Source organism: Rhipicephalus microplus, chromosome X (assembly GCF_043290135.1).
Source record: "Rhipicephalus microplus isolate Deutch F79 chromosome X, USDA_Rmic, whole genome shotgun sequence".
Classification (NCBI taxonomy): domain Eukaryota; kingdom Metazoa; phylum Arthropoda; class Arachnida; order Ixodida; family Ixodidae; genus Rhipicephalus; species Rhipicephalus microplus.
In genome coordinates this window covers 304,328,628-304,436,227 of record NC_134710.1, presented here as the reverse complement: position 1 = coordinate 304,436,227, position 107,600 = coordinate 304,328,628, and the positions used below count along the sequence as shown (strand labels likewise).

The following is a 107,600-nucleotide window of genomic DNA, read 5'->3' as shown; positions in this document are numbered from 1 at the left end:
CCCTTCGTGGTGATTTCGGGGCTTTAGCTTAAGTTTCCCAGCTGAAATAATTTAACACGAATTGTAATGCAATGCTAGATTCCCAATATAGGAGCTATGCTGCCACTGCGCGCGTTTACCGCCGGCCAGAACGACGCGTAGTCCCTGCGTACAAGATCTTGCGTGTACATTAAACTGTCACATATTATGCAGTAATGTATACGTGCATCTGTTACTCGCATAAGACTACAAGAATAACTTATGCAGTTTCGCTCATGGCGGATGCTGTGCGGTTCTATCCTTAATTTGTATATTTTATTAGCATCACCTGTTACTCGTGTTATGAATACATTGCGATTTTATGGTAGTTTCTGACGAAAATAGAAAACACGTACAAGACTAACGAATTACCAAAGAGTGAGCTCTTCTTTTTCTTTTTGCAACAAACTTATAACGTCTCAATATTTTGTAGGAGAAAACGTGTGATGGTAGAACCATCACCTTTATCGCTTTTGCTTTTTTCTGCTCCATACAGCCAAAATATCTAGTCCACTTTAAGAATGCATCTCATTTGACGCTAATCACATAACCAGAATACAATATACATCAATAGATGTCATTATAACGCATTAGATAAATACGTATAAGTTCCTAATTAAACGCTCAAGTGCAAAATAAACTATTAAGTAAACGCGGACCATTATAGCTAGACTATGGGGCACTGCGAAAACTCGACGAGGTGGAAATAGACACGTTTGCCTAAATCAAAGGTCACAAGGTTTTGCTTGAATTTAACAGTATTGTTTTTTCTTTTGACCAACAATTTTGCAAGAACAACTTTCTTCGTAAAAGCAGTGTTTATCTTGGCGAATAAATTAGAACGTGCTAGGCAGTTGGAGGATTAATCTGTTACCCTTTAAAAACGCTCCTTTGTTCTTTCCTTCCCGCACGTTGATGTATCTTTCGACAAAGAGCTTGAATCTTGTGCGATTTCTTGCATTAACCCTTGTGTAACGTTCATCGCATCGTGATGTCACCGTGTATCTGTGCGTATCTCGCACAGATACACGGTGGCCGTTGTGGACGAGCACAGCAATGTGCTAAACTTTTAGCTGCTAGAAAAAGAAATAAAGATAATTCACGGGGACAAACCATAACTTGTCTTGGAACTCGGGCAAGGAGAGCACAATGTGCGCCTGTTAACGAAATGCATAGACAGCAATATCAATCAACCTTGACAATCATGTATTAGATGTGTGTGCGTGTGTGTGCGTGTAAGTGTTATTCAGATAATGTGATAGTAATGTTTCATCGTGCAAAGGGTCAACTTACGGAACCGTTGAAGAATGTCATGAGCATCCGACGAAAGGTGCAACGAGATAAACAATAAAAGAAGGTGTATTAGTGTGTGATATGAGCCTCTGAGTCTGTGTCCTTTCTTTCGTCAGCAACAGGACGAGAAAAAGGCTCGTGATGTTGTCATAGAGGCATATTGCTCTAAAGATATTGTTCTAAAGGCCCACAGAAAATTTAAAAAAAGATAAAAAATGAGCCATAACAATTTACGCTATGAAAAACCTAGATAATCTATAACACATGCTGTACCACGTGCTTTAGTGAAAGCAATCTGCATGGAACGACCACGTCACGTTTTTTTTTTTTTTTTTTTTTTTAAGGCAGCACGTTTTCGAAAGTTCGCGTGTCCGCGAAAAACGAATAAAAAACTTAGTGATCACATCTTCATATGGAGACCACCACTACGACAAATATCACTGCACATCATTTTACTTAAGGCATTGAACTCAATATCAATCATTTTCTCATCAATCATGCGACAGGTACACGCAAGCTTGAGGAAGAGTGAATTCTTTGAGCGAGCCAAGTGTGGCCTGGTCGGCTACCGGGATTTCCTTCTAGCAAGCGTTTGTGTATACTGCTGGATCACTTTTTGATAGTGCATGAACGCTCAGTGGTTACGATTACCTCTTAACAGTTATAATTTCAGAGTTCTCAGAAAACCTGGAGTCGTGCAACAGAACACGGCCTCCCTTCCCGTACCTGGCGCATAGTATATGTTCCTGCAAATACTACATGGAGAGTTGGAACATGCGCGCTTACAGAGTTTAACAGCTGCTAATGACATTTTCTTATTGCTCGGTGATGCTGCTGTCATCGCTACAGTGCGTGTTGTGGACGGACACATTAGTCGCGTCCGCCTACCAGGCATCGCGAGCTGATGTGCGGTACCAGAACAATTTGCTGACTTTGCTTCTATCCATACGTACACATAGGCATATGGGCCACTCATGTTGCTTAGGCTGCGAGCAGTTTAGCTGGTGCGTTGGAAGTATCGCCGAATTATCTTTGATGGGTTTCCATAAAACGTTGAGATAGGCACTGTAGAGGCGACCCAAGAAGATTGCGGCATCGCCCAAAACAGACGGTCTTCGAGTGTTGTTCTGCAGATGAAGTTTTTTCCTCGAAAGATGCAGGTAACAGAGAGACTGATTTAAAGACGTCTTTATAAAATAATAACGCAACGCGCACAGTAAAGAGCAAAGAAACTAGATGTGCACGAGGACTATCCTCCCCGAAATTCTGAGTTCAAGCAGCTGATTACACTCTCCGGTAGTTCGAGAAACGTCTTCCGTCCGCCTCGCCATACAGCTGTCACCCGATACTCCTATTGCTCAAGGAATGTCAGCTTGAAATAGCCAAGAAGCCTCTTCGCATGATCATTGGAGCAAGTTTCCAGCTATTATTTAAGAAGGGTGCATCAGACAGCGCAAACAAGCAAAAGAGAACCAATAAAATAGAGTCGCTGTTCTGTTGGCGCTTCTTACGTAACAGTTGCCCATTATTTCTCTGGAGCGTCCCGGGCAAAGCAATTGACCAGGCACTCTGTGAAACCAATTGACAAAGGGCCTTTAAAGAAAAACGCCACCATAAAAAGGAAGTCTAGCTACCGCACCACGGGCTGCACCCTGCCGTCTACGTTTCCAACTGCGTCCTTGAGGCGCAATCCGAAATAATTGACTGGCGTTCTCCATTGCGTCAACTTTTCGGTAAGTGGAGAATTCTCCGATAAAACATGGTGGCGCGATGCGACTCAAACTGACGTGCGCTTCGGTTGTCATACTTCATTGATCCCTACAACAAGTTACTTTATTTTTCTTACCTAAATTTAAAACAGTTTTCGAAATACTCTGAAGATGAATCAAGCATCACTTCCCCCTCAAATGGCGGTGAAGCGAAACAAATGTCTTGTGCATAAAGGTCTCTCAACTAATGATTGAGCTGATCAACCGTTGGAACAAACCCGGTACAGATGAGCGACGCACATCTGATGGCTTGATTCTTGCCCCTGATACAAAAAAAAATGTCCTGATGAAAGCTATTATTGTATTCGCCCTTTTTTCTGAGAATGCCTCAGACAACCAGCCTATATACAGGGTGTCCCACGTAACTTTAGCCAGAGTTTAAAAATATTCCGGAACACGTAATTACGACGCAACCAAATGCATGTTGCTCACCATTGGCTGGAGTTAGACTATTTTTTGTGTTCTCAAATATTGTTTAATTAGATAAGCTTAATTACCTATGTTTCAAGAAACGAAGATAGATAAAAACTTTCCATGAGAAAGTTTGGTTTACAAAACATCTGATTAGACACTTTTGAACTTTATATCTGTTAGGTATTAGTGTTTTTCTGCTAATCACGAATGCCCGCGAAATAAAAAAAAACTACGTGACAAACCCACGACTCGTGCGCCAGTGCACGCAATGATTCTAGTGCTCTCTAACGTTCCACGTACGAACGACCATAGCATTTGCTCTTGTGCTGTCTCGGCAGGGCCCCAACGATGGGGGTGGCTTTACAATGAACACGTTTTGCTACCGGCCACAAAAACAATAACCGCTGTGACTGCTTATCGCTGTCATGAACCGGTGCGAGGGAAGCGTGTCGTTCGTACGCGGCACGTTAGGGAGCCCTAGAAACATTGTGCGCACTGACGCGCGAGCGGGTTTGTCACGTGGTATTTTTTTATTTCACGGGCATTTGTAATTAGCAAAAAGACACTAATACTTAACATATATAAAGTTGAGAACTATCTATTTTGACGTTTTGCAAACCGATCTACAACTTCCTCATTGATATCTGTTATCCATCTTCGTTACTTCAAAATTTAGTTCATTAAACAGATCTAATTAAACATTATTCGAGAGCACAAAGAATAGTCTAACTCCAGGCAACGGTGAGCAACATGCATTTGGTCACGTCGAAATTACATGCTCCGGCATATCTTTAAACTCTGACTAAAGTTACGTGGCACACCCTGTATACACACGCTTCTATCACGCAGGTATGGACGGTTATATACAGTGCTTTTTTTTCCTTTTAGAGGATTCGACGTGGAGAGATTAAAGTAAAAACTAATTCGGTTACTTCATACATATAAACAAATATACCGGGTGTTCAAAATTAAGCTTTATGATTTTTTTAAAATTAGGCGCTCGAAGGCACGTGAGAACCACTTGTGCAAATAAGTTAAGCGGCCAGGGGGACAGAAAGTTAGATGATAATTATCGCTGTCAGCAGCCCAATTAACTAAAATTTAATAATTAACTTTTTACTGGCTGCGGTAAGTTGGCATGTTTATATTGAAAAAATGTAGGCAGTGGTGTTTGTACACAGTTTCAGTTGGAAGATTTTTTCTAGCACGCCTGTGTTCCGAGATATCCGGCTCCAAAGTTTAATTGTCTTTCGCACGATTACGCATGCAAGAGGGTGAGGGTCCGCGCAAAGCTCCTCCCTAAAGTGACGCATCTGTTGCGTGTGGTGTTTAGTGTGTGAAGAGGGTGGAAGCGTAGGCATAGGTGATAGCAATTACCCTTGCCCTCTTCGGCCGGCGAAATCAAAATGTGACAGCGCGGTGCGCCATGAGCCTTACGCATGATCCTGATGAACGCGATAACAGGAGACCATTTTTCGCGACGTTTTTTCGTGACTTTAGATCACACTGAGACATCTTCTTGTGAACGCGTTAGCAGGACCGTCCTGCACTAGGGTGCCTCCGGTTAGAGCACAGCGTCTCTGCATTGAAGGTCTACCAAGGAAATCCACGTGGAGTCCTTTCGAGCTAATATGGCTGCTTCTGGCGTGAGGTATTCTACCAAAGTAAAAGTAGACGTGGTGCTTGCAATGGCTGAAATGAATGGCAACGCTTCGTTAGCAATGGAGCTTTACGCGTCTCGCCACCCACACCGTCCCCTTCCAACAAGGCCCACTTTCACAAACCTGTTTCGACGCTTCTGCACAACAGGCTCTGTCCACCTTCCGAGACGGACCAGGAAGGCAATCGTCGATGAAGACTTTGAAATCGACGTTGTCGCGTGCGTAACCTCGATGCCAGAGCTCAGCATCCGACAGATTGCCGATCAGTGCGGTCGCAGCATCGGAACAGTCACAAATGTTTTAAGAAAGCACAAGTTCCATCCATATCACGTTTACCTTCATCAGGACCTAAATGAGGCGGACTTTGAAAGGCGAGTTGACTTCTGCAATTGGGGCCTCATCAAAACTGATCAAGAAAATGACTTTTTGCACAGAATAATTTGGACTGATGAAGCTCGGTTTTGCCGAAATGGAAGTGTTAATCTTCACAACGCCCATTATTGGGCACAAGAAAACCCACACTGGCTGAGGCAGCACAAGCATCAAGTTCGCTGGAGTGTGAATGTGTGGTGCGGCATACTCGGGGACAGGATCATCGGACCTCACTTTTTTGAGGACAACTTGAACGGAAAGATGTACACAGAAGAAATATTAGGTGTTGTCATTGATGATCTTGTCTGCAGTCTTTCCCTGAATGACCTGCGCCAAGTATGGTTTCAGCACGATGGAGCACCACCACATTTTTCTACCAGGGCGAAGAACTGGTTGGACAGACGTTTTCCACAACAGTGGATTGGGCGCGCAGGAGCGATGTTTTGGCCACCAAGATCACCTGACCTTTCTCCGCTCGACTTTTTCCTTTGGGGCTACGTTAAAGATCGAGTTTACGTAACAGAGCCCAGCGATGTTAATGACATGAAGGACAGGATAACATCTGCCTGTGCGAGTATTCCTGCAGAAGTACTGCGCCGAGTCATCGAGTCGACGCGACAGCGGTTCATGCTTTGCGTTGCTGCCGAAGGCAGGCATTTTGAACACTTTTTGGGGCATTGACGTCTTGAGAGGTGAAGAGTTTCGATGAGATTTGTGCATGACCGAAATATGCTTATGTAGCAGCAGGAAATATGCGTTAGCAAGGATAAAACTGTTTCAGTTATTATTGGTGGAGTTGTTGCTCTTGTTTCAATAAAAGTTACAGTACTCGGACATCAGCAGTCACGCTATTCGCGTAGCCCAGGCAACGACCACGCATGCTTCTCTAGTGATTATTACGCACGCGCACTGGCATCCAGATTCTCCGCTCGCACCATTATCTCGGCATGGCATCTGCCACTATCGTTAGAGGCTCTGCAGTTGCGTGTTACGACACTGGTTGCAAGCGTTCTTCGATTTTTGATTTCGACGGCCGAAGAGGGCAAGGGTAATTGCTATCACCTATGCCTACGCTTCCACCCTCTTCACACACTAAACACCACACGCAACAGATGCGTCACTTTAGGGAGGAGCTTTGCGCGGACCCTCACCCTCTTGCATGCGTAATCGTGCGAAAGACAATTAAACTTTGGAGCCGGATATCTCGGAACACAGGCGTGCTAGAAAAAATCTTCCAACTGAAACTGTGTACAAACACCACTGCCTACATTTTTTCAATATAAACATGCCAACTTACCGCAGCCAGTAAAAAGTTAATTATTAAATTTTAGTTAATTGGGCTGCTGACAGCGATAATTATCATCTAACTTTCTGTCCCCCTGGCCGCTTAACTTATTTGCACAAGTGGTTCTCACGTGCCTTCGAGCGCCTAATTTTAAAAAAATCATAAAGCTTAATTTTGAACACCCGGTATATAAGTAACTAAGGCCATTCGCATAGTAAAACTCCATAACTGAATACGAATATTGAGGAATAGCCTCTAAATCTTTAGGTGAAGCTCTTTCATTTTTAAACACAGGGAAATATGAAGATTTGCTGAGTCTGCTTGGTAAAACAATAAAAGCTTATATACATAATTTCACTCCTTTTCGTATTAATGTTTCAAATCAAAACATCTAAACAATTAAGAAAGTTGGTATTGAGAAAAAAAAAACAGAATTTGGTTATTTGCGTGCCACGACAACGGCAGTGCACGAAAATCTCAAATTTGTGTTCTTACGTTCCAAAATCTAATTGTAAGGAAATTTTAAGTCCCTCTGGAGGGAGCATTCCAAAATAACTTTTACCACGTCGGGTTTTAACGGTGTACCTCAATACGAATACGCGAACGTTCTCGGCACTTTGCACCCATCAAATGAACTGCACCCTCCACCACAGAGATCGAACCGACGACCACAGAGTCAACGAAATAACGCCCTACAACGGCCAGTAGCAGTATCGGTAATGGAAGAAGGGTACAGCAAGTGCTCTTCTGCTTGACACTCTCGGCTGTATTTTGCCGCCGGCGTCGGCGTCGGCATCGCCGTCACTCCCTGTATATAAATACGTATGCATGTATATGAAAACGCAAGAAAACAATAATCCAGAAGAAGACTCCGTGGCACGAAGCCAAACGTGGGACTTTTGAATTGTGAGTGTGAGGCGTTCGCCACTGAGCCACGATGGAGCACCTCCTTCGACGTTCCAACGGCAAGTTATTTAAAGACAGTTATAGTAAAACGAGCGTACCGTGATAGCGGGATCGAAGTGCGCATGCGCAGATACGTACGTTACTCGTACCGCTTACAATAGGCGTGCAATTTTTTCAGATTTAACGTTACCGTGTTAGCGTAGGTGTACGTAGTGTACGTAAAACACACCGCCGCTCTCGGACGCCCGCTTAGAAGAGATTTTTGGCATAGTTGTTGAAAGATTCACTTTGTTCGCAACAAATGACTGTTTAAAGTGGCTTCGCATATCTTCAGTTCGCTTCGACGACCGAGTCTTACGGATAAGTTTTCGTAGTTTTTTGAGATAGCTTCCCGTTTCGAACGTGTCTAGGCCTAACTACAAGATCGATGTACGCAAATTGGCAACATAACTTTTTTCGCGTTTGGTGCATGTTTCTTATATATTTACTTTCACTATTACTAAAATAAACTTGTAAAAATGCTTCGCGCGTTGACACAGGCAGATATTCTCGTTTTCTTTTCCTTCTGACTGTTCTTACTTTGGACCTTCCGATAGGTGGCGCCACTATCCCAGCTGGGGCATGTAAACCACGTAAACTCTATCCTGCTAAACTATATCCACAACAAACGTTTGCTGCACGGTAACGCCATTCCTTTAACCTCTACTATCCCGCTAACGGTAAACTATACCACTTACCGCTAGTGATCTACCACTTACCGCTGGTGATGGGCATCTAGGGGAAACTACCGTGTTTTCAGCATTACCTCCAAGATGGCGCAATGAGCGCGCGTCACCACATCGTCACGACGCGGCGGCGCCCACTCTCATCTCCCATGCGTACTTTGCCCCGTGAAAAGGGGGCAGGGTGGATGCTCACGCTTGCGCTTATCTCGCAGTGGGGACAGTCATACGTCTTGGCTGGTGTTTGTCTTTCACTGGAACGATTGTGTTGGTTACCGAGCGAACAAAGGTCACTGCAATCGTTGCACAGTCGCCATTTGCGGAAGGGGCGCACTTTTCAGACACAGCGAAGTAAAAACTGAGACGCTTATTCGCATTCATCGGTACCTATAAGTACGTTTCGTGCGTCAATTGTGTGGGAGAAATGCGGGGCACGTTGCCGTCTGCTTGCCATTATGTGCGTGATCTTCCAATTTAACGCTATCGCGTTCATTGCATCTCATTTGCGGCAAAGCTATATTTATTTATTTATTTATTTATTTATTTATTTATTTATTTATTTATTTCAATACTGCAGGCCAACTTGGCTCTTGCTGGAGGGGCCGTACACATAAAACAAACAGGACACAAGGAAGGCTTAATTCAAGCAATGGTACAATTTTGAACATGGGCACATAAAATTAGGTGCTTATAACAATGGGTGCATAAAATTAATAATGCTCATACATATAGAAATAAACAACATTACCACTGAGAAAATATCTGTTCTAACAAAAAATATGCTGTTCCATAGCTTGTACTATGTGTAGTGACGTAATGACTGAATCAGGAAGTCTGTTCCAGTTGTCTGTTGTTTTAAAAAAGAAGCTATTTCGAGATGAGTTTTATCAAAAATCGGTTTCAATGCGTGAGGTCTAGTGTGTCTTGTTTGTCTTGTGGTAACAGAACGAAGGTGTGGCAGGTCACCAAGATTCAAGCCAAGAGCTAATATGTTATGTAGGAACTTTATGCCTTTATGGGAGGAAACTTTCTGGTCAATTGTAAAAAAAAAATATTTTGTTTTTGGTCATGAGGACTCAAGGGGCATATGTTCTCTTATATTTATTCACAAATGAATCTAACAGTCTTACTTTGAATCATTTTGGGCTGATTTTTGTCTTTTAACGTATGTGGGTCACCAATTTCTGACTCATATTTTATTTTGATGGAACGAAAGTGTTCACAGCAAGCAAGAGCACCTGAGGAGGAGCATGACGGAGCCTTATACGCAAGAAGCACAACTTCTTAAATGCCTTCGAGCATATCTCTGTAATATGTTTAGTCCACGATAATTTTTCAGTAAAAGTGACTCCAAGATACTTGCAACTGTCAAGTGTTTGTATCATAATGCTGCTGGATTGGTACTCAAACATTATTGTGGCCTTTTTTTTTCTAGTGATTCTTAATGAAAGTGCTTTCTGTATGTTTAGCTGCATATTCCAAGAGTGGCACCAAGAGTGTATGCTGTCAATTACTTGTTGGAGCATATCTTAGTAGCTAGTAGAAGTGATTTCTTCAAATATAATGCAGTCATCGACTAACAGCTTTACTGACACTGAAAATGAAATACCATCCGTTAAATGATTTATATAAATTAAAGACAAGGGCCCTGATACGCTACCCTGCGGTACATCCGAGCTAACAGGAAGCACCCGAGAACGGCAACCATTGATATCTGGAAATCTTTGTCTGTTGCTCAAGTATGATGCTGTCCACTCAATGAGATAACACGGCAGATCAATTAGCTCACGTTTACACAAACGTTTTCAATGTTACACTTTGTCTAAAGCCTTACAAAAGTCAAGAAATAGCATATCAACTTGGCCATCTTTATCAGGAACCACGTAGATTTCATGTACGGCTGTTACTTCGACATACCTGCTCAGAACTCATACTGATGAGGGGACAAAATGTTTTTCTCACTGAGACATGCTCTAACTTAATTTGCAACAATATGAGCCAACATCTTACAACAGGATGAAGTAATATACACGGGCCTATCATTTGTAACTAGTAGTCTGTCCCCCCTTTTTGTTAATCGGAACAACTCGCGCTTTATTACAATCATTTGGCACTTCTCCAGAATTCAAAGACACTTGGAATATATTTTCTAAACACACGCACCATCAAAACGCTTTAGGAAGGCATCAGGAAGGCCAACTGGGCCGGGCCTTTTTTTATCGCTCAGTTTTAATGCCTTGGACCAAACACCATCTGGTGTAACTATTGGCACACTAGCATCATTTATGAAACATATGGATTTTGCGCACAAGGAATTAATAGTAAATATACTGTAAAAGAAGTCGTTGACGCAGTCGGAAATTCTTTGTGGCTCAGTAACAGTCTCATCTTGTAACATAATTTCTTCTACCTTATCTGTGGGTTTACCCAAACGTGTTCTGAACTTATCAGGATCACTTTTAATGAATTCTGGCAGAGTAACATTTTGGTAGTGAGTCTTAGCTGCCTTAACTTTTTCCTATAATGCTCTTTTTAAATCGTTCCATTGTTGATGTTATATGTGTCTGTGTTTGTGCAGGCGCTGAAGTTTGCGTTTCAAGAGCATAACTTTTCTCATAACTTAAGGATTTCTATGCCGTGTGCGCGCAGTTCTGTAGTTGATATGAAATGCTCAATGCAGTTGCAGAGAAAATCTTCAAAGCTGGTCCAAATATTTTCAACACTATTCGACCTATTTGTACGATCTTAAAGTGTAGTGCTAAGGTAATAAATGATATCAGAATCACTGCACCATGCGTAGTCCTTCACATAAAGAACTCTCTTATCTGTTGCATCATTAGCAGATTTCACATTGCAAACACAAGTAAAGGAAGCTGTGACTTCAAATACCAAGATGAACTCTTAGAACTGCTGATGAAATGTATGGTCCGATAAACATCAAGTCTAAGACATCATTTGCACGAGTGCACTCAGAGACAACATGCTTCAGATTTAGTGGAATATCCTGTCTAACGAACCATCACCAATAATCACACTGACTATATCACAAGCTAACCGCAAGCTTACTCAAATCAATGCTAGGTAGGTAGAAATCATCCGTCATAATTACATTTTTTTAGAATTAAGTGAGAGCAATTTGTCGTACAACATGAGAAGAAAAGACAAATCAGAATCAGGGGCCTGATATACAGCACACACTATAAATGAAAAACCGTTCAAGAAAAACTGTACAAACAAAGGTTCATGCTCGGTAATTTGAGACATTACTTTATTAGTAATATCTCATTTAAAATTATAGGCCCTGCTCTACCACGCTATGCATGATCACGCCTAAATATCTTAAATTCGGGAAGGATAATCTCATCATCCCCAATGTCGCCTGGCAGCCAAATTCTAGTTGTGATTGTCGAGTGTGGTCTGTAGGACAAAAGTAGAGTTTCAATTATACATATCTTATTTACTACACTTCTGGCAATAAAAGAAAGGATGCGCAACTCGGCACCGATGTTTCCTTCAGCTATGCAACTTTATCAGGACCCTTGCAGACACAGCGCGTATTAGTCCCATCGTCCCACACATAGTACCTGTTATCAATGCGTATATAGCATTTCGTGTATGAATGACAGCCGTTTTCCTGACTTTTTTTCAGCATCTGCACTCTTCCAAAGTTGCTTCCGTCATTTCATGGTATCAGCAGAGTAATCAGTTTGCAGAAATACGCAAGTACCTTTAATTCCTCCAAATTTACGAAAAACTGCTTGCTTTTTAAAGCAATCGTGAAAATAAGGTATAATTGGACGGTTCATCGAAACCCTACCGAGGTGGTGTATTCTGGTTACACAGGAACATTTTGCTCCAATGGTCTTTTTCAGAGACATTATTTATGATCTTACGTCGCCACTCGAACTCCGTTTCATTCTCGTTTTCTTCAATTCTCCTTTTTTTTAATATTAAAATCGCTATTGCTTCACTCCGGCACAGCAGCTTGATTTAAAAGGGTGCAAACCTCTTCAGACGAGAATTATAAAGCAAAAACAACACAGCTCGGATTGTCAACAAAGCATGCCATCCTCATTGAATAGCTGCAAATCGTTCCTTAGACGTTATATTCATTATCAGATCGCTCTGAAGCTGGTACCTTAGAGCAGGAACCACCACAGCCATTTCAGCCGCAGATTTCTTTGGACTATCCCTTCATTTCATCCTTCTCACTTACACGAGGCTTCGACAGTGTTCGCCATTTATCACATTCGAAGGAAACCAATATTCGACCGTTTTAAACTGTGAATGCTAGAATCGAAGAACTAAAGGGAACCATTTGGTTCGTATTCATTACTTTCAATATCAGCACAGTAGAATAGAACGAACAGCGTCAGCCATTTGGTTCGCCTTTAACATATTTATCATCCGCAAACACTTAGAGAAGGAGAGAGATAAATAGAGAGCAAAGGCAGGGAGGTTAACCAAGCTTGGCTCGGTTGGCTACCCTACACTTGGGGGGGGGAGGAGAATAATAGAACGAAAAGAGACAGAAAAGAAGAGGAGTAAGAAAGAGAAGCATAAATAGTCCACTCGAGACTACACAGCACGGCCTCGCACTGTTCTTTCACAAGCGGTTGTGAAGTTTAGTGGTCCTTAAAAAGTACAAGAGGGCTTTCGTGGCTTTGCGCGTATGGGAAGCCGTCGGCCAAGGTCCCAGGATCTTCTCTTCTGTAATCGGCCGTGAATAACACTTAAGTAAACACAACAGTTGTGCAAATAAATTCATACGATGAAGAGCTCGCTCAATATTCAGTGTTTCTTCATAAAGCTATAGGTAACCAGAACTGGAGTTTCCACAACCACCCGGGCAGTCAAAGCGCGCACTTCTCAGCTGCTCCCGCAGACGAGAGTAATGGCTGGTAAAGGCGGTGCGGGCGCGCATCGCCCTAACAAAACCAAAGGGCGCTGACGGTACTGCTGCGTATTCAATTGCAGCAATATATAGCAAGAGGGAGGACGTATAGAAGAAAGGGAGGGCGTAGAAAGAGGAGGCGGCGTTGCATCCAAGCGGTCATGCGAGCATAATTCTGCTCTCGCTCTCTTGTCTAGTGCTGTTGGGCTTGTTTCTAAACCGAATGGCGGGTGTCTGCTATATTTATTCGATAGTGAAGACAGCCACCAGTGAAAACCAGGGCCAAACAGGCAAATTGTTTTTGCCAGAAATAAAACGAGCGTATTATGTGGAACACGGCATATGTAAGGTTTTTTTTTTATCTGGCCCGCTGAGCATTGATCCATGCACTTCAAGACTCACAAAGTTTCTATGCGTCTGTCCATTTAACCACTACCACCAAACTCCATCTAATGCCCGGGGCAGGGTTAAATGTGCGGAGGGCCCGCTTAAAAAAAATAAGGTGGGCCCTTCGGGCCGCCCTTTTCTTCCCGCTTTGTCATCTGGTCATGTTTGGGACTTGACGCTTTTTTTAGATTTAGCTGCAAAGAACACAAGCCATATTTATTCTAAGGCTCTCCGGAGTGTTTAATATCACCCTGGCGTTTTATTTCCTGAAGTGTTGTGTGCACACAAATTTTATATTACCGAAGAGTGCGCCATAAGGGCTTTGCTGCCTCGTGAATCGTTGAACGTGGCAGCGGTGTTATGTCAGCTCGGAGAAGCATGATGTTCTGCGCCTCTGAACTGTTATAAAAGACACCCTCACGGTGAACACTCGATGTCGAGATGACCCTGGTTAACTTGTGCAAAAGACAAGTTTATGGCTACGAACAAAGCAGTGGACTACTCGAAGGTTAGCTTTCTAGAGTCAGCCGATGCAGTAAGCGTTTTTCTCACTGGCTCGTGACTAATTAAGTAACATCAGAATTTATGCCTTGCTAGAGAAGTATCAAATGTCTTCGATTTTCACTCGTCGTTTAGTTCGCCTAACACACAGTTTCTGTTTTTCCGCTTGCCTGTCTCGGCTTAAAAAGAAGGTGTCTGTTCAACATCGATAATTGCTATAGGCTTTCATGTGCCAAACAAGATATCATATTGAGGTACGCTGTAGTGTGCGTATCAAGATTGTGACCACTTGGGGTTCTCCAATGCGCAAATAGATCTTGGTTCACGGGGGTTCTTTTTATAATTCACGCCCATCGAAGTGCGGCCGCCGTGGTCGCTAATCTATCCCGCGCCCTCAACTCTTTTTTTACGGGTATTACTGAATAAACAGAAGCGTAAAAGCTAATTGGAACATCATAGTTTCAACCATGTTTCAGCCTATTTAGTTCCACTTAAGGAGAACAGCCTCTCCCATATGGCAATGCTGTGCGAGAGCTTATTACAGGTGCAAAACTCATTACTCGTGAACAAAAATTTATTATCAACGACTTAGTCGAAAGCACACCGGAAAATTTCTTTCTCGCTTTCCGCGGACAGAATGTTGATTGATTGATATGGGGGGTTTAACGTCCCAAAACCACCATATGATTATGAGAGACGCCGTAGTGGAGGGCTCCGGAAATTTCGACCACCTGGGGTTCTTTAACGTGCACCCAAATGTGAGCACACTGGCCTACAACATTTCCGCCTCCATCGGAAATGCAGCCGCTGCAGCCGGGATTCGAACCCGTGACCTGCGGGTCAGCAGCCGAGTACCTTAGCCACTAGACCACCGCGGCGGGGCTCGTATAACTGCAGATGTTGGAAGCGTGGTATCGTCGCAGCGCGGACTTATAAATGAGGGCATGTCAGCCAGCACTAGCATTAGCCCAAAACCCTGCACGCAACCAGAAAATGAGGACGAGGGAGTTGCCATCACGGCACAGCCCCGTCCACTCGATACTATATGCATAGACGCAGTCCGCTTTCCAGGGCTTCTCTCCGGTTTTTAGTGTTTTTTATGTGAGAGCAGCTTTCGGACCAAGTAATTTTTCTAAACCACAGTGTAGTATTATTGGCACAATGGCTTTCCGAGCTGTTCCTTCCGAAATGAAGCACGGCAGCGGCGCACGTGCGTGCTCTCAGAGTGGCGAGCAGCTGAGTTGTGTTGCGACTCTCCTCCAGGTGCTCTTTTTCGGCGCACGAGCTATCCAGTGCTGGTCTCCCATAGCCCGAGTGTAGATATGAGTGAAAAACAGGCAGGTCAACCAGACACGCGTCCTAATAGCTACACTACGCCGGTAAAACTTGTTCAAGTGAAATGCTACGTTATTGTTCTATATGCGCTTTGTAGCTTTATACCATTCGTAGAGAAATCCCTCATTAACTACGCCCGCTTACAACTGTTTTCATGAAAACTAAAGGCGCAAAGATCCACACAACAGGGGTAATTCAGCAACATGTTTATTAATATGTGTATAACAAGCAAATGGGAAATGTTGATGAGGCCGGGCACATCCTTATTGCGGCACCTTCGTCATTTCTGATCAGGTGCGGCCGGCGACTTGTGCACCCTGGAAGTAGTGGCAAGTAGAGAGCACAGTGACAAAGGGGAAGATTCCAGGCCGCGTACAAGGAGGCCCAGAAACCACTTTGCGGACCGTACCTGACAAAGAGAAGCTGAAGCTTGCCACTGCACTTCCAAATATAGTCCACAGCGTCCCTGGCGGTGCAGCCGATGAAGTCGCAACCGTTCACCTGCGAAGGATCAATTTGAAAAGAAAGCCACCCGGTAGAGTTGAGCGAACCTTTGAGAATCACAACCCGAAGCAGACAGCCTCTTCAACAAAGAGGCTCGGACGTCCGCCGCGATACTCACTTATATAATAGTTCGCTTGTCTGTATACGTTTGCGGTCACATGGGTCAAAAGGAAATGTATAAGCATGGCATCCTTGGCATCAACTGAGTATACTAGATAGGCCACACCTCAAGGCTTACCAGATACTCTACCTCAGTTTACTGCGATATGAATTATATGTACACGCTCCGCGGGTGTTCACCGTTACGGCCGTGCTCCGTACAATGTCCAAGTCGATAACATCACTCTACGCATCGTATGTTTAGCGCGCTATAGTAAAAAAAATGCGAGAAGCCCTGGGTACGAGCACGGCAGATATAGAAATTAATAGGGCCGGCCATTTCCGTCATACGGAAAGCACATGTGATAACATCGGCCCACGTGCAAGGCCTGGCTTCGATTGCTCGTCAAGCAGTTGAAGAAGGACTGAGCCCCTGTAGACAGAGTTTCATTTGCACTCACTAGGGTGAACTCTGGCGCTAGTGTCTACGGGAGCTCCCACCATGGGAATGATGGGTAGTACACGGATTTGTCTAATCTTCATTCTTTTGGCTCCGTTTGGCTCCGCGAAGCCAGGAACTGCTTTGTCGTGAGACTAAGTTCAGGAATTGTGTAACACGCACACTTCACCGCCATAACCTTTTTAGGCTCTGCATTTGAAATCAGTTCACGAAGTTGAGAATGATCCATTTTTTTATCCCAAACGAACGCCAAAACAACACAATAAACAAAGCCACAAGTGCGTTCGAAGCCTGCAAGTACGAAGACTATAGGCGAATCCGTGTAGTATACCCATCATTCCTACGGTGGCTGAGCGATCGCAGGACCAGAGTTTCCTTTAGTGAATACTCTATGATATTTGATTCCTAGAGCAGCATTTGTGCACTTTGATCACAAGGGCCCGGTCAAACGCCCTCTATATCAATATGCACTACATTGCTAGACGGCTTGTGTACGTATAGTGTGCTCTTGCCGCTTTGCATTGAGACGACAGCAACGCTTCACTTCTGAAGTGGTCGCATCCACTGAAAACCAGCACTTTGTAAAGTTACTCAAGATCGGATCCAAAATAGTCGGCTGTTAGCCTTACTTTGCATGACATTCTGTTACTTACTTACTTACTTACTTTGCATACAATTTTCTGTTATCAAATTCATTGCAGCGCCCTTTCAGGGAAACGTAACTTTTTAGATATCCCAGCGAGCAAAATCTTTCGAGTCATCTACGAACAGGAGAGCCTTATCTATTTAGGGTAGGTTGGGTAAAATGCAACAATAAGCTGAAAATCGTGAATATTATATTTTGTTTCACTCTTTACCATTAAATGCTAATGCATAAACATTCCGTTGAGTACAATGTATGTGGTGCATAAATATGACCATGTTGCCACCGTTCAAAGAGGCGTTTTAAAAAGAAATAAAAAGTGCACCAGATGTCTTATTTAGCCCCAACCTGCGGGGCAAAACGAGAGAGTGTCAAAAAACTTTATCTTCAGTTTTCGCACTAGAAGCACCTGAAACTCACTCCGTGGGACCTGGTGTAGTCGGGGGTCTGCCGATTACATCATCCAGCCTAAGTCTCTAAGAGATGTAGAGGAGAGGAGCCCGGAGCTGTTAACAGGATAACTCAGAAACTTTTCATTACAAACTTTGCATTTTTAAGGTATAGCGTGGTTACATGACGGGGGCAGCATCGTGGAAGCTCTCGATGGAAGCTTGTTGAGAGCTTCTGGAAGCTTGTTGGGACCGTCTCGGCTCTCGCGTTGTATGCCCTGGTCTCCCCAGTATTTTCTGCAGGGAAAAACAATGGAGGCGAGGACAGCCCAATGAAAATGCAGCTTTCACCTTCGCCGCCAAAAGGGGAAAGTGAAACACCGCCTGCTTCCTAACCAAAGAAGGAGGGAAGATGCGCGCCAAGTTCTATGTAGAGGGAGAAAACACCACACGACACAGAGCAGCGCAAAGACGTTGGGTCGTACATTCAGATCTGCCGTGTGGTCCGTTGCAGTGATGAGTGTGCGGCGCCGGCAAGGCCAAGGTTTGTGGAAAACGGCGGCATGAAGGCACCACGAGGAACGCGGGAAATGCACCCGAACACGGATCTCAGATGCCGGTGCAACTCGGAGATGACCACCCTTTCTACGCCGTTTTGACTGCAAACAGCCCTTCTTAGGCCATCAATCGGTCGGTCAAATTCAAAGAGTTTTACGAGGGGATACGATTGCATTGCGAAATTCAAAGTACTGCTGTCGTGTTGTCGCCGCTTTTGGCGCATGTCTGCAGGGTAGTTCTGACCCGGAACAAATCAGGGTAGGCTCAACCACAGCGTCTCATGCTTCCTGGTGGCACCAAGTCAGGCAGGCCGATCATAACAGCCCCCACGCAGTCTTCATGAGCTCACTCCACGCAATTATTCCAGAGAGAACCCTGCGTTGTGTTGCTCCAAAACTCCTATAGAATATCACGCAACCCCAGACTTCCTTTGTGCTAATAATATCGTTTGTTGAACGCTTGCACTCCATTAGATTATATAATGATGGGAGGCTAGTTGGGTTATAACGCATCTTCTCCTTTTCTTTTAGCCGTTTTGATTCAGAACAGCACGGGCATTTCGTGGCTTTCAACTTCGTCAGCCGGGCTTTGTGAGGTGATGAATTACGCATTTTCTATCGTTTGTTAATTTTAAAATTTCACTATGAAAAAATCTCACTGAAACTAAATTCCAAGACGTTTTTTTTTGAACGGCTTGACTTGGAGATTTTTTCAATTTTAGATGCGGAGCATCTAATACTCGAGGCTTGTAGTGCGGCGCCGTCCGCAAGCTTCCTCCTCCTTCTTCCACCATCTGTGCATCCCTTCCTCCTCTACACACCGCGCGCGCTTCACTCCTCCACCATCTGTGCACCCTTCCTCCTCTACACACCGCGTGCGCTTCTCCTCTTCACGAACATTCGCTAGCTGTATAATGTAGCGCGCATGCGCCGTCACGCTTCGAAAACATCGGCAGCTGACGCGCGCGCATGCGCCGTCGCGCTTCGAGAACATCGGCAGCTGACGCGCGCGCATGCGCCGTTGCGCTTCTCCCCCTTCTCGAACATTCGACAGCTGACAGTGCATGCGCCGTCGCGCTGTATATATACTCAAGGTCGGTGCTCGCTCGCTCAGTTGCCGCTCGTCGGTTGGTTTGTACGGCGCGTCGACGTCCGAGGTCGCAATGATCGACGTCCCTTCGACCAGGGCCGGCCAAAGTGGCATCTAAAAGCCATCGTGCTCAAAGTTCGTCGCAATAAATAAACACCGCCCTTTCGCATACGTGTCGTACGTGTTCACTCATTTAACACCCCTCCTACAACCACGTTAACCAATTTAGCCAGCGACCCAAGTAAGTCGCAATTTAACACATTTCACAACCACGTTAACCAATTTAGCCATCGACCCAAGTAAGTCGCACGTTAACACCCCGTTAACCAATTATATGCTCCGCATCCTCCTCAGTGTTCCCCCGAGGGAAGCTGCGGGCAATTTTTTTCATGTACTTCTTGAGAGCATCCTTTGGAACGCGGAACAGCCTCGATATTGCGCGAGTGGAGTGAGTCTAGTCCTCAACAGCAGTCAGTGCTTTTTAATGTCATTTTTTCACCCATGAAGCTCTGTATTATATTCTCTTGTACGTCCTAACTCCCACAAATTGAAGAAATATATATATAATTAGTACGTGTTGTAAATGGTTCACTTTTGTCACGTTTTACCCTTCCCACGTTCACGAATAAAAAAAAATTTCACTTTGGTGCCGTGCACCAAATGAACAAAATTTTTGGTGCTGTGTAGCTACTAATATAAAGTAACAAAATAAATACGCAAGTTGTTGTACTGACGTAGAAGTATTTTTGTGCACGAACCCAAAAACTTGGCCTTGCAAAACTTCGCCTTTTTTTTTTGACGGGTCGCGAACACACTGACACAAGCCGCGTAAATCTGCTTCTGCGAACGCTGTGACCAATGATAAATTTTTAAATCAAATGTTAGACTACTACCGATACAAATAGCTGATTTAGGGAAACAAAAAAAGTTCTCGTGTATTAGCTAAAGACGTCAGCAAAATCAAAATGTCACGTTTTGCCCCGTGTCTCATTTTGCCCCACCCTAACCTACCGAAAAGCACGTCTCGGAATCATTCTAAGACAACACCAGGAGAAAGATACTGGCCATTGATATATGCTCACAGTGGAACCATGTAACATATTCACAGCTGGCACGCATAAAAGTTCGCCGTACTAAATACTTGTGTACTTAGTGTCACCACTGCTAGCATCTGTAATACGGACGTAGACATCTAACACGTTATCTCCCAATGCTTATTGAGACTACCACCAAAGGTGTTACCATTGTGCACTTTGGCGTGCTCGGGAACACGTACTGTGTCAAGATTTGATTGCTATGTGGGGCTTAACTCCAAACCACCATATGATCATGAGAGACGCCGTAAAGGTGGGCTACGGAAATTTCGACCACCTGGGGTTCTGCAACGTGCACCCAAACCTGAGCACACGGTACTGTGTCAAGATTAACAATAATATGCGATGCTATACGAGCCATAGCCACAAGGTTATCACGAGGCACGCCACAGGGGAGGGCTTAAGAAGTTTGTACAACCTGGGTAGCAAACCGGATGTGCGTCTGGTTAACCTCCCTGCCTTTCCTTGCATCTTTCTCTCTCTCTCTCTCTCTCTCTCTCTCTCTCTCTCTCTCTCTCTCTCTCTCTCTCTCTCTCTCTCTCTCTCTCTCTCTCTCTCTCTCTCTCTCTCTCTCTCTCTCTCTCTCTCTCTCTCTCTCTCTCTCTCTCTCTCTCTGGGCTTTTTAACGGGCAATTACATCTAAGCAAAAGAGCGTCTAGAATTTTGCCTCCATTGAAATGCAACCGCTGCAAATTCGGGTCAGCAGCCGAGCACGGTCACCACTGTACCCCCGCAAACAGTTACTGGCGTTTTACGTGCCAAAACCCCAAAATGAGTACAAGGCACGCCGTATCGGTAGACTCCAGATTTCTTTCGATCACCTAGGGTTTTTTGACGTGCACCTAAAACTAAACACATCGGTGCTCTTTGTATTTCAGTCCCATCGAAACGTGGCAGCCGTAGCCAGGAATAGAACCCAAGCCTTCGAGCTCATAGCAACGTGATACCCCTTGTGCTAGGCTACCGTGGCGGATGTGCCACTGCCACGGCTGGTGTGTCAAGGTATCAATAATGGTGTTTCCATTATTGCATTTGCTATGGTATGCGATTTCCAGAACATAATTCATTCATTTTTTTTTCAATAACTTAAAGATACCACAACTCACTAAAAAGTTGGACTCGTCAAGGCCACGAGTACAGGCTCAGTGATGCGCACCTGTCGTGCGGAGTGCCGCGCAATACAGACATTCCATACAGTCATCTGGAACTAAACTCGGATTACCAGGGCTCTCGGAACACCACTTACAAAAATACTATCCTCAGGTTATAAACGATTCCGTTAACTTCAGGGAATCGGTCTGAATAATCGCTTAGCGCAGTTGACGTCGCCGCTGTTGGCCTTTCGGTAGACTATGGCCTCTGTAAGAGACTTATTCATCCAGTCTAAATTTATCTATGATCCAAAGCCAAACACATCTGAAGTTGAAGGCCCTTTACAGACAAAAGCCGGGAAAACCGATAGCCCCAGAGTGTGCACAAGTCTCAGCGTGCTACTCCTACTTTAACATGCCCTACACTTGTTCATCAGACACCGGATGCCTAACGACAAGTCACACGGGCAGAAGGGGCATCACTGGGAGTTATATGTGTACTTCTAAACAGCCAGATCACCACGTCTGGTCAAAGCGCGACTTATATATACTGGAGACACTAAGTGCGGCGTTTGAACCCCTTGAGCGAAAGAATGATCCACTCACCAATATATACGCTCAAAAAAAATTTAACAGAGTCCTTAGCCATTGTCAGCACCCTAGGTTGTGCACTGCCTCCGGACACACGTGTTTTTAGCCAACGACTGCAGATTTGAGTATTAATTGTTTGCCCGCTTTCGTATGTGTATTGTGCGCTCCCATGTTGTGTCATACTTTTTTTCTTTTTTTTTCATTTATCCTTCGCTTTCTCGTTCCTTACAGCTAAGTAGCATACTGAATATTGCGGTTAAGTTAACCTTTCCGCTTTTCGCTTTGTTCTCTCTCTCTCTTTCTCTCTCAACGTCACGCTAGTTGTGATGGTTCTCTCAACGAACTTTTGTCGACATTTGGAACACACACTGCTGCATGCGACATTTTTTGTTGTTTTTTTTTGTTTCTATGGTCTAAGGAGTAACACTGTTTTAATGCTGGTGCCTATGGACCACGGAAGGAGGAGGAGGAGGAGGAGAGGGGGGTCAGCCGACCCCCTTCCTGAATATTTTTTGATTTCGCATGCGTGTATATATATATATATATATATATATATATATATATATATATATATATATATATATATATATGAACACACGCACCGAACGGCTGAACCCCTCCCTAAAAAGCTTTTGGCTATGTTACTGCTATAAATTATCGGTAAATCCCGAATCCCGAACAGGAGGCGGCCGCATCCACCTGTATTCTATCTGAATGAAGACTTCTGCACAAAAAACACAATGCCACAATCGCTAAGCCATCGGGGTTATTTTCTTTGCATTGTTAAGGATGCGGAATCAAAGAACAACAAGTGAGATCTATATATGGTGAACGATGTTGAACATTCCTGAATTAAATGTAGAAAGTCATCAATAAACTGAAGCATACAAAAAAAAGAAGACATTAAGCATTTTGATAGCTAAACCACACTGCTTAATGTGCTTCTGCATTACACAGGCCACACGACTTCCCTGGATTCGTCCGATTTCTATTCAAGAGACTAAGACATACTACTAGGGAAAATCTGAGAGGGCCTACCTGATGCGCTCTGTTCTAGCCCCTACTCACCACTGAGATAATGGTATACAGCAGGAGAAATATACCAAGGCACAAAATGACTGTTTGGTCACTTTTTAAATATAATTCGATAAAGAAGGCGCAAAAATTATTCATGCGAAACCAACTCACCCACTTGTCCACTTTCGCATTGTATAGAAGACAAACAATGTGCAAGAATGGCATGAGGATAAATCAACTTTTGTTGAGCCGAGGCTTTCTTGGGAACTTTTGCCGTTTAATTCATGATCATTAAACATCACCACGAATGTGAAAAATTATACAATAGCTAGAAGCACTTTCTGAGGTGGCGCATAAATTTTGATATCTCCAAGAAAGCCCCGATGACATAAAAGGCTAAAAAAATGCAACATCGCCCACTACAAAGGGGACCATGATGCGATCCCTAGCAACGCGGGGCGTGCACACCGCCCTTGCATCGGTTTGACGTAGTGTTTCCGGTAATGTTTCTGCTAATAATGCATATTTATGTTCTCATTTGTATTGTGTTTATGTTCTTAGGCTCTTGTTAACGCAGGTACCTATAGTTAAACCGACGCGAAGCATCGGTTTAACTAAAGGTGTTTAATGATTGATATGTGGGGTTTAACGTCCCAAAACCACTATATGATTATGAGAGACGCCGTAGTGGAGGGCTCCGGAAATTTAGACCACCTGGGGTTCTTTAACGTGCACCCAAATCTGAGCACACGGGCCTACAACGTTTCCGCCTCCATCGGAAATGCAGCCGCCGCAGCCGGGATTCGAACCCGCGACCTGCGGGTCAGCAGCCGAGTACCTTAGCCACTAGACCACCGCAGCGGGGCATCTATAGGTGTCTACGTTAACTATTAATAATAAATGTATACGTTAACTATTTCCCTAAATCACTTGTGGTACATACCTGCATACCACGGGCGTGCAATGCGGATATATGCCGCAGATGATTCACAGTTTATGTCAACCCAAGGACGACCGGCACAGTCATCATAAAGTTTGAACACGTGAGCGCTAATGTGCCCATGTCACATGTTATGTGGCGTCGTGCTATAGTTTCAATGTTACCGCTAGTTTTGTGGGCAGGAAAATCCTCAGTGTTCTCCTGTTATTAAATCTAGGACAAATGTAGAACGCACCAGTCAAGTGAATTCATGTTTTGTTAATTTTGAAGTATATATAGTCTCATATTCAATTTATTATGCAGCAAAACACACCCACATATTTAAAATGTCATGGCACGATAACGCTTGAACTGTCCACTTTGTTTCTTGTCTCTTCCCTAGCTTCATTCACTTCAGCAACTGTAGCGCGAATTTTTTTCAGTCACGGAAAAGCAACTAGCCAAATACATCACTTCGCTCACAATAACAAACTTTCTTCCATCCCACATCACTTTGTCATCAAGTGGTCTGAGCCGCCAGCATTTGCGCAATGGAGCGTTTATTACTGTCTCGCACTTTTCTCTTCCACTTGTCTTAAGATGAAAAGCGCGTCGTCGACAAACAACTGACTCTGCGGGCTTTTTTTTTTTACTTTGCCTCACGGTGAGTGCATGCATACCTGTACGAGGAAGTCGCCGGTGTGGATCCGACCATCCTTCGAGGCCAGACTCCCCGGGTAGACGGCCTTGACTACCGGCGCGTTGGGTGTGTCCCGGGCGTTGGGATCGCAGTCTCTGAGGCTGAAGCCCAGCTTGGTGTGCCAGCCGCGGTGGAGCTTCACAGACACGCACTCGATCTGCGCATCCGTCGGAGATACGGAGACCATACTCATCCAGCAGCTCACATCGATATTGTAATTATTTCAAGCCACACCCCGATATCGCACACTCAAATGATACGTTATCATTCCTAACCTCACCGTATGAGCCGCCACGGTGGTCCAGTAGTTACGGTGATCGATGAACCACAGGTTTCGGGATCGAATTCTGGCTGCGATGGTCGCGTTTTCGATGGAGATGAAAATGTTTGAGGCACGTGTGCTTGGATTCAGGTGCACGTTGAAAAACCCCATGTGGTCGAAATTTCCGGAGCCCTTCACTACGGTGTCTCATAATCATATCATTGTTTCGTTAAATCCAATTATATTTTTATAATAACCATTGTGTACGTGGAGCAGTCTGGATATAGTTTCACCACCCCGTGCTGTTTATTGTGCAGACCTATAAATCGAAGTATATACGAGTGGTTTGTCCTTGTTCTGCATTGCGGTCCCAATGAAATGAGACCACCCTGACCAGGAATCGAACCAATGACTTCACGTAGCCTGAAACCACTATCCACAATTCCTTTTGACACCGAGGTTTTAATTACTTCTGAACTGTAGCTAATTTTTTTAGTAAATACATTTCTAAATTTTTATATAGACAGTTACATTGTATTGTTAATTACAGTTGGCTAAAAAAGTGACACTACATTACTATTAGTTTTGAAAGATAGTTGAAAGAAGGAGGCATGCACCATTTGTCAAATTTCAATCACGAAGGTAACGAGTAATTTTATGGAAATTACTCGCTCACAGTAATTCATTACATTATGCATCACGGCAAAAAGTCGTTCAATTACTCTAACTTCATCACCATCATTGCATTACTGATTGATTGATAGATATGTGGGGTTCAAAGTCTCAAAACTACCACATATTATTATGAGAGAGGCCGTAGTGGAGGGCTACGCCAATTTAGACCACCTGGGGTTCTTTAACGTGCACCCAAATCTGAGCACACGGGCCTACAACATTTCCGCCTTCATCGGAAATGCAGCCCCGCCGTGGTGGTCTAGTGGCTAAGGTACTCGGCTGCTGACCCGCAGGTCGCGGGTTCGAATCCCGGCTGCGGCGGCTGCATTTCCGATGGAGGCGGAAATGTTGTAGGCCCGTGTGCTCAGATTTGGGTGCACGTTAAAGAACCCCAGGTGGTCGAAATTTCCGTAGCCCTCCACTACGGCGTCTCTCATAATCATATGGTGGTTTTGGGACGTTAAACCCCACATATCAATCAATTCATCGGAAATGCAGCCGCCGCGGCCGGGATTTGATCCCGCGACCATTGGGTTGCTGACAAGTGCGGAGGTTACACACATATTACGTGAGGCCGGCTTGCTTTCAGGCTGCGCCCCTTTTTGATACAGAAGGCGCACTGCACAGAATAAATTCTCCAAGGGTTTCATTAACGCTTTACCTTATAGCTTATGCGTTAATTTCATTCGGTCAATGCTGCGGGTGACCTTGACTTAAGGTGAAAGGCCGACATTGCTTCGCAGTCTTGACATCTAGGTTGCTGCGCGCATATGGTGCAATCGCGCGCGAGGGCAAACTGGTTGAATTCAGGCACGTGCAGTATACGCGAGCTTTACCCGCGTCTTCCTCCGGCTCGCGTCTTGCATCATAAATAGCGCAGATGCTACAGCTGAATAGCACGTTTCTATATATACTTCTTTCTCACGATGAAACAGCTGATATACACCACGTATCAGGACACGGCAGCGAAAGTATACATGTAAGCGGCTAGGCAACGAGAACACGTGGTGATTCGTTTTCTTTCGTATATTCATGTTCTGCGGTGCTTGGAGGGGGTCACACAGCGGCATCTGTACAAATCATGTTGTGAATGTTCCGGAGGTATAGCATGTTCTTTCCGGTCGTTTGCATGCAGCGATAGTTATCTCCGCGTTGCAAAACACTCTGATAGAAGATTACGTTATATATATATATATATATATATATATATATATATATATATATATATATATATATATATATATATGGGAAAGAAGTGTATACCTAAGGGCTCGTTTTTCCGTGTTTTGACACAATAATAATGAGATCTAACAGACACTAATGCCAAGGAATGTATAGGGGAAGTTATTAGAACAAATGTATTATAATTAGGAAGAAAGAAAAGTGGGTGAAAAAATAACTTCCCGTGAGCAGGAATCGAACCTGCGACCTTCGAATAACGCGTTCGATGCTCTAGCCACTGAGCTATCCCGGCGGCTATCCCTCCAGCCACGTTATTGCGTTTATATGTCAGTTTAAACGTGTGAGTGTCAGTCAGCGCCATCAGCAGCCACCGCGGCGAGTGTAGACCACCCTTTTTATTAGCCTGTGTGGCGTATATATATATATATATATATATATATATATATATATATATATATATATATATATATATATATATATATATATATATATATAAAGAGAGAGAGAGAGAGAGAGAGAATATTCTGAAAAAAGAAACGCACAAAAGAACAAAAAAAAAATCCTGTTGCCTAAAGGGTGCTTAGAACTTTGGGCACCCGAGTGGCACTGTATCACGCAAAAATAATTTATTTCATATTACCGGTATGCAACTATTACGCAACAATTTTTTTTCTTGTTCTCAAGGCGCCACTATTACTTGACAATAATGGTTAACTGATTTTTGTTTTAACTATCTTTATTACTCGCAAGAGCAAAAAAACTGCAATATACTGCATGTTTAGAGGTGTTTATAAAAAGAACAGTTTTTTTTTTCGAGCGATGCATTCACGTTTTCTACTTTATACGCTTTATAATAAAGGAATAAAATACTTCGGGATAGATCTATCTATCTATCTATCTATCTATCTATCTATCTATCTATCTATCTATCTATCTATCTATCTATGTATCTATCTATCTATCTATCTATCTATCTATCTATCTATCTATCTATCTATCTATCTATCTGGCTGGTAACGTCTGGGTGCACTCGTGATCACCCCCTTAACTTGTCGTGAACCAAAATTGGTATATATAAGATATGACACACTGGCGAAGACATGATTAGTGTCATAATACGATCGCCTACGTCGTCGATCACTTCCCGCCAGACAGTAGCACATACCAGCGGGTGGGTATGTGCCACTGATATGCGAGTATGGGCCACAGGTGAAACATACTAAGCGGCAAGAAATTGTATCAATCATATCTTCTTGAAGTGACACATATACAAAAAGAACATCTGAATAGACGACAGAGTGACATGTTGCCCGACATCGGTGAATGTCAAAAGAACAGTGTTCACGTGGTCATCGTATATTCATCTAGTTCACTACGGTTGTCCACGCACAGCATGCCACCCGATGGCCCTTCGAGCGTGTTCCTTTTTGCATGAGTGGGCACGCTGGGCACAGCGACTCTACGCTAGCAAAACGCAACCGCCGCGACCTCCGTCCGTTGGCACGCCCACAGTTGGGACCGCCCAGGGCACGGACGGATGTTGGTACCCGCGAGTATGAGACATTCAAGGGCCAGTAAACGACCCCGAGGTCCAAATATTGTTATAAACAGTAATATGTGCACTTTTGATTTGTGAACAAGCTGCCACTAAAGATTTTGCGAATACGTGCTATATTAATAAAGCTATAGGGGTTAAAACATCGGTTCCAGCAGGTTTCGAGTTTTCGCCCGGCATCGCCACTCTTCTCCCTCACAGGTTGGGGAAGGCGTAACCCGTCGTTGTGACTAGTTTAGACCAATCGACGAGCTGCGTGCTACGTCAAGTCAACGATCGGTAACTTTGCGTCACTGCACATGAAAGGGGATTGGTCAGGCGTAAGAGAGAAGCGCGGGAATTGTTTTAGAAGGCTCTGTGCGCCGCGCAGCGCTTTAATATTCGGGAAACGAGATCACCGCAGTGAACTCCACGAATTGCCGAGTGTTTTTGGGGCGTTTAAAAAAAAATCTGGAGTCTGTTGACTGGCCCTCTAAAGGTTTTCGTCTTAAAATTACAAAGAATCAGACAACCACCGCACATCACGTGCGAAGGACCATCGGTTGGCATGCTCTGCTTGGATGACACATCGTTTCTCGTGCGGCGCGCGATCATACGAGTTACGTGAACGGAAGTTCCGGCGTGACGCAGCACACAGACCACACTTCCGGTGCACCGGTTGGGTTCAGCGTTGGTATCTCCGGTCTCGTGGTCTGGAAATTTTACAATGGATCTCTTAAACTACGCGCATTATTTTTTTTATTTTTAAAAGTTAGGCTCGCCATGAAATATGACGCAAAAAAAAACTTCGCCATAAGAACAGCCACCTAACAATTCATAATAAAAAGCAGATTAAAATTTTTGTTATTAGTCATTTCAGAGAGACCTAATTCATGAAAAACTCTTTCCGCCTCGCCTAGCAATTGAGTGCAAAGTAAACAAGTGCCAATTTAATATATCTTTTCAAGAATAGAATATGTATTCCATAAAAAAAGTCACAGCTTTGCCGCAAAGGCGAAGCAATGAACGCGATAGCAACAAATTCGAAGGTCACGCGCAGAGTGGCAAGCAGATAAAAACGTGCCCCGCGTTTTTCACTCCGCAAATGACGCACGAAACGTACTCACAGGTACAGATGAACGCGAATAAGCGTCTCAGTGGTTACTTCGCTGTGTCTGAAAAGCGCGTCCTTCGCGCGAATGGAGACTGTCCAACAATTACCTTTGTGCGCACGGTAACTACAAAATAATCGTTCCGGTGAAAGCCCAAGGTGTACGATTGTCCCCACCGCAAGATAAGCAAACGCACGCGTGAGCATCCACACTGCCCCCTCTCCACAGGTCAAAGTACGCGTGGGAGATGAGAGCATGCGCCACCGCGTCATGAAGATGTGGCGACGCTCGCTCATTGCGTCATCTTGCTGGTAATGCTGAAAACACGATAGTACCCCCTAGATGCCCGTCACCAGCGGTAAGTGTTAGACATAAATAGCTTGCCGTTTGAACGTTGAAGGAGGTGCTTCTTCGTGGCTCTGTGGTTAAGGCCTCGCACTCACAATTCAGAGGTCCAATGCTCAATTTCACGCGCCGGAGTCTTTTTCTGGATTATTATTTTTTCTTCCGTTTTTATATTGAAGATACGTATACATATATGGTGAGTGACGGCGACGCGGGCGGCGGCAAAATCGAGCCGAGAGTGCCCATATAATTGCTATTGCAGTTTTAAAAAAAGCACAGCATATCTACGGAGTGAGTAATGATTAGTTTAGGGAAGCGCTGGAGTGTTTCATCGCTAAACTGCGAACCATCTGCGAATATCGCCCACTACGTCATCAAAGACGTGACAAACAGTGTATATATTTGTACAATAGGTATATACAGCGTCGCAGCCGTTCCGCCTTCATTATGACGGCTTTATGGTTGAAGTGGTGGTCGCTGATGGGGCGTAGTGGAATGTTTGCAAGGATGAAGTAGGGGGCAGTTTGCAATGATGTAACTACAGGCGGTCACAAACAAACAAGGGATGAACACAGTGGTACAATCTGTGGTTCTTTAATGCGCACCAGGATACAAGTATACGACCATCTTGCATTTCATATTGGCTACTTCTCAACAGTATTTGCTTTATGGTCGGTGAAGTAGTGGATCGGTGATGGGGCGTAGTGGGATACTTGCAAGGGCGAAGTAGTGGGCAGTTGGCAAAGGTAAAACTATAGGCGGTCACGAATATACATACAAGGGATAGACAGACGCACGCCTTTAGCTGCTTCACCCCTAAAAACACATTGTGTACATACCACACAAACACACACACACACAAAAGTGGCAATGCCTTGAGTTTACGCAGACATTACCCAGTCCACAAATTCTTTTATAGCCTTGTTGTTAAAATAAAAAAAGCTTTCCAAAGTCGATGTTGTTCCTAGCTAATCACATTGCGGAATACCACAAGCAACCCTTCAACAGAAATCTGCTTTGTTACAAACAGTCCGGAAGAAAAAGTAAACTTCGGTCGCCATTTGTCACAGTTGCTTTTACAATTAGTACCTAGTCACTGTGAACTAAACCGCATTGCGTAAAAAAGAAAGAGAGAAAGAGAGAGAAAGAGAAACAGGGAGAGAAAGGGTCCGTAACGCTTTTTTTTAACTTTTTACTGAGTAGTTTGCTTTCTTAGTTTTTTTGTTACTTCTTCATGAATCTGAGCCGCAGCAGTGGCTGTGTGACGATAGCGTCGCGCTGTTGAGCATGAGTTTGCGTATTCGATTACCCCCCTCTATGGCCGCCTTAGGAGGCGCAACGCTAAAACGCTCACGTAGACTAGGTGTGGTCAAAAATAAACCTGAGGCCCTCTACTATGCGGCGTTCATAACTTGCTGCGCTGTTTCGAGACGCTAAACGCAGCGATTTGAAGACATATTACGCAGGCAATTGCCTCAGCTGTCCCGTTTTCCGGAACGACGATTACCGATACGCAGAAATGAGGCGCGAGGAGGCGTCGAAAACACCAAGGCCGTCTAGGCCGGAATCACGTTAGATGGGGTACGGTGTCCTTGCTCAGTCAGGACTCTTTTGTAAGCCGAGTAACGGAGCTGAGCGAGAGGCCCCTACCGCTATTGTGTTACAAAAAAAATGTGACATACGAGATGCATGAACGACGGAATGAGTTTGAACGAAGGAAAGATGAGTTGTACAGGAGAAAAAGCTGGTTGCCTCGGCAAGCAAAAACAAAACACTTTTTTTCGTTATTTTTATTTTCCTAATATATTTTTGCCCAAATCCTATGTAAATAGTTAGTGCAGTGGTGGAAAGCTCGAATTAAGTGCATGGTGTTAGCCCTCTTTATTAACGCCACGTGAACGCATGACGGGCACTGCTGTCCCACGACGGGAGACAGAAAACAGCGTCCTTTTATTTTCTCTCTCTCTCTCTCTCTCTCTCTCTCTCTCTCTCTCGCATGAGTGTGTTCGTTATTCGCGCTTGTGCGCCCGTGCGTCCGTGTGTGTGTGTGTGTGTGTGTGTGTGTGTGTGTGTGTGTGTGTGTGTGTGTGTGTGTGTGTGTGTGTGTGTGTGTGTGCGTGCGCGTGTGTGTGCGCGTGTATGTGCGCGGGCGCGTGCGCGTGTGTGTGCGGGCGCGTGCGCGTGTGTGTGCGGGCGCGTGCGCGTGTGCGTGCGTGTGCGTGTGCGTGTGCGTGTGTGTGTGTGTGTGTGTGTGTGTGTGTGTGTGTGTGTGTGTGTGTGTGTGTGTGTGTGTGTGTGTGTGTGTGTGTGTGTGTGTGCATGAGTACTGCATATCCCACGGTAATCCTCCCCCTACCAGTAGTAGTAAGCAAGCAAATAAATCAGGGTAATATGTCCCAGTATATTTTTGAATGTTTCAATGCCTCTGTATTTATTTACCCTGTATATACAAATGCTATGTCGCTTCAAAAGGACTAAAAAAGGGGAAGGATATCAAGTGGCAATGCCTCTGTAATTATTTACCCTGCATATACAAATGCCACGTTGCTTGAAACGGACTAAGGAAGGGGAAGAGTATCAAATGGCTTTTTTGTTACGTACAATTACGTAAATACAACAGATAACAGGGTTAAGCTTCACAATCTGTTGACTTCATGTCTTATTTAAAACGACTTGCACAGACACACACAACGCGCACTAGTCGAGGTTTCTGAATCCAGTCTGATAACCTGACCTGATTCACACATCTTATCTTTTTCATTACACTCTCTATAAAAATATAGTACACCTGCATAACGGTGATCTATTTTTCTTATCAAGAAAGTTCCCGAATAATACAAGCATTATACAACAAGAAACATACGTTAACATTTACTACAGCCCTGGAAAAAAAGGGGGAGGAGAGGGGGGAGCGAAATGACTTCAGCTTTGAGAAACGTTACTTACGTGTCCGCAGTGCGATTGTGTACAGCAAAATGGGGCGAATAAATGTGATGCGAAACCACATTCTTTTCTCAAACATTGCTAAAATAATACCATCTTCCTTAGCAAATATACATTAATTTGACGCCAACAGCTCACGTGACAACCTGCCAACGACATGTCATTCACGGCTTGCTTGGCGTATTAAACAAATGATCATTTTTAAACCACCCAGATTTCTATGCTTTGTCGCTCTGATTCTATTTAGACTAACTGAGTACCCTTAAAGTTCAAAGAAAAGGAAGTATGTGGCCATTTTCACAATTCACCTTTATTGAAATTCAGCCGCCGAGGCCAGAAACACTAAACTGCGACTTTCTTGTTTTCCATGAAATAACCCAATAGGAAACGAGAAAGCATTGCAGGCACTGCCACGGAGACTGTTTAGCCTGAAGGTAGTTAAAACTAGAACAAAAAAGCATGTCCTCACAGGATACGTCTGTTAGGAGATTCACGGCAAGATAGCTAAATGATTTGATTATTACGAAGTTTAACAGTAAATTTCATCCTCTCAAGCTGCAATAAAATTCCCATCGCAAATTTACTCGTCCGTCAGTGTTTGCCCCAAATTTTTCTTTTTCTATCATTCTTCATGATGACATTTTTCTTCAGTCGCAGGAAATGTGTGACCACGCCAATAATGAATTATTTCGTAGACCAAAGAACGAACTGATTCACACTTGGCAAAGCCTCATTTTTTTTTCATCGATCCTTAACGAGCCGTATTTCGCAGCAATTTCCTCACATTTATACCATATAGCTACCATAGCGATAAAAACCTTTGTCATGTAATCTTAGATAGCGATGAGAAATCGTTATGCCATTACAGCAACTCACTGAGTTGGTATCCTGATTTTTTGCAAGCTCTCCTCTCTTCGAGAAATAAAATGCTATTAGTGGCCTAAATAAAACAAAAAAAAATCGACAGATACCACGTACCCAGGAATCGACGTTATGCAAAGCATGCGGAGACAAGGTGGCCGTGTTGCAATTTTTTTTATTGAGCGGCACGTCATGAAATGACGCTAAATATATGTAGAAATGTTCCACGCACACACATATGTTGAAGAGTTCCAGATGTTTATATAACCAGCTGTTTGCACTTGCGAAACGATGTCAACTGGAACATGCGTATTAGGAACACCAGAAGCTGATATGAAGCACTGATGTTCGCGAAGAGTCTGGCCCTGGACACTGCTACATAAATCAACTTGAGCGCATGGCTTCTAACCTCAATTGACGTTTACCCGGCGTGACGGCTGCATCAAGGGAGTACATATGTAAGGTTTATAAAATTGGGTAGGCAGCACTGCAACCACTACACATGTTTCACTAAGATTAGCGTCTATTTGAAAAGTAGTTCCGAGACCTGGCATAGCTCTGTGGTACAATGCTTGACTGCCACGCAGAATGCTTTGGCTCGATTCTTGCTGGAACTCTGAAATTTATTATTTGCATTCGTCGGGGGTCAACGCTGCCTATGTCAGGTTTTTCCTAACACTTACATTTATTCTATGCCTTTGTTGGGTCGGTGATATTGATGTCGGGTATTGCTTAACGCTGACGCGTTAAAATTGCCCACGTTTGTTCTCGTCGTTTCTGGGTAGATAGTAAGTGTCAATCCCCTGTGGCACATAACCGCATACCAGTGGCACATACCCGCCCGTGGGTATGTGCCACTGTCTGTTGGGTAGTGTTTGATGACGTACGCGACGGAATTGTGACATTATGTATGTGTTGACAGCGTGCCATATTCGTCAAACTATGTTACCCTCCCCTGCCAATTTTCGTTCACGCCAAATTAAGGGGGTCACCACGAGAGCACCCAAACGTAAGCGGCTAGATAGATAGATAAATACGCTCAAAGTTACTGAAGTTTGCTAAGAAATGCTTCGCATTCAATAAAAAAATGTGGGACACTTGAGCTTCGCCTTTCAAAGTTCAACGTGATAGTGATAGTCTGTCCCTGGTGCCTAATTCAAACACTTAGTGTGTGAAATCTTTTCGAACTTGCTATGCCCCCACTACGTGGCCTTAAGGGTGCAGTAGCGTGTGTGCCTTTTGTAGTGGGTGACAAGCTTTGAGCTATGAAGTCTTTAAGATAATCCCATATTCTCACGCCCAATGGCAATGTACGCTTGTACCATGCATTATTACGGCAATATGTCATGTTGTATTGTGGAGGATGTATACAGGACGCGTGTGTTTGTAAAACATTAATTACTTTCACTGCATTTGCGCGCAGAGTAAGTTATTTTCACTGCATTTCCAAGATAAAGTTAAGTATCGGGTGATTAGGGTGCTTAGTATTTTATGTGAAATTGCGCTAAAAAATGCTGAAAAACGCTATATTCACGATTTTCATCATAAGCTCCATACTTTTTAAAGTCAATAGCCGGGATTTTACATTGATGCGATAAATGTTGTAAGAGAACAGATACAAAAACACGGCACAGATGGATACCATGGGGGGGCGGGGTGCAGTGATTTGTTCTTGTGTTACTCATTTCACTGAAGAGGAACCCACAAGCAAAGCACTCGGGGATGAAAAGCGATGTGCACTTTATAAACATATGCTGCAAATTGAATCATGGGGTTTTCTTCGCACAGAGACATGTGAAATATGAGCCGCATTTCAAAATTATCAAATGTTCCTTTGCCAAGGCTGAGCTTCAGGAGAATTTAGAGGAGGAAGCTGACTACGTAATTCCCCGTGTTCCCCACTTACAAAAATTAAGATCACCGACTCACTGTTGATAGGTCTATAACTAGGGAAGAAATTATATTTACAATAGCAACGTTGCAGAAAAACAAAACTCCTCGTCCAGATGGCCTCCTGTGGGGAATTTGACATACCATTGCAGGAACTTCTGATACCTTTCCTTGAGCAACTTTTTCAAGAGGCTTATGAACGTGGTGAACTACCTCCTTTTTTCTATCAGGGTGATGCAACACTATTCCCCCAAAGTACTGATCCTGAAGCATTAAAAAGGGTTATAGGATATGGGCCTATATCGTTATGTAGCGTTGACTACAAAATATTTGCCAAACTGCTGACAAATCGGCTACAGATGGCGATCACTTAGTGTGTAGGTGACCACCAAACAAGTGGATCTCAAAGTCGCTCTATACGGACAAGTGTTCATATACCAAGGTAAGTCTTTACGCGCATTGATGTTAGTATGAACCAAGTAGCCTTTCTTCAAAAAGACCTTGCTGAAGCATTTGATAAAACACAGCATGTTTTTTTTTTTCGGCTTCTAGACACCTGCAGTTGGGTTATGTACTGTAAAATGGTATTTCACTCTGTTATAAGAAGTACACTACAAGGCTAATTGTAATTATTGATTGATATGTGGCGTTTAACGTCTCGAAACCACCGTATCATAATTAGAGACACCGTAGTAAAGGTCTCCGGAATTGCGACCACCTGGGGCTCTTTAACGTGCACCCATATCTGAGCACACAGGCCGACAGCATTTTCGCCTTCATCGAAAACAAGGCAAATTGTAAATCGCACTTTCCAAAATATAATAGAGTTGAATTCATCTGTACTTCAGGGATGTCCGCTCTTGCCTTTGCTCTTTGGAATTTATCTGGAACAATTCTAGCATAAGAGGATACCGATATGAGGCAATGCAGATAGCATTGCCTTCTTTTGCGTTGATAAATTCTAGCATTTGAAAAAAACAGTAAACGCTACTTTTTGTAGAGTCGCTGGCATCAGCATAAATTTTGATAAAAGCAGAAGATTCTGGCTAGGCATGTGGGCCGAAACTCCTTCGGTCTTCTGAAATATCCATTCGAATGCTACTGCTATGTAGTACCTTGGTGTGCCTCTCGATAACTATGCTTCAGCTCGCTCGCTTATGCTTTGGTGGAGAAAATTATGTGTACTTGAATCTTTTCGAGGTATTGTTATGATTGGGGGGCATCGCCTACATACATGATGGTAATCCAATCATTGCAAACGTTGATAAACTCGTCCTAATTTTCTGGCAAGGTTTGATTAGGGCGTGCATAGCACCACCATGGTTATAAGCTTGTCCAGCAATTCCGAACGCAGGCTAATGTACGACTATATCTGACCACGGTCTTTCTTATTCATTGTCTGTTTAACCTTTTTTTCTGCTTTCAAATATGAAACAACTTTATCCCAGAAACGTTCCATTGATTAGGGACTGTCGAGACAAACCAGAAAGATCGAGTTGACTTATTGTATACATGTTGCAATCATCATGATGAAACCTATTAAAAATGAAACGTTATCTTCAAACCTTGGCACTGTGATAACACCAACTGATATAAAAAATTGTGCATCCCTCAGCACAGCAGATTTAAAGGTGTAGTTTTTACAAAATTTGTAATTATGTGTCACGAAATTCTTTCACAATGTGACTAGGCTATCGTGCGAAATGCATGAGCTGTTTTGGGACGCTAAACCCCACATATCATTCAATCGAAATACGTAGGTGGTGGGCGCATTGTATCTCACTGGCCACTCACTCGTAAGCCACACGTATCACTGAAATACTACTACTACTACTACTGCTACTACTACTGCTGGTAGTAATAATAACCTGATTATTATTATTATTATTATTATTATTATTATTATTATTATTATTATTATTATTATTATTATTATTATTATTATTATTATTATTATTATTATTATTATTATTATTGCGTGGTGTCTTGCGACCAAAAATGCGACCTCTACGGCAGGAATCGAACCCGCGAAAATTCGGGTCAGGAGCCGAGAACCATAGCCACTGCTCAAGTGTGGTGGACCACCTGTAACCATGCCCTCGTTACTAGAAGTGCGAGTTTAACAGGGCCCTGCTGTCCTGGCTGGGCAATTAATGGTGGAGCTCACTTAGACTCAACCCCAAAATATATTTTGCGCTTAGGGCCCACTCAAACTCCGACCTCAACCAGACTCACTGGGACTCAGACTCACAAAATTTTTGTCAACCGTTCACCAAAATATTATTCACCCGGACTCACTGGGACTAAGACTCGCAGCCCGATCTGAAAGTGAGTGAGTGATGAGTGAGTGAGTGAGTGAGTGAGTGAGTGAGTGAGTGAGTGAGTGAGTGAGTGAGTGAGTGAGTGTGTGTGTGAGTTTCTGACGACCTATGCATGCAGCACAAGTTACAAACGTTTCATTTCACGTTTGTTTACCATGAGATTTGATGACGGCTTGATGACTATTTCGTTGTACTCTTTGTGAAGCACTATTATCTGGCCAAGTTGAAGTGGTTTTTGAGCTGTTGGACTAAAAGGACAGTAAGGTTTACATGAATAAACTGGCCTCTGAGAGCTTTGATGCCATAAATTTCACTGTTCATTGTTCATCATTGTCGATGTTCATCATCCATGTTCATTATTAGCGGAGAAAATGAAGGCTGAAGTTCCGTTTTTTAAATTTTGTGCCGAAACCTCTACCCAAGATGTCACGAATTTCAAAATGCATTTTCCATATTATTGTGACATGGGCTCGATCAGAGTTTTCGAAACTTGATAAGTTAGCTTTATGGCGGCCGCAGATGACAATGTATTTCATTTGTTATCGATTATTAGCTACGCAGGACCTAGTAGACGCTTTTTAAAATCTATGACACCATTGTGTTTGGTGCGGGAATCTCAAGATGGCGTCTCCACACACATTTCTCTTTTTTTGCAGTTTTCTCGTTTACTAAGCGTCCTTTCGTGGTGAGAGGAGTGTTTTGAGGATTGCGAAATCATACTTTACTAACACGCAAGGAATCATTCTTCTTTAGTGCCCCTTTAACGGATCACGTGGTATTGTAAGCGGTGGTAACGACGCCCGGTGACTTGCGACAGCAATGCTTCAATGTGCAGAAAGGTGCCGATGCTGTAAGATGTGAACCGCGTTTTGGTTGAAACTAACATGCCTCATCACTTCAGATAAGTGGAATGGCAAAGGATGTGCGAACTGCGGTCGTCCCCTATTTTAAACTTATAAACTGACAACTTTTGTTTGCCCACGTCAGTCTGTCTGAATTTTTTTTTCAGGACAATTGAAGGAAGTCGTCGTAATGTAAAACTCGGCGGGTAAAACTTGGGTGCTGAGCCCTTGAAGTATTAGTGACGAATAATGGCGGAATTTGAGAGATGAGAAGTTCACAGCCTTCGGTACCTTTCATCAATTGTAAACGTAAAATGTACTCACTGTTATATTGCCAGTCCCGTTGCTAAAATAATAACCAACCTTCCTTCTTTCCCATCGTTTCCATACTGGCTGCCTTCTGCAAGATGTTTTTTTTTTTTTTTTTAACAGACAGATTGGCAAACTTGTAATCAAAGAACCACCCACAGCTTTAATATTTTCTAATGTTGATTTAACCTTGGTTAGTGTTCTTCACAGGCTGGGGTCAATAAATTTGCAGCGCGTCTTTGCAAAGCTTCTGTTTTAAGCAGGTCACATCCTCCTCCTCCCGGCCTCTTCTCGGGTTGACAACTTACTCGACTTTCTATAGGCGAGAAAAGTAGTGAAGACGGTGGACGATTTCTGCTTTAACTTGTAAACTCATTTCATAGCAAGCCAGCTGCCGTCGCAGTACCATTGAAGCGGTGTAAATTAACGTTTGAGGGGCCGCCTTACCCATTCGTGTCCTCCACCCTGCACTGTCCTCCCTTTATTTTCTCAATATTTTTTAATTGACAGCATTCTCTCCTCACTAGCAAATCTACGTCATTATCGTGGCGGCAAGGTACAAGTTATCCGCCAAATTATTCAATTGACGAAGGTTTATTAAAATATCCCCACCACTATGGCTTCTTTATGGGACTGCACGCAGGCACAAGGAAGCAGTAAACTCGCGACGCTCATCTCATACAGAAGACGGAACCCATATACGCACCTCTAATGATGGCGCGTCGGTAAGCTTGGCCTCACCCGCCTCCGTGGCCTGAGCTCGGCTACGGTGAGGAGGCACTTTGGAGTCGTCAGACTCCTCCAAGAGTACCGAGTCCCTCCAGCGTGGGATGCCAACGTCGTCCTCTCCGAAGCTGTCCGCGAACATTGCGCTATTGAAGCACGAGCGCACCTCTGTGGTAGAGCCGGGCCTCGTGAATCCGTTCAGGACGTTAACGCCCAGCGTCGACGTGCTACCGCAGTCCGAAGACCCGGCTGCCGCTGTGAGAGTTCCCACGGGCTTGTGGCGCCGGGAGTGAGCCCCACCGGCCTCGGCGCCATCGCCACACGACCTCTTCTCCTCGCGCGACGTTCCGCTGCACAAGCCACCAAATACACTTCCGTCCGTAACCACGTCGAAGTCACAGTGTCCTGCCAGGTTGCGTGCCGCAGTGGCGTCCTGCAGGGGCTTGTCTTGGTTGTTCTTGCGCAGTCTGGGTTTGGGCACTGGACAGACGAGCACCGGATCGATAGGCGACGACTTTGGCGGCAGCGAGGCAGAGTCGCTCAGTTCACTCGAGCCGTGCGACGACGAGCAAGCTCGCGGGACGCTGGTCGGCCCCGTGCGGTCGTAGCCTCCATTTTTCGGCGCCATCGCGCCGTCGCCCTCGCGGCGACCATGATTGAACTGGTCCTGGCTCTCCTGAAACGAAACCCGCCAAAGCTACGGCGTAAACGCGGCAAAAAGGAGCGGAAATGGCAGTTGGGCAATCGTGAAAGTGCGCAACGAACGAGCGAAACTCAAGACGGCGGAACGGGCGTATACTCCTATAGCTGGCGTCAAATACGTGGCAACGCGAGTGTCATGGCTGACGTTAGCTACGCTAAACCTGTACTTGTACCTACGGGCCAGGGCATCATTGCGTTAAAGGCATGCGTGTCTGGCAGGGTTGCAGTTATCAGGTTTAATGCTGTGATGTACCTCTGCTGTACCTTTGATCGAGAAAAGCCAGAAGCAGGGTGAGAAATCTGACAACTTGGCCGATCACTTTATAGCGGAAAAGAGTAAACTGGGATATGAGAAGCTGTTTAGGTATTATACATGCGAGGTGTCGCCTGCAACGTCCGAGTCCGAAGGTCCCTCTGTAGTGACTGTACTGAATCTAACTAGTCACGCGTCCAACAAAAGAAAAAAAAAGAAAGTGACGTTACGTAAATTGGCGTTATCTCTCTGCGGCTTAGGATACGATCTGAGCTATGGCGAACAGACATAAACCAAGCAAAGCAAAAAAATTAAGCTAGTTAGCGTGTGACGTGGTCTGACATGCACACGATACCGACATACGTATCTACATGACGCAGAGCAGTGGTGTAGCCAAGGAGAGGGAAGGTGTTCAAACCCCCCTATTTTTTTTTCTTTTTGCTTGCGAATCTATAAACGCACACATACAAACGCCCACACGAACATACTGAAACTAAGGTTGAACCCCCCTCCCCAAACCCCCGAAAAAATTTTCTGGCTACGCCACTGCCGCATAGCCTATACCGAATTGTAGTAGAGACTCGTTCAAAGCGACAATCATCAACGCGCCGGCTATTCCAGCGAACAAAAACAAACAAACAATGAAATAAGTATATGCTTTTAATTCAATGCTGTCTAAGAGAAATACACGCGAACGAAAATCTAATCAACGGTAAATTGGGCCGCACGACGGCCTCTTCTTTTTTCCTCTTTTTTCCCCTTTAAAGCGCTGATAAATCTTCACGCGAAGAACCATTTTATTATTTTATTATTTTCTTTTAGCCTCCACTGAAGTAATTCCTTGCTAGAGCTGCATAAAATGGTATAGGCGCAATGCCCAGACGTGACGAAATACAGTCCCGCTTGCGGCGCAATTTCCTGTACTTGCTGCACGCTGCAAATGTCGTTTAGAGTGCACCAAAAGTTTCTCTTGTTTTTTTTTATAAAGAGACAAACTTATGTATCGCGGAATGTCTACGAAATAAAATAAATCCAGGATGAAAGACTCCCCTGTATGACGACATAATTTTCATTTTTTTCTCTTTTTTTTTGCCTGAAGCTTGGAGCTGTTCATTTTATTAAGCAGAAGTCCGCTTCGCTCGTTGAGAAACTAGCGTCCGCCATGATCGTGTAGCGGTTACGGGGCTCAGCTGCTGACCCGAAGGCCATGGGTTTGATTCCGGCCGCAGAAGTTGCGTTTTGATCGAGGCGAAATTGTTGAAGCAAGCCGGCGTATACTGTACGATGCCAACGTGCATCAAAGAACACCAGGTGGTCAGCATTTCCGGAGCCCTCCACTATGTGGCGTGCCTCGTAATCAAATCGTGGCCTTTGGAAGTGAAACCCCAATCATTATTATCATCGTCTAAATATTAAACATGTATAAATAAAAAATAAAAAAGAAATAAAAAGTATCGGTGTAATTTGCCTAAAACAGTCCAAAACTTTTGTTAAATCTTTGGGAACCCACATTTCAATGCGCTGTGGAACATATGCTCTCGAAAGTCCTTTTGTTATTATCGCTATTTTTCAGCTTCTTTCTTCCTGATACGCTATAATTACAGTGATATTTTATATTCCTTAGTGAGATTTTATGTACTACCTGTCTCGTGATAATACCCATCTTTTTTTTCTTTTTTTTCATTTATGTGCCATATTTTATAAAAGCGACATTATTTTTCTACGGTTAATGCACGCACATTTTAATCTGAAATTAAAGAAAATAATATGTATGAACAAGAATCAGAATGAAAAGTTGGGCTAGTTGGAATGCTTGCATGATGGCTGCAGAGCTAATGACGAATTCGCAAGAAACAGAGTGGTTAGAAGAGAAAGAAGGCACCTAATTTCTGCAGCCCTGCAGGGAGCACGGCACAGTGCCTCAGAGTGCACAAGGCGAGCGTTGTCTCGCAAGTGAAAGATACATTTCAAAAAACAAAACGGGGAAAACAATGCAGATAATAGCATACATACTCATAAGTAAGGAAGTAAAGCAAATCAGTTAAAAACGCGCGTGCATCCGTAAGAAATTCAAACATGTCCCTTGACAATATATGAGCCAAACAGATCGATAGCTCCCGTTATTTTGATCTGAAAAGCTTCGATCACTCCACAGGTTAATTTAGTACTGCGCCTAGACTGCACGTGCGCATCTACTGACTCCGGAGAGCAGCCACAAGTATCACAGTGCGATGCTAAGATGGGATGTGTTAGGCGTATTCAAGGACTGACTAAGCTCTTTGAAGCAGACGTTGATGCATCTGCCGCTTTGTCGCACGTACGATTTGCAGCAAGTAAGGGGAATTTGGTACGCTGCCCTGCGAATTAAAGGTACATAAGGAGACGTTTTTTTTTTTATTTTCGAAGTCCTCTGTTTTCTTTTCACTATACTTTTTTCCGAACAAGAAGGCAGATTTTAGATAGTTTTCCTGGAGCAGGAAGCACCGTGTTAATACCATACCTCGTGCCAACATCGATCAAGCCTTGGGAAAGTTTAGGGACATATGGCAAAACTAGCTGATAACCTATGGTAATTTTTTTTCTTTTTGTTCCACTGGTGTCACGTAGATGTTGATTTTCGAACCATTCTAACAGCCTCTCGCTGCAACTAGCTAAAATAAAAACGGGAGATGTGCATTTTGAAGCCCCTGAATCTGAATACAAATTACACTCCAGACCATGTACACGAGACTTAATAATAGCAGACTTCAGGACAGAAAATGCAATTCTATTGTTCCCAACTTTTGAGTGTGTTGAAGAAAATGGTAGAAGCGTTTTATGTGACCTACAAAGATAACACCAACAAACATAGTTAAATTTTAAAAAAAGCCATAGGTCTAAGAACTGTAAGTTGCGGCTCTTAATGAAATCAAGTGTAAACTTAAGGCCACGTCACCATTCATGAAAGACCAAGACATTAGTCGTGTTTCTGCTACAGTTATTACATAAGAAAAAAACGAGGTAGCCGGCAGCATAGCAAAAAAAAAGACATACAGATTCCTTTAGATTACTTTGGAGTTTTTTGTTGACACGGCTCAAATAAGATCATTTAAAATTGGTGCCACCCACAAGCTTATGCATAAACTCAGTTATTGTACACAAATTTTTTCAATTGCGAATAACTCTTTCAGCTGCGAGACAGCACTCGTCGTGTGCGCTCGATGTTTCTCACGTCATCGCCTTTAGCTCTGCATTAATCATGCATAACTGCACGAGTGGGCGCTAATAATCCTCAAAGGGTGGCGGTGAGACTAGGCCTCCCCGTTCCTACGTGGGAACGGCCCGCGACGTTGCTCTAAAAGAGTAGCGTTTCTAAGGACCCAATGATGTTGTCCGTCCGTCCGCCTGTCCGTCCGTCTGTCCGTCTGTCCGTCCGTCCGTCCGTCCGTCCGTCCGTCCGTCCGTCCGTCCGTCCGTCTGTCTGTCTGTCTGTCTGTCTGTCTGTCTGTCTGTCTGTCTGTCTGTCTGTCTGTCTGTCTGTCTGTCTGTCTGTCTGTCTGTCCGTCCGTCCGTTCGTACGTACGTACGTATGTACATCCGTCCGTACGTCCGTCCGTCTGTCTGTCTTAGGTATGTCCTCACACCACTCAAAAACCCAAAGAGGGTACGGACAGTGACCCTACGGCAATTACGAACAAACACCTTTCCAAACTCCTTTGAACTGAAATGGATGTTCCTCGTGAGCCGCAAGGAAACAGGTACACTCAAACATATTCTGTGCGAATGTGAAGCCTAATGAAGAAACGAGCCCAACCCAGAGTCCCTCCCACTGAGGTGAGCCCCCACGCTGCGCAGCTCGGACCCCGGCGACAAACTTTGGGCCGCCGAGAGACAAGACTTCAAAGTCTCGTCGTGGGAGACCTGAGACCGGGTCTCTAATATCTGAAAGACCTCTCAATAAAGGTATTCCCATTCATTATATCTCAGTCCACTCATTTAAATATAGCCACGAGCAACATGCTACACGCCCGCAGGGGCGGCGCTCCTGCGGTAGCAGCGCTGAGAAATCACGACCGGAAGAGAGAGGAGAAAACAGCCGCCACACCAGCGCGATTCGAAGTGCCGCGCGAACCATTTCTATTGAGTTGTGTCTCTTCTTATACTTTCTGAGCTTGCTTTGCCCTTTGCATAATGAGATTTTCATTGTATATTTTAGTTTCCTGTTCCCATGATGTTCGATACCAATAAAACTTCTCTGTAAAGTGATATGGACGAGCATGACAATAAATGTACGAAATAATTCTCAAACTTGGTTTGGCAAAGTTTTAATGCACTCTTAGATAACAAAAATATACTCATCCTTTTTTTTTAGTACCTCGTGAACCTCCCTGTCTTCTCCCTTTATATTTGCTTCCTTCCTTTTCCTAACAGCTCTATACCCAAAATCAACGAGAAACGGAGGTTCTCTTCAACAGTGTTTTTAAAAGATTATTTTTTTGTTAATTAAAATTTTGTTTCTCATAAACGCAAGCCAGAAATGAATGAAGGGGTGGTTTCTTTAGTTATATACCAGTAGTGAAGCCAACAGACAATGAATCCAACGAAGGTACATAGGGTACTTTATTTGTAGTCTTTAACTGCACTGTAGTAACTATGATATAAAAGAGATTGTATAGTGTGTGATGTAGTTATTGTATGATGTTGTACAGTGAGCTAAGGAACTCTCCATCAGTACAATGCATAGCGCCGCGGTAATAGTAGCGTAGGCTTACAGTGTTACGGTATATACTACACAAGCACTTATCTCGCTGCCTATGTACTTTACCTCTGCGTCTTCTTTGCACATCTCTCGTTTGCCTAAAAAAGGACTGCTACGGGATTTCATGTCAGTCGTACGAGAGGTCGGTGCCATTGGGAAGCGATAATAACAAGGGTTAGCTAATGATGCCCGTTAGCCAGCGCACCGCGCGCTTTAGCCTTAATGGTTTACTCATAGGAAGACATAAAACAAAGCATTCACTTTGACGACCAGTGCTATAGGAGGAATACATATCATAAACGAAGGAAAGAACATAATGCGTGACTATCTCGCTCGTTGTGGACGTCCTAACTCCAAGAGGAACTGCGATTATCTACAGGACCGTTTGATGAACTGCGGTTAACTACAGGACCGTTTACTCTGTTGTAGACAAAACTGAAAACCAGGATAGCCCTATATGTGCGACCGGACCCTCCTAATCCCAAAAAAACTGTTGCAGAAGATTTCACCACACAACTCGCATACGCTTCGTTTTGCTTATTGAAACGTTCCGGCCCATAGCCAGCCATTACTTTCAGGAGCGGGGGCACTTGTTGAAGATCTTAAGAAACACCTATCTTTATTGTTTGTCCTTGGAGAAAAACAATCCGAATTTCGGATGTGGAATGAGGAGCCTTAGGGTACCCCTCCCCCTGGCTATGGGGCTGCAAACGCTAATATAAAGTTTTGAGAGTCAAATCCACAATATGATTATGAGAGACGCTGCAGTGAAGGGCTTTGGAAATTTAGGCCACCTGGGGTTGTTCAATATGCACTGACATCACACAGTACTTGTGCCTCTGGCGCTCCACCCCGATCCAAATGCGACCGCCGCGGCCATGGCCAAACTTCGGGTCAGCAGCTCATTAGAGTAACCACTGTCACCGAGGCGCACGATATTGTAGCTTTCAACAAGGTGACATAAAAATGCTACACTCACCGACAAATCATCATTTGGCTCGGACTGCTGCCTGTACACGGTAAGTGTCACCAAGCCAGACGCAGCCCTCAGTATCTCTAAAGCTTGCTGCAAAATAGTTTTAAAAACAACACAAAAACAAATTTCACACTCTTTATACGCACGACATTCTCTAAAAATTTAAATTGTAATGCTGTTGGGGGTTCGACGCACCAAAACCACGACTTGATTATGAGGGATGGCTTATTGGAGGTCTCCAGAAAGTTCACCCACCTGAGCTTATTCAACGTGCACCTACATCTAAAAAATACGGGCATCTGGCACTTCACCTCCACCGAAACGTTACCGACGTGGCAGGGATCAAACCTGCGTCGTTTACCTCAGCAGCCGAGCGCCGCAACTACTGTACAACCGAAGCAGCCTCTTCTCGAAATTTTATCTGTAACGCGGTGCAAAATAAACGTCGAGTTAAACGCGAAGCTTCAAGGTTGCATAAGAACCGATACGCATGTACACACACGTCTATACGCTGCCCTCACGCGCGCGCATGTGTACACGCGAAAACACACACACAGACAAGCGCGCACGCGCGCAAGCGTTCAGATGAGATCCGAAGATTCAGAAGAAAAAAGAAGTCAAATACGACATGAAGAACAGATTCACTCCGATACAGTGAACAGCAAGATCACAGCGCAATGAAAAACAAGAGCGCGAGTCCCTCGCTGTACTCACGCTAAACACTGGGGCGTGCGTGATGACGTTTCACCCGCTGCGGGGGGGGGGGGGGGGGGTCCAGTGGTTGTGGTACTCGACTGCTCACCCGAAGGACGCGAGATTGAGTCCCAGCTACGGGGGCCACGTTTCGATGGAGGCGACATGCTAGTGCCTTACTTTTACGTGCACGTTAAAGAAGCCCAGGTGATTGGAATTTTCGCAACCCTCTCCAACGGCGCCCCTCCTAATCATAGCGTGATTCTGGGATGTGAAACGCCCACAATTATTTCATGATAACGTTTTCATACGAACCGCAGTACTTCTTCCGAGCAAGCGAACACCGTTCACTTTGAGGATAATGTCACCCGTTTGTAGGCGACCACAGAGCTGCGCCGGTAGTCCTGGGTAAAGTTCGTGGACCCGCACGAAGCCATTCTCAGCGGATGTGCTGCAGTGCTTCAGAATGCCGAGGCCCAGGCCACGGCCCGGAACCTTCTGCAGCGCCACCGTGAACACATTGGCTGCGCAGTGCGTAAACATATTGCCCACATGTTAAAACCACAACGCAAACCGTTTGACATTGCGCTACGCACTGTTAAAAGATCTTGATGATCAAGAATAAGCAACACTCGCGGCGTGAAAGCGGCGGCAGGGAACACGAAGGGCCAAGAGAGACTACAACGCAAGACACGTTTGAATCGAGACGCGGTTTGGTGTAGCTACAGCCACTACTGCTTGCCTATTGACTAACATTTATATGCGACTTTTTAGTATACCCGAGGAACACGGAAGCATGCTTGTTCAAGAAATACGCAATGAAAACAAGATATAAATTAAGAGAGTATTAAAAAGCATCCAAATCATTGTATACTACAAATATACCATCTCTAACGTATATAAAACTTGCGCAGAGTATAAGGACAGAGTTCAATACATACAGTATGATCACACAGATTACCGCAGATACAGTCCTTATGGTGAAACAAAACAAAATGAACATCATACTGCTTAGCGTCATGGCAAAGTGCATGTGTGTGCTAGCTCTGAGGCATTTTTTTTTAGCCCCGCCGCGGTGGTCTAGTGGCTAAGGTACTCGGCTGCTGACCCGCAGGGCGCGGGTTCGAATCCCGGCTGCGGCGGCTGCATTTCCGATGGAGGCGGAGATGTTGTAGGCCCGTGTGCTCAGATTTGGGTGCACGTTAAAGAACCCCAGGTGGTCGAAATTTCCGGAGCCCTCCACTACGGCGTCTCTCATAATCATATAGTGGTTTTGGGACGTTAAACCACACATATCAATCAATCAATAGTTCTGAGGCATTCAAATGAGGTGGCATACGGAATACGTGGTTTGAACCGCACAATCGCGCGCAGCCGGTAAGGTGCTGGCAGCTGCGGCCCACTGCAACCGCGTTTGACGCTTCGACGCTCTATAGCGCAAAAGTCATCCAACCACCTCTAACAACAAGCGCATTTATATAGCACTTCTTGCGCATTTGACTCGCATACAGCTGAAGTGCACGTGCCGTGATGGCACAGCATGGCCGCCGATGCGATGAAAATCTCTGAGGCAGCAAGCACGTGCTCTGAAACAATCCTCTTCGAAGCATATCACTGTGCTTGTCCTTTGTGTCTCGCGGTTCACATGGGTTCCGTATCTGCTCCGACTGAATGCAAAAAAAAAAAAATGAGTCCTTTTTGAAAAACCGACTTGCTGCGCAAACTTGAAGGAAAACGAGAAGAGAGGCAGTTTGCGCAGCAAGCCCATTTTTCATGTATGAACCAATAAGTGTGCAAAAAAGTATTTCTGGGTCCTTTTTTTTTAATCTTAAACTTTCACTCACTCCCTCACTCACTCACTCACTCACTCACTCATTGATTATTCGATTATATTTGTACAGGAGGATAAAAGGATGCAAAAGCTTCAGTTGTGAAGCTTAGAAGCCTGACACAAGGCAGTCAAAAAAAGCTCGGGAAGAACGGATACAGGAGGAGGAGGATGAGGAGGAAAGAAATAAGCGGAAGTACAGAGAGGTTAGCCAGTTCTTAGACTGGCTGGCTAGCCTGTGCTGGAAAAGGGGTGAGAGGAATAAAATATGATAGAAAGGAGATGTTACAAAGAGAGAGAGAGAGAGAAAAGACAAAAGATAGCAAAAAAGATTGACAAAATCAAAAAGAATACGACACTAAAGTCCAAGTGCCAAGACAAGAACTTACCGAAACTCTAGATAGACTTGATTATCGGCATTTGTCGAAAAAAAAAAAGATTATGGGACATTGGCCGAGTCCATCCTCCGCCCAGAAGGCATTGAAGGCTTTATTACGTTTTTTTTTTTTTTTTTTTTGCAGACAACAGCAACAGAGCATACAAAAACACCAATGGATTCTTCTTCCAAATACTCCCCCAGAGAATGTGTGCCGATGTCATCATGACCAAGCGCATTCTCATTTTAGATTGGAAGTAACCTTGAGACATTCGGGTCTTCATAAAATTTTTTATTCTAAAAAAAAAACGTCCATCCTGACACTATAAAAAACATCAATCGACAGTCTCTTGCTTCTTAGGTAAGAAGCAGATGTCAGTCGAAGAAATGAATACTCCCTCTGCTGAGTCCATGTTTCGACCATTAAAATGGCACTAGGAAGCTCCAAAGGAGCTGCAACCACGCAGTGTTAATCTTTCGTGCGTGCGCAGATGATTCAGAAGTGTAGATTCGAACCGCGTCGTCTGCTACAGCGGCTCTTGCTTGCCGAATTGCTGGCCAGCGCGCGGATATCATTGTTAGTGCAGGAACTGGGCTGATGATCTGCACTAAACGTTGTACGACGCCAACTTCCCAGCCTTTATTTGTGATAAAGGAATGCTACAAGCAGAATTTGACATGCAGCATACCTTGTTTGCTCTCACGAAACACCATGGGGCTGTGCGCGTTCATGAATATTTTTTCACTGCATCTGCACCGCAGTACAATTGAACGAGGAAGACACGACAATTAGCATGCATTGTGCGTCATCTTGATATGACTGGGTAAAAGAAGCACTCAACAGTAAGAGTCTTACTGTTGCTCTAGCTTAACGCGATAAAAACAAATGAGAACAAATTCGAGAATGTTTTAGGTCAGGAGAAAAACAGAACGTATCTCTTTACGACGACATTTCATTACCACAAGACTCGCTAGCCGGCTCCGAAATGTAGTGTAGTTTTTACAACAACGTTCAATGTGCTTAAGTTGCTCTTTTTCTGGTATATGGGGCATGGTAAACCACTCAAACAACACAGTACTGCTCTTTTCAGACAAGAATAAAATTTAAAAACGTACGGAAGATAAGCCCCTGTTCTGTTTAGCTCAATCTGGATATTATGATACATCGCCCTCATCCTCAACGAATGGGACATGCTGCGGCGGAACACATCACTGACACAATGCGTTCACTGCTGTCTAGTATGAACGCCATCATCGCTACAGCTAGGGATATTAGCTTGGAAGCATCAAGAATGCATTTTGATGCCGGGAGCGAGTCCTTTTTGTTGTGATAAAATATCGTCAAGAATAAGCACGTTCAGAAAGTTGTTCTATCCTAAATATTTCCCGAGTTCATTCCCATTTGTTTTGTTGTGTTAAACCCGGCCAGCTGCCCAAAAGTCACCACTGTGTGCTTTGTTTTATTTAAAGTCAAATAGATACCACCCATGGTGCATGCTCATGTCTTTCTAATCGAAGCTTACTACGGCGCACTCGCAATGAAGAAACATTGTCACAATGTTTCAATAGAGCAAACAAGGTATGCTGTCAAACACTGCTTACAGTGCCCCATCATCACGAATAAAGGCTGAGAGGTTGGCATTGCACAACGTTCAGTGCAGACAAGCGTTGAAAGTTGGGCAAGTTGGTATGGCAACGTCTGAACAAAAAAAAAACTGGACAGCAAGACAGGACATGAAGAGAGAAAGCATGCGCAAGTTTGTCATTCCTTGTTTCTTCGTATCCCATCTTGCGGTGCAGATTTTTTCCGAAAATGATTAGTGCAGAGTATCGGCACCGTTCCCGCATTAACAATGATATCCGTGCACTGGCCGACAATGCGGCACGCGCCCTTCCGTAGCAGACGACGCGGTTCAACTCTACACCCTTGAAGCATCTGCGCACGCGTGATGTGCTGCCGGCGCGCGATTGCAGCGCCTTAGTCGCATCGCCATACCAGGCGCTCCGAGATTCCCCCTAAGTATCAAACAGCCTGTACAGTGTTAATTTTTATGAAAGGGAACATGGGAGCGCGTGGCCTGCGCGCTCCGGTGGTTGCTGGCAGCGCGTTCAAGTGGAAGTGAGAGCAACCACAGCCTCTTTTCGCGTTATCTCGCGGCGAGCAAAGCAACCAGCCATTGCTGACATACTCCCTTCCCCCCTCCCGATCAAGGTGAATAACGCAAGAAGCCGGTAACCATCTTGAAGGGGGAGGGGGTGCTATCTTTTTGCTGGTTCCATGTCAGCGATGAATGACAGCTTTGCTCGCCGCGAGATGACGTGAAAAGGGGCTGTGGTTGCTACAGTTTCCACGTGAACACGCTGCCATGGCAGCCACCGGAGCGCGCAGGCCACCTGTTCCCGTCTTCCCTTCTATAAAAACTGACACTGTAAAGCTCGGAGCACGTGGCATCTCGGTGCGCCCAGCGCTGGAGTCATGTGATGACAGCAGCTCGCGCATGCGCAGACGCTCCAGAAGCGGGCTATTGAACCACATCGTCTGCGGTGGTGGTGCGCTCTAGCCACATTGTCGGGCATGCAGCCTGCTGATTTGATCGTTGCTGCGGGAACTAGACTGATATTCTGAAATAGACGTTGTGCGGTGCCAACCTCTCAGCCTTCATGGAGGTTTAAGGGTTTTTAGAAACAGAGCAAACAGAGCGAAATGCAGTGATACTGAGTGCGTCCATGAACATTTTTTGTTTGTGTGTGAACCGCAGGACGCTGCGACGGGGAATACCATAATGAACACGTACCATGCATGGCATCGATTTCACTCTAAAAAAACAAAAAACAAACCAAGCATTCTACAGCGGCTGTCGTACGGCTAATCTGGGCTCAACACAATAAAGCAAAATGAAGCAAACTAGAAGTTCACCAATGCTGTAGGTTAAGATAACGATCTGAATGTGCTTCTTCTCGATGGCATTTCAAAACTTGAGGCAACACTCACTCACCGGCACAAATATGGACGCCTGAATCTTTCAAACTTCCCTTAATACGCCGTCATGTTCCCAGCGGTATCAATGACAACGCTTATTTTGGGTGGCAGTGAGGTGTACCATGACACGATGAGAAATATCAGCCCAGTTTCTGCTGCGACAATGAAAAATCGACCAATGCCTGAAAATGCGGCCAGCGCGCGCTGCCGCAGCCGAAGACGCGCTTCAATCGTTCAACGCATGCTCTTCAAGCGCCTGCACACGCGCGAGCTACCCCCCCCCCCCCCTTCCCCCCGCGGTGGTCTAGTGGCTAAGGTACTCGGCTGCTAACCCGCAAGTCGCGGTATCGAATCCCGGCTGCGGGGGCCTCATTTCCGATGAAGGCGGAAATGTTGTAGGCCCCTGTACTCAGATTTGGGTGCACGTTAAAGAAACCCCGGTGGTCGAAATTTTCGGAGCCCTCCACTATGGCGTCTCTCATAATCATATGGTGGTTTTGGGACGTTAAACCCCACATATCTATCAACCATTCACGCGCGAACTGCATGCCGGCGCGCGACTGCCGCGCTGGCCGCATCATGGCCGCATCGCGGGGCCACGCACGACGAGATTTCGCCTAAGTGTGAAACAGACTGTACAGTACGGTCCACTGTTAAAGGGAACGCAAGCTCGTTACCGGCGGGCCCCTCGCTGCTAACTGGTGGCGAGATTTGTAAATGCAGCGCATGCGCATAAAATCTGAAGGGTTGTGCGCGCCCAGTTTCATCGGCTCCACTCGTGCGCACGAAAGCGTTGGAAAGCACTTCCGTTTTTTTGCGGTACAATTTATCTAGCTGTTTGCTGCTATTAAAGGATTTCCAGCAGGCATAAAAAATGTGTCGTTTCATTTCTTGCCGCAATTTTTCGCAAGCTATCACCGTTAAGCCCAGTATAATTTTCCCATACTACTCGCTGCAAATGGCCGCTTTTGATAACTAGTGAGGCTATTAAAATCTCATGCAGCTAACATTCTAACCTCGCCTTTTTGACAAAGAAATAATGTAGAGAAAGGCCGAGTTGGTATCAGTTGATTTACAGTGCCAAAACGCAAGGCGCGAAGGACCATGGCTAGAGCCTGTGTGTGTCCCGCCGCGGTGCTCTAATGGCTACTCGGCTGCTGACCCGCAGGTCGCGGGATCGGATCCCGGCTGCATTTCCGATGGAGGCGGAAATGTTGTAAGCCCGTGTGCTCAGATTTGGGTGCATGTTAAAGAACCCCAGGTGGTCGAAATTTCCGGAGCCCTTCACTACATCATCTCTCATATTCATATGGTGGTTTTGGGACGTTAAACCCCACTTATCAATCAATCAGAACACACTGTGTGCCCGAGCATAGAAGTAGCAGACGACGCGGGGCACGCACTACCTTGATGAACCAATGCGCATGCACCGCATTTCGAAGTCTTGCCAGCAATTAGCGCTCCGTGGATCGCCGGCCACGCACTCGTGTGTTTACTCTATAGCAGTATAACCATACTGTACATCAAGGAAGAACTGTGTGCTGAATGTCGTTTAAAGCTTTCTCCCAATCAATAAGCATGCATGCGACGCACCATGCGCATGTGCACCAACGGCGATAACTTTAATATATGGGCTTTTACATCCTAAACCACCGCATGATTATAATATACGCTGTAGTGGAGGGCTCCGGAAATTTGTACCATCTGGTGTTCTTTAACGTGCACTGAAATCGCATAAGTCACAATGCCGAAGGACACTTTCCACGCGTGTTACTCTCAAGCAAACTATTTATATTTGAGATGCTCAGCGCGTGCCTAATGTACCAGTTTCTCTGATGCTTTCCTTTTGAAAGTGGTGGCGATTTCTTTTTCTCCGGGATCACCCCCGTTCTCCATTGCATTCTTCGTAAGACATAACACTACGTAGTAACAGTGGAAACTGCTTCATCGCCCTCACGATCAGACAAGCTATTCGCCACGATGGTCTTGTGGCGCTCCACTCAATTCTCACCCGAAGGTCGCGGAACTGAACCCCGGCCACGACGGCCGCATTTCAATGGAGGCGAAATGCTGAATGTCCGTGTGCTTAGAATTAGGTGCACGTTTAAGAACACCAGGCGCTCAATGCTTCCGGTAAGGCATCCCTCACGATCGTATTGCGGTTCTGGAACGTAAAACCTCGAAAATTATTATTATTGTCCTGACGAGATTGAGCATCTTGAATGTCCGAAGTGCTATTACATCATTGCTTTAACACCCATCGCAAGCCACTGCAGCGTACTCAACAGCAATGATTCGTTGCTGCTGATGTCATGATTTCGCGGTTACTTGCTTAGGCCTCGTCCTGTACGTACGCTGAAAACAAAAAAAAAATCAGCATGTTGAATGCTTGTATTTAACAACCGGAGGATAAATGATGCTGTGTGACGACCGTCGTCACCTTCGCCGTGTCGCTGTCGTCGTACATGCACCCTCATCAGACGCATGACTATTCGACTTACATGAACACTTGGCTTCGCCTGGCAACCTTTTGCGCCGTCTACTGTTGCACGCATCTCACAGCGCAGGGTAACAAACCGGACGTTCCTCAGCAGTCAGCCCCACCATCTTTACTACCGTATTTTTCTCTATTTTCTTTACCAAATAGTGCTGGTAGTAAGCTACCAGCAAAGTTCACGCAGTATCTATTACCAGCAGTGCCTAATTCACTGAACTGCAGAACTGGCTAACCTCCCTGTCCTTCCTCATTTATTCCTCCTCCTCCTCCTCACTGAACTGTCTATATTTCTACACTAAACAGGTTTGCAGAGAGCATTGATTCTGTTTTACAAGTAGATATTTTTTTTTACTTTAGGCGCTATCGCTTCATCGATATCATTACCAAATGAGTCGGTAACAGCATGATGGCTGCATAGTAACGTATGGTGGTTGCCGCTACCAGTAATACTAGATCTGTTACTGATCCGTCTATTGTCGGGATATTTTTTTAATTCATATGTCAAAAACACAAGCAATGTTGGAGCATTTCACTCTTTTTTATCATGGTGATAAGAAATTTCATCGCTCAGGACTTATCTGTCCTTGGTATAGCAGCATTGCGATGCTTTTGACGAAGGACAAAAGTCAAAGAGCGCCGGCACGATCCCATATTTGGTATACACTTGCAATGTCACGAATTCATTGCCAGTCTCTTAATAGTCGATCTCCATCTAGGCCTGTTCATCCACGTAGGTTGCGGTCAAGTTATTTAATTAGCCAGCTTTATTCTGACGCAGAAAATTGTTGCGGTGACCGACGATATGCTTAAGTTCATCCTTTCAATTTGGTGGTATGTAGTGTAACCGGAATGTTGAAGTACGTCTTTGTGCAGCTATATACCGAGCGCTTGTTCTAATAGTAATTTTAACAAAAGAACAACCTTAATGTAGAGCAGTTAAGATGAAAAAGCAGTTTTTATTAGAAAATGTATTATAGTAAATGGCGTACAGCAGCCATATTTGCAAAAGAGAGCACGCGAGCTCATTGCAGATAATTGCGAAGTTTCATATGGTAAGGTGCCACGGAAGTTCGTGAAATGAAATGGGGAAAGCGATACCATCGTTTTTATTGTCTGCAGCTCTTGTTTCAAGATATGGTACGCTTTCCATTCACCCCGATTGCCTCCCAAGCTGCGATTGCAATAATTCTTATCGGAAGAAATCCTTCTATGCTGGAACATCCGAACAAAAAATGGATATCACAGAGAAAGCGTAAAAAGATAAACACATTTGTGATGCTAGTGTAGACAGTCAACGAATGCCGCCACTTTCACGTTTTGATTGGTATGTGTGGTTTAACGTCCCAAAACCACCATATGATTATGAGAGATGCCGTAGAGAAGGACTCCGGAAAACTCGACCACCTGGGATTCTTTAACGTCCACCTTAATATAAGCACACAAGCCTAGAGCATTTTCACCTCCATCGAAATATGCAGCCGCTACACACTGGATTCGATCTCGTGACCTGCGGGTCAGCAGCCGAGTACCTTATCCACTAGACCACCACGGTGGGGCCCATTTTCTCGTATACATCTCTTATCTGAGTGACCAATCCAGTTAAGTGAGGTGTAGAGGAATCTATTGGTTCTGCGTTTCGCTGCAACATGCGTGCACGCTAGATGAGCGTAGCACAGCCTTGTATAGTATAGTATAGTATAGTATAGTATAGTATAGTATAGTATAGTATAGTATAGTATAGTATAGTATAGTATAGTATAGTGTTGGGAAGGATAAGTGAGGGTGATGAGGAAGAGAGAACCCGTATAGAAAAACATAGAGACAGAAAGAAAGAAAGATTGAAAGAGAGAAATAAAAAGGCAGAGAAGAACGAGAAAATGAGTAACCATGAAGTGGGCTGTTGTTGAAATTATTGGCTTCGCATTTCTCTGCAACATGCAGACAAGCTAGCATAGCCTAGCATATATCATTGTATGGCACAGTATAGCAAGTAGATGGGAAAAGGATGTGAAAGTGAGGAGGACGGGAAAACTAGCATAGAGAGAGACAGAGAGAAAGTATTAGACAGAAAGAAATAGAAAAGCGCTAGCAGACAGAGAAAAGATAGAAAGTGAAAGAATGACAGAAAAGAGAGAGAGAGAGAGAGAGAGAGAGAGAGAGAGAGAGAGAAGAAAAGAGGCTGAGAAAAATGGAAGTAAAGAAAGAAATGAAAGAGAGAAAAACATAGAATGACAGAGAAATAAGTATGCAGAAGTATGTTCGCTGAATGCGAGCGGGAAGCCCACAAGAGTTGAAAATTAGGTCAGTTCGTTCGTCGTACTTGAATGGATAAAGCGCATAACGGAAAATAAAAAAAAAGGCTGGCTGAACCAGCCAAAAGAAAAGGACAGTGCTTGTTTGTGAATGAATTGTACTGACAATTTATATCAAATATAGAGTCTTGCGCAAGCATATGAAAACACCTGAGGACAACTCCAAAATCAGACAGCACCATCGCAATAAAAATTAGTTGAAAGTAAGCACTCTGTCCTTTTGTGCTGACCAGCTCGACCATTTCCTTTCTATTAAGCGCGCGGCCAGCGTAAGGGCGAACGGTGTATATTTACTAAGTTGAACATGTGTATCCTGGACATTATTTCCCACTCAGACTGCTGAAATTGAATCAGCAGTAATGATGCAGAACTATTCATAGTACCATCAATACTATTGATAGTTGAGTTGCTATCGAACAATTGAAGGTAGAATAAACTATCAATAGCACTAACGACGGTAAGTTTAATATTAATATCGACAGTATAAAATCAACCCCGTAAACTCACTGCAGCATAAGCTTCATTTTCTAAGTGTGTGGTGCTATATGATGCAGCAGGAGTGAGCAGGCTGACAAAAAAAAATCATTATGCTGCACGGTTCAGCTTTAGCGAATAATAATAATAATAATAATAATAATAATAATAATAATAATAATAATAATAATAATAATAATAATAATAATAATAATAATAATAATAATGTAACACCCCGAAATCACCATCTTATTATATATACGCCGTCGTGGAGGGCTCCGTAAATTTCAACCACCGGGGGTTCTTTAACCTGCACCCAGATCTGAGCACACAGGCCTACAGCATTTTCCCCTGCATGGAAAATGCAACAGCCGCAGGCAGATTTCGATACCGCGACGTGCAGGTCAGCAGCCGAATACCTTAGCCACTAGACCACCACGGCGAGGCCACTTCCACGTTTTATTTTTACATGTCGCCTCCGAGCCGACGCTCCATGTAGTCTTGGAGGTGATCTATCGCACTCGCCTGTTTTCTTTCATAAAGAGGACGACTGCCCATAAGAAAACACACTACTCTCTGGTTTATTTGCTGAATGGGCTAATAAACTATTGTAATTAACATTTATTTGGCTACTGAAAAGTAAAAGAACAAAAAATTGGATGACACTTGAGCTGTGCGCCTTCAAAAGTACGAGATGGCGAAACCTTGCCGAGTGTGCATTGCCTGCAACTGTGCCACAAGGAAAAGCTTCTTCATGCGCGTAGGTTCGTTCGTTTCGAACTGGCGAATACCTACTACAAGTGCAGTTGCAAAGTACCCACCACACCATAATTCTTCCTTTTGCTAATTGGCGAAACACCCACTACGCACTCGTAGTGCACGCCACGCGCATCTGTAGACACAGTAATGCGTGGGCAGCACAGAACTACCCACTAGTTGCGCAATTCGCATGTTTTGACGCCTGGTGCAATTCTACGATTTTGGCACGCAATACTACATGAGTTAAAGAGACTCGCTTCATTAGATGAAATTCTAACGGCTGTTTTACGAAGCAGTTTCAAGTGCTGGAATGGCTACGTGGTAGAATACCTGCTTGCCACGCAGGAGGCCCAGCCGTTATTCTCACTTTGGACCAATGGTTTCTTTTATAATTTATGTGCATCTATCAACATTTTCGCTCACGGGGTCCACCGACTTCTCGCTCACAATCAAAGACAACGCCGGCACCGGAACTTCTGCAAAAAGAGCAATAGCGGTCAAATTGGGGCAGCTATATACGTACGTACGTGTGGTGCTAAGACTGAGTAAACATTCTCTTCCTCCTTAATTACTTCCTCCTTACCTTAACTTTCTTTTGTCATTCCTTGCCATACTATAGAAGACTATAATTAGCCATCCAGACTCTTTCTCACTCACTTCCCTTTCTCACTCCTTGCTATAACAATACTATACGTTGTGCTATGGTATGCTTCAACCATCGATATTATCGTCGGGTGCAGCATTTTATATCCAAAGTCGACATCGAACTCACCAGTTACTTATCGCAAAATCAATGCATTCACTTGTGACGCTGCCTCCACAGAAGTTGAAATACAGCTGATACGGCGGACAATGGCCCGCTATCTCTGTATAGGGACCCGAAGACAGCGCACTCCCTTTCTGCTGTAACCTGCGGGGATTCCCATCACCACTCCACAGCTGCAAGCGGTTGCAGCAGCGCTTGATGGCACCGGTGTCAGTTTCGGTGGAATAAGTGTCGTGCTTTTCGGGACGTGGCTTTCACAAACGCCTGCCCAACACGCACTTTCGCCAGCCGGCCAAGCCTTGTAGAGGCATCGAGCCGGCCTTTTACTCATTGGAGTGAAGGGTATACGGGGGCGGGGAATGGGCTCGGTGTGTGGCTTGGTTGGAAGTTAGCGCTCGTGTCTTTCGTGTCCTTCTTGTCTCTGTGTCGTCGTTTTGTTCTCACGCTATAAGGATCGTCATGCCATACCAACTAGCCCAAGCTGCCACACTTCTAAGCAACGCCGCTGGGTACGGCAGCTAGCGGCTGGTGTCGGTGTCCCTAGCTCGCATATAGTTAACGGATTCAGAAAATTACACGCACAAAAAATATGAAAGGAAGACACGTCGCGATGGTTCAGCGTACATGTAAGCATCATATTACGAGTATAATTTTGCTCGGAGAACTGAACAGCGCGTTTGCTGCCGCACACGAACTACTGCGTCATGGACGACATGTTAACATTGGAAAGTGGGCATGCTGGAAAGGGGGTGTGGTACAAGAAGTAAAGTAAAAAGAAAGGCATTCTTGCAAATTGAAGGATAACTATTTTACCAAGGTCTTCCCGCAACTGTTTGAGTCTCATAATAAATAAAAAAATCATTTATTTCAGTAAGGCAAATGAGAAAATTATCAGTAAACTTGAGTACTATTTTTTGGAGTGGCATCAGGCATGCGCATCGGTTCTGTATAGCTTTCACAGTGCAGTTAAAGGTGGATTCACGCGAGGGAACGGGGGAGGAATTTTCGCAGTGGACGGCGCATCACGTGACGTGCGCGTCATCTAAACTTGCCGTCCTCGTTTCATACGCCCTCCCCCGTTCTCAGCAGGAATGAAAAAGCGTCGCCACTATTTCGATCTGCCCGTTTGACGGTCGTCTACCCTCGATCGAAAGACTGAGAGGATTCAGTGTCAAATCTGTCAATTTTGTTGGATTGGAGTGGCTAGAAAGCAGGCTACTGGTTTAAAGCCACGTGTTTTAGTTTTGCGGCAACGACCGAATGTGTTTCGTGTGACAGTGGAAGAGGAGAGTGGTTTTTGGTGGTTTTGGTGGTGGATTGGTGGTTTTCATTCAAAGCGCGCGGCCTGCGTGACTACTTAAGCGCGCTGCACAAGCTTAAGAGTCGAGAGCATGCGCGTAGATTCGGCGAGCATAGCTCCGGCTATGTGCATGCGACGTCTCCGCTGCTGCACCAGATTAAACTAATCACGTGACTATTCGGCCCGTGGAGCAGCGGGATTTCACCCTCGCGTGTGAATCTATAGCTTAAGAAACGTTGTCGCCTAGTATATAGTAGTATGCCCTCCAGCAGGCTAAGCGTCATTCAGCGCATACATAGGATGTGAAACAGGAGCATATACCAAGATCTGTAGAGAAACCAACCTCCGGCGCCAGCGACGACCGAAGGCTTAAATGCCCTCGAATTGTTCAGGTTTGTATATATATATATATATATATATATATATATATATATATATATATAACAGACAATAATGCCAAGGAAGGTAGAGATACGTTTTATTAGACGAATTGCGGCGTAAATGTGAAGAACGAAAAGCGGATGAAAAAATAACTTGCCGTGGGCAGAAACTAAACCCGCTACCATCGAATAACGCGTTCGATGATCTACCACTGAACTACCATGACGGCTATCCCCGCGGCCACTTTATTGGGTATATATGTAATTTAAACGTGGTAGTGTCAGTCAGCGCCACCAGTAGCCATGGCGGCGAGTGTGGTACACTCTTTATGAGCCTGTGTGGCGTCACGTAGCACGTGAACTTATTACGAGCTGGCATCTGACCAATAAACCCTCGTATACAACCTAAAGGCACCAAGCCTGCCAGTACGAGACCCTCGTTAATGAATAAGCAAAGAAGTGTGTACTTAAGGCCTCGTTTTTCCGTGTTTTTACACAATATTAATGAGATCTAACAGACAATATTGCCAAGGAATGCATAGGAGATGTTATAAGACCGAATCGTAATGTAAATGTGAATAAAGAAAAGTGGTTGAAAAGATAACTTGCCGTGGGCAGGAACCGAACCTGTGACCTTCGAATAACGCGTTCTACGATACCATGGCGGCTGTCCCCTCAGCCACTTTATTGGGTTTAAATGTGAATTAAACGTGGGAGTGTCAGTCAACGCCATCAGTAGCCATGACGGCGAATGTGGCACACTCTTTATAAGCCTGTTTGGCGTCACGCAGCACGTGAACTTATACTGAGTTGACTATTGCGCTGGTTGGCCTGGTGCATTCAATAACAGCGCTGAAAGTAGAAAAGAGGGCAGCAGGACAGCTACTCGAAACTCAGTAGCACACGTACTATCCTCTTGCTTGGTCGGTGTATTTTCAACGCTGCTTCGTTGAGAGGCGTTTGTTGCGCATGTAGTTTCCTGCGCTCCCTATTCTCATGTTTCCCTTTTATTGCGATAGCATTTATATGGACACTCTCAGCTGGACTTCGCCACCAGCGTCGGCGTCGATGTCATGCACCGCATATGTATACGTATCTATATATGTGAAAACGCAGGAGAGAAAAAATTCAGAAAAAGACTATGGCGCGTGGAATCGAACGTGCTACCTCCGTGTATACGTGAATGCAAGGCGGTACGCACTGAGCCACCGAGGGGTACCTCTTTCAACGTTCGAACGGCAAGCTATATCTACCACTCACCGCTATTGGTGTGCATCTCAGGGGGGGGGGGGGGAGACTATCGTGTTTTCAGAATTATCAGCAAGATGGCGCAATGAGCGCGCGGCTGCTCTCATCGCTCACGCGTACTTTGGCCCACTGAGCGGAAGGGAGTGGATTATCTCTAGCGTGCCCTTATCTCCCGGTGGGGAGGATCATACGTCTTGACTGGCGTAAGGCTTGCACTGGAACTATTCTGTGTAGTTATGGGGCGCACAAATGTCACTGCAATCGTTGCACAGCCTCCGTTTGCGAAAAGGGGCGCGCTTTTCAGACACAGCGAAGTAACAACTGAGACGCTTCTTCGCGTTCATCTGTACCTGTGAGTACGTTTCATGCGTAATTTGTGCGTGAGAAACGCGGGGCACGTTTCGAACTGCTTGCCATACTGCGCGTGACCTTCCCATTTGTTGCTATCGCGTTCATAGCTTGAACGCGATAGTAACAAATTGTTGTGACTTTTTCAACAAAAAAAAACAAAAACGTTTACTTCCTTGTGCTTCAGCCCCAATATAAAATTATTTTTTTCGTGACTTATTACGGATCAACATGACGGTAACTCTCATTTCTGAGTATCCACGTAAATATGCTATTTATAAAAGTTCGTTTGAAAATTCAGCTGATAAACCAATAAATATTATGCTAACCGTGTAAGTTCGTTAGAACACTCAGTTAATAAATCAATGAATTTAATATGTGCGGTCTAACGTCCCAAGACCACCATATGATTATGAGAAACGCTGTTGGAGGACTCCGGAAATGTCGACCACCAGGGGTTCTTTAACGTGCTCCTAAATCTGAGCACACAAGCCTACAGCATTTCCGCCTCCATCGGAAATGCAGCCGCCGCAGCCGGGATTCGCTCCCGCGATCTGCGGGTAAACCAATGAACTTACACGACATTATTGCTGGCAATCGCAGTTGTTTTGCGATTACGTTCCTTAAGAAGTACATTTTTATTCTATGCAAGCGCTCTACATTTAGAAATTTTCAGCAGTTTACGAAGAAACACATTCTGTCCGAGGGCCCCGTCACGGTGGTCTAGTGGCTAAGGTACTCGGCTGCTGACCCGCTGGTCGCGAGATCAAAAACCAGCTGCGGCTGCTGCATTTCCGATGGAAGCGCAAATGTTGTAGGCCCATGTACTCAGATTTGGGTGCACGTTAAAGAACCCCAGGTGGTCGAAATTTCCGGAGCCCTCCACTACGGCGTCTCTCATAATCATATGGTGGTTTTGGGACGTTAAACCCCACAAATCAATCAATCAATCAAATGTTGTATGCCTGTGTGCTCAGATTTAGGTGCACGTTAAAGAACCCCAGGTGGTCGAAATTTCCGGAGCCCTCCACTACGGCGTCTCTCTTAATCATATGGTGGTTTTGGGACGTTAAACCCCCCATATCAATCAATCAACATTCTGTCCGCGGAGAGTGAGAGAGAAATTTTCCGGTGCGCTTTCGACTAAGTCGTTGATAATAAATTTTTGTTCACGAGTAACGAGTTTTGTACCTGTAATGAGCTCTCGCACATTACCATATGGGAGAGGCTGTTCTCCTGAAGTGGAAATAAATAGGCTGAAATATGGTGGAAACGATGATGTTCCAATTAGCTTTTACGCTTCTGTTTATTCAGTAATACCCGTAAAAAATAGTTTACCCATTTTTGCACATATTTCAAGAGTTACTATGATGCGCAAGCCTTTCATTCGATTCATTCCTTCGTGTAGCTTAAAGAAAATTAAAGACAAAACTTGACCGTTAACCTCTCCTACAAATGTGAATGATACGCTTTCATTTGGCCAAAAGTATACAACTTCAAGCTCGTGTCATGCTTGCGTCACTCTTCAAGAAGAAAAAAAAACAACAGTGGACCGTCTAAAAACAACTTACAAAAGTTCTCGTTTGATAACAACGCTTCCGATCCCTCTCTTTCTTTGCCTAGTTAGTGTTCCTTATCTTGAAGCTGACTGTGTCCAAGCTCAAATGCGTTATCAGCATAGTCCGATAAAGAAGCGCCAAGAATAACACCTCGCGCTCGATATAGCAACTACTAAACAAGATGCATACATTCTTTTTCGAGCACATGGTGGGGAAAAGTAGACCCCGGCGATAAACCGTGTGTATCGGCCTCTTCCGGCGCCACGCCGGAAAAAGCCAACATAATTCAACAATGCGAAATATTAAGTTATTTGAATGAATAAACTATTTACTTGTTACTCCAGACCACACGTTGCGACTGCCAAATAGAAGGCAAATAATAAACGAAAAATAGCATTCCGCTAGCAGAATAATCAACACTATACCACGAGTGCTTCGTAGGACAAAGTTGCTAGTTCGATCCTCACCATGGTATCGAACTTAAGACCAATCAAACATTTCACTGTAAACAACCTTGGATAATGAAATTTATTACGGTGTCTCACAGTCGGGTCTTTGTTTCGGACCGTAAAGCTCATCAATTTACATGCAGTTTCCGGATTCAACACCGCAACCGAGAGATCAGCCTCCGAAATGTACTCCCAACTCAGCCCCCCCCCCCCCCGCCGCGCATTCTCTCCCTAACAGAATATATATATATATATATATATATATATATATATATATATATATATATATATATATATATATATATATATATATATATATATATATATATATATATATATATATATATATATAATGAACGTACGCAAACTTTCTTTAGCTTTTACATTTCGGCCGACCGGGCTCCTGCTTTCGTAAGGGAAGGCCCGGCCGAAAGCAATTTTTATTAATCACTGCATATATAGTGCTATGTTTAAGAAACCTATTTTTGCATAATATTCGCGTATTGCTGCTTCGCTGACAGCCTCGGAAGACTTTTCAATTGCCGCTATCGGCTCGCGAAAACACGTCCGCATATAGGAGAGGGAGCTGCTCACGTGTTCACGTGGCGCCGTTCTCCTTCAAAAATGTGACCGACAAGGGCGCGAAAGGCGAGTCGGCTGGCTGACTGACTTCGTACCGGCTGTTCATTCGCGCACAGCTGTGCGACACGCCTCACGTGTGGCGGCACACTCCAGTAGGGGGCAGACCGTGCGCTTTCGGTCAGAGGAGCACGCACCTCGCCGAGTGCCCCTGAAATGTGCCGCCAGTGCTCCGGCGGTTTCGATTCCGCGTGTGGTTGAGCTCAGCAGTTGCTCTGACGTCCAACAAGCGTCCCCTTTGACGCAAAGCCGCGCAGTTTCGTCCCATAACAGATGCCGGAAGCAGTGCTCGGCATGAGCGAAAGCGTCGTGAACGTTTCTGTGTGTGCATTATAGGCGTCACGTGTAAAGTTTATGTGGCCTTCGCAAAACCAGCTTGGAAAATCTCCTGCTACGTATGTGGTCTCGGCAACAAGGGCACGTGCTCCTTTGCCGAAGCGCGCCGCGCAGGTGTATAGCGCTTGGGGGGTCTACATGCCCCGATGCACGACAATAACGAGCAGGAATCACCGCTGCCGATAAGGATACGGAGAACAATGTCAGAGATAAGGCGCTGCATGTTTCATAAAGAACCGATCAGGGGGTATTTTTGAAGGAAAAGACACGTAGACAAATATAAACACCTCGTTTCATGTGGCTGTATTGTTTGCAATAACCTGCTTTGCACGTATAGATGATCAGAAATATATGTATATGACAAGGACTACGACAAGTTAATTGCACTGTTCGATACGGCTGTAGTGCGCTCTTCAAAGTGCTACAACGTCATGAATTTTGTCCTAATTACAGCTGAATAGATCGCACCTTTAAGACAGCGAATTTCTAGATGAAAAAGGGTGCCTGTATAAAAATGGTACCCGTGGCAGCGTTATTGACACAGTGTGGTTGGCGGTAGTAAACTTTAACGAGTTCATCAGCCCACCTCTCAAGACATTCATCCATTCTCACTAAAAATTACACCACTAAAGTATTGTACAGGCATCTCCTGAACAGTGGCATTTTCAACCCTGCTTACTTTCAACGTGAATGGTCAAGAGTGGCTGTTTGGGCTGCTTGGTATTGCTTTTTTGAAAGAAATATACTTTCTTAGTGCGTAAAGAACGTCCTTGTGCACTAAAAAAGTATATTTCTTTCATGAAATTGGATGGTGAACATGTCAATTGACGCTATACATACGCGTTTGCAATTGGAGCATGACACACCTACAACTTAATGCGAGCCTTCAGACCTATAGCTTTGCTGATGTGCCAAATTCGTGAGCTTTAAGGATTTAAAAATGAAAGCTTCGCACCAGCGGTGTCAAGCATAAAGGAAGCGCAGAGCTTGGCAGCCTTCTTTCTTTTTCTCTTCGGTTTCCTTTCTCTTTCCTCCTCTTTTCCGTTTTTTTTTTCTTTTTGGCTCTCTTTTTGGCTCTCTACCTTTCTCCTTATCATTCTTTCTACTCTTATTATTTGTTCCCGCTTTCTGTGTTTCTATTTCGCGCTTGCTTCCTTTTTTTTTTCAATTTTATACGTGGTTTTGCTGGCATTCTAGTTGTTTGTTTATTTTTCCTGGTGATGATAAGTGATCATCATCAAGGCGCTAGAAGAACAAGAGGAAGGAGACTTCTCCTTGGTGCGAGAGAGCGCCCAATACATGCTACTCACGGAGCGCTACTCCAAGCGTCCACGCGACAGCATACGACAGCTCGGCCCCCTAATGTGCCGCAAAATGTGGCGCGGTTTTAGTGAATGCAAAAAAGAAAAAAGAGTCCTAAAGAAAGGTGAATCACCCCATTGAGCTCTGAAGCCAGAAGCTACACGAACTTAATAATATAGGATATACTCTGTTTGTCGGTACGTATATACCTATACAGATGGTTCGGCTACTGCACACGGCATGTCCGATGCAATGGCCATACCATCACGATCAGAGTCCTTTCCTGTTCAGTTAGCACTGTCATGCTAACGGGATCGAGGCTTTTGTCGCATTTAGACTGCTTATTAAGACGAAAGCCTTACGTGGCTCATGAGGCGAAAAAATCTAGCGTATGTCGTCATGGCACACAGTCAAGTGACCGTGGTACGATACGTGCTATGGGAGATTTTTCAACTGGTGGGAAAATCTCCCACAGGGTTCGAAAAAAAAAAGCGTAGGCTTTACGTGAATGGAGAGGATCCTTAGCATGATATGTGCAATTTTAACATCCCAAAACCACAATATAATTATGAGAGACGCCGTAGGGGAGGGCTCCGGAAATTTCGACCACCTGGGGTTCTTTAACATGCACCCAAATCTGAGCACACGGGCCTACAACACTTCCGCCTCCATCAAAAATGCAACAGCCGCATCCGGGATTCGATCCCGCGACCTGCGGGTCAGCAGCCGAGTACCTTAGCCACTATACCACCGCGGCGGGGTGGACGATCGTTAGCAGGCACCCACCCGATGGGGTGACAATGATGTAACGAAAAGCGGGTCCTAGGGGGACGCTGTAGCCGGACCTCGTGTCTTCAATGCATCGGCGCTAATGCTTTCGTCTTCAAATCCACTGAACAATAGTGTGAAAGAGCCTCCAGACTATTTACATTAAACAGTGAGCCATTAAGAAGGTCCGCATTTGGCCATTCCAAAGAGATTGTTAAAGAGTAGGCTAGCCGCCCTGCATGCATCGAGACGCTCATGAACCACTGAATAACTCAGCCTTCGGTTCGTGTGTACAGCCGCCAGCACCTTTAACTCGAACTATTCGACGCGTGGCCTCGGCTCGCTTGGACTCAGGTCAGCGTCGCCAAGTGTTGAAAATGATACGCTTGCTGCAGTTAACGACAGATGGAGCGCGCGTCGGTTTCACTAGTAAATTTCTGTTTCCAGCATGCCTGACCGGCGCATCGAATGCACTCACTTCGCATTCCGTTTCTGCCACGTTCCGCCCGTGGCTACGTTATCGCATGCACCCACGGCGTTTGTTGTCGTATACTTATCTCGACAATGAACTATTACGTGCTACAGCTCACGCACCTTTCGCGTTTGAATTAACAGCCTAAAAAATCACATGAAGACACCTATCATATGAATTATATTAATACATGAATCAGCTGAAGACACGCTACTGCAGAACACGCAGAACACATGGAAGAACTATAGATGGTCAAATTTTTCCTGAACCCCTACTACGGCCCCCACAGCCTGTGTCGCTTTGGAAAACTAAAGCCCATCAAACAATACCACCCTTGCTTAAAGACTCAATATCCTATTTGACCTATTTGACAAGATGACACTTCGCGCTTTTAACTATGCACTGAAATCGCTTTCTTCGCATTGTATCCGCGCGTCTTCCTTGCACGCACAATCCAAATGTTTAGGCCTGTGTACTTAAATTTAAGGGCATGTTAAGGAATCCCAGGTGGTCGAAATAGCGTCTAGGTCACTGCGTCTGCACGAAACCTAAAAACAGTGTTTGGGTTTTGGGCTGGGGATGCTATTTATCGAATTTAACGGGAGCCCCAAAACCTGCCCCAATAGTTTTGGGGCCCCGCCGCGGTGGTATAGTGGCCAAGGTACTCGGCTGCTGACCCGCAGGTCGCGGGATCGAATCCCGGCTGTGGCGGCTGCATTTCTGATGAAGCCGGAAATGCTGTAGGTCCGTGTGCTCAGATTTGGGTGCACGTTAAGAAACCCCAGGTGGTCGAAATTTCCGGAGCCCTCCACTACGGCGTCTCTCGTAATCATATGGTGGTTTCGGGACGTTAAACCCCACATATCAATCAATCAATCAGAGTTTTGGGTCAGACAAACGTGACGGCACCCACTGAAGCGACGGCTCTCAGCCAAAACATGAGTGACATAAAATAGCGTAAGTGTACAAAGCTCCGCTGACCCCATACGAAAACTCGTCGCTCCTATTCGACCCAAAGCGTGCATGCGCAAAAGGATTTAGGGCCCCAAACTTTGGGGCCCCTATTCGAAAACTCCTTCCTATTACACGCAGAAATCTTGCGCTCGAAGACCATATCTTTTGTGCAGCGTGAATCGAGCAGGAAGGCGCACTCTAAATTGCGAGAACAGTTCAATTCACGTTGTCTGAAAATTAATGAACCATAACATGAACAACGCCACTGCATTTCAGGCTTATTGATTGTGCAACCTATACAAACGCCGTAAACACGCTTTTGCCCTGTTCTGTTTTTGAAACTCGAAAGGTGCGTAAGATGTCACATGCATTGGTTCATTGTCGAGGTACGTATACGACAACAAACGCCATGGGCGCGCGTGGTGGCATGTCCATGGCGAAGCATGGCGAAAATAAGATGCCAGGTGATTGCATTCAACCCGCTGGTCAGGCTGACTGGTAACAGAAATTTAATAGTGAAACCGACCCGCGCTCCATCTATCCTTACCTAGAGCCAGTGGCGTAACCGTGGGGGGGAGGGGGGTTGGGGGTTCAACCCTTCCCCCCCCCCGAAGTTTTTCGCGTGAACCCACCCCCCCCCCTCCCCCACCACTTACCCGCCTTTCTTTTCTTCGCTTCGTGCTAACATGATTTAGAAAGAAACTAAGCGGTGCTACTATGCCAGCATCATTCCTGGGCGATTTTACAGTAAATAATGTCTGCGCATGAAAAAACGTGTCGCGATGTTTGTAAAGGCTTTGGCACTCTGAGATATTGGGCAGGAATGTCGGCCGCGAGCGCTTTAGGTTGGCTCGGCGACGAGATTTGCTGCAGCGGTGGTCGCACGTGTACCCGCCGGAACAGATCTCGCCGGGGTCGACCACTACGATAATTTTCACTAGGCAGAGATTCGTTATAATGGTAAAAGCCAGACGCAGTTCGAAGGTCCGATGAGCCACGTTCAAGCTTATTAGAGCGTCACTCTTCGTACACATGCTAAGATATATATACTCAAGCCAGAAGATAACCTTTCTATTGAACGTTCGCACATTCTCATAACATGCAAACACACAAACACACAAACGCGCGACAGAATATGTGGCCCTTCCCCAAACTTCGCTTGTATGCGAGTGCACAATATATTGATACATATCTTTACTGAGTCTTAACGGCTAAAGGCACCCCGAAGTGTCTAATGACCAAGATGCAACACAGGCAAACGTGCAGGATAATCATAACCTAAGAAAGGCCTTCTAACACACTTATCATGTAACTTAAGCTGATAAATAAAAAAATGGTGGTCATAAACTTGATTAACTTAATGATATGTGTGATTAAACGTCCTAAAACCACGACATGATTATGAGAGACACCGTAGTAAAGGGGTCCGGAAATTTCGACCCCCAGGGGTTCCTTAACGTGCACCCAAACCTGAGCACACGGGCCTACAGCATTTTCGCCTCCATCGAAAATGCAGCCACTGCAGCCAGGATTCGATCTTCGCAACCTGATGGTCATAAAGCTAAAGCTGCGTAATAAGAAATGCATTGTAGCCAGCTGTAGTGAGTACAAGTTTTAATGTTCAGCAGTGTGGCAAAAGCGCTAGAATAAGGAACATAATGCTGAAAAAAATTATCGACAATGTGTGTGTGTGTGTGTGTGTGTGTGTGTGTGTGTGTGTGTGTGTGTGTGTGTGTGTGTGTGTGTGTGTGTGTGTGTGTGTGTGTGTGTGTGTGTGTGTGTGTGTGTGTGTGTGTGTGTGTGTGTGTGTGTGTGTGTGTGTGTGTGTGTGTGTGTGTGTGTGTGTGTGTGTGTGTGTGTGTGTGTGTGTGTGTGTGTGTGTGTGTGTGTGTGTGTGTGTGTGTGTGTGTGTGTGTGTGTGTGTGTGTGTGTGTGTGTGTGTGTGTGTGTGTGTGTGTGTGTGTGTGTGTGTGTGTGTGTGTGTGTGTGTGTGTGTGTGTGTGTGTGTGTGTGTGTGTGTGTGTGTGTGTGTGTGTGTGTGTGTGTGTGTGTGTGTGTGTGTGTGTGTGTGTGTGTGTGTGTGTGTGTGTGTGTGTGTGTGTGTTTTGATTCAATCCATGACGCACGTTAAGACATGCACAGAATGAAGAAACACGGGTGGACATATTAACATAAAATTAAGAACAATATACATAGTAAGCAGAATTTTTACAAGAAGTGAAATAAATCAAGTGAAAGCAAAGTTTCATGCAGCAATGAGAAATGATATACCGGGACAGTGTTGACTGTATTTTTCAATTGACACGCATATTTCCAACAGAATCGACAGTTGGGCTACTTGGATATGCACGGTATAACTGTCGTTCAAGCGCACGAATAAACACAAAAGAAGACAGGACAAGCGTTGTCCTCTCTTCCTTTCTGTTGTTGTGTTGTTAGCGCCCAGTTTTTATGGTATCATTAGCAAACGTCGTCTAGTTTCGTCGTCATGAAACTTCTGGCGTATTGGTCAGTTAAACACGTAAAGACCAATGTCGTCAGGAATCGTGGTTCCTGTTCATGCATCATGCTCCGATCAGTTTTACTAGTCGTATTAAGGCAGTGAAGAACTAAAGCTGGGAACGATTCCTTCGGGTGCTGTAGCCTTTTCGAGAGTTGTCGAGTGTGCACTGGAACAAAATTCACCCTTCGCGAAATCATCATCAAGCGTTACCTTACGACGTTTCGGCGCGGCCACCAAGTCTCATAGAAGGGTGCTGATTGATACAGTACACAAACTACCTACTAATACGTGTAGGCAGCGTATTTCAATGGGGTGACTTCACATTGCTAGGAAGCAATGCGCTCAGCAAAGTTCGGGCGGTGACACTGAATGCGAGGAAGAATAACTTTAGAGACGATACATGTCGGCTGGTCATGTTCCGCCTTAAACACAATCGCTCGTTTCTCCACTGGCAGAACGATCAAATCAAATCAAATTTATTCATCTTTCAAAGAAAAAAGTTAGGAGCTGTCACAAAAAGCTACTACAGTGAGTAGCTTAACGGGGTGACAGCTCCTCTTGAGTAGGACAGCATCAGGCAGACAAATACCAACGCTGAACAGATTACAAGGTACCCAAAAGCTTTTGACATATATTAGCGGAAACTGTAGAACATTAGTATAACAACGAAAGAAAAAACCCAAGCGTGAAATAGTTTTGGCTAGGTGAAAAAAATATAAAAAGCAACGAAATAAGGTAACCCAACGTTAAATAAGGGTTTTTATGAATAACATCCTGATTTATTTACATACATATATCACTGAGCTTATTCATTGATAAGTATTTAATATCGACGCCATTCATTATCGGAAACTGGTTTAACCCTGAGGGTAGCTGGTAACGGAACATTTGCTTCCCATAGTTTGTGCGACATCGTGCCACTTGCCACATCTCTAGGTTTCGGGTGTTGTATGCTACTATATTTGTTTTAAAGTTGGCTAAGCTTTGTAAGGCATTGTCTTGGTCATTTGTGCATTGTTTATAATAACGTTAAATCCTATATTCATATAGTGATTGAACTCGAATAATACGAAATTCGGCAAACAATTCAATTGTATGTGACAAATAGGGCACCTTGCAAGTTAGTCTAACTATTAGTTTTTGTAATACAAATAATTTCACGATATTTACATTTGTAGTTGCACCTTATACAAGCGGTATACATTTACACCACTTTCCTTCAGGTACCTGTAAGGTCGCGCTTGCCCAGTATCTTACTCTGTGGTGAAACATCTCGCGTTTGTGAGTGCGCTCCTGGACAAGGCTGGTAGATTCCGTTGCGTTGTGAGGCCATACCACAAACGTGAATGAACGCAAAGACATTGATGCCAGCAGTGAAGTTCCAGCGACTCACATCAGAATGCCCGAAACAGACAACAGACAGGCGTGGATGGTGCATAGTACAGTGTAAGTAAACTCGTGTTGCATGCGCTGGCAGTTTTCGTCGGAGCTCACGCGTACTGAGAAATTGATTATGGTGCACTATGACTTCTGAAATAGACCGTAGTTAATTCCTTCATCACTAGTGAACTGATCACTTAAGCTTTTGTGTGCTACGAGTCCATTCCTGTTCACGCCGGCATAAGTGTTGCCAACATGTATGAATGCACGTATACTATAGTCAGAACAGTGGCATATCTGCTGCACGATGAAATATTTTGTACAGCTGTGAATGTGTTGACGTAAAGGGAAATGACGGCTGCACGCTTGCAAACAACGGAAGATGCCTTGCCGCAAGGCTATTGTCTCAGGGGGCAGAGTGACGAAAGCTACGATAAAAAAATAAGTGAAACGAGAACATTGCGCGTTTTTGCGCGTATATAAGTTTTTTAGCGCATCTACCCAGCGAACAAGGCATTTCCATGTGTGTAGCTCTAGTCTCATGATTCCTATCAGGTGCATTTTCGTTTGAGACCAACTGAACATTTCTCAACAATGATTACTTTGCCCTTCCAGATTGCATAATAAAACCTCTACTATTGGAAGTCTTCACTGCTATCAAAAGTCCCAGTGCGACTGTAATGTCAACCGAGGTTGCGAGAAAGTCTGAGCAAAAAATAACGTGTGCGAAATCGTGTTGCCAACGTGCAGCATAAACAACAAAAAAATTACATACTGCTTATTGCAGGCATGCTTGATGTGTGCAGTAAAGTAACGAAAAATGTTGACTAAAACCTATCACTGCGCCAGGGCTGCTTGACATTAGAGATCAGCGAACTGGGAGCGCAGGAGGAAGACAGACACGAAGCAAGGAGGAGGCACACAGCACGAGCGCCACAGTGAGCACTCGTACGGTGTGCCTCCTCCTTGCTTCGTGTCTGTCTTCCTCCTGCGCTCCCAGTTCGCTGAACAATTATGAATTACCAACTAGCCCACCTTCCCATCCTATGACATTAGAGCTTAACATAAAAATCATTCCCATAGACATCTCGCAAACATCGACAGTAAGAAATTATTGGCTCAGCAAAGAAAGCAAAAACGAAATGTAATCATGAATGTACAAACACATGCTGCGTATACCTGGTGCTGAAGACTGAGGTGCAAAAAAAAACATATCGTGAAGCAGGAAGAGCAGGAGAGAAGACAGAACAGCGCCAGAACAGCGACAGAACATGTGCGCTGCTCTTTCTTCTCTCCTGCTCTTCCTGTTTCACGATATGTTTTTTTGCGCCTCAGTCTTCTGCACCGAGTATGCACCAACTAGCCCAAAAACAAGTCCTTTTGGAATACCTTTCTGCGTATACCGCTCATTCTTCGTTGCAAGTAGAGCCGTCCTTCACTCGTGAAACGCACTTCGCCACGACGAGGACTGTGTCATTTACGCTTAACAGAGATTAACGATGTCTTCTCCTATCGGGAGGGCTCGCAATGAGGCGTTTTCGAACACGAGTTCATTCAATGGTGCGACAAGAGGCCGTTGCTCCTAACGGTCACTCTACCTGTCGTTTACACCCGCCGCTGTGGTCTAGTGGCTAAGGTACTCGGCTGCTAACCTGTAGGTTGTGGGATCGAACCCTGGCTGCGGCGGCTGCATTTTCCTTGGATGCGAAAATGCTGTAGGCCCGTGTGCTCAGATTTGGGTGCACGTGGAAGAACACCAGGTGGTCGAAATTTCCGGAGCCCTCCACTACGGCGTCTTTCTTATCGGAATAAAATAAAAAAAAAACTTTATTTCGTCTCCCCTAATCATATAGTGGTTTTGAGACGTCAAACCACACATATCAATAAGTTACCTGTCGTTCACTGTGTTTTACTGCGATTACTTTACTTTTGCTTACTCACCTCACAAGCATACACATGGGGAGAGCGGGAGGAGTCTCATGATTTCGATATACATGTACACAATCTCCTCAAGCTACCACCGATAATCACGTCACAGAGGAAAGCTGATGCCTGTGTCACCCGTCCCCGTCGGGTTTGTGTGAACCCCTCCCGAAAAATATCAAGCATACCATTTTCAACGCTTGGCGGTGCTGGCCTCTGTTCAAGCGAGCTGAGGCCATGCATCGGAGCATTCGCGTTAGAGGTGCTGACAGTTTGTTGACTGATTAATTAATTAATTAATTAATTAATTGCTTGATGTGGGGTTTATCGTCCCAAAAATCGGCATATGATTATCAGATACATCGTAGTGGAGGGCTCCCAAAATTTCGACCACCTGGGGTTCTTTAACGTTCGCCCAAATCTGAGCACACGGGCCAACAGCATTTTCGTCTCCATCGAAAATGCAGCAGCAGCCACTGAGATTCGATCCCGTGACCTGCGGGTAAGCAGCCGAGTACCTTAGCCACTAGACCACCGCGGCTGGGTGGACTGACGGCTGTACGTTCAAGCCATCGCACTATGATTATGGGTCACGCCGTAACAGCAAACTCCAAACTCCGGATTGACTTTGAGTACAGAAGCGCGTCAAGCTGCGCCATTTGTCAGGGTGTAGCGCAAACAAAAAAACAATATACGAGAACACAAAAGAAGGGATGCTTGTGTTTCTTCTTTTCTTTTGCATTCTCGACTGTTTTAGACGTGAACCATTTCTTAGCGAACTTCGGCATTTCAACCGTATCTATCTATGTATCTATCTATCTATCTATCTATCTATCTATCTATCTATCTATCTATCTATCTATCTATCCCAACGACTTTTAGTTCTCCTGGCCGTTTCGATAATGGTATTCATACCAAAATTGGTATGGCATAACATAACTGTATGACGAGCATAAAGGGACTAGTCACAACATGAAAATTGTAACATGTGTGTCATGAATGTAATGATTTACATTTCATGGTCTTGCTGCTTTTGCAGTGGTTTCGTTGACATATTATATTTGAAAAAAACTGGTATGGTACGACATGACTGCGTGGCGAACATAAATGGCAGACCACTCTAATGTGGAAATCATGACATGCATGTCATGTAAGTCATGACTACACGCCACGCTCGTGGTGCAGTTTCCCTAGTTTCATATACCGTAGTTGGTAATATGGGACGTAAATGCATGACGAAAGTATATGACTGGTGCAAACATGATAATCATGAAATGCATAACACGTAAGAATATGACTACATGCAAACATGATAATCATGACAAGCGTGTTATGTAAGAACATGACAACATTCCACGCTCATGATGCGCTCGCGGCCGTTTTGCTAGCTTCACATACACCAAATTTGGTATTCCGTGACGCGAACGGACGACCAAGGTAAATTACACGTCCAAACATGATAATCATGATATGCGTATAATGTAAAACATGACTACACGCTCCACTCATAGAGTGCTCGCAGCCGTTTCACTAGCTCCACATATGCTAAATTTGGTATCACGTGACGTGAATAGACGACGAAGGTAAATTACACGTCCAAACATGATAATCATGACATGCGCGTCAGATAAAACATGACTACACGCTACGCCTATAGCATGCTCGCGGCTGTTTCACTAGCTTCACATATACAAAATTTGGTATTATGCGATGTGGATTGAAATGAAGAAGAAATGGACATGGACCGGGCATGTAGCACGGAAAGCCGCTGGCCATTAAGGGTAACTAACTGGATTCCCAGAGAAGGCAAGCGGGTTAGGGGGAGACAGAAGTCTAGGTGGACAGATGAGATCAAGAAGTCTGTGGGTATAAATTGGCAGCAGCAAGCACAGGACCGAGTTACTGGCGGAACATGGGAGAGGCCTTTGTAATGCAGTACGTGGACGTAGTCAGACTTTCAATGATGATGTGAATGGACGACGAACACGCATTTAGGGCGCAAACATGATAATTATGACATATAACTCACGTAGGGCATAATTTACGACCTCCTAGTAACGTTGTGCTGATTTTAAAGTTACATATCAACCTTCCTCATTCGTGCCTCGCATATCATCATTTCCTACTATACGTGGGATATGCATTTTTTTCATTGTTTTTTCACTATTGCACCATTATCTTGACTAGATGGGCTTCTTGAACAAGTAAGTACCTATATCTAACTACAAGGCATTATTGCATATCACTATCATCGAATCGCGGCTCCCACGGTCGGGAAACCAACCCACGCACTCGTGTTAAACGTGAGTATATAGTGCAGCAGCATAGCAGTATACCTACCACGGTGGTTTGTTTGTTTTTCTGCACCGTCATATCTCAACGAAGCGTGCTTCTAGAAATACGCATTTTTTTTATATCGCACATAACTTGATCAACAAAACCACAACAAACGTCGGAACGAGCAGTTGCTTCCCGCAGCATTTACCACATAGCTGTTGAAAAATGTGTGCACCTTCAGTTTAGTAATAGCCGAGCCACTCAAGGCTGCGCAATCTGCAGCTATTACAGTTACTGTATGCGACTGATCAGACATACCGTTAGCTTGCCGCTTAAGTCGCCAGGACGACAAGTGGAATATATTGTCACTCTGAACTTGATTCGTGATTCCCGCGTGAAACTATAGAAGGTCAAATAGCGCCTCTTAGGAGGATTGCACTGTACGACCGCCTTTGAGCGCGCAATCGTGGGTGCACGTCACCGTGCCTTCTCTTGACCGTATTTTTTTTTTGGTCTGTCTCCCAGAGCAAAATCATTTTTTTCCCTCTTGGTTTTATTGTTGCATTTGGTAGACATGTGATATGTGCTTCTTAGCCTCTTACACAAAATCAACATCTGAAATGAGACCTTGGGTTCTTCGGCGACGTCGTCATCTTGTGGTATATACCTGCGGGATCTAAAGTATACCAAGGGATGACATATAGATCAAGAGAGAATGGTCGCGGTAAGTGTCGTGCCCCAACATTTGTCAACCAAGATGAAACATGCAGCCCTTACAAAAAGTGCTAAATAACAGCTATTATTATTATCAGTCACATCGTCATCATCATCATCATCATCATTTACGTTATTATTATTATTATTATTATTATTATTATTATTATTATTATTATTATTATTATTATTATTATTATTATTATTATTATTATTATTATTATTATTATTATTATTATAGCAAGTTTGGTTAATCTACATGTACGGCGAGACTTCTCTTTCATCGAATAAAAGCAGGAAAAGTTAACTCAATACTCAGCACCCAAAAATAAAAGTTAAGGGGAAATTTGAGTGAATGAGGGAAGGGGGGGATAACAACCGGAGATCAGGTTGCATAGACGTTGCGTAGGCTGCAAGCGATCTTCATGTACGTACAAATACAGAGATCGCGATCAGTGGAAGCCTAACACCAACAGCTCAGTTACTTCCAGGCAGCCGATTCAAATAAGCAGCGATTGTACAGTCGCTTCAAATCGAATACCAAACTAGAGGGTGCTGCGGCGCACGGGAAAATTACGGGGCACTTGATGTACCTCACAGACCACAAGCAAGTGCATAATGGAATAGGATGCCACCCTGAAAACGAATGAATGAGAAAGTGCGAACGACTGACTAACTTCCCGCTGGAAGTTACGAAGTTTATGTGAAAGTTACAAACTCGTTCAATGGTTATCATTAGACTATTCGGGTAAAAAAAAAGATTGACTGTTGGCACGTAAGAGTTTCGTAGCGCTACGAGAAAATTTGTTTAGAAAAGAAAATCCCAGTTTCTCGCACGTGGTGAGGTGTTCGTACACCACCATCACCATTTTAAATGTGTCGCGCATGCGAGTGAGGGCGTTTACCTAACACCGTTAACTCGTGGCTCAAATTTGCTGCGCAATATGACTGCGCTATACAATAGACTGGGACAGAGACACGCTCACTCTGCTTCGTGTGGGCTCGAAGAGGCGGCTGTAACGGGCATCGTCGCGTCGCACGATCATTTCTCCACCGTGCACGTGCACAACGGTTCGATTCGAATGTCATCACTCACATCTCGCGTTTTTGTTTAACAACATCGCTTATAGTACACGCAAATTGTGAAGAACGAAGAAGAAAACTGATTGACGCATGCACACCGAGGAAACTTACCCTTGTCGCTGGCGGCTTGTTCGAGCAGGCTGACCGTGTTACGCGCGTCGGCCATTGTGGCTGCCTGCGTTCGAAGACGGCGGCCGGGCTAGTCGGATTTCCTTCCTGTGCAACGATATCCCGCACGGCCCGGGATCTCGCCGAAGCCTGGCTCCTCCGCCGCCGCCGCCACCTCTGCACGGGCCGCGAATGAAATCGCATCGAAGCTGGAATGTGCAAGAAAAAAGAAAAAAGAGGGAAAGAACGGAAGCTGAAGCTCGCCGACAGAACATCACTTGCAGCTCATGGTATTTTCCCATACTTTCCGAGAGAGTGATAGAAGGTGACAGAAGCAAGAAAAGGTTGGGATGTCAACCAGAAGAGCATCCAGTTCGTTCCCATGCATAAATGAAGGGGGAATCAATGGGGGAAAGGTGAGACAGAAAAAAAAAACATATGAACGAGAAAAAAAAACTTCGGCCAAATAGTATAGATGCATGCGACACCGCGGTTATCGAGAATCTAACTGCTCAATACGGTTCACTTGTTCATGAATGGTTAGCAAAAATAGATATACTTTCTTCTGTATACGCCTTCAAAACATTACAAAGTAGACGAGTCGCTGTGCGAAAAACCACTCGACATCATTATATATATATATATATATATATATATATATATATATATATATATATATATATATATATATATATATATATATATATATATAGCGCGAAACATGATCCTCGACGCAGTGATATATACGTAAGGCCTTCACGTACACAGGATCGGCATTTGTCTCATGTATCTCGCTGCGTGGAGCCTCTATTTAGCTCTCTAAAGAAACGTTCCATTAAAATCACATATACGTGTATTTAAGGGCAGTCTGAGAAGAGACAGCCATCGACGGGATCGTGGCAGTCTCTCCCAAAGCTATCTGGCGAAAACAAAAAAGTGCGCCTCGATTATTGGGTGATCTCGGTGTGAATACGTTCCCCAGTATTTGTGATTTGGCGGGAGAGAGATTTGAATAGGCGGTAATACACGAACGTAGCGCGACGGTTATCATATGATTGACAAACCCTACATATCAGTAGGGATGACTCGAGTGTCCCAGTGTGTTCGTACTACATGCATTTTGTACTACTCTGCTGACTTCCTGGTTGTAAAAAGAGAAAAAAAAAACACGCGTTTAGGTTAGCTACCTGGGAGAGAAAACATAGTTGAAGCCCTCGAGCTAGATTCTGCTCAATCGGCGGGACATCGCTTCAACGAGCTATTTAAGTACGAAATTGACCGATTACTGAATTTGCCTAATGAAGTCTTTAATGAATTGAATTGTGACACACACTGAATATTCATAATTTAAGTCGGTAAGATTGCGAAATATATGCAGTTGGAAATAATTCCTCGAATGACGCATGTTTTGGAAAATGGGCCCTAGGACCCGCCCTTAAATGATATAATCGTTTTTTTATTTTTTTCATTTTTTTGGGGAAAAAACGTTGTTTGGGGGGGGGGGGCACAAAAATCTACGTCGGTTCATATTTGAATTGACTTAAAGTTTAACCTCATGTAGTGCCGTCCGTGTTGTACCCCGTGCTGCAAGTCGATTCAAGAAAGAATGTATTACTCAGTCCTGAAATTATTGCGTAGAAACGGTTGTAAACCTGAGAACACGTTCCAGGTGTATACCGCTTGGGCAATATACTCAGCTACAATTACTAAATTACAATAAAGGTCTTAACTTATTGAATTATGAAATTAGTTACTTTAATCAATTATTAAATTACACATTGGAGTTTCTCAAGCAAATCTTAACTTGTTTTATTTCTGCTACTGTTCCCATCAGCAAGCAGCACAACACCCTTCCATGGATTACTCCTAGCTATAACCGATGGCACCACGCAAGCATCTGACCAACGAGCAGATCAGCTGAGTTGTTCTTGTATACACCCCCGCATTGTGTGGATGACACAAAATAAATGTACAGGATTACAAAAACCGGAGTTTACCAGATAAACTAATCAATAAAAAAAACACGACGATCTGGTATTGAAGTAAGATACGGAAAACCAGTGAGACGAAGGGCGAAAACGAAGAAAATGCCAAGTGTCGCTTGTTTTGCGCATCCACGTGCTAAAAAAATAACCATCCTCTGCACTGAACACGATGACGAGAATCGGGCTGGTCAAAGCATAGTATGAGAGAGAGCCATGCACTTTTTAGCGCCATAAATATCCGATACTGCGTTTTGCAACCACCTGTCATGTTATATAACACTATCTAATAACGCGGCGTCTCTAACAACTTTCACGAGTGGCGCCTGTCCTCCCGACTCTCTTTCAGCTCGCAAATCTTTCTGTCAAGCCCCGCCGCGGTGGTCTAGTGGCTAAGGTACTCGGCTGCTGCCCCGCAGGTCGCGGGTCCGAATCCCGGCTGCGGCGCCTGCATTTGCGATGGAGGCGGAAGTGTCGTAGGCCCGTGTGCACAGATTTGGGAGCACGTTAAAGAACCACAGGTGGTCGAAATTTCCGGAGCCCTCCACTACGGCGTCTCTCATAATCATATCGTGGTTTTGGGACGTTAAACCCCACATATCAAACAATCTTTCTGTCAAATCTAGACCGTACAAACTCTCGAAATGCAAATGCGCAACTATGGTATCAACTTCAAACCGTTTCACGTGATTTCTGCGTAGAAATTGTTTGATAGATCGACATAACATACGTGATTGTTTGCTTTGGTTGGGAGATACGCGGGGAACAAAAAAAAGCGGAACTTCGGCATTTGAAAGAATCATGCGCTCAGCGCCTGAATAAGCCGATAGCAAACGATACAGCAATTGTACAATCAGCTACTGCAGAGACACCTTTTTTTTTTCTAGAACTTTTGCGTACTGGTAAATACCTGCGTAGGCGCTAAGCAAACACCTTCCTTTACCCATTAGCTTGGGCTGGCGAAATGGATAAGTTAAATATGCAGCTCTTAGTGTGATCAAACCTTACTGAGCATTTCTGCCAGCGGTGATATATGCGCGCGCTGGTATACAGCGCAAACACGAACGGCGCGAAGCACGAACTGTGGTGGAGGATCCAGTGCCGGCTACATGTAAGCAGCCTGCATGAAACCGTACTAGCACGGTCGCGAGTTCAGTTTGGGCCCCCGATGAAACAGAACCAACCCTCGCATTTCAATTAGCATCTGCTGCGCTCTTCCGACGTCAAAGTTTTCAATCGACTCAATATACATGTTTTTTTTTTCTGGTTAGAATGATGGTACTAATATCTTAATCTAGTATCGCCCCGCCGCCCTATCAAGCTGAGTAGAAGGAGGCGCGGACGAACGTCAAGGGGGTGAGTCGAATGAGCGTGCCCCCGCCAACATACACTCGTAAATGCGCGCGCGCGACGCAGCCACGAGGAGTTGCTGTGCAAAGGCCGACCACGAACGAACAATGCTGCAAGCGACGGCAGAGGAGACAATGACATACCCGAGCATCGGCGTGCGTCCGCCGCTGGCTGCGCCGCCGTGATACCGCCGACCTGCCAAGTCCCGGCGCAGCGATCGCGCGCACGGCCCACGCAGTCGCTGCACCGCGCGGCGCTGTGTAGAGAACTACCTTGCCGGCAGGGGGAATTCTTCTTCGCGGCGCACGATAAGATAGCGTGTTTTTGGTGAACCTCGCGTAATGCCGCGGCGATAAAAGCGCGAGCAAACCGCCGGCGGGCGTTCCCCGGAGGCGACGGGACAAATTACGAGCTTTGTTCTTTCCGGGGCCTCTTTAATAAGAGTCCTGCTAAGTGAACATAGCGGCTCCCTGGAGAAAGCAAGGTCGTGCGTTCGATATGCAGAAGATGGGAGCCGATCAGAGGGGGAGAGCAGACCGGGTTCTTCGCGCGAGACTAAGGTGGTTGATGACCAAAGCATAATTAAACACATCTCCACCCGTTGGCCAAACCTGAGCGGGGCACGCGTACTACATGACGTGTACTCTCGCGCCAAGAATGCGGTCCCAGCCCCACCGCTGTGGTCTAGTGGCTAAGGTACTCGGCTGCTGACCCGCAGGTCGCGGGATCGAATCCCGGCTGCAGTGGCTGCATTTCCGATGGAGGCGGAAATGTTGTAGGCCCGTGTGCTCAGATTTGGGTTCCCGTTGAAGAACCCCAGGTGGTCGAAATCTCCGGAGCCCTCCACTACGGCGTCTCTCATAATCATATCGTGGTTTTGGGGCGTTCAACCCCACAAATCAATCAATCAATGTGGTCCTAGTGGACGCAGTGGCGTCGTACCCTAAGTTAGCCGAGTCACTAAATGAATGCAGATGCGTCGGCTGATTAAGAGAATACGCCGTGCAATGACCTAATTGAAGTGCCCCACGCCCGGCTGCTATAGCAAGCTTGTTTATCTAATCAGGTTACTGAGAACAGAAGGTGAAGCGATAAAAAGATAGGCGATATAATGCCATGAAATATTGCTTTTCTTTATGTAAAGGAAGTTTTCGTTCGAGGAGCAAAATGGTAGTAACGACAAAAGCATGCAGAGGAACAATCAAGTATACTCACGATTGTTAGTAGAATCTCTTGTAGCGCTCGTAAAACGAAGGACTCAGAAATTGCAAGATCCATAGAAAATAGAGTGTTGACATCATCACCAGCATAATCCACTTGAGCGTGTGAAAAAGGTCCATGCTGCGCACATATTCGGCATAGAGGATATAATTACGCGTGTTTTCCTGCGTGTCTTATCATAAATAAAGCAACATTTTCGTTGAAGATGGGATAGCTTTGTCGTTTCAGTGGTTATCTATCGATGATTTAAGTAAGCTGTAAAGTGTGAAGGTCGAACCAGAAACCTAGTGCATAAATGTGAGATACGACCTTCAATACGTTATCTCAAACATTTGTGCTAAACAGCGAATTTGGTGGCGGGAAAAAAAATAACGTGAGGCTGCACCAATAGTTCTTGGCGACTATAATTATCCTTCGTGAACTGTATACCTACTAGTTGGGTAAAAATTTGTCGTTGCACTCTATTTCTGCTTCACTTTCACTACAGAAATAAAGCATTGTTTGACAAAAAGAAAATGAAGCGAAAAAAAAACTCGCACTGACCTGTCACTTTTACTAGCCAATAATCAGCGTGATCCGAATGATTGAGACGAAAATGATGAATCCAATCTCAACAGCATAAAACTACGACTTACTCAAGATAATTGTTAGATAATTGGTCACAGTATGGGCACACGTAATCTGGCTAATGTAGGCTATTAGCCAAAACTATGAGAGACTGCTGCGCGCGACACCTGACCGCATACGCCTGGGTCAGCGCAGAAAATAGCAGCACCTGTTAGACCTCGATAGGTATATGCGTTCTGTGGCGTCTCTACAGGCGAGCCCTTATAACGACTCGCAGGAAGCCGTATAAGGGGCGTCGTTCCAAGGTTTCAGGCTGTTAAGGCTGCAGTGGCTGCCGCTAAGCCGTCATCGATCGCATGGCGCGGCTGCATAAGCATATAGAATCTCAACGCGTGTATTATGACGTTGAGCGCGTTTCCTCTAGTGCCCGTGGCAACGACCCCAGCCAGGAATGCAAAAAGAGAGAAAAAAATCATTACGAGATGACAAAATCCCCTTGTTTTCAGAATATTGGATGGATGGATGGATGGATGGATGGATGGATGGATGGATGGATGGATGGATGGATGGATGGATGGATGGATGGATGGATGGATGGATGGATGGATGGATGGATGGATGGATGGATGGTTGATAAAATTATGTACTATCACTATGCGTTGAAGGATCGAATTTCACCCGCGCCTTGATTGTAGCCACACATCAGTTAGCCTCCTTCTCGTTGTATCTCCCCGTTCAAAGTCTATGTTGCCTTCACTGTCTACAAAACCCAGTGCTTTGAAAAATTATGCACCATTATCTTGGACTATAGAACATTACAGAACATTATCAAATGTTCAGCCGTTTCTTCCTCCTCTCCGCATGCACTACATTATGTGTCTGTGCCTTCGTATTTGGTTCAGTACGTCTTGGTCCGCAATACTCCCGTTCTAGCCTCGAACAGCAGAGAACTACCCCGACAATTATCGTAGATCTTTTCTTGCACTTTGTTGCTCGAAAGTTCGGTAGGTCTCCAGGGATGATTTTTTAAGCATTCCAATCTTCCACATGTTCCTCTCTGTTTCATTCACCTTCTTCTTAAGCAATGTTTCCTTTCGGCTTAGTATTCTCCTGTTGTCTAAATACTTGCTCGGCAATTTTCGAGTTCGCTTCCTCCATCTAGTATCAACATTGTAGAAGTAGCCGAAAGTGTTGGAGCGGTGCCAAGTAGGTGACTCCCTCTTAGCAGCGCGCGGTGACGTCTCCTTTCCCCGCCTGCCGTGCGCTCGCTTCGTCCTCTCCACCACTCACAACGTTCGAGCCTACTCCTCACGTGACCATCATCTCACCCATGCCACCAGTCTCCATCTGTGCGCTGCGTGCGCTTCGAGAATCTCGCGGCGCCGACCACGTGGACAGCGCGCCGCCGCTTGCCGCACTATCGTGCCGACGGGCGGGACGCCGTCGCGGCATACTTCCCGCTAGTGTTCGCGTACTTTTCCCGGCTGTCGCCGGCTCTGCGAGGGTTATCGAAGCGTGCGTTCAGGAATGGCGACGTCAACACCGACGAGGTGCGAGCCAGGGAAGCCAAACGTAATCGTCGGCAGTGGAAGACCATGCGACACCGATGAGGTGCAAGTCAAGAGCACCGATCGCGTTCGAGAATACAGAGGCACGCGGATAACACCGCGATTACACGCAAGTCAAGGAAGCCGAGCGTAAGCGTCTTGAACTCGTCCAGCCTCCCGTGTCTTTGCATTTCAAACAAACGTTTACTCGAGTGAACGCTACACCGAGTTTCGCTTCAAACCGTTCTTCCAGCACCCGCATCGACGCCCGTTCCAACCGAGTCAACGCCGTGCACACCGCTGCTGCTTCACATCCCATCAGGGTTCCCTTCGGGGAGATGGTCTATTTGAGTTTTTAGATAGCCTGCACCTGAAGTGGTACACACGTCGTGTACGAGTTGTCATATACGGACTATATTTTTGTTTTTGTTTTTAGGCATAACAAATACTTTTTTTTCTAATGCAGCCATATCCACTCCATTAAAGCCGTCGAAACAGCGAAGTATAAATACCCAACTTCGGCATTCTATGTTATTTTTTACGTATTTTCCAAGTTTTTCTGCGTTATATCAATGCTCTCTATTTGATACTCTATATATGTTAACCTATGGGTGGACTATACATGCTTATTGACAGCCATGCTGGAACGCTATGGTGGCATTCAGTGCAGCCGTGGCCCATAGAGCCCGGCCGCTCGCCCGAAACGGGTATTACTATCGCGGCTTCACTGAAACACAACCATCGTTTCAGGCATTGCTGTTGTGCCAGACATGCCGCGTTACGCCAACGGACGGTTGTGCTGCTAAAATCCTACAACAGCCAGGCTCCTGTCACACGCACACGAACTCTACGTCGAGGCGGAAATACTTTCCTGTAGTTGAGATGGCATTAAAGTAAGAAATGAGCAAAAAAAATCACAGCATATCCACTGGGTGAATGATGATGAGTGGGCGAAGCTTCAGAGGTAATCATCGCTAAACCGTGAATATTGCGTGTAATTCACCGAGTCGATTATCATTTAAAGACGGAAGAAACGCTGTGTGTGTATGCCGTGCCGCTTGGACCTCCCGCTCTCGTACGGCTGGATCTTGGTAGCGGTGTCACGCAGTTTCACGGCGCGCCAACAGCGAACGAATTTTATTACAACGCTCCCCCTTGTGTACGTCAGCGCGCTAAATGGAACGATTGCCTTTCACACGCGCCATGTGTGACATCATTCCTATCATAACATCTCGCATCTTTCATTATCAACTACAGGTCCCGCCATCTAGCTTTATAACATCTCGCATCTATTCATCAATTACAAGTACCGCCATCTAGAGACACTCCAAGTACCACCATCTAGTTTTATAACATCTCGCATCAACTACGGCCATCTAGTGAACACTGCAAAAACTAAACTGGGAAAGCTACCTACTACTACTACAACCACATACCTCAGATGATGTACAGACCCACGCCTTAAGGAGCTTTGCCCCTAAAATAACTCAAATTTTTTTAATGCGCACCATTTTTTAGCAAACTTCGGTGCCTTTGAGCGTATCTATCTATCTATCTATCTATCTATCTATCTATCTATCTATCTATCTATCTATCTATCTATCTATCTATCTAGCCGCCTACGAGTTTTATATCACCAGGCCGTTTGGATAATGGGATCTATACCAAAACTGGTATGGCGTAACATGACTGTATGACGAGCATAAGTGACTAGTCATAACATGAAAATCATGAGTTCTATGTCATCATATCATCATTTATATGTCATGGTCTTGCTGCTCCTGCGGTGGTTTCGTTGACATGATATATTGCAAAACTGGTATGGTATGACATGACAACATGGCGAACATAAGTGACAGACCCTAACGTGGAAAATATGACGTGCATGTCATGTAAGAACATGACTACATGCCACACTCGTGATTCGCTCGCGGCAAGCTTCACATATACCGAATTTCGTATTACGGAGCGTGAATAGATGACGAAAGTATATGACTGGTGCAAACATGATAATCATGAGATGCGTGTCATGTAAGAACATGACAACATACCACGCTGATTATGCACTCGCGGCCGTTTTGCTAGCTTAGCATATACCAAATTTGGTATTACGTGACGTCAATGGACGACGAAGGTAAATAATACATCGAAACATGATAATCATGATGTGCGTGTCATGTAGAACATGACTACATGCTACGCCCATAGCGTGCTCGTGCCCGTTTTGAAACTCCACATATATACAATTTGGTATTTTGTGCCATCAATGGACGATGAAGGTAAATGACGCGTCCAAACATGATAATCGTCAAATTCTTGTCATGTAAAACATGGCTACATGCTACACTCCTAGTGCGCTTGCGGTCGGTTCGCTTGATTCACAAATACCAAGTTTGGTGTTACGTACGTGACGTGAATGAAAGACGAAGGTAAATGACACGTCCAAGCATGATAATCATTGCATGCGTCTTATGTAAAACATTCATGCCATACTCCGAGTGCACTCGCAGTCGGTTCGCTCGATTCACAAATACCAAATTTGTGTTACGTGACGTCAATGGATGACGAAGGTATATGACTGGTACGCACATGATATTCTGGTGAGATGCGTGTCATATGTATACGAACATGACTCCATACCACGCCCATGATGCGCTCGCGGCTGTTTCGCTATCTTCACATATACCAAATTCGGTATTACTTGACGTGAATGGATGGCACAGGTAAATAACACATCCAGACATGGTAATCATGGTATGCTTGTCATGTACGGCATAATTTACGTCGGTCTCGTAACGTTGTGCTGATGTTAAAGTGACATATCAACTTTCCTCATTTGTGCTTCACATATGATCGATTCTAATTTTTATTCTCCGCGGCCTTTTTTCGTGTTAGAAAGTTGGAGCCCATGACAAATTGTAGTCTACTCACTTTTTTCTAGAAATCGATAAGTTTGCTCTTAATTTGACATATTCATCATCGAGTTTCAGTAGTGATATCGAAACTAACCGCGCCCAGTGCACCTGGGCGCAGGAAACGCGGTCATTCTTCTGCTCCAAGACTGAATATCCCTTAAGAAGGAAGTGAATAAATTTGAGCCGTAACATGTCGTGGACATGGTCAATTTATCTCATGGGCACTTTTCGGTGATGCGTGGTGCTCGTCTGTTTCTTTGCTATCTATTTCTTGTTGTGCGCCAGAAAACAACAATATCCACCTAGCTCTGTTTCCGCGTTGCCAAAATTTTTTAGTAGTCGTGAGCGTTTTCTGCGAGTCAAATAAGTAAGGGGAAGTACGTGCGAGGAAGAACTCAGATGTTTCAAGACGGTCTTTTAAAACACCTCTATAGGTTGGCTAAAACGCCAATGCCATGAACAGCAAACGCTGCTGTGAACAGGTCAGCAAAATTTTGTAGTGGTATGCGGCCGGCAAATGCATAGTTTACAAGATAAGGCTAATTTGCCACTTTTGCAGGCATTCATGTACAAGCCTGTGCTTATTATCTTCGTTTCTGCCAGCAACTGCCATATGTCGTGTAACAATTGATAGTTGTTATTGGCTGACAGCCGACATTACAACTCAGGAGCGTCATTTAGATCAGATGCGCTTTTGTTTCCACGGGTGACCGTCATGTCCCTGCACCGCACTCTATAGTGCAATAAATTTGCACAGTATTGCGACACTAAAGCGCACCGTGGAGTCAAAAGAAATCGTTTGAAGCGTGCGACTAATCCTTCTAACTACGCTCCTTCTTCATTAATTCAAAATATTTTTTGCGCGATCGATTCGTCAGCCAAAATAGAACTGCGATATTGAAACCATTTGTTGATTACTTAAAAATGTGGTTCAGGAACTCTTCAAATTTAGATGAGAGGGACATAGGCTTTGAACAAGACACGATTGACGGTGTGGGCACACATAACACGAACTGTCAAGACAGGTTCACACGCATATGGAGGCGTTGATGTGGCGAGAAATCTCTGAGCAAGAACGGTTACTGATCTAACCATCTCGACACAGGGACTTGACTTGATTAATGAAGGAAGGAGAATGACTTTACTTTGTCCTGCGGAACGCGAATGTGTCGCGCACCCAACTCAAGTTTTAATTTGTTAATGTTGTTTTACTAAAGCTCCAAGATGAAGCCACGTTACCTAAGCTCAGTATGATTGCAACCCCCCTTTCTTGTTCTTTCTTGCAGCCCCCCTTTCTTACGTAAAAGTAGCAAGCTGCCGAACTGTAGAATTGTTATATAACTGTAGTTGCTGAACCTTAGTAAGCTGGTCTAGTTTGGTATGAATGCACTGTACTTACAGCGAAAAAAAAAAACGTCTCTGTTTGCGTCTCTTTGTTGCACTGTATTTACAATGACGTATCTTTAGGTTGGCATACTCCATGTGGCAAGGCAGCGAAATTATGGCCAATGTTTCGAAGCTTCAGCAAACCATGTCTTTCAAGCCTGTCCTTGCTATAGCGTACCAGTTTCCTCCGGATCACGAATGCACCAAAGGCGAAAACCTGCGTAACCATGTGCGTTTTTGAACGCAATTCGTGGGGTGTGACGACGACAAGCAGCTCATGCAGCTTCAGCGCATTCAGCCGTACAACGGGTTGAATGGAAAGTGATGCACGAAATTCTCTCATATGCAAATTCATGCTGGTATTATATGGTTGGCATTAGGGTGATGGAGTGGAGTTGGACGGGCCGTGTAGAGCATGAAACCAATAATCAGTGATATATCAGAACGAAAGAAAGCAAAATACGGATGAGGTAGTAGCAAGCAGGATTAGCGTGACGAGATTATGTCATAATGAAGGCTGAAGCACGTCATGGTGTAACAGCGGATCGCTATGAGTTTCCGTCATTATGTGGTTGGATTAATTCTGATTATTAATCATGATGTCCATCATGATCATTACAGGACGACGTAGTATTCTTAGGAATCTACCACCACGACCTTCTTGTGTCATACCGATCGAGCTACATTTGTTGAAATACACGGCAAACACGGGTATGCATCCTCCCCCATCCGCTTAGAAGGAACACGCGCGCAAAAATATTATTCGCATAAAACGCGCCGCAGTAACGACTAAAAAACACAGATGTAAGCAGCTGACGCAAAATTACAGCACAGCTAGAAATTAGATAATATATTCCATGAGTACACACCTCGACCAAAGATAGCATACGGTTGGGGTGTATCCAACGTTATAATTAGCAGCGCCAATGTGTATCAGACCATTCACTATAATGCGATGAAAACTGGTTTGGAATGGCTCCTCGCCACACGTCTTCCTTTTTGTTGCTAAATAGTTCGGTGCTACCAGATTTATTCTCACATGCTTCAAGCTCTACCGCCTTTGATAAGGAGCGCCCGGGTGGAGTTGTTGCCGGCAGCGTTTCCAAGGCTAGATCCACCTGCAGATAGCAATTCTCTTATACTCCCCTTATCGCTATAACAGCGAAAGAAACTTTATGTGGTACGACATCGTTGTGTGACAATAAATGCTGTTCGTAAGAAAGTACCACACAACTATTAAGGTATTCATGTTGATAATTATTGCTACTGCCTTCATGAATTACTCCGGCCTAAATGTAGCGTATTCCTTCAAAGCTTTGCAATTCCTTAGCGAATTCAGCACCCATAAATCGACAGTGAAATTGCCTACAGACTGCGTCGGCTTTTGTGTGGACACGCTTGCTTGGCGAAAATAACCCGTTTTTGCGATGCACTGAGGAAAGTACACCGCTGTAGGCAGGTTAAAAGTATGAGCAGTTTCGACCAAATTTCTCATTGATGTTCGAAGTAGACCTTTTCTCGGGTGAACCACCATTAGCCAGCCCTATATTGTTTGTCCTTTTTTCCTTTCGTGCCTCGCAGTGTGCTGTTGAAAGACGTTTCAGAAAGCGAAGTTAAGTGGGGGACGTCTTAATCTCGGCTTACGTGTTTTGTGTATACGACAAACCTGGAGTTGTATGTGTTAGCAGGAGTAATTACATTGTGCAAGATAGATGCCCCCTCCCAGTCCCTGAAGGGGCGGGGCGCAAATATACCCCGCATTTTTAATCTCAGACTGTTCCGCCATTGTTCAAAAATCAAGGTCATGGGCACACGGGTTCCTGGCAATAATGGTGGACGAATGTCTATGATGCTGCCCTCAATGAACTGTTCACTTTCCATCTTTACTATAGGAAAGCCAGGGACCCAAGACAACGTCTTTTCGCCTGGACGTAGTGAGCTGCCATGGTAGTGCTGTCATGTTCACACCGCATAATAAGTGTAGCCTTAACTGCGAGTGGGTTCTTGTACGCGGTGGACATTTAGACATTTAATGCTCTGTGTCGTGCAGGCACGAATGCGCACATATGATCTCACGTGTGTCCGATGGAAAGAAAGACTTTGGTCGAGATACTCATAATTCGAGATACTCATAGTGCGGGCCTCTTAATTACTTCCTCTTCCTCCTCGTCTTTGCTATGCCTTTCGTGGGATTTCGTAGATCTCGGCTACGCTGCATCTCTCCGGTGTGTCTTGTCGACCATTGCGGGCACCGAAAAGACCTCAAATTTCGGTGCTTCAAAAAAAAATATTAACCTGCTGCCGAATCATCCGTAGATGATGGCCACTGATCTTTCAATCCATGACGTTACTGAAAGACGACGGGCCCCAACTGTTGATTGGGCGAATGGGCAAATTTTCATGCAGGCGCAAATGCGCACATTTTATCTCACGCGTGTCCGATGGGAAGACTTCAGTCGAGATACTCATAATGCTTTTATTTAAAGCACCCACGCAATTCTCGTTTAAATCACATCGAAATCATAAGCGAAATCAATGAGAATTTTAATTCGCTCATGCCTACTTCCTATTCTCAGGCTTGCGTGTTCAAAACGAACGTTCGACGATTCAGAGTACGGTGTACTACACTAAAGGAGAGCCTTACGCCGTCCCGCTCCTTGCGCTAAACGGGGAAGAGTTTGTTTCGAAAAAGGGGGGGGGGGGGGGTGTAACGATTCAGAGTACTGCGTACCCTACTATGGGAGAGCTGACAGCCGTCCCGTGGGCCTCGCATTTGAGGTCGCGAAAGTGTGCGGTATGACACTGCTACATGATGAGAGCCGATAAACCTTCGCGTTTCCCGACGACTATTTGTACAGGACTACGTTGCATGGTCCAGGCACAATCTGAACAAACAACAAATTAAGTCGCTCCAAAAGCGGTCGAAGTGCTCGTTCACATAAATAACAAGATTGTTTCTTTGTACTAAAAAGAATTGTTAATTAAAGTTAATGAAGACGACGTCACTAAGGCAGATATTGCATCATATCCTTCTTCGATTGAACGCGAATGCTTGGCGATCGAGGAGCGCGTTTTTATTCAGGTGCAAATTCTCGCCTTTTTCTGGAGATGGCGCCACATGGCGTGCCGGGAGATACACATCGGCCTGTTGTCGTGTCGTGGTCATATCGGCCTCATATGCTAATCGGATATCAAGGATTATCTGTCCTATTAAGAGCAAACGATGGCGTGTGTATATGAGGGGATAAGTACACAACGTGATGTCGTGTGGTTTGGTGTATTGTATCCTGCAAACATTGTAGCTAGCACAATATGTAATATATCTACTATCCTGGCGGAATGGTTAAGCTTAAATATAATCTAGAGTACGAGAGGGTCAGACAATTTTAAGATAAAGAATCCTTTCCTTATCAGAAGCATTCAGAAGCATTTGGCAGCAAAAACTTCCACATGATTTTGTCTTGAGATGCGCAAAACCATGTTGCGTCGCGGTGTGTGTGTGTGTGTGTGTGTGTGTGTGTGTGTGTGTGTGTGTGTGTGTGTGTGTGTGTGTGTGTGTGTGTGTGTGTGTGTGTGTGTGTGTGTGTGTGTGTGTGTGTGTGTGTGTGTGTGTGTGTGCGTGTGTGATGCCATAGTGGTTGCATCGGGGACGCTGAACGGTCTGATTAATTTGGTATATATCGGTATGAATAACACTACATGGCACGAATGACGTGCCTTGCACGCTGCACGACATATTGCACGGCATATTGCATCGACATTTGCATCGACAAGATGGCACTAGGACGTCTTTTCATATCCCCTCATCAGAGCCTACGCTGGGGGCTGGCTACCAGGAAAATGAAGAAAGTGCGATGAAATCACGCATGCAAGTGATCTATCGCTCAATCACCCACTTAATTATTAAATGGTGGTTTTGTCATGCTCTACACCAGGGGTCGGCAACCTTTTAAAATGGAGGGCCGAGTTGCATCAAGCAGACACGGCGGGGGCCACTCGGGAAAGTAAAGTGGGAAGGGGGGGGGGGGGGGCACACTGAAAAACATTCGGTGAGTTGTCGATAATGAAGAACAAAAAGGAGTATTTACATGAAGCACTATATTCAGCACGCATATCCCAAGGTTGCAATTTATCAACATGGGTTACAAGCAAAAAAAAAGACAGGAAAAAGTCTATGGATGTGACTTTTGATGCTAAACATTGTTAGCCAACGCGCAAATATTTTAATCAAGGTTGCTTATCGACAGGCTCACAAAGACGTGGAGTGTTCATCGGTTAGTTCGTAGGTGCATGGCAATCAGTTGATCGGGGGACTGGGGATGGGGTTGTCACCTTGCACCAAGGGCAGCATAATTCAGCCTCGCAGGCAGTGGGAAGCGGACCCCCGCTATAGACCACAAACACGCACGAATCATGGGGAGAATGCAATCTCGGAAAGCCTCACCCCTTGCAGTCGCTTCTCTTGTACTAAGAGATCTTAGGAGTCACTTTGTAAGTAGAGGGTGCACCTAGTCCCGGCCACTTTCATCCCACTGTCCCCTATATTATGTGCTCTGAAGCTTCTGTCGACTGTATACTCAGCGCAGTGTGCCTGTCATGACATAAAATATCTATAACATAAACGAAAATACGCAGTTTCGATAACGCCTTCAACTGAGATGTCGGACATGAAATGATGTACATCCCACGACAAGTACCACATGTTTCGCGTACCACCACCACTGCATGACTGTCTAATTGTCGGTAAGCGTTGCCTAATATTGGCTGCAATGCTGTTTAATGTTGCCCATCAGCTCTCAATCATATTAGGCGTACCTGTGTACCACCATATCTATACTTAACTCTAGCACACCAGCTTTTCACGAACCTGCCGGAACGCACTGATGTGTGCTAGTTACACTAAGCACAGTAGCGCGCCATGGCGTTCGACTCCCCCCGATCTAATTTACGTATGCGATTGCACGCGTGCGCCTGCGTTACGCAGGACTATAAACTAACCTGTATAACTAATAAACTAACCGTCACTGTGAAGTGGGGGTGGCTGAAACGCTTTGCGTAACCGCACGCAACTACCCTATCTACACAAAAACGTTGGTCTGTCTCGTAGCGCTTGGCTCGACGTCAAACTATTGCTGCACAGACGGCATCTCTCCAACCACTCGTCCAACCTCGATTGCCTGCAGAGCGGGATAAGTGCAGAAATTTCTCAACTTCTTTTTTCTTATTACAATAGTGAATTCGGTTAGCAATGCGGTGCGATAAGTGATCAACTCCGGTATTCAGAAGCATGCCGTATTTTTTCGCGTATAACCCACCCCATATATCCCTTTCAGCAGCGGTGGCTACATTTGTGCACACAGCTTGTTTACGCTGGTATTTCATGCTGCATTAGCAAGAAAAGGAAGAATTGTGGCTTAGTGGCCACCTAACTGTATTTGCAGTATAGGCATTATGGGATAAATTGAAATGGCCAGTGTTATGCGCACAGTTATTCGTTACCTTACGGCACGGTTGTTATTATATTATTATTATTATTATTATTATTATTATTATTATTATTATTATTATTATTATTATTATTATTATTATTATTATTATTTGCAGACAGAATAAATTGGGAAGGAACAGGCTGACAACTTGCATCTATAGGGGCACACCGCCTGCCTGCACCTACGAGAAGGGGAGACATACAGCGAAGGAAGGCAGGGCGGAATCAAATAGGAGAGAGAAGATAAAAGTAAAGGCTCGCTGTCATTGCTTCGCAGCCATTTGTTCTTGGGTAACTGTTGCCTTCTTCCATTTAGTGGACCAGGGGTGATGTGGTGGGATTTCCTCAACTTCTGTGGCACATACCCATAATGACGACAATATACCGTATTTGCTTGCATAATAGGCGCACATTTATTTTTAAAAAATCCGGCTTGAAGTTAGGGGTGCGCCAATTATGCGAGGTACAATTTTCTTCGACTTGGTCCTCGGGCTTTAAATCTACACATTTGCCAAGTAAAAGGCGACTTTATCGTTTACCAATTGATTCATAAAACAAGCTACGTACCTTTTAATGAACAAGCGAGAGCCGTCAACTGCACACACACAAGTAAAATTTATTTACACAAAAGTCATAGGCGTTCCTCCTTTTCCCTATTCGGAGGCCGAGTCGGAGGGCACACATTCATCCTCGCCGAGCGGGGATTCGTTTTCCGTGTCCGAATCATCCGCCCCCCACAACATGTCATCCTCACTCGCATCCACTGCGTTCTAGATATACCCGTCTTCTTGAAACTTTTCCAGGCGACTTCGTTGGAGATCGCCTGCCACGTTTCCACGATCCAAGTGCACAGCATTTTCCCAGGCGGCCTCTTCATCTTACCACCTGGAGTCCGCTGATGTTTTCCTCCAGCGATCCAGGTCGTGTACAGCCTTCAAACATTGTCTTTGAAAGACTTATTCAAGGACACGTCCTAAGGCTGCAGTATCGATGTGAGGCCGCCCGAAATCACTGCCAGATCTGTACGCAGCTTCTTTAGCTCATCTTGTACGCGGTCTACTAGGTGCCCACGAAAACTTTCCAGGACAAGCATGGACGGGAACAACAGACCACCTGGCCGCCGACCCCAGACTTTCTTCACGCAATCCACCATGAGTTTCTCGCTCATCCAGCTTTTTTCCTGGACTCTGACGTAGATGCCTTGACGGAAATTTGCCTTTGGGAGTGCCTTACGTTTAAAAATAACGTAAAGTGGTAGCTTACGCCCATCCGCTGTCACCGCCAGCATTACGGTGCATAGTTGTTTATCAGCACCAGAAGTTCTGACGTTGACGCTCCGTGCACCTTTCTCCTCCCCTGTCGTGTTCAGCGGCATATTAAAGCAAAGGGGGTTCTGATCAGCGTTGCCGATCTGGGACAAAATGAAGCCTTTCTGCTGTCGGAGCATTATAACGAAACGGTGAAAGTCCACCACTTTGTCCTCATATGCTGTCGGCAAGTGCTGGCACAAAGTGGTCCGCCGACGCAGTGCGAGGCCATGGCGCCGCATGAAATGAGTTGTCCATCCGGAGCTGGCTTTGAACTCTTCTGTTTCAATGCGGTGCGCTAGGGCTATTCTGCGCGCCTCAGTCTGCTCAATATCCAATGACATAGCACAGCCGTCTTGTCCTAGCCCCCGTATATGCCGGACTAGTTGCTCTTCGACGTTCGGATACCTGCCGGTTTCGGAACCGTGGAAAGCCCGTCGTGTCTTCTTCATCGCCTTAAGTTTTTCTTCCTGATCCCTCCAGTACCGAATACTGGTTTCTCCAACACCGAAATGCCTGCCTGCAGCCCGATTTCCATGCTCCAGCGCGTACTGCACTTTCAGTTTAAATCCAGCCGTGTATCTTGCGTACTTCCCCATGGTGAAAGTTCAATACACGACCACAACATAAGCACACCGCTTGCAAAATGCCGTTTCTTTCTTTTTCTCTGATGATGGTGATGGCGATAGAGCCCGTGGCGTTGTGCACGTGACCTCCAAGGAGCGCGGCGATTTGGAGGTTATCAGTAATTGATGGAACAGCCGTTTTTTTTTTCGCTCACGGACGCTTTTTTTTTTTCAAGTTTTATTTCGACAAACACGTTGGTTAAGTTGTTGCACTTCAATTTTTTTATTTGCTCGTCAATTTGCCTTCTTTCTTTGTTCAGGGTACGGGGACCGCGTTCCAACTGTACCACTGGGGGGTAAAATTATTTCTGATTACGGCCAAGTTCGGGGTGCGCCTATTATGCACGGAATTAAAAAAAAATTTCCGCGACCAAACTAGAGGTGCACCTATTATGCGAGTGTGCCGATTATGCGAGTAAATACGGTAGTTTTTTTTTTTAACTCGGAAAGGAACGAACTGCTAAACACATACATTAAAAGCCAAATAACGCAAACTTGTCGATTGTGCACTACAACATGCAAACTGCCGGTTATCTATAGAGGATGCCAACCTGGATTCTCAAGGGGCAAAACTAACGCCACTTTAATTTACAAAGGTCTATCCGCAAAAAAAGAATTTGGGACTATAAATTAAACTGCGCATGATAATACATATATAGTCACCACAATCTTGCGAAGGCAATCGATAATAAAAACAAAAAAGCACAGAAGTACACTACTTGTTTAACTTAATTTAAATATATAACTGATTAAGCAAAAGCCAGTACGAGTGGCCAAAAAAAACAGCTTGCCGCGGGTTAAATTTGTGTCCGCGACTTCGCCTTAATCTTGTGCTGTTCTTACAATAGTAAAGAGCTATCGCGACACCATTTCCTCGTCAGCATTCTTGCACGCGTATGAGCGCTGGATCTAATTCAAGGAGTGCTGACGACCTCCACCACTCACGGATATATCGACGGATGAGCAAAACAAACATACGCTTCTGTCAGTTGGAAAACCGGAGCCTGAGACTCCCAATGCATGCATATACAGGGTGTCTCACGTAACTTGAGCCAATAATTTGAAAATGAAAGACACTTCAGTGGCGAATTGAACCAAACGCTTACTACTTGCACTAGCCTGTAGGTACTCAGGCTATTTTTATTTCTCCCCATACTAAAAATTATTCATTCTTAATTACCGATTTTTAATTATGGGCGGGAAATTCAAATGATGAACACTGAGATGTAGAGCACTCTCAGAAACCACTGACTAGATTGTTTCCTGTACGATACGTCTAGCACTCTTACTTTTTTCCGCGTTGTAAAAAAAGCCTAGCAGCACTATAGCAGTGTGCTCGCGGTCCGTCACACGGCTTCTTTACACATTTCACGGGCTTTTTTTACAACGTGGAAAGAATAACAGCGCGAAACGTATCGTACAGGAGACAATTTAGTCGGTGGTTTCCGAAAGTGATTTACATCTCAGTGTTCATTATTTGAGTTTCCAGCCCATAATGAAACAATATCTAATTAAGAATTAATAATTATTAGTATGGTGAGAAATAAAAATACCTTGAGTACCTACGGGCTAGTGTGAGTAGTATACGCTAGGTTCAATTCGCCTCCTAAGTGCCTTTCAATTTCAATTTCTTGGCTCAAGTTATGTAGGGCACCCTGTATACTGCGACAGCGGCGGCTTAGATCAAAGATTGCGCATGGCTTCCCGCAAGCCTTTATTTTTACAACCAAACAGTGTTCTCTCGCCAGTGGAATTCTAATTAAGAAAATATCATTTAGTTGTCAAAATAAGAGTTTAATTGTTGAAGCCATGCGCAATCTTCGGTCTCGCGAGGCCACGCGCTGCTGTGTTGCAGGTAATATTGAGCACAACTGTACCTTCCACCATACATAAATGTGACCTGTATACAAGGAGCAGGTTTGCCTCTGCGGCCGCGCACTCTGTCCTTCAACGTCGACATTCCACAACATACGCGCATCATATAGCGCGCGTACAGTGGGGGGAGGGGGGGAGTCATTTAGAATACCTCGCGAAAAGTCGCTGATGAGCAACACGGCCCTTGCGCAAGTAGAGCAATGTTTGAAGCGAGCTTGGAACGACAGCCGTGTGGCCGCACGGTGTGGCATGACTCTTCGCAGCTGTGACGACGACTAGAGAGGAAATTCCCCCCCTAACGAGGGCTGTCATTTTACGGTGAAGCAGTTAGCCTGTATATAGGTGGTCGGAAAATATCGGCGGTGGCATCCGCACGACAAAACGAGAAAGCTTCAGCGACTGAAACGAAAATTGAGCAAATTCTTTGAGATCACGCGCACATCTTACAGAGGAGCAATCGTTTCAATAAAAACCAAGCACCAAGCAAACATTTAAATCTTATCACTGGTGATAAAGCGCCATGCTGCCAACAATTCGGAAAGCCCATAGCACCTGCCCTATGCCTATTAAATAGAAAGCATTTCTTAGCGAGCTTCGGCGACTTTGAGCGTATCTATCTATCTATCTATCTATCTATCTATCTATCTATCTATCTATCTATCTATCTATCTGTCTATCTATCTATCTATCTATCTATCTATCTATCTATCTATCTATCTATCTATCTATCTATCTATCTATCTATCTATCTATCTAGCCGCCTACGACTTCTAGCTATCCTTGGTGTTTCGATAACGGTATCGATGCCAAAATTGGTATGACATAACATGACTGTATGACAAGCATAGGTCACTAGTCATAACATGAAACTCATGATATGTATGTGATGAATGTCATGATTTGCATTTAGTAATCTTGCTGTTATTGCGGTAGCTTCGTTCACATGACATATTGCAAAACTGCAGTATGGTATGACATGACTGAATGGCGAACATAAGTAACAGGCCCTAACGTGAAAATCATGGCATGTAAGTCATGACTGCACACCACGCTCATGGTGCACTCGTGGTCGTTTCGCTGGCTTCACATACAGCAAATTTGGTATTACGGGACGTGAATGGATGGCGAAGGTATATGACTGGTGCAAGCATGATAATCATAAGATGCGTGTCATGTAATTGATTGATTGATATGTGGAGTTTAACGTCCCAAAACCACCATATGATTATGAGATACCCCGTAGTGAAAAGCTCCGGAAATTTCGACTTCTGGGGTTTTGTAACGTGCACCCATATCTGAACACGGGCCTACAGCATTTCTGCCTGCATCGAAAATGCCACCACCGCAGCCGGGATTTGATCCCGCGACCTGCAGGTTAGCTGCCGAATGCCTTAGCCACTAGACCACCGAGGTGGGGCAGCGTGTCATGTAAAACATGACTACATGCCACGCTCATGACGCGCTCATGGCCTTTTCGCTCGCTTATTCACATATACCACATTTCGTATCACGTGACACGAACGGACGACGAAGGTAAACGACACGTCCAAATATGATAATCATCACATCCCTGGCATGTAAAACATGAAAACATGCTACGCTCATAGTGCGCTCGCGGTCATTACGTTAGCTTCCCAAATACCAAATTCGGTGTTACGTGACGTGAATAGATGACGAAAGTATAAGACTGGTGCAAACACTATAATCATGACATGCGTGTCATGATGCCCTCGCGGCTGATTCGCCAGCTTCACATATACTAATTTTGGTATTACGTGACGTGAATGACTGACGAAGGTAAATGACACGTCCAAACATGATAATCATGACATGTGTTTTATGTAAAACATGACTACATGCTAAGCTCACAGTGTGCTCACGGCCGTTTTGATAGGTCCAAAATACCAAATTTGGTATCACGTGACGTGAATATACGACGAAGGTAAATGACATGTCCCAGCATGATAATTATGATATGCGTTTTATGTAAAACATGACTATATGTTAAGCTCATAGTGTGCTCATGGCCATTTTGATAGGTCCACATATACCAAATTTGGTATCACGTGAGGTGAATTTACGACAAAGGTAAATGATACGTCCATATATGATAATCATTATATGCGTGTCATGTAAAACATGACTACATGTTACGCTCATAGCGTGCTCGCGGCCGTTTCGCTATAGCTCCACATTTACCAAACTTGGTATTACGTGACGTGAGTAGACGACGAAGTCAAATGACACATTCAAACATGATAGTCATAACATGAAAATAATGAGCCGCATAATTTACGTCCACCTCGTTAACTTTGTGCTGATTTTCAAGTGACCTGTCAACCCTCGTCATTTGTGCTTCGCATAGCATCGATTTCCTCTGTACGTGGGATCAGCGAATGTTTTTTTTTTTTTTCAGTAAATACTGCTGTTGCAAGCCGCCACGGCGACGACAGTTTATCAGTTTATAAGCTGTTGTAGAAAATTCATGTGCCTACATGTGTATATATATATATATATATATATATATATATATATATATATATATATATATATATATATATATATATATATATATATATATATATATATATGACGAATACACTATCTGTTATAATAAAAAGTAATAAAGTGGTCATTGTGAATGAGTCAAGCATTTGTTTGACGGCAAATTGGCATGGTTATAACGTATAACGCACTATATTAGATTGCCATATTTTGAAACGATCACTGTTGTATATTTTGATTTTTTTATGTACAATGATTGGATTGTTGAGGAAAGGCGGGTAAGTGGGCGCTTCAATCACTAGACATGCAAAGTTATGCGTAAAGCAAAGTTAAACTGTCGCCGCTAGTGATCTTTTCAGAATACGACCCAGTCTCCAGCCGTCCCGCGCATTCACGAAACGCCCACTTCGTAAGTGGTGTTGGTAAACTGTTGTTGCCACGCAAGTGAACTGCCCGATTATCACATCGATCATTAGCACGGAAATGGCGGAGGACGGAAGGCTGATCAATGAAGAAACGTTGGAAAGGAGGTTTACAAAATCCGGGTTACCCTCACTGGGTTGAGGCGAACTGATATTTCGATGTTTTGGCGGTTATTTTAATTCACCATGCACGGCAGCCCTCATAGAGACAACGTACGTAACTCTTTTTCCTTGTCGACGCTGCTGACTGTTAGAGGTTTGAGCCACAATCGATCGCAGTTATTCTGCGTGGTAGTCGAGCAATTTGATTGATATGATGGATATGTGGGGTTCAACATCCCAAAACCACCATATGACTATGAGAGACGCCGTAGGGGAGGTCTCCGGAAATTCTGACCACCAGGGGTTCATTAACGTGCACGCAAATCTGAGCACACGGACCTAAAGCCTTTTTGCCTCCATCAGAAATGCCGCCGCTGCAGCCGGGAATCGATCCCACGACTTGCGGGTCTGCAAGTGAGTACCTTAGCCACTAGACCACTGCAGCGGGGAGGTCGAGTAACGTGCGTCAAAGGCATGCCAACGCTTAAAACCACGTTGCAGAACGACCGTATATAGAGGAGTCACGTTCACTATAGCGTAATATTGCGTGAAAGAAGCGTATAGAATCGAAAAAGGCGTCACACCACGTGACATACGCCATAAGGGAGTTGTTTAAAGCTGTCCACCCATTACAAAGGGCTTAGTCATAATTCGTCATCATAATCAGCCACCACATTAAAAAAGTGTGTATATACGTAGGCGCACATATGGTCTTATATACTGACGCATAGTGGGTACTTCGGAGCTTCGCCAAATAGCTAATTATGGCATAGTGGGTGCTCCGCCACCCTATATATACTTACACTTGCAAAGCTGTAACGAGCTTACAATGACCGTTGTCACGCGCTCAGTCGTTCTTTCCTTCACAGAACGGTTGAGGTGTCTACCGACAAGTTAAGCAAGGCAAGCGAAAGAGAAGGCGATGCAAACGGGGCCTGATAACGTTGTCGCGTTTCACTGTTCAAGGCGAAGCTTAAGCATCCTCGAAGGTGCATTTTTAAAAACGATAGTCTTTCTTGGGGTACTTCGATACAAAAATTTTGGTCTGTATGTCCGTATATTTGTCCGCCGTTACGATAACCCAAACGGCCAACCCCATCCGCAGCACCCACCAATATTGCCCAAGTTTAAGCGTTAATATTTCTGTGATTTTCAATTAAAAAGCAATTATAGCGCATACATGAGGCACCATAACATCACGTCAATATTCTGTATGTGTGTCTTTATACTAGAGAAGGCATACATAAGTAATTCTAAGGACCTTAGCGTTTATCACACTGCGCTGACAACGCAACTCTATGCTCAAAAAAAGCAAGTGTTTCCAACGCTTTGCTAAGACGACACGATGGTGGCACCTGCTCATCGCTTTGCGTTCTACACCTTATCGCCTCCAAGACAGGCGCGCACGCCTTCCTTCGTTTTCGAAGATAACTGCCAGATGGCGCTCGTGTCTAACGTGCCTCGATGCGCTCGTTCGCCTTCACTGCTCAGATCGAGACACTCTATAACGCAGCGCCTCCAGAACACAATTCACCGATTTTCTCGCGCAGAACATCAAATAAGCGTTTTGTTCACTCTCTCTAGACGACATTTGCAGTGAAACATGCAGATACGGGGCCAATTGTTTCGCTCTTTTATTTTTTTTTCCGGCGGCCGCGTCCAGTATTCGATTCCGCAACTTTACGGTCAGTAGTCGACAAAAATAACCAATAGACGACCATGGAGGGCATAGTTCGGCAAAAAATTTAGAGCTAGCTCTAAATCCGAGTCCGAGTGAGTCCTATAGCATGTTTCCTGAGTTAGTCTGTATAAGCTTATACAGACTAACTCAGGAAACATGCTATAGGACTCACTCGGACTCACACTCACTAATGTTTTCCTCAATGTACTCACTCTGACTCGGGCTCACTGAAATTTTTTGCAATCGTACTCACTCAAACTCACCAGACCGTTACTCACTTGGACTCATTGATACTCAGCCCCGTGTTCACAAATCAACCTCGGCTTCATCTCACGTTTTCTTCAACTTCCTGTACTCTCTACATGCGTTATAAGGGCACAAAAATGGTAACAGGGCAAAAGATAAGGACAAGACTGGTTTATGAACACTGGCTCAATTTGTTTATCATGCGCAATAAAAGTTTAAAACCGATAAGGAAAACTCGAGGAAAGGTTGAGGTTGGTTTGTGAATACGGGCCTCATACTCACGGCTTTATGTTAGTCTGAGTGAGTCGACCCTTTAGTCTGTTAGCGTGTTTCATGCAAGGTGTCAATGCTTTTTCACACTGATATCTCACACAATCGGAGCTCTATTTGGCGTTTTTTATTCCGTATCCTAAATACGAGTTATATGTGGTTGTAGACCCCTGAGCACATTTTATCGAAAGCACGTTGTGTATATGTCCTCTAGATCAACAGGACCGAGAAGAGCGATGATATGTGTGAGGAAAGATCTGCCATCAGTACAGTTGAATGCTACATCATCGGATTATCCAGAATATGTAGCATGTGAGGTTAGATTTGGTCGAGTAAATATAACAGTAGTCAGCGTTTATCTCCAGCCTTCCACAAATATGCTATGTATAGATAGAGAAACGAAGAAGGAAAGAAAGAGAGGTTAAACAAGGGCGTTTCCGGTTGTGTACCCATGCATATGCCCAGATTGCGACATCAGTCGTAATGGTTTACGCAAAGCAGACGTGGCTTCATTATACCAGTCGGTTCGGTTTGAGGATGAGCTACTTGGATATTGCCATTTGCTGTGCAAGCGGTTTCCGTGTGTTCAGTAACCACCTGAACGCCGTTCAAATTCAGCAACTGACGGAAGCAGAGGGAATTTCTTGCGTACATGCGTGAACCAAGGCGTATACAATGTGGGTAAGGAGGAGGAGGGTGAGTTACTGCGAGACGCCTTGGCAAATAGTAGATGGATCATCTATAACAGCGAACTCGGGTAGTGAACGTATATGTGTTACGATACGGGCAGGTACAACTTGTGGCTCAGTATAGGCGCGTATTTGACGGTGGTTATTGGTGCAAGCTCATAATGCAGGCGGGAGAATATTGCGTCATTCCTTCGTACTTTGCAAATCCTTGTAAGCGTGAAGTCCTGATTTTGCTCAAGCATCACCGCGATATTTGGGCTCCAAGACCATCCAACGCATGCCATCGCGACCGGCGTAACAGGAAGTGCAACACAGACGCCATTCGTGAACCTACCGGGATAGCTGAGCGCAGTATTTACCGATCAGTCCACTTGATTGGACGACGTTACCGACAAAGCTGATTTCACGCATGCCTCAATCCGACTGGAGAATGAACGCGCCCGCTGTTTCAGCGTCTTACTAGAGACATCCATTTTAACTACGCAGCCCCATTGGTAGCGCTTCAGACGCTAAATATTTGTATCATACAAATGTGGCGTAATGTTTTGTGCACATTGAAGTATCCCTCGTTTTATTAGAGAGGTTTAGTATACCGGGAAACGCTTACGTTTTAGACAGCGTGCGTCTCAGCGCTATAACGTTAAAACGGAACGCGCTGCCTGCCTACTGGTGGTCCTTGAGTACAGTGAAAGGCATTCCCGCTAACGCAAACGCAAGCACCTACGGCGCCATTTTGTTATAAAAACACTATACGCATCGTAGAAACCTCAAGTGCGCCACTAAATCAAACTGACCCAAAGTCCCCGTTGCTGCGTCTCTATGCCGCGTTTGGTTCAGTGTTGCGTCTTACGGCTTGAAACACATCGTTTTATTTCGACATATGCCGCAATCGGATATTTACAGACACCTATTACTTGCCTCAGCTTGACTTGTGGCCGCATTTGTTTAATCTTTGGAACAATTGAATGAATAGCGTCGCCATCTCTGCGCGGCAACCGACAGCATGAGCAAACCTTGTAAACAAGTTTTATTAGGTCTTCTGCACCCCAAATCGACTGCGTATCCCAAAAACGTAGCTATTTTATCGGCAGTGTGCAGCTGGTGAAGCCTCATTACTCAAGTCTAAATCAGATAAGACCAGTATTTGGTAATTACGAGGTCTACGAAGGGATAAATTCAATACCAATAAAGAAATACAGAATAATATAGATATAATACAAAGAATGAATATGGCAGCACTGAAGTTGACTATCCTCCATGGCTACTTGCAACACCAAGCATTGAATTGTCAGTAGCTGGTATCATCAGAAAGAGAGACATGTCCATCCAAGCTTCTCCACAACTAGCGCTCTATCAGATACACATGCGGTATCCAGGATATACATACACGTTTGCACAGATGACTCAAGTATTACCACGTCTTCAACATCAGCATTTATTATACCACAGCTCAATATTCAGGAATAATTTAAGTTATGTCGCACGACGTCATCTACAACAGCTGAGCTGTTCGCTATTCTGTATGCAATAAAGTTTATAAACTCAGCAACAGACGCGAAAAAATGGCACTTTTCAGTGACTCGCCGCATTAACATCACTCTTCAGTACAAACACGACAGTAATTAGTGATAGTATGACCTAAAAAACACCTAAAGAGCTCACCAAAGCAAGCCAGGTGCAACATGAGATCAAATTCAAGTGGATACCTGACCATTGCAACATTTCTGGAAACACAGCTGCTGATTAAGCGGCACGACAAGCACATACATCACGAAGATGTTACTGTTCCTTTACCAATCTCGAAAAATGAATCGCGTCATATTATAAAGGCTACAACTTTTAGAATGAGCAAAAGTGCTTGCTTTGACCAAAGTACAAAGAGCTGTTATTTATATCCCATCAATCCATTCACTGAATTCGAAATTATGCTGTCATTGGATAGAAGTATGGAAACACTTACACCGGTTGAGTACACAAAACATTTTTGCACATAATTGGCAGAGCTGAAACTCCCAAATGCAAATGTGAATTTATAAAGACGTATGTCACCACACGTCGAGACGCCGTCTCAAATAGGAACTGTTGAAATAGGAACCGCAGACCGTTCAATATCAAGAAACTTCCGAGCCCGTGGCCAACTGGGGCTTCACCGACGTATACGCGTTAAGAGCGTTAAGACGTTTTTTTTTTTTTTTTACAAGACAGCACAATCGCTGGCAAGTACCAAAAAATAACGAACTTTCTGTAACACGTCGTATTTATTATACGCAGTATTATATGGCATCTACCATATGTGTGTGCTGAAGTGCATGGCGTGTCGACTGTTATATACACATGAGCGAACACATTTCCATAAGGACCAGTCGTGTGCTCTGCTATTTTGTGCCGGTCGGATCGAATGTGAACGAGGTACATTATCAGAGACTTTATTCGATGACTTTCGAACATTTCTTTATCAATGTGTTGGTGTTGTTTCGGATGTGCGTATGAGTGTGTTTTTGCATATGTGTGCTAGGGTGTTCTACTTTCCATGCACTGCTCTTTGTGTTTTTCTTTAGGATATGCGTTCAGTTTTCAGTCAACGGCTAAGAAGTAGCCAGCACCGTACTTG

General features: G+C 44.7%; 1 protein-coding gene across 3 annotated transcripts; it reads right to left on the bottom strand.

The window, feature by feature from the left end:
• Window positions 1-15,748: 15,748 nt before the first annotated feature.
• On the bottom strand, window positions 15,749-83,483 carry LOC119161350 (uncharacterized). 3 transcript variants are annotated; one of them, XM_075879457.1, is made up of 8 exons: window positions 82,286-82,404; window positions 78,814-78,987; window positions 47,391-47,599; window positions 46,386-46,472; window positions 39,694-40,389; window positions 24,692-24,868; window positions 15,967-16,058; window positions 15,749-15,874 (listed from the first exon to the last, which is right to left on the bottom strand). In XM_075879457.1, the coding sequence occupies exons 2-8, from the start codon at window positions 78,866-78,868 to the stop codon at window positions 15,838-15,840; spliced, it is 1,353 nt and encodes a 450-aa protein (XP_075735572.1). In that variant the 5' UTR covers window positions 78,869-78,987; window positions 82,286-82,404; the 3' UTR covers window positions 15,749-15,837. The 3 variants fall into 3 exon arrangements, with proteins under 3 accessions (XP_075735572.1, XP_037269682.2, XP_075735574.1); XM_037413785.2 differs by having other exon boundaries at window positions 78,814-79,019; window positions 82,286-82,323; XM_075879459.1 differs by lacking the exons at window positions 47,391-47,599; window positions 82,286-82,404 and adding an exon at window positions 83,358-83,483 and having other exon boundaries at window positions 78,814-79,019.
• Between the last annotated feature and the right edge of the window lie 24,117 nt (window positions 83,484-107,600).

What these genes read in the sequence shown, in the direction of transcription:
- LOC119161350 (XM_075879457.1), bottom strand. Translation starts at nt 78,868, where the DNA reads ATGGCCGACGCGCGTAACACGGTCAGCCTGCTCGAACAAGCCGCCAGC. An exon ending in CCGGCGACTTCCTCGTACAG is followed by an intron (nt 16,059 to 24,691) that starts GTATGCATGCAC and finishes GATCCTTCGCAG; the next exon opens with GTGAACGGTTGCGACTTCAT. An exon ending in CTTCAGCTTCTCTTTGTCAG is followed by an intron (nt 15,875 to 15,966) that starts GTACGGTCCGCA and finishes CACTACTTCCAG; the next exon opens with GGTGCACAAGTCGCCGGCCG.